Source organism: Mustela nivalis (genome assembly GCF_964662115.1).
Source record: "Mustela nivalis genome assembly, chromosome: 1".
Taxonomy (NCBI): Eukaryota; Metazoa; Chordata; class Mammalia; order Carnivora; family Mustelidae; genus Mustela; species Mustela nivalis.
The window spans coordinates 38,875,937-38,997,265 of NC_139020.1; the positions used below are offsets into that span (position 1 = coordinate 38,875,937).

Genomic DNA, 121,329 nt, shown 5'->3' on the forward strand with positions numbered 1-121,329 from the left:
ACAGTGAGAGAGAGCATGAGAGGCGAGAAGGTCAGAGGGAGAAGCAGACTCCCCATGGAGCTGGGAGCCTGATGTGGGACTCGATCCGGTGACTCCGGGACCGTGACCTGAGCCGAAGGCAGTTGCTTAACCAACTGAGCCACCCAGGCGCCGAAATAAGTAATCTTTAAAAAAAAAAAAAAAAAAAAGACAAATCCTTCCTTTTGCTTTATAACCTATGTGTTACAGGATTTTTTTATCCCCCTGCAAGATTCTTTGAATTCTTATCCTAAAATACTTTCTTGAGTTAAAAGAAGAAAAGAAAACCTCTCTCTTGAAAATTTTCTCTCTTGAACCACAATTAATGATACAGTATACTTAACAGACCTTTCTAAGAAAAGAGTTTGTTTTCCTTTAAGAAATAATTGCCATGTATTATATCACTTTCAGGTGTACAACATAATGATTTGGCGTTTGTTTATTTGATATTATTGCAAAATAATTACCTCAATAAATTTGGTTAACATCCATCACCACAAAAAAATACATAAAAATAAATTTAAAAAATTAATGTTCTATGCTCAGGGACCTCATGAAGATATTCCAAAAGTGGGAGGTGGGGAAGGGAGGGTTGGGAAGGGAACATCTTTAAAAAGCAAAATCATTTAATATATTTTGATGTTCAACAACATGGACTATTAAGTGACTGAAAAATTGCTAAGTAAAGTAAAAACCTGATGTCAAAAAAAACTGTCAATTGTGTGTAAATCTTATATATACAACTGGTCATAGTACCTAAGTAAGTTTTGACCCCATGAATACAAGTATATAAATATATACTAACAGATATTATTGACATAATTTTAGGAAAAATATCTATTGGGGTTAGCAAAATTCACTTTAAGAAACTTCCAAGATAATTTCAAAAATTATTTAAAGGTGTAAAAATATTTTTACATTAGCATTTATGAGCCATGGAAATATTTCTTAAATATAAGACAGAAATATCAAGATAAAACTTTTCAAAGTATCTGTTTTTTCTTTATAACTTGTTAAAACAAAGCCTTTCTTGTGGAATCAGAAATTGAACTCATCAGCAAATACGCTTGCTAACTTTTAGTGTGTGGGGAATGACTAGCGAATTTTATTTAAATTGGTATTACATGCTGTGCTTTTTCTGTTCTGACTATGCAAGGTATGGACTCATTATAGTATAAATTAAAGGAAATTTCTTTGAAAAACATTATAACTAGATCCCCAAATAGGTCTTCCTTATGATCTCTTCAGAAATGCACATTTTTATCCAGATATTATTTAGCTTTAGTTTGGTCGTTGAATCAATAAATAGAAAATTTGTAACCTTGATGGATATCTTAAAAGATCTGATGCTAGGTGTGGATGTAAAGGAACAAGCATTTTGGAGACATGATCTTGGCAGTCCTTTCCGAAAACATTATACGTTCTCTGAGGCTGGGACCATATGTTATTCATCTTGAGTCTAGCACAATTTCTGACACATAGTAGGCAGTTAAAAAATATTTATTGAATGGAAAAATGACTGAATGACTGGATGTTCTTAGCTGTTCCTGCTTAGCATTTAGAGGCTATTTTTAAAACTGTTGGAGTGACGATTATACTCATTGAAAACAGCAGAAAATATTTTCCTTTCACAAATCTCCAAGGAGTCTTGATAGGTATGTTAGCTCCCCAGTGTGCCAAAAGCTCCAGTCCACTGTTTTCTTTTTAACGCAAGCACGATGAAAGTCTTTGGTTAAATCCTAAAGAACTTAAGTTTGTACTTCCAGTTGTTCTATTTATGGAAGTGTTAATTTTCATGTTGAATTTTCCATTTTAAAGAACATCATTAATGGTTTTTATGCATGATGGCTTATAGTTAAAAACAGTTTTTCTTAAAACAATTCTCCCTTATTAAATACCATGGAACAATTACTTTATTATACCATGAACTTCACAGCAACTCTAAGATGTAGGTATTATAATTATTGTTCCTACTAAGTTAGGCCTAGTTATGTTTAAGAATACTATTCCACTAGTAACAGGATCAGATGTGACAGATTCTAAATTGTTGCCACTTACACTATGGTCTTTATTGAAGCTATTTTTGTTGGCATTGTAAGATGTAACACATTCACTGCCTTAGTGTGCATATATTAATATGTAATTAATCTAATCCTAAATTATATGTAATCAATTTAGAGTTTTTGCTTTAGCAAATGAATTCCTTTATGTCTAGAACCAAAAGTACGTGGCTGGAAATGTTGTTTTGAAGTATTGTATAATAACAATATAATTCACTTTTAATGTTTTAAAATACATAAATTTCTTTCACTTTTTCATATTCCTAAGGACATCTACCCAGAGATATAAAAGCCTAAAGAATAAAGACAAAACTTGCTTATTTTTAAGTACCAGATTTGTTTATCATAAGGTAAGTATTATGGTCTGTCTTCCCACTTCCCAAAATGCATAGATAGTTCTGCCTGGACACAGATCTACTCATTTATGATAGTTCAGTGTTTTTTCAGGCAAAAACAGTTTATTTTTTTTCAGACTTCTTTTATTAATGTAAGCCAATATACCACTAAAATTTCTATATGATTAATTAAGGAACAAATCTGAAACCATATTGTCCAGAAATGAGTAGAAAACACATGTATTTAAATTACCCCAAAATTGCTTGTATTACTTCTTCAATCTGTACAATTCAGATATGACTAGCAATGGACCAGACTCTCTGAGAGCCATAATTGTATTCCTATTATGTCATTTGGATGCTCTTAGCTGCTTTTGTATCAGTGAGCTACATCATGGCCATAGAACAGACTGTTTCTTGCCAAAAGCAGCAACACTGTAACAGTTCTCTGTACAAAGAGAGGCAAAGTATTGCCATGTTTGTATTTTTGCATTATCCTTGTTTTTATAAGTTGCTTCCATTTTCAAAGTTCAACATTCATCAGAGTGATATTATGTCCAAAGCAACAGAAACAACTACATAATTTAAAAGTTATTTTGATTAGTGTAGTAACGTAACAACTGAATCAGTGGGGTCAATATAAAACTCCAATTCTGTTTTATAATACTCTTAGTATCTATATTCTTCCTGTAGGCTGTCTAAATAGACAAATAAATTGACCACTTTACTACGCAATTTATTTACGTCAATAAAAATGTATAAATTGAGATGAAAAGACTTTCCTAATTGTATAGAACAAAATCAATTTCTATCTCAGTCCAGCTACATATTTGTTGAATAAATGAGCGAACTAAGCCCATCTCAGCTGTTTGTGAGTAAAATCAAACCAGTGAGGCAGTGAGGCCAAAATGAGAGACCATGAATGCTCATTTGAGTATTATAAGTAGTAAAGAGAGAAAAATCTTTCCTTTTTAAAATTATGGATTTGTAGATTTGAAGATGAGTGATTTGGGAGGCAAAAGCCTAGATGTTTATTGGTTCTGCCATACAATGCTATGTGACCTGTTGCCATTTATTTAACCACACTGGGTCCCAATGTTTTCATGGAGACCACCACAACTTTCCTTGACTCATAACTTTATAATGACTATCAGAAGATACAAGCTATGGTAAAAACAAAAAACAAATAAACAAAATGTAAATCGTAAAGAGCCTTGCTAATAGATTTTCCTTATTAATATAAAGTTGAAAATTTTCTGAAGCTTGCCTTATTTAGGTGGAATCCCTACCCCCAGTAGCTTGTTCCTTTTTAAATCTTTGGAATTTTCCATGTCTTTCCCAAGAATAGTAAGTGGTATATTAGCTTGATGAGTTTATAGATCATAAAAGATAAATAAAGTGTGCACCTGTCATTAGATTAGATGACCAACTGGAGCCATCATTCCAGATTGCTTTAAGTTCTCGTGTACCCAAACCAGCATCAGTGGTCTTATATGTGTATGTGCACGTGTGTGTGCACACACTTATATGTGTTTGTATGCATATTTCGTGTGCTTTTGTCTTTATAATAAATGTTTATTATCCCTTTGACAAAATATGTAAATTTTCAACTTCTGAATAATCCATTGCATGTAGGAACTATATACTCTATGTCTCAGAGGAAACCCTTCACACAAAGAAAATAGATTTGTGTTTCCCACAGAGCAAAAGAGCAGGAAGACATGATACTGGAGAAATAGCTGGCTCATTTGAAAGAACCAGTCTTGAAAAGACACATTTCATGTTATCATAACATAAAAAATGGTGGATACTTCTCATAAATGGGATCAGATGGCAGTAAGAGGAAGCATATCTGATAGCTACAATATTGGGACCAATTAGACAAATGGGACAGTAGCACCTAAAGGACAGCACACGTTTGTTGTTACAATGTGAAATACTCCAAGGAATTTGAGGATTACCCAAGAAAGACTAGAGGAATTTCACATGCTTCAACTTAGTCTCAAGTTGATATGTCAGCAGCAGAGATACCGTAAACCTATTTCCATGTTAGAGTAACAACACTCCCCTCCGCAAAAAAAACTAAATATCTTAAATATTGTGATATTCAACAAAGGAAGAAAATGTGATATTCAAGAAAAAATAACTTCGCTTTATAGTAGTTAACCAAGAAAAAAAAATACACTATCAATTTTGTTGCAAAACTAGTCAGTCTTGAAAAATAAAATAAAATTTAGAATACAGTCAGCAAGAAACTAATTTCTGATCATCACATAGATAGGTACTTTTTTTTCTGCTATGAAAATGAAGAGTGATGGTTTTTAAGTAGTAATGGGCTTCAGTGGCAGTGATGTGTTATTGTAATCAACTAACTATGTTGGAACGTTAGAAAATTTTTGTGTCTATGTAACTACTGGTCAATATACTCAAAATTAGTACAGTATAGCTTTGAAAAGGAAAGCAACTTAGTCTATCCTTTTTTCAGAAAAAGATCATTTTGGAGGGGTAAACTGATGTAAATTGATTTTAGTATTAACCTATTTTTTAGGTTCAGATATACCTATCTACCTTCCTATTGGAGTTTTTGACTAAAAATACATTAATGATCCCTTCTTCAATCAGCACACTTAACCAAATGTCTCCTTTAAAAATAAACCACAACATAATAAACAATATGGTAACTGAGCAATAAGCCCATATTCTAAAACTCCTGATATATATTATTCTCTGATGCTAGGAACAAAGAAGTAAAACTTACATACAAGAAATAGGCCAAAAATTATGTTGCAGTATTTTCTTCTATAAACTTGGCAAATAATGACTTTTACTATGAAACCAATAAAAGCATTTGGTATGCTCTCCATCACATCATTATTTTTTAAGCATGCCTCTAAGTTTCTCTAAGTTATATGTGCTATTTGGAGAAGAGAAACAAAGTCAAATGTAGTGGCACATAGCCAATGCTATTAAAGAGAGTTTGCTTCTGCCTTTCGACTAGTTGATATCAGGATAGTGCTAGAAGGCAGGAGGCAGTGTCTTTAGGTTAACAATATAGGAAAAAGTACTTTTGGGCATAGCAAAGTTCAACTTTTATAATTATTTTTCAGTGAGCGCTTTGAATCAGGGCCTAGGATGTTAATGACTTAGTTCACGTAGGAATTTGACAATTCAGAGGGTTTGGGAGAAAAGAAAAGAAAAAAAAATCACGCTGCACTGAAATATTTAGAAATAATGTCCTTTTTTCCTACAAGGCTCAAGCAACTTTATTTCTGTCTCACTGCTGTAGTTCAAATAATGATGAGCTAAAGTACAAAAGGACTTCATTTGTATAAGTAACAGATGCAGTGAGACTCAGATACATTGATGATGATTTGATGATATGTCTAGCACATATAAAGCACTTACTATTACCTGGAATTGTTCTAAGACAGAGGATGGATGGATGGATGGATGGATGGATGGATGGATGGATGGATAGCCTGATAGAGTTACATATGAAACACGTATATATGTAGAGTATATATACACGCAGATATAATAGAAACATACACACACAGAGAGAGAAAGAAACAGAAACAAAGAGACAATATCTTTACCACAATTCCTTATGTGGCAAATACTATTATCTCCATGTAAAAAATAGGAAATCAGCACCAAGTAACTAAGTTGTGGAGGCAGGGTTCCAAATCAGAAACAGGAAGACCTTGAAGTCTACATGCTAAACCTCCACTCCAAAGTGGATTTCACTGTTCATCAAAGACCTGAACTTCTGAGTTGCATCCTCTAAATCTGCCTCAGGCAAATAATTTTGGTCATGTTATTTTTATTGCTTTTATTGCTTCTCACTCCAAAGTGGTTCAAACACTTGACAGACTTCAAAGTCTGCCATCCTTCAGTTTGAATTCTGACCAGCACATCATTTCCATGTGTGATTTGGAGTTAATCACTTACCATTCCTGAGCATCAGTTTCCTCATCTCTAAACAATCAGAATAATCATTTCCTTTTCCTATTGTATACAGAATTAACCAAAGCCCAATTTTATTGTTTGTGAGGTTCTTGGCATAGAGCCTAGCAAATGGGAAAAGCAGAATAAATGGAATATTAATATAATTTTTGCCACCTTCTTATCTTCCTCCTCCTCCTCTTCTTCCTTCTTCTTCTTCCTTTGGCATGCCGGTCAGGTTTTTTAGACAACTGAATAATATGAAATAAGCATTTCCTACATATATATTGAATAATGAGTATGTGTTCAGGTTATCCTGCAACATCTTATAGAATATCAACTCTATTGTATCAACACCTTTACTCTTTTAGAGGATATTAGCCTTATACATTAAATTGAGAAAGTATACTTGGGATATGTTTGGAATTCCTTAGTATAATTTTATTTGTATTAATATATCCATTTCCAATGTATACCCACCACCTAACATTCCTTCACTGAACCAAAATTGTATTCATAATTATATCCATTAGACTTCAGTTTAATCCCTGATAAACTTCTGTGGTTCAGCCTGTATCTTGATCCAAGTCTTTGGATCCATCTTTTTCTGTAATAAAAGATCTAATAACTTCTGTAATTAACTACACTTAAATATGCTTAAGGAAAACTGACATCTAACACAAGAAACACTTTGCTTTTGAGCCATCTTTGAGGAGTAAAGGCCAATTTTCAGGGATTCCAAATTCTTAATTTAGATATCTCCTGATCTCAAACACATTTTAAAAAATTATAATTGTATGTGTAAAAAAAAATAAAACTCACCATGTTGGTGATCCTCCTTTAAACAGATTTTATATTGAAATTATACTGTAAATGTAGCAACAAAGACTCATGTTTTCTTTAATAAGAGAAAAAGAGTTTCTCTACAGATTCTTCACACTTCTTTCCTTTTTTTTTTAAAATTAGTGACAGCAAGGATACTGATCTTTATATGCAAATTTAAGACCCTGAAAATTTTATTTGGTTCAACAAACACTTATATAAGTACCTACTAATAAAATTAGCTATTATTTATCATCCACTTCACATTCAGTAGATCTTTTAATTTTGGAAATAATCCCATAAGGGATCTTATGAGAGATATTACCTCCATTAAAAACAGAAGGAAACTGGGGTACTGGGGTTTAACAAGGAGTTAAACCTCCAACTCTTGATTTCCACTCAGGTCATGATCTCAGGGTCCTGGCCTCAAGTCCCACAGGCTCTATGCTCAACAGAGAGTCTGCTTGAGATTATCTTTATCTCCCTCTCTTTCTGTCCCTCCTTACTCACTCACTCTCTCAAATATTTTTTTTTTTTAAAGAGGGAAACTAAGACCAAGCAGATGAATAGTACAAAAGATACAAAGCTGTCACTATAAGTAAATTTTGCAATCTACTACAGTGGGAAACAACCATTAACACAAATAGCTTCATTCAAGGTATGAAATAAGCTAAGCAATATGTTGTTTATAATTAGTCAAACAAGATGTCTAATTTTGACCTACAATGGTAAAATCCTATGAGTGAAATTGTAATTGAATATAACCCCAAAGGCCTTATTGAGAAAGGACTCATCACAATGGAGTCAGCAGTTCATATTACTGTATATTGGAGCACTGTAGGATCCTACGGATGAAATCACTGTTAATATTGGCATAAGACCAAGCTGCTTCTAAGAACAAAAATTAAAGCAGCAATCAGTGTGCCAGTTGTAGTAACATATCAACAATACACCCCAAATGGAGACAAGAGAACAGAGCAACACCATGTGACATATAGTAAAGGACACCACAGGAGACCAAAAAAGGTCTTTGAAGGGTCTCATCTCTGTGAAGATCTATTGCAAATGGTTTATGAATTTTTCACACACTCAACAGGGTCTAGCTGAAATAGATAAGGGGAGTTAAAGTCCACCTGTAATCCTCGTACCTTGATGCTTGACATTGAAGCCAGGGTACAGTTTTTACTGGCACAAAATATTCATCAGTCCAAATGGTTCATCCTCTTCTAATTCATCATCCTATCTCAGGAGTCTATCTTTTCATTCAAACGTAGTAAGCCAAAGAATTTGGGCCAATTTATCAGTTCCTGAAATAGAAAAACAACCACAATCATAATTTGGTACTGTAGTAGTAGGTTACACGATGACTGTGAGTAAGTGGTCTAATTCTTCTGGGGGACAGTTTTCTAAAACATAAATTGACATAACTGGAATAAGAATCTCAAGTATTCTTTCATCCCTGATATCTCATAATCCTATGCTTTAGAATAAAGGAAAATACTATGTGAATAAAAAAAAAACCATGAGAGTTGAGACTGAGCAGCTCTGGGTAGAAATCCACATCCAGAATGTTTCCTTCCTGAATGGTTTTAGGTTCACCATTTAATCTGAGTTTTAGTTTACTCATCTGCAAAATGAGGATAATGACTCTTACTTCATAAGAACAAGCAAAACTGAAGAACGATGAGTTCCAACATAAATATTTTGTTAAAGGCATTGAAGCAAAAAATTGCTTCCATTATTTGTCTGCCTGTGGTAAAATAAAGAGCCATGCAGAATGAAAATTCACACCCACCCCCATATCAAATCTCTCCTCGTCCAGCATTATGTCAACTTCTCAGGAGTGTCCTTAAAGGACAGAAGTGCTATCTATTTTCCAGGAATACTGGAAACATTGTGGGCACAGATGGTCAAACCAAATCCTATATGAATCTTGGCTCCAACACTTGTACTCCAGTAATGTGACTTAGGGCCAGTTATTTATACTTTCTCAGACTTAATTCCCTCATTTATCAAATGTAGATAATACTACCTACTTCTCCAGTGAGTCTGTTGCTTACTAACCAAGCAACCCCATGACAAAATCAATGTAAACACTCCCAGCCCTGTTTCTGAGCTATCTCTAAGTATTGTCTCTTCTGAGGATTAAATATGATAAAGTATTAAAAGTACTTGCATGTAGTATTCATTCAGTAAGTATCACCTTTGTTAATATTAAAGGATAGTATAAAAGTACTCTGGTTACATTCATTTAAGGATATTTACCTATGGATACAATTATTTCAATTATTTTAATACCCCATGATTTTTATCTTTGTGAAATTAAAATGTTTATGTTTCTCTCAAAAACTGGGAAAAGTTCAATGAAAATAAAGAATTTTCTACAGATCCTATTCTTTTTCATGGGACATAGGAGAAACATGGCCACTTCAAGATTCACTTTTTCTATACAAATCAAATCCTATTTCTACCATTTCTCAATACTAGTCAATTTATCCAAGTAAGCAAGTATAATAACACAAGCAGCACCTGCCTAAAACACAAGCAGAAGAGGCAGCCATATTTGTGTGTGTCCTGAACATTGTTTTTCATAAATCCCAAAATGATAATGCCCCCACAAATATCCTTTTATCTTCTCAATACCTGAAATTTCGTATTTTTGTGTTTGAATTCAAACTATGATCCCTTTTATTATGTTCAAATACTCCCGAAATCCATGCTTTTTAATATAATCATTGGTGTCCATACTTATTCTCCTATGCAATCATGATTTTGACCAACTGCCTCCCCTGACATAGCCAGCCTTATAAACCAGGTGACTTTTCTGCTTTTTTTTTTGGTTGTGTACTTAAAATCCAAATGTTAGCCCATTTGAAATGATTAAATGATCAGTAATTGTATTCAGGCTACAAACTGAACACTCTTTTATTATTTGTAGGCACATTGTACAGATTCTGAAAAACACTAAAGAAAACCAGTGTTCCCTTCTACTTAGAAATATCTTATGTGACTAGCAACCAAAAACTCACACCCTGCTATTTTCATATATCCTGAGTATTTTCCCTGGTGAGTCAAGTTACTGTTGTAACTGTTCTAATGAGTGTGTAATATCCATTCACACATTTGTACTGTAATTCATTTCAACAACTCTTAATATTGATGCCAAGTTTTTGGTATCATAAATGGCATTACAATAAATATAAATAAGCATGAGAATTACGTCTTATTTTAAAATAGCTTAAGAAAGTGATTCCTGAGCCAAGTTTAATAGATAGAGCTACTTTTGGTAAGTATTTTATTTTACTTTCCAGGAAGAGTGTACCAATTAACATTAAATAATATCACTGTTTAAAATATTTCCTTCTGGCAACAGGGATGCCTCACTGTCTTAGTCAATGGATCATATAATTCCTGATCTTGAGGTGTGAGTTTGAGCCCCACTCATTGGGGAGGGGTTAACATTTAAGAAGTAAATAGAATATTTCCAGTAACATTTACTTTTAGTTTAATGGAACTATAATTCAAGTTCGTTGCAAAAATTTTAGAAAATGCAGGAGAAAAATTTTTAAATCTACCAAAAATGTTTATCATTTATAATGAATAATTATTCCCCTTTTCACCAGACCTTTTGTGTGTATATTATACACATATTTTTTAGTAGACATTTAGTAGACAATTTTTTAGTAGACAAATTACAATATTTTTAGTAGACAATTTAGTAGATAATTTTAGTAGACAAATTCTGAGCTCTACTTTTTCTTCTCTATGTTGTATTATGAGTATTTTCTAATGTTCATTTCTTTTTTTTTCTTCCCTTTCTCAATCAACATCACTATATACCCTGTTGTCTTCATCAGAAACAGAGGAATCACTCCAGACATGGCTTACTTTTATCCAACACCAAGAGCTTACCAGCCCTCAAATGTCTACCTTAAAATAACCCTCATGAGCCTCAGGTTTTCTCCAACCTATTTCCACTTTTTCTCTCACTCATGTTATTGTAAATACCTTCTACTTGCTCTATGTCCAATCCAGCTATTTTGTATTCCATACTCTGAGGCTGGAGAGTGTTCTTTCTATTGTTGAAATAAAACCATGTCATTCCCATGTTTGCAGTGATTCATTTAAGATAAAATACTGGTGTTTTAATGTGACATTGTTCTCATTTACTACTTTGGCTTCAAGTTGCCCTCAGGCAATGCCAAACCACTTGCTCTGTGTGTCGCTCTTTTATGAGTATGTAAATTTCGTATTGGAAGTCTCCTATAGGACTAAGAATGGGGGCTCTGGAGAGACACTGCCTATATTTAAGTTCTGGCTATACCCACTGACCTTGGGCACCCCTCACTTTGGGTAATTTGCTTAACTTCTTTGTATGTAAAATTAGGATTACAAGGGTTCTTAGATAGTTAGGAAGATTCAGTGAGTTAATGTTTGTGACATGCTTAGAATAGTAACCAGCACAAGTAAGTGCTCTGTGTCTATTAAAGGCTTTTATTTTGCCTGTTAATTACTTAGTTTATACAATCTGCTTAACTTTGAGATTTCTCCAAAAGTGTTTCTTCCAAAACTAGCCTGAGTTGCTTGCTTCTACTTTTTTACCTTGGTCCTGTTGCTTTTGACAGGGTTGATACTGTGTACATCTCTGACTCTCAGAACGAACAGTTGTGTGAGACAAGAGGTCATTTTTTCCTCTCTTCACTGCAACAGCTAGCACAAAGCCTCAGAAATGCCCTGCTGTTTGTGGTCTATCACTATCTGTTTTGCAAATGAATAGTATTTTATAACTGGCAGTTTCCATTAAGGTCTTGTTCACCACTTGTTCCTTTTGTGTGGAAAATGTTTTCAAGAACCTCGTTAATAAAATATCTTAAGAGCCAAACCTCACATTACAGTAAATTACACACATATAAATCTAATTTCAAAAAGAAACTGAGTCAAAATCCACTTTTATCTAGTATTTTGTTATTTTATTTTCATAAAGCAAACAAGTAGCACATGCCACATAATAATAATGCAAATTAACAACCAACCAGCCATATTTCTGGGATCATAAATTGTAGCAGAACTAAGTACAATGAGAAGATGTGACAAAAAAAAAAAAAAAAAAAAAAAAGACATAGACCTTCCTTTAAAAGACCTTGGGGCTCTCTTTGGTTTCAGCACACACATCTACATGATTTCTTAGGAATACCTCAAGTCCTGTAATAGGCTATAATTCAAAGAAGAAGCAAATTAAGATAATGTAGTATCCACAGGTAAAGAAGCCATAAATGGAATAAGCAGGACATACTCTGCTCCACGGTTAAACAGTTTAAGGGAAGTGAGATTTAATTCAGATTTTAAAATCAAACTAGTATACAAGAATTTTAATAGAGAAGGCTATGATATAGCTAAGGGAGAAGAATAGCACACTTAAAACCATGAAAGTGGAAATAAGATGGATAAACTGAAAGCTTTTTAGAGAACATAAAGCAATTGGTAAATTCTCTCTTCCTAACAGTCTATGAGAAAACGAAATAGGTGAGTATACTACAAAGCCTGAAAGTCTTTTTTCTACTTGACTCTTCTAGTAATAGGAGGTTAATATACTTTGTAAATAAAGAGGTCATAAAAATATATTTTTACAACCCATTAACACTAATGATCCTATTAAATTTATGACAACAATAATGGTAAATAGTACAACAATATCATCACAACTGATTGTAATGAAAATGATGAAGATTACCATTACATTACCAGACGAGGGGAAATAAGATCGGAGGACAGATGTAGATATTCTAGATTATGCTATTTATATACTTGGAAAACTGAACACCTGGGCATCTAAAAAGAATTACCCCCTAAAATATGTTATTTCTTTCCTAATAAAAAGAGCTTCAAAGGAAAATAAATAAATTCCAAAGTCTTTTTGGTCTCCAAGTCGCTCTTATACAAGAGGAATTTGATGAGTTAAGTACAAATGCATAAGAAACATGTGGATTGCATTTTCTTTAAAAATACACAAGGGCTTAAAAATTAAGGAGAAAAAGTGTTTGGCACAATGCATTTTTCATGAAGCCAAACCAAAAACATTCAAGATCATTTCAGATTGTAGTATGACCTTCAACATTGTTGTGTTTATATCTGTTAAGTTAATCTAAAAACAAACACTATTTTTAAGTAGGAGAACTGAAGCAATAAAATAAAATATTTGCCAAGCTATAGATTTAAATGAATAATTTCTTAAAAGTTCTGAGTTTCATTTTTTTTTAATAGTCTCCTAACCAGAGATGTTCTAGCAAATGCCCACCATATGTGTCACACTCTGTGTCTATTCCATTATTTCTTCATAATGTTTCTGGTTCACGTAGTAGAGGAGACAACATCTGAATATGTGTAAGAAAAATGTCAACCCTCCCCTAGTGGTAGGATTAACTTAACCACAACTTGTGATCTTCAATTGGTTCAAATGTATTCTCAATTTGAGTCATTTTTTAATACTTTTGGCCTGTGCTTTGTTTAATCTCTGCCTATGTATTTGTTGCAAAAAAACTTTCTGAGATGACATTTTGTTCCTGTAAATAGGCAAGAATGAAATTTGAATAGTTGGGTTGAGTGTCACTGGTGGGTGAGTCAATGTGGTGGAACACACACTAGGACAGGCAATGTCCATCTTGACAGACTGCAACAACAGTGGAAAGAACAATGAAGTGGGAATGTGAAAACTGATGCTTTTATTCTCATTGTTTGCTGCTGGCTCATGTGGCACCTCTGTTCGAGCATAGCATTTCAATGACTTGAGGCTGTTGCTTTGTTCTTCTTGAACCAGGATTACCTTAATGGACATTTTGCTATTCCTCAAATTACCCATCATCATTCATGGTCCTCATCTCCTTCATCCCTTTTATACAAAGCATGAAGTCTTGTCAGTGATTACTTTGCACCTTTCCTCAAAGGCATCCTCTTTTTATTTTCCATTACCAGCTTCCAAAATGGGCCTATCACTCTACCCTTAAAATAAAATTATAAAAAGGGGAAAATCATTCATCTGTCTTCTGCTTCAGGTATGTCCCCATAGTCTATTCACAAGGATATATTTCTAAAAAAGAGTTCTTTTTTATTCTACTACTTTTCTGCTCAGTAATCTTCAAGAATATCCTATTGCCCAAAAGCAAATGTTCTAAACCAGAATGGTAGAAAGCAGTATTGACTCAAATATTTGTTGAAAGAATGAATGTATCTCCTCATTCATAGCCCTCTAAATCCTATTTCCAAACCACCTCTGCTACTAAGTCACTGGTAGGCAGAATGGTTCTCCCAAGAAGTCCAACCCCTAATCCTGGGAACTCATGAATATGTTATGTTACATGACAAAAGAGACTTTGCTGATGTAATTAAGATCACAGATTCTAAAATATGAATGATAACCTAGATTATCCAAGTATATTTATTCTAATCATGGCAGCCTTTGAAAGCAGAGCACACTTCCTGGCTAGAAGCAGAAGAAAATGACAGAATGCAAAGTAAGGGATATGTGGCAGAGGGAAATTCAGAGATATTCCAAACATAAGCCCTTACTGGGCTTATTTGATAAGCCCTTACTGGCTCTGAGATAGAAAGGACCTGGCGAGGCCACTAGCAGCCCAAATAACACAGCCAGCAAAGATACAGGAACCTCAATTCCATAAATACAAGGAACTGGATTTTTCCAAAGCCCTGCATGAGTTTGAATATACAAATGGTCCCAAATTTATAATGACCTAATTTAACAATTTTCTTACTTTACCATAGTTCAAAAGGGATTCATATAAGGTAGAAACTGTACTTCAAATTTTAAATTTTGATCTGTTCCTAGGCAAGCAATATGCAATATGATATTCTCTCCTGTTGCTGGGCAGTGGCCATGAGCAGCAGTTCCCATCCAGCCATGCACTCACAGGAGTAAATAATGATGTATTTCCAGTCACTCTGTTTTTCGCTCTCAGAGAGTATTCAATTAATTATATGAGATATTCAACACTGTATTTTAAAATAGGCTTTGTGTTAAATAATTTTGCCCAACTGCAGGCTAGTGCAAGTGTTCCGAACACGTTTAACATAGGCTAGGCTAAGTTGCAATTTCAGTAGTTTGGGTGTATTGACATATTTCTGACTTAAAATATTTTCAAGTTAATTTGAGATGCAGTCGGGAGTTTGGGGTAGGGAAGGAAAAAATGAAATAAGATGGGATCAGGAGGGTGACAAACCATAAGAGACTCTTAATCTCACAAAACAAACTGGGGTTGCTGATGGGAGTGGGGGTAGGGAGAGGGTGGCTGGGTTATGGACATTGGGGAAGGTATGTGATATGGTGAGTGCTGTGAAGTGTGTAAGCCTGACATTTCACAGACCTGTACCCCTGGGGCAAATAATATTTTATATGTTAATAGAAGTAATTAATAAAAAATATTTTCAAGTTACAATGGGTTTATGTCCTAATAAACTACTGTTTATTGTTTATTGTATATTGTTTATTAGGACATAAATATTTTCAAGTTACAATGGGTTTATTAGGACATAAACCCATCGTAACTTGAAGATGATCTGTAGATTCTCCCCAGGAACTCATGATGAAAACCAAGTTGGCCAAAGTCTTTATTTTAGCCTTCTGAAAATGTCAAACCCCAGAGGAGAGAAATTGGCCGAGTTGGATAATGTGTTGTTTTAAGCGAAGATTTTGTGTTACAGCAGCAACAAAAAAACATACTCTCATGTTTTCTGTAAGTTCCATGCATGTGTACCATTGTCTCTTTGTTTTGATTGGCACTGCTTATCTATGACAGTAACACACTGTTTATATCTCTACTTTTCTCAACCCCAATCCACAAAACTTCTTTTAAAAAAACCTACAATGAGACTATCATAGAAAAATACTCTAATTAAGGTATGAAAAAAATTAAAGGAGCAATATAACGTTGGTTTGACTGAAAAGAATAATATACCTTTTGGAGCACTTGCTATTATACATAAAACCTTCTTGTTTGATTTATGACTATTGGCATTTAAGAAAGAAAAACACTGAGCTGGTACTTAGCAAACCTAAGTATACAGGTGTAACACCTGGAAACCATGTTAAAGTGCACATTCTGATTCAGTAAGCCTACTGAAGGGGACTGGGGAGTTTTCATTTCTAGTCAACTTTCACTACATTCCGCCATTTACTTCTTACATGAGCTTAGGTCAATCATTTCAAAACATAGACATAAATTTTCTCATCTGTAAAATGGGCATTGTGAGTATCAATGAGATCATGTATATAATGGAAATGCTTCTCTTTGTGCCCTTTGCCACATGCCCTTGGCCCTGCATTTGTCATAGACAGAGCACATCACATGTATTATACCCCGGATGCAACACCAGCCACATTCACTGCTCCTCTGGTACAGCAGCTCAGATACCAGCAAAAAGCAGCCCAGGAATGCATTCATGTCCATGGTCAAATCCATTGATCAGCGGAGCTCGGGAGTTGGTGGTGACGGACCAAGCTTCATTTAGAGGTACATTCTTCATTTAGAGGTACATTCAATGGCCCATAAGCAGACTGAGGCTCACAGTGGGATGAGTCCTAGCTACTTTCAGTGGGATTTAGTCACAATTTGTTCTCAGTAGGAGTAAGTTGTTTTTTGTTTTTTGTTTTTTCCTTTTCCTATGTCATTTTCCTTATCCCTTCATTTCTCTATCTAGGAATCAGCTTCCAAATAAAATACGTTTTAATAAGTCCTTGTCTGAAGCTCTGCTTTTGGCATCACATTCATTACTAGTCTCACCTTCTTTGGAATGGGATTGGGGTAGATGAGAAAGACAACTTTGACTTATGGAGTAGCTCTAACATTTAAACTGGGGACAATGAAAGGATGGTTTTAAAAATCATGGAAATAGCTAACTTTTTATTTGCATCAGAGACTTTGGAGAAATAAAATGTCAGCCTGAAGTCAGCTACCTAGAAACTCAGAGAATGTTGGGAAAGACAAAAGACTTTCACGGACGTTCCCATGCCCCTCCCTGTCTTTCTTTCTTTCTTTCTTTCTTTCTTTCTTTCTTTCTTTCTTTCTTTCTTTCTTTCTTTCTTTCTTTTTAAATTGTGTTATATTAGTCACCATAGAGTACACCATTTGTTTTTGATGTGGTGTTCCAAGATTCATTGTTTATGTAAAGATCTTCATTTCCTACAACTGGGAAGAGACACTGCTGATATTCCATCATGGGATTTAATAGTAAAGGCAGAAAAACTGCAGGGAAGAATATGTTTGGCCATAGTGGGTCTTCTATGCTAAAATATGGCCAAGATACTGAATATATAGGAACCTGGGATCTGGTAATACGTGATGTACCATGGAAGGTGTGTGGAATAGTGTGGAGAACACTGGCATCTTTGAGAAGCTTAGTGTGACTGTCATCTATAGAACCAAAATCACAGATGATGATGATTCCATGACAGAGAGGCTCCTAGTGTCATTGAAGAGGATAGCTCCTGACCAACAAAAGCAAAAGACCTACTCATCAGAAGCAAAGTAAATATAATTACGATAAAGCACAGCGATACTAATATGGCAGAAAAGACGTCTTTCACCTACAGTGTTCTGTTCTGATGGCTATGAGACTATGGTATGTCTGGCAGTGAAATAAATAAGCAGCCCACAAGGGTGTTGCTTGATATGCAGATAAATTTCAAGGCTTCCCTTAGCCTATACAGCAACAACAACAACAACAATCACCATTCTTTGCTCAGTTTCCAACTCTGAGCTAGTCTCAGATACAGGATCTTGTGACCAAAATGGAGCCCGTTCTCTTGAGAAAAGATTGTGTTATCCCACCCAAAGCATATACAATTGATGTTATGCTAAACTCTCCTTAAAGGACCTCTGGCCTTGTGCCAGAATAATTGTGTAAAAAGAAGAACATCCAAGATCTTTCAAGAGGTGTTGAAAACAGAGTCTTACTTAATACTGAAATTAAAGTCACCCTAATTCCTGTACATTATTGCAAGGACAATTTTATTCTATAGAACTTGTGGAAGTCACTTAAAATTAGGAGATGGCTAACCAAGAAAAAGACTGACCCCGGTACTAAAATACACAGATGAAGGGGTGTCTAGGTGGCTCAGAGGGTTAAGCCTTTTCCTTCAGCTCAGGTCATGATCTCAGGGTCCTGGGATCAGGCCCTGCATTGGCTCTCTGTTCAGCATCCTCCTCTCTCTCTGCCTACCTCCCCACCTACTTGTGATCTCTTGTGTGTCAAACAAATAAATAAAATCTTAAAAAAATAAAATACACAGATGAAGAAAATAAACATTGAGAGGAATGTCATCTATCACCTTTTCCCTCAAGTAACCCATTGGGGAGCTTGTGCTGCTCACTCCTGCAACGTTAGACTCTGCAGAGTTTAAGGTCTTCAATCCCAGTCGGAAAATATTTCTTCTAGGTGATGTAGTGCAGGTTCCACCAAAGCTTAAGTTTTAACTTTTGCCTAGTCATTTTTGGTTCCTTATGGCTCTAGACCAGCAAGTAAGTAAAGAATTAGCAAATTGATAGTGTCCTTGATTCTGTCGTGAATTTCTTAATGTCTCTGCCACATAATAAATGCATAGAGGAATTTATTGGAACCTGTAGGAGGTCACTATGGTATCTGTTGATGTCTTTTTTTTTTTTTTTAAAGATTTTACTTATTTATTTGTCAGAGAGAGAGAAGGAGAGAGAGAGCACAAGCACAGGCAGACAGAGTGGCAGGCAGAGGGAGAAGCAGGTTCCCTGCCGAGCAAGGAGCCCGATGTGGGACTCGATCCCAGGATGCTGGATCATGACCTGAGCTGAAGGCAGCCGCTTAACCAACTGAGCCACCCAGGCATCCCTCTGTTGATGTCTTTATGTTCAATAATAACAGAAAAGAATTTGTAGCAATAATGCCAGATCAGGGGCCCTGTAACCAAAGACTCAGACACCTAAGGCATGAAGGTCTAGGTTTATCTATCAGGTAAGCAGCTTATATGCCAACTGGAGGGCTGGGTAAGTGTGAAGGGACTCTAGAATGGATGGTAGTTGAGGGAGATAATGAATATCAGTCACAGACTTGGGACTCCCCACTGTAGCAGGAACCTGTTTCATATTCTTTATTTCAATAGTTCTAGCCCAGCCCTAATTTTTATGATTTATTCAAAAGTGTGAACTTAGTGTGAGACAGTAACTTTTCTGAGCAGGGTGCCCGAGTGGTTCAGTCAGTTAAACATCTGCCTTCGGCTCAGGTCATGATCCCAGGGCTCTGGGATCAGTGGGGAGCCTGTTTTTTCCCTCTGCCTGCTGCTCCTCCTGCTTGCTCACTCACTCTCTCTCTCTCTCTCTCTCTCTCTCAATCTCTTTCTCTGAAAAATAAATAAAATCTTAAAGAAAAAAAAAAATTTCCCTGAACTGACCTGAAATTCAACTGCACTTGTGGAACTCCATCATTCTGGCAGCATCCCACCTCAAGGGCCTGCTTCTCTTGTCTGCTTCTGTAGAAGTTTCCAGAAGCTCGTTCGGTGCACACAGGAAGGTTACAATGTGTAAGATAATTAGTGCCCCTGAGAACAACCCTCAACAACAGACTAGACTTATGATAAAGACTCCAGCTTCCTATCCTTCAAGAAACAATTCTAAGGGTCCCCAGCAGGACTGAGCCTTAGTGGACCACAGTGAAACTCACTCTTTATTGGCATCTCTTTCCGCGCTATCTCATTCACCTTACTTTTCCATAAAGTCTGTCTACTCTCACTACTTCTACAATACTTGTGTCAAACATGGAGTGTCCTTAGGTCCCTTCTCAGAGCAAGGCAGCTGGTTAAACCTTCAGAGAAAGGTCTGCCCCTTGCTAAACATCAACTTTTCTCAGGAACACCTACATGAATGTAATGTGTTTTTAAATATGTAAACCTATTATAGTCAAACCTGGGGTAAAACTTTTGTTGGAGATGAAGATGGTTAGAGCTTAAATTTTAGGAATTATAAAATTCTAGATTCAAGGTAACTCCTAATTGATTCTATTTAAAACTGAACCACTTATCTCAAGAAAATGAAGTTGAATAAAATCTAAGTAGGTAAAGAGTATGAGTAGGCATGCTGTGATTAATTGATATGAAACATAATCATTTTATCAGACTAGATATGCCCAGTGAATAAATATGAACAGTTAGAACCTTTTCTAAAATTTCCAAAGAAATAATATATTTTTAAATATATTATTTCTGCATATATTAGACGCAAAGACTGTAAAAGCAGTCCTAGGATTATAGAATGTTAAATAGACAGTCCCATAGAGTGGATCTAATCCCATCCTCGGTTGCTTTGTCATCCTTTGGCTCAGGAAAAACAATGCAGCATTAAGGTTAAACCTAAAATCAGGAGGCAAACACCCCAAGTTCTAATCCTGGCTGTGACCAAGTTACACAACTTCTCCATCTACCAGTTTCTCACCTGTACAGTGGGGGTGACCATTGGAGTGGCCAGTTACAGGGCTGTTGGAAACTTGACAGACTTAATACATAAGAGATCTTAGAAGACTGTGTCACACACTAAAGCACAGTAAATTTTGTTTTTGTTTTTCTTCCTTCAGCAACTGTTTATTGAGTACCTACTGGCAGTCATTGACCAGGTACTGAAAATATAAAGATGATTATCACAGTCATTGCTTTCAAGATGCTGAGAAGCTTGGAGGAGATGAACACAAGATCGCACATGACAATGGGACAATGAATGGAATGAATAGATTTTCTTGGAGCAGTCTCTACAGAGGAGAGTACATTTTAACCAGCTCTTGAAAATTAGGTCAGAGCTCTCTGGGAAATTGCTGCTGCTGCTGTTGATGATGATGATGATGACAGTAATAATGGTGATTAATAGTACAATCTTTAGGGGCACCTGGGTGGCTCAGTGGGTTAAGCCTCTGCCTTTGGCTCAGGTCCTCAGGGTCCTGGGATCGAGTCCCACATCAAGCTCTCTGCTCAGTGGGGAGCCTGCTTCCTCCTCTCTCTCTGCCTACTTGTGATCTCTCTCTGTCAAATAAACAAATAATATCTTTAAATTAATAATAATAATAGTACAATCTTTAATCAGTGGCTAACATTCACTAGGTCCTTACAATAGGCCAGACAATTTATAATATCAATGTGTATTATTTTGTTTAATCATCAGAAAGATCCCAAGAATTCAGTTTCATTTTTATCTCTAACCCTGAATTTAGGAAACAGAGGCCCAGAGAGATAAGGACATCTTCTCAAGGTCACTGGGCGAGTAAATGGCAGAGCTGCAAAGTGAACACAGCAGAAATACATTTGAAACATGGAGACAAACAATGGAGAGCACACCTACTTATGAAACTGCAAGGCATGACCTGAGTAAAAAAAAAAAATTCAGAGTGGCTCTGGCACGGAGTGCTCCAGATGTTAAAGATGGTGGCAGGAGATGAAGAAACTTGAATATTTTATTAAAAGCTGGAACATAATACAGAAGGACCCAATAGGAAAGGAGAAGCTTATGGAGGCTTAAGAGGGGAGAAACAAGAGTAATTACAACTGTTTACCGAGAAATTTACATCTATTCATTATCTCTATTCTCCCCAAATCTGTGAACCATATAATCATATCTTGTTTCTACAAAAAAAAATAAAAAAGGAAGCTTATATTTAGAGAGATCACTTTCCTAAAAAGTTTGCAAAGATTACACGGGAGCCAATGCACCTGAAATATGTCTTAACTAGAGGGGAGGGTAAGATGGAGAAAATGATAAAGTCAAGAGTAACTGTGGTTTCTGTAATGGGGCATCAAGGAAGAAATGATATCATTAAAGGAGATTTACAAGGGAGTTTGAGGGGTAGAGGAGGACATAAATAATTAAAGTTTACATATTTTCCATCAATTATTGGATTTCCCAGTAGAAGTTTTTAAAAAGGGTAGTTGAGGGTACCTGATTGGCTCAGTGGGTTAAAGCCTCTGCCTTTGGCTCAGGTCATGATCCCTGGGTCCTGGGATCTGGCCTGCTTTCGACTCTCTGCTTGGCAGGGAGCCTGCTTCCTCCTCTCTCTCTCTCTCTGCCTACTTCTGATCTCTGCCTGTCAAATAAATAAATAAATCTTTTAAATAAATAAACAAATAAAAGGGTAGTTGAAATTAGCCTCTGAATTCAGAAGAGAAGGTAGATGAGAATGGCAATGCAGGTAATGATTTGAAAAGTATTGATATATGATTCTTTATTGAGCTTTTCTGCATATATAACCATCATCCTGATTGACCTGAGATCTAAGGCTGTAGGCATCACTGGGGGAGGAGAACAGGAGTGTGCTTCCAAAGAAATGTTAAGAGAAAGAGGATGATAATAGTTACTCTATTGGTAATGTTTCATAAGGCTGTGATCATAAATTTTGTCACTGCAGAGAAAAATAGGATTAGTTTGATTTCTTGAGTTTTCATTAAAATATATAAGGCTAGACTAGGTAGTTTGCAATAATTATAGAAAGCAACCATGTTTTCCTTGAAGTTAGTACAGTAAGGACCATGGTAAGTGAAATAACACTTTGCTCTGATCCTGAAGGTTGTCAGAGACTGGAGGGAGAGAGAGAGAGGGAAATTGACTTGTGTCTCAGTATTTCCTCCCTGGGTTTGACCTGAGGATAAGGAAAGTCTATTAGATAATTGAAAGAGTACCAAACTCAAGGACTGTGACTCACTCCTTCAGTTGAGATCGAGTGGAACCACTATGTCTATAAATTTTGCTAACATAAGTAGCCCACTCCAGTAAAGAAGATGGAAGAGTCTGGTAAGAGAGAAACATGGCTGACATTCTTGGTCCTTCCATAGTTCTATAGCAGGGACACCAACTGGAAGACACCTGGTCTATGAGCATCCTTGCTCTAGCCAGATAAGTTGTGTCGAAGCCAGGAAGATGCATGGACAAGAAATGTATGCCTTAGACAGCTAAAAGTGAGGATAAGCTTAATTAACTGGGGCGGGGTGGGGGGCAGTCGAAGCTGTGCTCTGGAAGGCGAGTCACCGCCAAAGTTCAGAATCTCAAACTTTGATTTCAGAAGAATGTAGAAAGCCCAACTATGATGTAGACAAGATTGACAGGGGAAAAAAAGAGAGAGAGAGAGAGGTGCTAAGGCATATGCAATAAATAGAGGGAGGTCAGAGGAGGCCAAGCCAATAAGACAAAATTAAGAGCCACTATGAAAAAGATATACGAAGGACATGTCCTTCTTCTGTTTTGACCACTTTGAGTCTGGCACATTTGAGTGACCTATGAGTGGTCACTGTGCCATCCTGACACCTTCAGTCTTTTGTTTTGAAAAATCCAATTTCCTAGCAAGTGAGGTAGGAGATTAGTTGGACCTACTTTCTATTTGTTGTCATTGTTCTTTGTTCTTACTTTGTCTTTTACTCTTTCTGTCTTTTGTAGTTTTTTTTTTTTTAAGATTTTATTTATTTGTTAGAGAGAGAGAGAGAGAGATACAGAGCGCAAGCACAGGCAGACAGAGTGGCAGGCTAGAGGCAGAGGGAGAAGCAGGCTCCCTGCTGAGCAAGGAGCCCGATGTGGGACTCGATCCCAGGATTCTGGGATCATGACCTGAGCCGAAGGCATCCGCTTAACCAACTGAGCCACCCAGGCGTCCCTGCCTTTTGTAGTTTTAATTGAACATTTCATATTATTCCATTTTCTTAGCATATCCATATTTTTAAACATTTTTTAAGTGGCTGCCCTAAAGTTTACAATGTACATTTACAAGTAATTCAAGTCTTTTTTAAAATAATGCTATCACTTTATGAGGAGTGTACCTTAACATAAAATAACCCTAATTCCTTCTTCTCATTCCTTGTATTATTAATGTCATTCATTTCACTTACATATAAACATGCGTAATATGTGTATGACACACATATAAACATATGTAACTGAAAATTGTTGCTATTAACTTGAGGAAAAAAAAAACCCTGCTATCTGTAGAACAAAAAAGAATAAGAAAAATGAAACCTTTTACCTTCATTTATTCCCTCCTCAATGTTCTTCTCTACATAGGTCTGAGTTTCTGACATGAAGATTTTCCTTTTCTCAATTTTGGTTTTACATTTTTTGTGAAGAAAGTCTATTAGCAACAAATTTCCTCAATTTTTGGTCAGTTGAGAAAGTCAATATTTCTTAGTCACTTTTGAAGGATAATTTCATAGGGTACAGAATTCTACTTTGGTTTGTTTTCCACCCCCTCTCAACACTTCTCTTCTTGTTTGCCTGGTTTCTGGGAAGAAATGTGATGTAATTCCTGTTTCTCTACAGTTAAAGGTATTTCCCTCCCCTCAATCTGCAAATCTCCATTCCCTACTTTGTTCCCCATTCCCCCACCCATTTTAGAAAATCAAAGATAAAGAAAAAGTCCCATTAGGAAATGATATGCCAAGGTATAATTGTCTTTTCTTTTTTTTTTTTCTTTTTCTTTTCTTTTATATATATATATAGGAAGCTCAAAGCAAGATAAATATATATATATATATATATATATATATATATATATATGGTTTGGTGCTGGACATCTGACATTAATTTTGGGAATTCTCAGTCATTATTGTTTCAAATATTTCTTCTGTTTACTCTTTTTCCTCTTTCTGATACTCCCAGGACATGTACATCTTTTTCAGTTATTTTCCCATGGTCCTCCAACATTTTGTGTGTTTTTCTCAGTTTTTACTCTTTTATCTGTTTTTGAGAATACTATTGATAAATCCTTTAGGTCAGAGATTCTTTCCTCAGCTGTTTCCAGCCTGCTGCTAAGTTCATTAAAGGCTTTTTTTCATTCCTATTCCAGTGTTTTTGTTCTCTAGCATTTCTTTTGGTTCTTTTTTAGGATTTCCATTTCTTTGCTTACACTGCCCATCTAGTCTTGCTGCTGTCTACCTTACCGATTCGAGCTCTTAGCATATTAATCACAGTTGTTTTACATTTCTGGTCTGACCATTTCAAAGTCCTGCTATGTCTGGTCTTGATGCTTACTCTCCCTCTTCACTTTGGGTTTTCTGCCTTTGGTAGGCTTGTGATTTTTCTTGAGAGCTGGACAAGAGGTACAAGGAAAAGGAAGTGCTGCAAGCAAGCCTTCAGTAATGTGGTGGTGAAGTGTAGGGGAAGGGGAACTCTACATTCCTAGGAGTGGATCTTAATCTTGTAGTGAGGGAATGCCTCTGGGCTGTGAACTTCATAAGAGTTTCTCGGGCTTTCCTCCCCAGCTAGGTGGAACAGGGCAACTAGACTGGGCTGGAGTTAAGTACTGCCCTTCTCCCACAAGAAAGACTAGAGGGGCTGGAGCTGGGTATTCCCCTTCCCCAGGTCAGTTAGGCTTTGACAATACCCCAACGTTTAGGACCTGGTTAATGCATTCGCCCTGAGGACTTAAGAAAAACAGAGTGTTCTGGTTTATTTCGAAAGCCTCCTTTTCCCCCTCTCCCACTGTAGGAAGCCCGAGGGGATTTTTCTAAATAGTTACTGTGGGAATCAGGTCAAGCTCCTGGAGGTAAATCTCACAATCTCTTGAGGGCCCATCTCCCACCAAATACACCTAGAGTTTTGAACTCTCCTTGGACTTTCCCACCACACAAAGCCTCCAGAAATCTGTCAGTTGCAGTTCATGTTGTCCTACCCCAGCACTGCTTCCCGCAGTTGTTTCAGCTGTGGGTCTCTGGTCCCTCACCCCTGATTTCCTTTATTCATTCTCCGAACTGGAAACGAAGTCCATCCACTCTCTCTTCCAGCATGCTATCTGCCTCAGGAGAGAAGAATCTGTATATATGTGCATGCTTGCTTTAGGATGAAAGAAAAAAAAAAAATCCCAGCAGCAAAGCCTTCTTCAGGCTCTTCAAAATTAAAAAATAATTTGATTATTATTGCATTCAAGAGGGCTCTCAGGCTGGGAACTAGCAAAGGAAGCAAGAGAGGACACTTCTTCTCCTTTGTTGCATATTCCTGGTCATCTAGCAATGTAAAGAAGAAGAAACTTTGGGGCAGGACCACCAGAAAATTGCAGTAGAGTTGATGCTGACCTCATTGCCTATTCATAAGCTCTCACAGACAGAGCACCAGATCAAAGTGCTGAGAGTATAAAATATATATATATATATATCTCCCAGGGTTTGTTTGGAAATAAATGTCTATTTGAAATACATACACTAATAAAATCTGATAGAACTATGATCACAAAAATCTCTTTGATATTGTGAGGACTCGAGGCATCACATTAGATACACCTCCTATGGAGGAAACATGTTGCAAAAATCTATATTGGGCACTTAAGATGGAGTAAGTACAAAAAAAAAAAAAAAAAAAAGTGTATTGCTCAGGGGTCAGATAATGCAAGACTACAAAGCCTCCCAACAGCTAAACAAGAGCAGGCTGAAGAATCATTGGTTGGTAGGAATTCAGTTCCTTTGTTTTGTTCTGAAAAAATATTTCCAAGAACTGCAAATAATGTTGAAATTTCCAGAAGTCTGAACTGAAAACCAAAAGTTCATAAAAATGGTTGGATCATTTGGACTGCTACAGATTTTGCAACTATGCTATCAGGCATGTTCTTTTAAACTCCCTGGGCAATAAGTAGTAGGAGTAGGTGTAAGAAAGAACAAGCCTGTGAAAGAATTTAAAATTCTCTTCCCCATTCCCTAAACAAGTATTTACTTAACTGCCATAAGGGAAAGAAATACTCTTACTTGAAAGCAAAAAATCCTCTCATCCATGCTTCCTTTTGAAATTTAGACTTTGGCTATAGGAGGGCTCCTTAAACAAACAAACAAACAAAACACTCTTTTCCTAAGATTTTATTTTTAAGTTATCTCCACACCTAACACAGGGTTTGAACTCACAACTGTCATGGTCAAAAGTTGCCCATTCCACTGACTGAGCCAGCCAGGTGCCCCAAAAGAGCAACTTCTGAAGAGACTTCGAAGAGAATTTTAACCCTAAATGGAGGGAGTAGAAACTTGTAAACTGTGAGGCCTCGAGATCTTATTAAGGAGAGTGGATAGTAAAAGAACTCAAATTTATGCTTCCAAGGGTAAATAAGAAGGCAAAAAGCATAATAAATGCTTACATGATGATGGAGGCTTTTATAGGTTACCTCATTTAAATTCTTTCACCTATATATAAATTGGAAGTCTTTGTCCAGCTTAGAGAGGATAAAAACTAAACCCAGTAAGGACAGTATCAGATTCAATAGTCACTAAAAATTAGAGCCCGGATTCAAACCCATGTCCACCTTTTTTTTTTTTTAATATATAAAAAATAATTTTTTTCAATTTATTGATGCTTCCTGTTGTGACCAAACCAGAATTTTTTATGAGTTCTTCAAATGCATGAGAGAAAATGTCAAATAGCAAAGAAATAGTGAAGACTTGTAGAATTGTGAAGGCGCAATGTACTTTTTAATAAGATGTTATGAGTTAGTAAGCATTTACCATATCTCCAAACCATCCAGTTTCCTCCTTGTATCATTGGCCCCAAGGTGTTCATTTTCTTCTTGAACAAGTTCTCAAAACTCACTGATTCCTTTTTTTAAGTTGAAATGCTTAGTTTCTACATTGCCACTTGGCATTTATTCAGAAATTTATATTCTTTAGTTCTCTGAATCTTGTACATGTGTTCTTGGATTTCCTGTTTTTCTTTTTTTCAGATCCATGCTTCATATTGCCAGAGTTCATGTTACAAATTTAAGGAAGAAAACTGAATTTTTACTTTGCCAGAATGCCTTTGCTTCTCACCTTAATATTTTGCCTGAGGATAGATATCAATTTTTGAAATCATTTATCCTAAACATTTGAAGGCATATTCTATCACCTAGTGCCCAATGATGCTTATGAGAGCTATGATGCCCCTCTTAAAATTGATCCTTTGTAGGGAGCCATTTAGTTTAGCTTTCAGTTTCGTTTTGAATCCTTCTGCAACAGAGTTTAAAAATCTTCTCTTGTTCTAAGTTTTGTGATGTATCTAGCTGCGTTCCCCTCCCCACCCCATCACTGAATGTTGTTTTGTACTTAGGAAGATTTATTCAATCAGAAACACTGATTTGTTTTGTTTTGTTTTGTTTTTCTTTTCAGAAAACCCATTCTATTTTCTTCTGATTATTTCATCCTCTCATTATTAATTTCTCACTCCTACTGTAACAAATCGCCACAACCTTGATAGCTTAAAACAGTAGTCATTATCTTATAGTTCTGGAGATCAGAGGTCCTGAAATCAAGGTGTCAGCCCAGCTGCTTAGTTCTGGATGTTCTAAAAGAGCATCACTGCCTTGTTTTTACCAGCTTCTAGAGTCTGCCAGCCTTCCTGCCTGTCAGCCATGTCTCCATGGCCCTTCCTTGATTCATCCAGAATTATGCTTCCCTCATCACATTCTCTGACTCTTCCCTCCCTACCTTTCTCTTATAGAGACCCTTGTGATTACATTGGGTTCAATTGGATAATTCAGGGTACTCTACCCATCTTAAGATCCTTAACTTAATCACATCTGTAGATGCTCCTTAGCCATGTAATCTATGCACAACTTCTGGCAATGAAGACAGAGACATCTTTGGGAGCCACCATTTCTCTACCATACCCTCTTTGTTATCTCTACTTCTGTATTTTCATTTCACTGAATTCTCAGGAAGTGAAATAAATACATGTGACCTGTGTAACAGCTTGAAGTGGAAGCTCTATAAACCTGAAACTTAGTTTCACAACAGATGGATGAAATAAGAAAACCTAAAGAAAATCATCATAAAAGAAATGGGGGCAACTGAAAAGGCAGATGAACAGCAGTGATGGGAAGAAGAAGAAGAAGGAGGAGGAGGAGGAGGAAGAGGAGAGGGAGGGGGAGCAGGAGGGGGAAGGGAAAGAGCAGGAGAAGCAAAAGAAAGGGAAAAAGTTGCAGAGAGGCATCCTAGTAGGAGTAGACAGAAATCTTTAATATTTGAAAGAAAGTAATTATATTTGAGATGAAAGTTAAACTGACCTCTTCACAAAAGGATGGTAGGAAAAATAAGCGTAAGGCAGTGCATGAAGGAATAGAGACCCCTTTGATCTAGGCGCTAAATGAGGAAATAAATGTCAAGCACTGGCTTAGACAGGAGCTACAGTGGTTAATACTAAGGCTTTTAGTGTTTTGAAGTGCTGAAGAGTATTTAAGGATATAAATTTTAGTCCAGATAAATTGGTTTGAATTATGTAATAATTCATGTTCTTTGTTAAACATTCAACAAAATACTGAAGTATGTTGCATGAATATCATGAGTATTTTTACCATCAAATAAACATTAGTGTGGTGTTTATTAACATTGTAGATATGGAATTTGTTCAACTGGGGATATGACTTGACCTGTACTCAGTGTTCTATCTACTCTATAAGAGCCAACCAGGTGACATGAACTGAAGACAAACTCCAGGTCATGTTTACTGACAACATGTAGCAACTCCAGCTTTGAAGAGGGAACCATGACAGAACAAGACCTCGTGACAACATCGAAGCATAGCTAACGCTAGGGATATGGAGGACACTGTGACCCTCTGGATTGATCCTGAATAAGCATGATTGCCGGTATTCAGCATGCTGATGGCCAAGGACTTCACATATTGCCAAGCAAGAACTCCATTTTACCAACTATGAACTTAGAATGTGACCCATCCTTGCCCAAAACTTGCCACACAACAACCTGAAATACCTAATGACATGGTTTAGTGTGGACCTTCCCCTTGCAAGCAGACTATATGTGTTTGAATTCCATTTCTTCCACTCACTAGCTATATGTAAGCTTGAACATGTTGCTTAACCTCCTATGCCTCCGTTTTTCCTTTGGAACAGTCAAGATAGTGACAGCACATACTTCTTAAGGTTACTGTGAGAATTAAGAGGGTCAATATATGCAAAGCTATCAAAAAAGTGCTAAGATAACTAGGCATGGAAAGAATGTAAAGTATTGTTACCTGCGGTGTCTTGTCTATCTTGCTTCCAGGAATAAAGGAAGGGCAAACCAATCGGTATTTCCATCAATAGTTAGTCTTCTTTTTGTTTTAGTAGTCATGAGGTCGACTGATGCTTGAAGTATATCCATGATGTTCTTGGATAGCCAACAACATTGACAACTTACTCCCAACACAACTGACCCTCTGGAAAAGAGCCTACTTATCTCCTTCTGCTATAGCTTCCTTAGTACAGAAATGGATCTGGACCCAATGGCCCAAGAATTGATTTGAGGCCAACCACATATTTTCTACTTGCAGGCTCTTCATTTCATGTTTGGACTTCTATTTTCTTTCTGCCCGCATTTTCAGTAACATTCCTTGTTTAATTCTCAAGGTTGTAAGGGTTAAACTACTTTGTCCCTCTCACTATGAGAACTGCATTGCACTCCACCCTCTTATTGGAAAGGGGCTTGTCCTTAAATGAAAGGCAAATTTGAATACTACTGAGTCATGATAAATGGTGAAACTTCAGCCCACAGAATATTTATCTTTGAACATATTTTTGTTATAACATCTTAAAAATATTACATGATGCAATTATCTCCACAAGTATTTGTTTAAACCACCTTCTATTCCAAATGGGACCTCAGGTTATTACCATTATCATCCCATGAATTCCTACTCTGTGTAAGATATTTTAAGGATATGGCAAACACAAAGAAATGTATCACAGACTTTGGCCACTAAGGGTTTAGAGTCTGTTTGGGGAAATTGTACAAGCACAGAAAGATAATGGTCCCAAACAGGATTTACTATGTGGCTAATAAATGTAGCAGGTAATACGTGTGACATACAAAGTATAAAATGGCTGGGAAGGGTCTTAAAAGATGAGTATTATTGAGACAAGGGAAATAAGTATATCAGAGTACTCTTGACAGAAGGGATGTAGTGAGCACACATTATGAAAGTCATGTGACATGCCTGAGAAACAATAGTAGAACTGTTTGGCCACTGTGGAGAATTTCAATATGAAATCATCTTTCTATTTAGTAAAAACTACAGAGTTCATAAGAGAAGAGGAAAAGAACCCCCAAACATCAATTAAAACAAAATATGCATTATAGCTGTTAGGTGAATATTCTTTTTGCTGTGAGCAAATATTTCTTTTGCATGTCTTTTCCCCTTTCCCTTCCTTTTTGATGGCAACCTAGTGTTTTTGATTTTGTCAAGTTATGACACCAAGCAAGAGCATCTTGAATTTGTTTTCATGAGACAAAGAAATAGAAAATTTAAAAAAAAAATGGTTAGAATGGTTATCACCTGAAGAATATGGAAACTAAGAAGGGCCCAGATGGTGTATCCAGTGTGAAATGGTTCCAATATCTCCAGAAGGCCCCTGCTTCTAGTGTACAGGCTAGTTTTTTTGTATTTCACAATACGGTCAAGTCCTGTGGTGTGCTGAACTCCTTGTTCTTTTTCTCCTTCTCTTCAAAGGTTAAAATAAGCAAGAGAAATTGGGTGATGATCATAACAGGAAGAATGTGGGTGTGGGAGGTGTGAGGAATCAGTGCCTGAGGCTTGAGTTGGTTCTCCCTAGAATGACTGGAAGTTACCATGTCGTCTGATGACCAGAAAGTATACCAAAAATTTCAAGTAGAAGCTTCAGTCCAGGCCCAGGGGAACAGTATTCTGCAAGGATGAATCTAATCATCCCTCACTCACATTAGCCAAAACAATTAGCCAGGAGAAGGACATCCCTCTCCCGCCAGGTCCTGTTTCTTTCTCCCAGGATGTAGTATCGCCTGTTGCTAATGAACCCTTATGATGGCCTCAAATACACCCTGACAGCTGCAGGAGATTTTGGTAACAGCCCTGACTCTAGTTTCCCTTCCATCTGTCTGCAGATGTTTTAAATTTGACCCCTTAAAAAAAAAAAAAAAAGTATCTTACCAAGAAGCAATTACTATGCTTGTATATTTCCCATTTAAAAAAATAACGGGACTGCGATTTGCAGGAGTCTTGTAATTGTGGATTATGTTGGGAGTTTGACACTCATTCTGGACATGGAGATTTTTTACACTATTTGGGGCTAGATTACTAATATTTCTTTTAGATTTATTCAAACTGTCAATCATAACGACATAGAAAATAATCAGAAATGTCAGCCATCATGCTGAAGGAAGTTAATCCTTTCAAAATTATTCATTGCTTTTATTTTTCTTTTTCAAAATATCTTTCAACTACAACAGGATAATACAACACCAGAATGTTTCTGTTTATCATGGGCCATCTGGATTTCCTTTATTAATTATATAATTCTTCAAAATTTTTCTTCTGAGAATTGCAAAAAACAATTTCAAGGTGTTATTTCAATGTTCATCACACTTCAAGGGGATTATCTTAGTATGAATAATGTAACCAAGATAATTTAGGAGAAATAAAGATGTCAATAAAATCCTAATGTATTTCAAAGAATTATAGAACCTTAGAATCTTTAGGGCCTTAATGCTTTCTGGTCCAAGTCTTTCTTTTGCCAGGTGGGGGTCTTAGGTACAAGAAAGGTTGACCTGCCTGGAGTCAGTCCTTTAGTTGGTCACTGAACCAGAAGGAGATGCCAGTCCTCCTGAGGCTTGATTCAATACTTCTCACACTGAATTTTTCCAAAGATGTACTTAAGTCATTCTTCTTGAAAAAGTCAAGTTTTTGTAATGATTTCATTCCTCTCTAAATAAAAATCTCCAAAATAGGAGAGATTTCACTTACAACATATCAAAGCAATATTTTAAATCACTTGCTTTGTGTACAGTACTATGGAGCTTACCAATAAGAGACACAATCCCTTATGTAAAGAAGCATATTATTCTCTAGGGAAATAATATTGGGGAATCAAGGCCAAAGTATATGAAAATATAATTAAGACTGTAAGGATGTATACAATAGAAAATGAATGACACAGTAGATACAGGAGACAATAGGGCTTCTTACTGGCTTTCAACAGGTGCAGTGTGAATACTTAATTAAGTCATTGAGCTATATTTACTTGGAGAAGATCTTCTCTTTGGGAAGAGGAAGGATGAAATCAACAATGTCGCCTACTCATTTTCAGTAAAAATCCTATAGACTTGGGTTTAATTGTGTGCTTTTGTGTATTTTATATTTTTAAAAAGATGTATTTATTTTTTTAGAGGGAGAGAGCTAAAGAGAGAGCACAAGCAGAAGGGGGAGAGGGAGAGAGAATGTTGAGAAGACTGTGCTGAGCCGAATTCAACATGGAGCTCAATCTCAGGACCTTGAGATCATGACCTGAGCCAAAACCAGGAGTCAGTTGCTCAACTGACTGTGTCACCCACATATCCCAATTGTGTGCTTTTTAAGCATATTTAAATGTAAAATAAGTCTAGAAAGACATTTGGGTGTCATGCATTCATTCTATAAACCTGATGATAAAAATAAGGATTATATTAATATGTGAGAAAAAATATTTCTTTAAATAATTTTCTAAGGATTTTACCAGTAGCTTTCTGAACTATGATGGTGAATTTTATATGTCAACTTTGTTAGGCTGCAGAACCCAGATATTTGGTCAAACACAAGTCTATATTTTGCTGTGAAGGTATTTTTCAGATGAGATTAACATTCAAATCAGTAGACTGAGTAAAACAAATTATCCTCCCTAATATTAGCGGATCTTAGCAACCAGTTGAAACAAATGTCTCTTGCATTAAGCACCTGAAGTTTGGTAACTGTAATCTCAGCATGACTTTCCTATTCTGACTCAAATACATCTGAAGAGAAAAAAAAACAGGAAACAAAAACTGACAATCCCCAAAGGAAGAGGGAATTCTGACCACAGTCTGTCTTCCGATTCTAACTAACATACAGTTAGAATTTTAACTGTAATATCAACCTCTCCCTCAGGTAGGGTTCCTACCTACAAACCTAACCTGCCAATTTGGAATTTGCCCAATGAATGAACAAATGAATGAATGAACAAGCAAATAAGTGGATAAATAAGTAAATAAAATTCATACACACACACACACACACCCCTATTGCTTCTGTTTCCCTGTGAACCCTGAACAATTATACACCATCAATGTAAAAATTTAATAAAGTATCACAAAAATGAGCTGCTCAAAGGAAGATTCATCTCAGTGGTTCAACAGAAAAACAAAAGTAACACAGACATCAAGAGAAATCTATCATTGTGCGTGACCATTTGACTTGCCTTGGATTTCGGCAGTTGGAATATTCTTTTGCAGGTAGAGAACTGCTAAGCTGTGCCCTTAAGGCAGGGTACTCAGATGAATTATACCTTGTATCCTTATTTATTGGCTGTATCTCTTGAGTAAGGCATTTAAGTTCTCTGTCATTATTTTTAAACTGTAATTAATTTAAAATTGCATATTATAATAATTGTACATATAAATGCATATAATAGTAATATATAACTATGTTCCTATCCATAGGAAAAATACTCTACAATATTTCACTATTTTTACTGGTTATTCTTTTTCTTCCAAATGTGAATGAATACTTGATTTTTGGAATCCTTTGGAGAAGTTTTATCATTTCAGTTGGATGACTATATTATTGAAGAAATACTTCCATGGTTGGCTTATAGGTTTCCAGAGGATATTTGGGGATTGATATATTGTTCTGTGCTCAGGATTTTGCTCAGTGATTTACATATTTATAGGTACTCAATACATATTTGTTACCGTTGGTGGCCACAGTGGAGAAAATGTTCACCAAGTATTTCCTGCCCAGCTTTTCCCATGTTCATTTAGCTGGATAGGACCATGAACATAAGGAAGAACATAAATATGAACATAAGGAAGAACATGTTTAACTTCCAAAATGAATCCACTACAAAAATAAATAAATAAATAAATAAAAATTAAAAACAGAAACAGAAAAGTCTCAAGTTTCCAAGTGTTGGAACTTCAATATGCAAAACCTTCCTTATTTGGGTTCTAGAGTGGATAGAGGTCCCTGTCAATTTCTACACTGAGTGTAGAGTAAATTTTTCTTACATTAAGCCTTTGAGGTCCTATAATTATACTTTCAGCCTACCGTTCCTATCCTGTTTAAAACAGTGATGTACCATGCTTACCCTTCAATAAGAATAATCAGAGACATTCCCAAATAACTGGAGACTCCAAACAAACATTACATTAAGTAAACTATAATGAATTATCTACATAATATGTGCTGAGAAGACGAAACAATGAGATGACTCAGATTGAAAAGAGTTTTTACTTTTTAACATTTTGTTAATTTATACGTTTGTATAAAGTTTGATGTTCAAGGAATCTGTATACTCTTTACTTCAAATAAAACTTATTCTGAAACTCTTTACAGAAGGTTCAAGTAATTTAGGGAACTAACATACATTAAATGGGTTTGGCATTTTTAATTACAAGCATGTTTTAATATTTAAGATAAACTCCTTTATCTGCACAAATTCATAAATTTAGTTTCAAAAGTTGAAATACCCTTTCTGGTGTCACTCGACTGTCATTGTAGAGTTGAGATTGTGTCAGAAGCTGAAGAACAGTATCCTTTAATTATTAGCATGTTGAGATACTGAAATGATTCTAGAATTTGAAACAATAGTATCAGTCATCCCTGATGAAACTTAGAGGAGATATTCTAGTACCAGTTGGATAATTTCTATAACTCTAATACTAGTGATATCAAGAACTATGACTGGGGCATATTAGAATGCTGGATCATTGGCAAAATCTTTATAATGTTTCATAACTCTCCAACCATGGGAGCCTTGTATGCTCTCATCAAATGTATAAACCATTTTAAACTCCAAAAAGTAGATTTCTTTAAAAGTTTAAAGTACATTAGACCTAAGAGGAAAAAATCCAGAATTACATGAATCCCTTATACTTTCTAGAAATTGTAAGGCTTATCTGTATTTCTAACAAGTCATTCTAAATTAATTTTTTAAAGCATTTCAAGTAATGTAACCTTGCTTTGTAATAATGCAGCTGGTCAGAGCTTGTTGTTTTAAAATAAAATTAGCTGTGTTAATAATGACACTGGAAAGGTCATTTGCAGTCAAGAAATGTTCAATTTAAAAAGGTGAAATGTTTCTTTTATAAAATTTCCCACACAAATATAATTCAAACTCTGTGCATGCAAAGCTAAGTTAAACGAAGACATGTAAAAAAAAAAAAAATCCTTTGAGATAACAGTACAAAAATCATTTTCAGAGATCTGTGGGGCACCTTGGTGGCTCAGTCAGTTAAACATCTGACTTTGACCTGGGTCATGATCTCAAGGTCTTGCGATCAAGCCCAGCCCACATCAGGCTCCCCACGAGGTGGGGAGTTTGCTTGGCCCTCTTCCTCTGCCCCTCCTTCTGCTTGTTCTCTCTCTCTCTCAAATAAATGAATAAAATCTTAAAAAAAAAAAAAAGGCCTATAAAGAGTTTCCACATATAAAATATCTGTGACTGTAAGGAAGAAAACTAGCAAGAAGTCATATTTTAAATTCAGAAATCCAAAGCTAGCAATGTAGGTGGTTAGCTCTAGACAGGGTGTCTTCATTAACTGGGGATAATTTGAAGATGCTTCCTGCAGAAAAAATAATAGTTTGCATGTGCATAACATCTTAGTGTCTCCAAAATGTGGGCCATAAATTTCTTATTAACTAGGAGAGATGTATTAAGCATGCATAGCCAGTAAGTCATGAAGGCAAAGTGTTTAATGCACAGACATCTTAAAATGCAATTAATGTCTCTGTCCTTAAAAAATAACAATGAAAAAAAAAACCAATGAGATAGTAAGATAAGACATATGTGAAAATAAGAATGTCTACTTTAAACTGCATACTTATATACTGAAGAACTCTATCTTACCTGGATTCAAGATGTCTATTTGCTTTAAATGTGGTGTGAAATTATTCGAGGGAATAAAATGAGAATTTCTTTTATGCTCAAGTCCTGCTTATGGGACAAGCGTTGGTCAGGGAATCTGGTCCAGAGAGACAAGAAAGGTTTTGCCTAAATGAGGAGGACAAATCCTAATTTAAAAACAAAAACAAAAACAAAAACAAAAAAGTTGTAATAAGGAAAAATGACATGTGCTGAATCAAAATTATGAAATGGAGTCAGATCTACATTTATTTGGTATCCTGAAAATCAGGAGAAGAAATAAGCTTTCCGTGCAGGGCCAATTCATGCGGGATGGTAGTAATTAAAGCACTAACATGGTGTACAAAAAAACGCAGCTGCTTCAAGGACTGAGCCAAAGTGACCACCTTGACCCTCTCAAGTCTGACAGATAAGGAAGCAGAAAATTAAATAGGTTTTCCTATTTTACAGATCCTGAGCTCCTGTGAGATGAACTTATGTCTGAATCATTTTTCTCTCCTGGGAACTGACCTCAGGGACCAAAAAAAGAGCAGGAGTAGTTGTAACTCCACAAACTCCCCAAATAATAAGTGCTAAAGGCACTGTGTCTTTGGTGCTTGAGGGCTATTTTATCTAACCCGTATAACTATGCTACTTGTGCCCTCAGCCTCTCACAGATGGTCAGGTTTATCACCTACAAGGGTAATCAAACCTACATTTCTGAAGGATCTGAGTTTCTGGGATTTGCCTTTATAGGTTTTACGTTATCTTCCCTGATCTTATTTTGAAATATGGAAGTAATAAGATCTATTGTAAGAATCCCCTGAATTCCACACATATTTCTTCTTACCACAAATTACTAGCAATCTATTTTCCCCCTTGGTTTTATAACCGTCCTCCATACCCATTAGTTCAGAACCATGAGGAGCCCCAAATAGCCAGGTGTTCGTCCCCACTCCCACTTTAATAAAACAACTGTTGTATCCTCTGGTAAAACTATTCCTTCATTAGAGATCATAGCAAAGCAGCCCTCAAACCTGCAGGACGGTAAAGCAAAAACTTGCCAAGTGGATTGTTTGTTGCAGAGGCGGCACAAATATACACTATGAGGAGCGCATGTACCTATAGTGTATAGAGAGAGTTTATTAGAGAAGCATTTGTATGTGTGTGTGTGCATATATGTGTGTAAGAAGCATATATAGTCCCCTGAACTCCACATCTTGGGTCGAGATGGCCTGGAGGCACCCTGATTACTGTTCTCCCAAAGGAGACCTACGAGGATAAAAGGCCAGAAGAGCAAGTGAGACCATGCCAAGACAGCCAGCGAGCCCCAAGGCCACACTGCATTGCACATTCATAGGTGAGCCTAAAAAGAGATAGAAAAAATCCTAGCTAGGCTAAGAAAGGAGAAATATATCAAGTTATCTCTGGGCCCAAGTATGATGCTACAGAGAAAGCATTAAAATGACTCAGGGCTGCATACGGAGTGCCCTGAGAACGGCTTGCGTGCCCAGAATGCAGACATAAATTAAAGCCTTTCTTGTTTCTCTGTGCGTTCTTACCCCGACTGAACCAGCTCTCTGCTAAGGTACCAAAAACGAAGAGAAAAGGAGCCTGGGGTCCATCTAGATTTGTCTCTTATTAGGTTTATAAATGTACCGGTGAGAGAATTACTCCTACTTCCCTCAGTCCCCACACTAGGGTCTTGGGATAGTGGAAAAGGTCACACGGCGCAATTAGTTCCAGTTTCAAAGCAGGTTCAGCAAACTTTGTAAGCCAGCAAAACCAACCTTGGAGCACATTGCCCAGATGACCCCCAGATGGAAGCGTTAGCTGTTCCACTACCCTACCAGAACAGTCGGAGCCTGAATTAAGTGCATTTTGATGGATGCGGATCACCCTCTTCTCTGGCTGTGAAATGGGTTTCTCAGAAGCTGTGAGCTGTGGGATATCTTGACGGTGAGGCACTCTGTCATTGTACGGATGCTGGTGCTGGAGGAAGAAGCAAGGTGCACAACTACGGTAAATCCACTTGTGTATCTGTATTTATGAAAACAAGTTTTGCTCCCCCAAAGTCATTTTTTCTTCTGAGAGATGTACTGTGCAAGTTACAGCAACCTGCCGTTCAGCTTAGAATTTTCCCCTATGCTTTTAGAAATGTGGCTGACAAGGCAGAAGATGGGATTTTCATTTATTTCCTGCTCCCTTTGCACAGAGAACTTCCTAGGTTTTTAAGTTATTCTTGCTGCTTCTTCCTTACCAGACTCAATCGGCATCACTGTCATGGACTAGAGGAATGTGCTGAGGAACATCCTGGTCAAGGACTTGAGGACTTTATCATATACAGAAGCCAGGAAAATTAAAAAGCCCTAAGATAGAGCAGTCTCTATACCTTATATATTTATAGATTCAGTATTCTGATGTCGCTGATGGGTGAAATTCTCTTAATCCTTGCAGATTATTATGGAGAGAAAAAGGATATAGGCTCTTTGCCAGCAGATCAATAATTGTGTACTGAGGGGCGCCTGGGTGGCTCAGTGGGTTAAAGCCTCTGCCTTCAGCTCAGGTCATGATCTCAGGTCCTGGGATCGAGCCCCGCATCGGGCTCTCTGCTCAGCAGGGAGCCTGCTTCCTCCTCTCTCTCTGCCTGCCTCTCTGCCCGCTTATGATCTCTCTCTCTCTGTGTCAAATAAATAAATAAAATCTTTAAAATAATAATAATAATAATTGTGTACTGAGTTCCAAAGACTCTTTGCTTTCTTGTACTGAGGATACACACCTGGGAGAGTAGTTATAATTGGAGCCATCACCTGATTGAGTTTATGACAGTCTATAGCAGTGCTCCAAGGCCCCTCCTGCTTTTTGTGGATGGGTTAAATGTGGAGATCCTGGAAGTTGCTATTCCTCTATTGTTTAATTCTGTGTAGAGGAAGCTGATAGACATAGTTCCTCCAGAATTTTACTTCTGGTTTACTCTTTAGGTATGGATGGACAATTCCAGGGACGAACATGCGGCCCTTCTTGTCATAATGACCACTAGAGGGGATTCTGTCATTTTCTTCATCTACTTTACCCAACTATGTGATCAGGACCTGGGACAAAAACCAAAGAATGGACCCATGGATTCTATAGGCCCACTTTGAGACAGACTGGGGCCAAAACCATTCACCAGCCAATTTCCGTAAGTTTCAATGAACCATAGTGACCTTTCAGGTCCACAGGGATTAGGGTGAACTCAGGGTCAGTATCTGGGATTTTTTTTTCCTTTCTCTAGTGCAGAGTGGCAGATAAAATAGCTATATACCATATCAGGGGATGCTTAGAGAGACATTTAAAATCAGTTCACGTGACAGTGTTGCAAGGCCATTCTCAAGAGGGTCCTGGTGTTTCCTTCAACCGGGGGATCAGGTTTATAGACTAGCTGGGGTGGAAGAATTGGGTAAGAGGTCATGACTTGAGGCAGTGACTCACATGATATTTCTGCTCCACAAATTTCCCGTAACATAGATCAAGTTGTATTTTATGATTATTTATTTTGTTGCTGGGACTCTAACTTCTTAGCCATGCCCCAGATCCCTAGCAGTTAACACACTCTGAATGGCAGTCCATCCCTACAGCCAGTTTTGGTAACTGAGCTGTCCTTATCTCTGGAGGTTAAGTACCGCCACCTGGCCTCTGCAGCTCTGGGATCCTACAATTCCCATTAAAATCATGGAAACTACATCAAGGGTGGCAACTCCCACCATCATTCCCAATCTACAGATGACAGCCAGCACCAAATTTTCAAGGATTCTGATATTTCTCTCATAACACATTTCTCAATGCCCCAGGGATAAAAGTGTTTTCTGTAACTTTTAGGCAACATTGTCAGAAGGAGAGAAATTAAGTTGCATGTAATAATTCTATTCTAACATTATCAAATTTGTAATTCCGTTGGATTCCTTCCTTTAAATACTTGCAGAGTAGTTCTGGCATCTTGACGTCATTAAACCTAGCCCCTTGTGGCATCCATGCCTTAGTCAGTCAACCAAGCAAATTATTAGAGCCATTTCCCACCAGGCAAATTAGTATATTCAATCTGGGATCCAACAGATCAAGCCAACCAAACTTTTTTGTTCCATCTTCTTGGTTTAACATGCCCAGGATCCACTCTTGTGCATGCTTTTCAGTTTCCAAATGGTAAACATGGGCAGATTCTTTCAATCCTTGTGATATGTAGACTCTCTTCTCCCAAGATAACTAGTGATTCTCCCCTGGGTCTTATTGGAATATTATCTAGAGGCAATGTGGTGTGATACAGGTATATCATGCAAGAAGGCTAGTATCCTCAGAAAGAAGGAGGGAGTTGTTTCAAGTAACAAATGAATTTAGGAATTCAGTTATGGAATTTATTTAATCATGGGAGACCAAAATTTCCAGCTTCATCTGAGAACACCTAAATGTTTCTTCTGACATCTAAAGGAATTATTCCTTCCTCACTAAATCCCCTATGGTTAATGGAACATTCTTGTCAAAGTTGTCTGACCATTTTGCTTCATAATTATCCAAACTGTACCATAAGATTTTAGTCCTGATCATTAACCATGCTTCCCTTTGTGTCTATATTGAATAAAAACATTCATTTAAAGTAGTCATGAAGTTTTCTGGTTTTCTACTTGTGTTTTCTTTAAAGATTTTTATTTCTTTGACACAGAGAGATAGATCACACGTAGGCAGAGAGGCAGGCAGAGAAAGAGGGGAAGCAGGCTCCCTGCTGAGCAGAAAGCCCAATGTGGGGCTCGATCCCAGGACCCTGAGATCATGACCTGAGCAGAAGGCAGAGTTTTTAACTCACTGAGCCACCCAGGCGCCCCTCTACTTGTGTTTTGATATAACAGCTCAAAACTTTGAGTTGTCTTTTTCTTTTTTTTTCTTCCTTCCTTCCTTCCTTCTTTTTTTTTTCTTTCCTTTTCCTTTCCTTTTGTTCCTTTGGCAGCCCTCCAGTATAGTCTCAAATACTTTTCTAACCTCTACAATACTTGCAACCATTGTCACTGCTACAGCAGCCAAGTTCAGGAGACTTAATTTCTTAGACTCCTGATACTTCAGGTGGTTGTGATGCCACTGGATTACTAAAATCCCTCTTTTTGCCTGTCTGGGAGTTATTCCTACACTCATGCTCTCACATGAGAACTCTATGCCACAAACTTTTCTTGAAAATGTTTCCTGGGACCATTCCTTATAGGCAAAAGTATTCCTGTCACATTCCAACTAGTAAATAAAAACCACTCTGAGTACTTAAAATAGCAAATTCATCTTAGGAACATGGTTACAGGGTAATAGAAATGCTAAGGAGATGGAGAAGCAAACCACAGAACAACAATATCAGGAAGTCACTCCCACATGTAGAGGCAAAAGGGAGAAGCAGTATTAAAGGAACCTGGGGCCAGGGAACCTGGCAGGAGCTGAAGCCACAGAGGAGCCATAGTCATTGCTGGAGACGTAGCTGCTGCCAGAGATGCTGCCCAAACTGCACATACGGCAGAAGGCAGTAAAATATCTTGGCTTATCCCCACCTCCTCGCTCTGTGCTTTAATCTTCAGCCAGTGCCGGAGGTCAATACTCCTGTGATACTGAGTGGAACATCAGAAGATTTGGGAAGAGATCCGAGCGCAAAAAGACATGCGAGAAAACAAATGTGGTTGCCCTTTGTAGAACTGAGTCTTTTGCTCCAGAGGAGAAACTATTTTTCTTTCCACCTCAGAATAGACACAGAACAAAAGCCACTGCCCAGTGAGAAGTGCCTCAGGCTCCATGTGGGGCAGTCTACCGATGATAAAGCTATTAGAGGGTGAAAACTGACCAACGATGCATTAGGATATTTACTAGGGCAAAAAAAATTGAGGATAAACAGACATTTATGTATAGAAATTAAGGAAATAAAATAGGATTAATTTGGCAAATCATTAAATTATTGATAGAACACAATGTGATTGAGATCCAAACAAATGGTACTTCCAGACCAAGGAGGTTGAAAATATTCTTAGGGCACAGAGACTGTGTCCATTTAACTCATTTTATCTGACATGAGGCATAGCATCATGAGGAGATGGTGAATGATTTCAGATTATGTTGGGAAATTGTTCTTCCTGATGAAGAGTGAATGGCTGTAGGTAATTACATGAAATTCAGATACAAGGAGATTTTGTCAACAAACATTTATTGATACTGAAATGTACTCAATGATTAGTTTTCCAGTTGAAATCATAGAAGCCAACATGGTATGTTAAAACTAAGCTGGACACATCACAAGTTTGGTTTTTTTGTTTTGTTTTTGTTTTTTTGTTTTTGTTTTTAATTTTTTATTTTTTATAAACATATATTTTTATCCCCAGGGGTACAGGTCTGTGAATCACCAGGGTTTTTTAAACCAATCAGAGCTAAGTGAGTAGGGGATAAGGCTAGATAACTTGTGTCTTTAATGGTACATGCCTGTGACTTTGTCTCTTGTGTTGGACATAATTAGTAATAAGAATGCTGTAAGCGAATTTTTTTTGATTTGTACATTTCTATTTTCCAAAACTGACTAATTCAAACCAGCACGTGAGACACATGGGATGAGCAAAAAAGTCTAAATTATACACAGGTTTGAATATTGGCTTCTTGAGGGATAAACTGTGTTAGAAATACAAATTCCAGAATGCCTAATTTCTAAGGGAATTGTCTCCCCTTTGCCTTTTTTTTTTTTTTAAATTTCAGATTATATAAATACCAATGGCGTTTGTTACAAAGAGATTCTTCAGAATTTTTCTTTGTTACACTCTGTACAACATTGTCATGATTGGATTTTTTTTTTATAGCTCAGACTTACATTGACATCTGAACAAGTTGTTAAATAATCTTTTCCAATTAGGTTATTCTTTCCAAAGTATTTTAGTTCCAGGAAAATTTTAATTCTGATGTCTAAATAGGTTAATGTGTTTTATTTTACAAAAATATATGTAGAATCACAGACCTTTTAGAATTAGAAGAAGCCTTAAAGATTCTGTCATTTTAATGTCATTATTTTATAGATGAGAATACACACCAAGGACATTTAGTGATTTTTCTAGAAGCACATGTGTTGTTAATGACAGATCTAGGTAAGAAATCCATTTCTTTTCAGATAATCTAAGATAGCATTCTTTGTTTCATTATACAATAAGTGCATTTTTTTGAACATGTTACATAATTCTGGTTCATGATTATGAAAAGCTGCAAACATCATATAGCCTTTTTTTTTTTAAGATTTTTTATTTATTTGACAGAGGGAGAGAGATCACAAGCAGGCAGAGTAGCAGGCAGTGAGAGAGAGGGGGAAGCAGGCTCCCCACTGAACAGAGAGACCGGTGTGGGACTCCATCCCAGGACCCCAAGATCATGACCTGGGCCAAAGGAAGAGGTTTAACCCACTGAACCACCCAGGTGCCCCATATAGTCTTTTTTTAATCCTTAAGAAAAACAAGATTGTGTTGTGAAGTGTGTAAACCTGGTGACTCACAGACCTGTACCCCTGGGGCTAATAATACATTATATGTTAATAAAAAATTAAAAAGAAAAAAAAAAGAAAAACAAGACTGTTTTTTGCAGGAGGTAACTCATTCCTTACTGTTCTCAGCTTCAGGTTATTTGCACATAAATTCTTCAGTTCAGTCATCTCATAAACTATTTTCTCCTTGTCTATATTAAATTCCTACCAAAATATTTCAGCTTTTTCTTCTGTCTCCCTCTCTCAAATGGAAGCCTTTTTAAATCTTGGTTATTTGGTATGGAACTCTTATCATCTTTGGATTTGTAGTTTAATGTACTGTAACATACTTGAACCAGAGAAGTAAAACTGTGAAGCCACATATCAATGCTCTTATAAGTAGGACCTTTTTAAAAAACAACAAAAACAAAACAAAACAAAAAACAAAACAAAACCATGGGTGACACATTTAAGAGGCATGATTTGTCCTAAGCCAATGAGAATAAAGCTTCTGGATGCCTTATTTGCATGGACCACCTTCCAAAGCTCTGAGATGAATCCTAACTAACATTCATCTTGACAGAAGTTTTTGCAAATTTTAAAAGGTAAGCTATTTTAATGACAAGCATATAAAAATACTCTCTCCTTCACTCAGATATCCCCTCCACCACACTTCCCTTTGCGGGTTGGTAAGAATCAAGCTATCTACTAGATACATATAGTTTGAATTTACATTCAGCAGGATATATTCATACCTCCATATATAATTAAGTATTCATGTCCTAGGTAACAAATGGTGTCTAGGAATACTGCAACCCCTCACGATGTTGTGTCAAGAGGGGCTGAGAACGTATTACTCTATGAACAGAACCTACCTGTCCCACCACCAAATAGGAGAAAGGAAAGAAACATGTTTGAAATGTACTAAAGATAAAACAAAGATAAATGTGCAAATTGTTGGAAGAGTAGTATGTTATGTTATACATATGGCTTGAGCAGGTAGTGAATACAAATTTGCATGATTTTTCTGAATTTTGTGTTTATTTTCATCACCTTTACAAAATTTGTTGGGATTTCTCATACATACTCTAAATACTCACTCTCATAACTTAGTATGATTTTTGTTTCTTCTTAAAAAGCTCCCCTCTGCACAACTTTTATAGGATTCAGATCCTAGATCAGCCCTTGGGTGATCAGCTTGCCAAAGTTAATCATTTCTGCCTTCAGGACCGCTGGATCCTGGCTCACTCCAGGAGCTAGAGTCAGCAGGGCTGGGGCAGTAAAGACCCTATTATGAGGAACCAAAGAAGTCAAAACAGGTACAAACTTCTTTGGGAAGCACAATAAAAAGTTCAACATCAAAGCAGTTGAATTCTACTGATAAGTCTAAGGGCATTATCATGGGGCCAGGAAACAGACAAGTTCAGAAGCTTCACAGGCCCAAACATACAGCAGAGAGCAAGAAGCAGTGCTTGCATCTGAGAATATTTCCTTGAAAAAGCTGGCTCTTTAAAGACATGTTTTTATGAATGGGAACTGCCTAATAGGAAAGTAGTTGGCTTATCTCAAATAGTCAACATGGACACTATACCCACTGTTAAGCATTCAGGCTAAAGAATTTAAAATCCATATGACTTCAAGACCATAGCCCCAAGAGATTGGAATCATTACTTCATTTTGCTTGAATGAATGTTATTAGCGTATATAGGTGATCTGTAGAAAAAGTAGATGGGAGAAGAAAAAAATAGGTTACATGCACATACACACACAGTAAGTTCTGAGGTTCCAGGAGCCAAGAAACATTAATTTCTGAGGTTCCAGGAGCCAAGAGATTTCTACTGCTCCATTTTCATAGGATTTGGAGGAAGAATAAAATGGGAATTATTCCAGTTGGCTAAGAAATTATTAAAATATTCTCACCGCAAATACCTTCACTTTAAAGTGTGGTGTGGTGGTCTAAGATTCTTTTCTTGGTTAAATCTGGGTTTGAATCTGGCTCTGCCACTTGTAGTCAAGTTCCCTGGGCAAGGACTTAACTGATTTCCTAAATTCCCTAAATTACTAAAAATAAGGTTAATAAGAAGAAAAGCATACTATTTACTTAGTGATAAATGATTTATATATGTTATTTAATTGCTGTAACAATTGTTTGGAGTAGTTTTAATATCTTCATTTGACAGGTGGACACACTGAGACTTAAAGAGGCTGAGGAAATTGTCCAAGGACTTCCAGCTTCTAAGTAGCATCATTAAAAATGAAATCTGCAGGGGCTCAGTGGGTTAAAGCCTCTGCCTTCAGCTCAGGTCATGATCCCAGGGTTCTGGGATTGAGCCCTACATCGGGCTCTCTGCTTTGCAGGGAGCCTGCTTCCTCCTCTCTCTCTGCCTACTTGTGATCTCTGTCAAATAAATAAATAAAATTTAAAAAAAAAAAAGAAATCTGTATGGTTTTTATAATGCTCACTGCCTCCCAAATAATGCTGTCTACATGTTGCTATTTGCGAGAATTCTTTAAATTCATGCAATGCTCATGATATACGAGTTTTAATAAATATCAGTTCCTTCTCTTTGTATCTACACAGTACTATTAATTTTCTCAAAGCAATTTACATTTATTTTATTTGATCGTTATGCTACTGATAAGGAAACTGACTAGATGATATCAACAAATTATGACTGGATCTGATCCTAGGTCCCAGGGTTTCTCACTTCACATTTTCCACCTTCTCATCTCCAAACTAGTCCAAATGTGTTAAGAAGAGACTCATTTTTAATTTCTCTTGGGTCCTCCCTCCTTTTTTTAAGCTGTAGGCAGAAAGGAAAAAAAATTTTTTTAAATAAATGAATGAGTGCCTTGATGTTACAGAACCTGATAGCACACATTTAAAGTGATTATTCTCTGTTCTTTGGGAACATCAGAGCAGGAAGGCCACGCTCAACCAGACATTCCCTCGCCTTGCAATGACAAGCCTTAATGGAATCTGGCCTGCAGAGTGTCTGGGCTGTGTGCAAGGCTGGTGTCAGAGCAAGTGCAAGCAAGTTCGGGGAAGCGCAGACTTTATGACATCGTGTAACTCAAACAGTCCTTCAAGGCACCACCCACCTTTTCCAGGGGGAATCTGCTGAAGTGATTCTCTTGGAAACAGTGTGGAAGGGGTGTTTGTGTTAAGTTATGTGCTTTTGTATGTGGACGGGTGAGTGGGTGGAGACGGGTGGGGGGTTGGTGAGGGAGATTCGAAACAAAGATGGAAAAAACAACTACCACTGCCACCAAAATATTCTGCTCAAGGATGAGGGAGTACACCCTACAGCTGTTCGCACTGTTCAGCATATTCTGCATATTTACATATACCAAGTATTCCCAAACAGCCTTGTGTTTGTTTTAAAATCCCACATGAAGATGTCTGGTAAAGCTGTCACTTGAAAGCTTATTTTCTTGGTGATGTTTACAAAACTGTTTTAAAAATTCTGTGTATACATCATAGACCAAGCAGAAGAGTTAACTGTCGTTACCAACTTTATAATCTAGACTAATCCATCTACACATCGGACAACATTCAGAGCAAAACACCCAAGTTCTAAGGCAAAGAAAACACCTGGTTGGTTGAAGACAATTTCTCTTTTTAATTATTTTTTGGTTCAATACAAAATGAAACACACAACATCACCCAGTGATACTCTGTCTTGAAGCCACCAAAGTGTGATATTCTTAACTACTATTGATTCTAATCTTTGATTTAGAAATATTTTGTTTTTAGGGTATTTTTTTGCTTGGTGCTTTTTGGTGTGTTTCTTGTTTTTTGTTTTGTAGGAAAAATGCTTAATAATGGCTGGATTTCTCATATAGCCATTTTCTTTAGGAAATATAAAAACAAAACCACACATAGCCCATTTGAAAAAAATTAAGAAACTTCCAGCAGAAGGAACGGGGTTGTTTAAAGCTTTATTTTCCTTTTAGCAAGATCCACAAGAAAAGGATAGAATGTCGTGTTTAAAGGGGAACAGATTTTGTATTTTTTGGCAAGATAATAAATCCTCTGTTGCTATATTTGGCTTTCTGCAAACAGTGTGTTTTACAAGTGCAAAAGCAAAGATCCATGCTGGTGTCCTTCATTCAGCCACAGCCAAACTTGGTGTGGAAAGTAAAACGGTTGTACTTGAGTGTTGTTTCGAAGACAGTCTAGCTCATTTACTGATCAACAACATTCCAGAGTACAGGTACCTACTTTACACATTAAATGCATCAAAACACGTTTGCTTTCCATCACAGTTGTTCCACTGCTTAACTGGTAACAGATGTAATGATTCAATCTGAACAAAAATGTAAAAGCTTTACTGTGTCAGTGTGGTCATATATAGATATTTTTGTCATATGTGTATAAGCAGGTCAAATGAGAAGGTTGGAGACTTAGGGCATCACAGGATGATCACACGTCCCCCAAAAAGGAGGCAAAACCATTAAATGGTAGTTGATTATCCCCAGAGAAAACACACTTCAGCTAGGAAGAATCTGCACCAGATGTCCTGCTCTCCACCCCCCGAATGCTTGGTCTGACATAAATACCGCATAGCCCTTTAGATTCCAAGGCACTATAATAACCACGTGAAATGTTTGAAGTAACAACAGAAATTCCCTTCATATGCCATTATTTAAGTGAAGGAAGATGAATCCTCCACAAATGACCATTGTAAACATGGAATAAGCCTTGCTAGTTTCAGTGATACACTAAATACTCTCAGGTTACAGAGCTGATGAAAAAATATATCGAAATCTCCTACTAATTGTGGTGGTAGAATAATGCCCCTTTCAAAAAAATCTCACATCCTAATCCTTAGGACCTGTGAATGTCACCTTACATTTAAGAACTTTGCAGATGTAATTAAATTAAGAACCTTGAGATGAGGAGGCTATGCAGGCAGAATCAGTGTAATTACAAAGGTCTTTAAACATGTGAGAGAGGCACAAAAGAGAGGGTCAGAGTGATGCCATGTGAGAAGGACTAGACGAGTAGCTGATGGCTTAGAAGATGGAGGAAGGGGGCCATTAGTCAAGGACTCTAGAAGCTTGCAACAAGGAAAGAGACTCTCCCTTAGAGCTTCCAGAAGGAATGCAGCCGACACTTTGATTTTAGCCTGAGAGAAGTGCCGAATGTCTGACCTACAGGGTGGTTAAGATAATAAATGTGTTGTTTGAAGCCATTAAGTTTGTGGTAATTTTTTACAGTGGCCATAGAAAACTCATAACACTAATCTCATTTAAATATAACTAACAGTTAAGAATGCGAAATTATCTCACCTAAGATGTTGGAGAGCCTACTGATTCAAACACTTATTTCTAGACTTTTGCACTTCTAAATGAAAGATCCATTTAAGAAGAAAGTAGAGTCCAATGCAGGAAAACTCCAGCTTCCTTCAAAATTCTTAGAATTTTCCTTTCCAGGTGCAGTTGTTCAGTCCCAAGAATTGTTAGGAAAGTTTCTTTTTTTTGTTGGTTTTTGGATTTTTTCATAATACTTATATCAAGTTCTGTAACCAACAAGTGTAAAAACAAAGCAACAAAATGCACTTCTCATAGTCAATGATAATTTTGAAGCACTGTACTAAATTCATTCACAAGCTTCCTGCTGTTATATAACTAACATAGCCCATTTCACTTGCCCTTCCATTATAAACACTTCGCTTCTAACCCACTCCTCACTGTAACAATTAGATTCCCCGGCCTTAGAAATTAACCTCATAAAACAAACAAACAAAACGCTAAAATGTTTTAATTTCCAAAGATATTTATAAATTGCTTAATCGGATAAGAAGAAAACAGAGCTTTAGTTAATTATCAAGAAATGCAGACCAAACCAAAATGCTACCTTAAAATACAAACATTAAATTCACATTAAATTATTTATTGAACATATTGAAGATAACATTGTTTTTACTTACAAAGTCCTCCACCATCTTTTATCACTGACATATTATGCGACCAGCATTTGAAGAATGAACAGAAATACGAAAATGTCTCTTTCCCGAACCCCAGAAAAAGAACAGAAAAAAAAATTAAGATTTTTATGAACTTTGTAAATTAAGACTGACAACATAGGCAAGATTACTTGTCTTTCTAGAAATGTAAAATTAAGATAGCATAAAATTGTTCATCAAACTATCAAGTCTGGAATTTTATTGTACTTCAATGGTGCAGGATAGTATTTCTATTAATAGTTTTCAGTTTACTTAAGTGACAAATATAAAGTCTTCCACATTATTTCTTATAAAAGTTATTTCACCTTCCTAGATTTATATGATAAAAATTAATCTGTTTTCCCTTTCAACATATGCATTTTAAAATGATACAAAGAATTCACATGGAAACTCTTCCCTATACTGTATATCCAGAAAAATGTATGGAATAGTCTTTTTAAATCATATATAATATCCAAGATTGTAAATAACCTAAGGAATTAAATCATGTGTGTAAATAATCATTATTAATTTCTGCCCTAGCCACAGAATAAAAAAATGTACATCTCTATTAGTATAAAGAGATATCATTAGAAAAGTTCACATCTTATGCATACACCAAACAAAAATCTCCTAAAGAATCTTATATTCTAAAAGAGCTATTCTTACGTCAAAATTTAGTAGTCCAGAAATTGTTAAAAAAAGAAGCTAATTGACAGTAACCTGCCCTTTCTAGAAGGCATCATAATTTACTTATATAATGGAACTGGTAAATTACACTTAATCTAATTAGTATTTCCTGGAACTTTAGAAGGAGATTCAGATAAATTTATTGAATCTAATTAATTTGCAATTTCAAGTGAATACTTGTTTGATCAATTATTTGAAACTATACAAATATTTTTCAAACAAACAAATAAAGGATAATGGACAATAAAGGAAATAAGAAAATTAGGATATTTTAATAATAATGGCTATTTCTATATTTTGGAAAAGTGTATAGGGTGAAATTCCCAGAGCGCACTAAAAGAAAAAAGCCCGCTGAAAAATTCCGAAAGTCTGTTCTGTGCCCAATGTCCATGACCAAGTTACCAAGGTAATTAACATTTTGAAGCTCTTGAGACTGAGGTCTTCCTAGAGGGTCCACCCATACCCCAATCTTCAACCATCCACTTTTGTGCAGCTTATCTATTTGTCTTCCACACACGTTTTTAAACTAAAACTATAACCCGATTTTTTGAAAATTACTTTAATAAGAGTTTTAATACTTTAATAAGTGATTTAAAGAGCTCTTAGGCCATGTTTTCAGAGAATAAATTTCAATTTCTCAAAGAAGCTTTAAATTTTCTGAAAGACATGTCTTTTATCCTGGAGGAAAGAAAACACAAAACGAAGCGAAACTGGGTTCTTAAGATCCTGTACATGAAAATCAGCAGGCGGATTTCAGTCTTGGTCTCATACAGTTTCTGCTTTTCTGCTGTCCTTATGTCTGTTGTGAAGGTGATCAATCACAGGGATTCTAACTGCCATCAATACTCCTTTGTAACTGCAATGGTTCAAGTGAACTCTTTCCATCTTCAATAACTGACACAGTGTCAACATCTGCTTCCAATAAAATTGTTTCTTTTTTCTCAAGCAGAGTAAATCTGCTGAGATTGTAAAGGGATTTTTTTCCCTCCCCTTTTCATGCAAACGATTTTTTTCCATCATATTTTGCAATTTTTCCTCCAAGGCAAGTAAAAAAAAAAAAAAAAAAAAGAATAACTTCAAAAGAGAAGTTTTTATTCCAGGTGCTAAAGAAGCCAAAATAGAACTGAAAAAAATATAAATGTTGGTGATTTAGTAAAGATGTTGCCTTAATATGAGAGAAAATAATACATAGGATCCTGGATGAATAGGGTTTTGGAAATGTAAGAAAACTCACAGTTGGATCTACACACCACTAAAATGTTAATTTATTTTCCTTCATAAGTGACACACTAAAGTAACAGAAATAATTAAGAAATTTACATTTTATCTTCAACAAATAGTAGTGGACAAGATTCTCTTGCAACAATTTGTGATGAAAAAGCAGTCATATAGTTATTTGATTGCTGCAGAAGTGGATATGGGAAGTATAAAGAAGGGACATCTGGGAGCTCAATTTTATGACTTAATTGTCAGACATTTGTGGTACACTGTGGTGCTTACTGAACATTTACTATGAGACAGAGATGACTGATGATAGACAGATAGATGGATACACAGATAGATAGATAGAAAGATATGATTTTCAGACTTCACAGCCTGCCACTTAGGTAGTTATCTCACTTTGCTCATAAGATAAATAAAACCCCAATCACACATACCTAATTGTGGCCAAGCCAGAATTCAGACAATGACCTAACGCACAAGTCAATGCTCTTTTCCATGAATTCATTTTGCTTCTCTATTCATTCCTCAGTCAACACTCCAATATATAAATTTTCCTTTTCTACCACTAATGCCATTACCCCATTGACTTAATTTGGCAATATTATGTAACAAAGGGACACTCGTTAAGAAATAGAATTTAGTTTCTTGAAATACTGTTTCTGATTGCAACTTCAAATAACAAATGTAACATTAAACGAGATAGCCAATGCAAAAACTGGATAGATCCTGCCTGTTCTGCAGGTCTTAGCATAGGAATATGATTTCCAAAATGAATATTGAGCTCTGCAAGGGCATGTTTTATACCAGTGACTAAAATTTGTCTTTTTTTTAAGTTTTTTTATAAAGTTAAAAGAATTAATTCCTTAAATTATTTGCAACACACTGGTTCTCATTTGCAAAATGTAGAGCAACCCTGGCCATTTTTGCTTAAAATAATAATGTAAATAATTTCAAGAGGACAGAGAAAGAAAAAAAAATGGCAGATGAAAGTTCAGAGGGGATGGTTAACCTTCTTAAGAAGAAACACTGGTTTGTAAAATATTTAGATGCTCTTTTCAAATAAACAGTGAGGGACAAAATAGCCTGTTGAGATCTAACTTAACACTTTTATGTTGTTCCTTAACTTATGTTGGTTTATAGCAGTCAAAGCCTTGACTCGACGTCAAATAAATGAGATGATTTAGTAGGGTCTAGCTCAAAGACCTTTAAAAACCTTGAAAGAAGTCTAATTTTTAAAGTAGTCAAAGGTGGAGTGGTTCCAAATGAATGGGGAAGAAAGTTGGTAGCCCTCAGTGAAGCAGGTTAGAAGCCTCTAAGTTCAACAGCATCATTTTGATATGCGAAGAGCACACCCAGAGAGTGACAGCATTTTAAACTTAAATTCAGAATATCATGTTAAATTACAACTCATCCTCTTTTACTTAAGGTGGTGTAGGTAATATGATCGTAACAAGGGGGTACCAGTCAAATAAACAAAACAAAACAGAACACCAAGGGGATGCCAGCCAATGATAGAGACACGCACTCTCTTTTTACTTAGACTTTGATCCATTCCTTGCCTGTTTAAGGATCTAATCCTTGCAGTCTGTCAACAGTGCCTTTTCTTAACAGGAGACCTCACTTACAAATCTTTCCTGGATACAGCAGAATTCAGATCTCCAACTTTTCTTGGACCCCAGAGCCAACGAACCTTTCATACTGGAGTTATCAGGAGTGGCACAGAACACAGTCCAAATTCAGGGTGTAGCTATACAATTGTCTCTCACTCCTTGAATTCAGTACAATGGCGAGTAAGGAAAGGAGCAGAGAGTTAACACTTTTCTTCTCCCTTAATTGGGAAACTCCCATTGAATGACCTGAATGAGCTGGAGTACAATGCTATTCTAAGAGAAACTGCAAAGGAAATTAATAGGTTCCAAGAGAAGGGGAGGAAAATAAATAATTCCCAGGGAGTCATCCCCTGGGAACTGCGTGAATACTTGACTTTGAAAACTCAGGAGGACACAAGAGGAAACCAATTTTACAGATTCATTTAACTTCATGCTCCACATATTGGGCAAAGTACATATAACTATAACGAATCAAACTATAGATCAAAATATAGATAATTTAACCAAACCACTCCCTAGAAATCTAAGTTCATATCATTTGTAATATGATTTATAAGTCGAAAATTCCTTAAGTTTTGACCTCACATTCGGTAAAAATATGCACATTGTGTTAAGGAGAGTTTGGTTAAGAAGAAGCAACTTATGATAACAATATAAGAGAGTGTATAGATTTATAACTCACCAGAAGCACCAGGAAAGAAAATCAATGCAAAAAACAGAGATAAGGGAACTACTTTAAATTATCTATAAGAGCCCTGCCTAGCTGAGCAGAGGTTGTGCTGCTCTTATAGCTAAAATGTATATGCACAAGATATACACAATTTAAAGTGGAAAGTGGTATTTCATTAAACATTGTATTTCATATGGGTTAAGACCAGGATGGGGCACATTTGAGAAACTTTTACCAAACTAAAACTTCTATATAACACTAACTTTTTAATATGACCCATCTCTGGAAGCAGCTAGATGAGAATGGACTTTGCATCAAAAATTCTTCATAACTGCTATTTTTATAACCCTAATATTTTCCTAACAAGGTCTTAATGGTAATTCCAACTTCACCTTATTTAGATCCTGAGGGCCATCCCAAGTTGAATCCTGAGTTTTCAAGGATAAATTTCAAAGAACAGTCAATTTGTAACCCTAATTTAAGTAACTGTGGCATAAATTCCAATTTAAATTTCATTTTGCTCTAAAAAGTTTTCTTAAAAGAGTTCAATCAACTAAGACCAGATTTAAACAAACAAGAAAGTCTTGAAAAAAAGATGTTTAAAGTATTACATATATAATATATTATTTTTTAATTTACAATGATGAGTAAAATGATCAGAAATAGTCATTGAATTAAAGGCTTTGTGATGCATCTAGTACCTTCCCAAATATTGTCCCTTGAACATCTCTAGGGAAAAAAAGTCCACTTAAATAGGACCTTAAAAATTGCCATGATTGCATAAATAGAAACAAGGAAACCAAGCCACTGGCAATCAAAGGTAGCATGGGTAAATGCATTTTTTTTCCCTAGTAGTTGGATATAAACTGGTTCCATTTATCAAAGTTGAATGGGCTAAAAAGACAATTATATACTCTAGGCAAACTCTCCCTCTGATTTAAAGTTTCTGCAAAACTTAGTCAACTTCCAAGTACTCTTTGGGACAAATCGAAGTAATGAAATATCCTTTCTTAAGTGTGGTCATTAAAACACTTCCTTTTCAAGCTATGCATATAACTCAAAGCTAAGTGAGCTAGCATGGCATTAAATCTTCACTGAGATTTAGTATAAAACAATACTATATTGGCTTGCCTATGGTGCTACTTTTGTAAAAAAGGAGAAACGGTCAAACACTTGAGGTAACCTAGAAAGCACAGAGCATATTACAGACATCTTAAAGATAAGCCTTTTCAACATTTTTGCCAGTGCTTCTCTGAGAGCAAGTTCTTTAAACAGAACTTAACAATTTTTACAATATTAAAAAAAATACATCCCTCAAAAATAGCCCATCAATGCTAAATCAAACTTTCCGTATTTCTACAAAAATAGATACACATAGAGCTAAAAAATTGTATTCCTGAAAGAATGAGCATTTTCATTTGTGGTTCATCTTTTCCTGACAAGGTGGTTGGTTCAAAAAGGAAAAAAAAAAAAAATCCAAAGGAAACAAAAATTAAACCATGTATCCATAAAAGCAAGACTTAAAAAAGAGTTGCACAGTTGGCAAAGGCTCAGATGAGGGGAAAAAAACAAACAAAAATGCTTTTCTTCAATGTCTAGAACCCACTCTGCTTTCTCAAGAAAAGGCTCCCAACCAAAGTCAGCTGGCTGATACTTCCTCTTCTTGCATGTCTATCGTGTCCCACCGCAGAATGGGAAATCCTGGCAGCATTTTTCCCAGTGGGCCCACGGAGTCACACTCCAACCTGACTTGCTAATACTGTGTTTCAGTACCATGGTGATTCCTTGCTCTTGTCTTGATGCTGTAGACCTGGGAAAGGTGAGAGTGAGAAAAACGAAAAGCTTTAATATAGGAAGTACTCAAAAGTGGGCATCATCTACAAGGCATTGGATATAGAAGCCAAAAAGACAATCTAGGCCAGTGTGGGGTATGGACTAAGGATGACCTGATCTCAAAAAAATTCCATGCTTGAGTTCACAATTTTCACAAAGCCAAATAATACAGCAGTGGACAAAGACTCTAGACCAGCGCAGTGCTATTTGGATAGTAGAAGTTCTTCTTCTTTATTTCTTTTGGTATAGTATAAATTCCTTACTGTAGTTTTTTTATTTTCTTAGAGTATGAGTGATAATAAGTACAATAAAATAATATAAACAAAACCTTTTTATTTCTAATTCCAAAAGGAGCTGATATTTGGAGAAAACAAGTTAAAGCCAATTCTGCTGCTATTTTGGAAATGTAGTCCATGGAAATGTAGTCACCATCCAATATGGTGAGCAATGAGACATGGTTAAAAACTGGATCTAATAGTGTTCAGTAAAATAGACACAGTTGGTTCATAGCTAATAGCACAAAGTATTATTTTTATAAATGTACTTATTTTTTCACATTGTCCTCCAGGAAATATTTAAGATGGCTTATAAAAATCTATACTTCATAGCAAGAAAATAAAATTTACAGATAAGGTTTTAAAAGTAGTAACCAAAGGAAAATAAGTGAACATGTATGAATTCCAACTCAAAGCTAAAGTGATTAAGAAGTTTATCAAACAGAAAATGGAAATTGTGATTCTGATTTGGTTCCAGTACAGTCAGTTGACTGATTTCTGAGGTGGACAATTAGCATAGCACCTTCAGCTTATACCTACTTGAAGTCACTTACCTCAGGTTCCTTTATTTTTGGCATAATCATTTAGAAGAGGACAGACAAAGCAATGATTAAAACCAAATACCAAAATATTAAGGAGTGGGTAGAAAGGCAGCATGTCTGCTGCTGTGCGGGTGCTCAGATCGTAGGGTGTTTTCTTGATCCTTGATCTAAAACGGTTGTAAGTCTGGGCTGGGTGTCAGAAATGGAATGGTTAAATGAGCCAGTAGGGTTTTAAATTAAAATTGTTACTAAAACAGCTGCAATGATTTCATTTCTTGTCCCTCCAACTTGTCGAAGAATTTTATAAAACAATGGGTATCATTACAAAACAGACACAATTTTAGTCAGGCATTGATGGGAGACATTAAGACAATCTACAAAAAGACTACATAAAGGGAGAGAGAACAAAGAGAAAAAGACAAAGCACCTCATAGAACCACAAGTCACCATCTATATCCTATAGCACTTGCATACTGGGGAGAAAAGCAACACTTTCTGAAAAAAAGATTAGTTTCATCTTAATTTTTGTTTTCTCTTGAGACCAGTATTATGTTTAGATACAGAGTCAACAGTTTTCCTTTCAAAAAAAGAGGAGGAGGAGGAGAAACAGGAGGAAGAAGGAAAGGAAGAAATAAAAGGATTTGGGGTATACCCATTCACTAAATTTGCTCTACTCGTTTTCAAATGATTTTGTGGTTAGAATAATTTGTAACCTGACACAGTCTCTGTTTGGTGACTCTTATAATCTAAACCACCTTAACTGACAATTTGCTGACTGCATAAATATTTTTTTCATTATTGAAACGTCTCATCTTCTGTATGACTCAGTATTTCCAACACTTGAAGACCCCATCAATCTATAGAATGTCAGCACGGCAAGTCATGAATAGTGTTGGAATCATCAAGTGATTTGAGTGTCTTTTTTTTTTCCTCTTAGATAAAGGCAATCCCTAGTTTGCTTTGCAAAGACATATGACTCCTTCAAAATCATGTTAGCCTTTTTCTGCAGACAACTATTGCATTACTTATCATAGCTCCACATTTTCCAACCAGAATTAACAGAGGGCATTCTCTTCTTATAACTTCATCTCATTGTTTTTGTTTCCAAGTCTTTGCATTACTCTAATGCAAACCTTAAAAAAAAAAAAAATCAATTTGTCTAAGGCCTCAAATGTATTTTTTTTTCAAATGTATTAAATAGCTAATGTGGTCCTTGTGGTTTAGCTGCTTCTTGGTGATGGTACAGTCTATCAAACCTTTGCTTTAATTACCAGGTATTTCAAAAATATGCATAAATTTTAAAAGTTAGGCATAGGTAAAACACAAGAAAATGAACAACCACAAACAAAGCACCCTACTACTAATAAATTGCAGGAGAGAAGCAGCTAGGATTTTTCTTATTAGACAATTGATGAGGGTAGATCAGGATATTTAAGAGTCAGCTGGCATGTTTAGTTTTCTCAGCAAGGGTTGAGGACGACAAAATCATTGACTGTATGTGGTCTACATACATTTGGGGTTTCCCCAGCTTTTCTTACCAAAACACAAAATCTACTCTGCTATGTTCTCCTATTCGGGCTTGTTCTGCCTCTCACTTTCCTAACTCAAACTGATAGGAAATTGGTTTGTAACATATACTGAAATCTCCCCACAGGCTGTCTGAAATCACCCACGTTTATCTTCTTGATATCAATAACTCAGTTTTAATTTTATTGTTTAGTCTGTGAGATTTTTAGTAGAAAAGAAAATAAACATCATAAAAATGTCTGAACATTTTCTTACAGCTGAATATGACAGGCATTGTGTGAAGTGCTTCTAATGAAATATTTCATGTAATGCTCTCAACCATGCTACAATATTTATTTTACAAATGAGAAAATTAAGACTAAGAGAAATTATGAAACTATTAAGTGGCAGAGCTAGGATTGAAAACAAGGTGGTCTGATGTCACAGTCAAAGGTCTCAACCACAATGTATATGGCTGCCCCCATATGGACTATATTTGCCAGAGGCTATGTCACTAACCTCTACTACCCACAATTCCCCAAGTCAGAAATCCTTTCATTAAATCAATCTGAAGAAAAAATATGTTTTTTAATATTCCTTTTCACACTGTTTAGAAATCACCTGACAACAGAACCAATGTCGTAGTTAAAAATAGAGCTCTTTTAGTAACCTTTTAAAACTATACATCTGTAATGTTTTTTAGCTTTTTAAGGTACAGTCATTGATTGCACAGTAGTTTATTATACTTCAGATGAAGACTACTTCAGTTGTGTAATAGGATACTCCACGTTGACTGATATGTTTTGATATATAACCCTCCCCACGGCCACAAAAAAAAAAAAAAAAAAAAAAAAACCCTTCCCCAGTGTGAACACTGAAGGCACAGGGTGGCCATCTGGTTCATGAGGTGTTTTCAGAAATGAGACCAGAGAACAAAAACATCAGATTGTTGGCTTCATAGTTTGAGAGTCTGGGATTCAGTTAGGAGAAAAGCTTGAATGGAAACACAAGTCCACAGACCAGTTCCTCAATTCAAAGCAGGGAGGGACAGAGGGAGAAAGAAACTCAGTGAGGGCAGGGATCCATTCCACAACCCTGAGATCAGGACCTGAGCCGGAATCAAGTTCGATGCTCAACCAACTGGGCCACCAGGTACCCCAAAGGTTCACCTCTTACAAAAGGCTCTGGAAATAAGGAAGTAAAGATAGCAATGGGGTGTGTCTAAGGATGAAAGATCTGGACACTTCCCGCTCTCATTTCCCTCCACTCTTAGATGTCTTGTGAGAAGATCCTAACGTTTTCATGGGACCCCCCAAAAAGATACAAGAGAGAGCTCAGAGAAAATGTTGGTGACCCTGCTGGTGTGTCTGATGTCTGTGATGTGGGTACCCCACAGCAGAAGAAATAGCACCAGCCACCCCAACTGAGAATGTTGGAGGGATCACAATGGCTAGAAGTTGAACCTGACTTAAATGGGTCATTACCTGGAAGGGCGCTGTACAGAGAATGCACCTAGAAAGAGTGAGGGAGAGGGGGTAAGTATGGAAACCAAGGCCAGGATAGGCAGGAAATGACAAAATCATGAACTAGCAGCCTCTTAGTTAACAGTTTTTATGATACAATGATTCTAGGAATAAAGAGGCAAACCCAAGGAGAGGGTAAGGATGAAATCTGAGAAAAGATTCCAACTCTAAACTGGACATTGTACTAAACTGAGAGCAATGGAAATATCACTATGTTGGACTGAGTATACTCATCATTAATGAGGTTAAGATTTCTGCTATTGGGTAGAAATAAATAATAATTCAGGTTTCTGAAAAACTACACCCCAGCACATCTGAGCTTTAGGGAAAGTTTGATTGTCAGAGTTATACCCATTAGGAAAGCATGCCCTGCTTCTAAGTCAGCATAATCACTTGACAACACCACTGCCTATAGCTCTTCAGTAAGTTGAACATGCTTCCAATTAATTTTATTGCTGTAGATAAAAGAGGTAATGTGGTAACCGTACACCGGGGAACATGCTGCTGATAAAAAAGAAGAAAACATAAGAACATAAAACCTTGAAGTGTGGGTAGAATATTTTATGACCTGAAAGCCAAGAAATACTTAGATGCATAAATATAGATTTTTCATTTCATAGATACTAAGAGTCTAGAAACTCTTTAGGATCAAAATGCTTGCCATTAAAATAAAAAAAGCTGATAGCTTAGTCCTACATTAAAAAAAAAAATCTCCTGCTTCTTCCCTGCTTTAATAATACTTATGTATACACAACACTGTGTTGGCTACTGTATCAAAATATCTAACCTTTACCAACAATTTGACATCTAACACGGAAACACTGACAAATGATCACAAAGTGATGCAAGAGACAGTTGTATTATCTTCTCCTACTTTATATAATTTTCATTGGTAATGATCATACAACTGCATTTGTTTGTCTGAGCCCCAGGGCAATCAGTTTAAATGCTAGTTAAGAATTTCTAAATAAAATCTATGTGGGGATAGCACCTTAACACTAAGTGGGAGAAACACAAAGTAGAGGAAACACAAAGTGGGGGAAAAAATAAGAGGGAGAGCTATCCAATTCAGAAACTATGATTTCATTTCAGGTAAATACTTAAAAAATGTTTAACCACCGTGGACATCTCCCTTCATTCTTTTTAAAAACACCTTTTATTCAAATTCCAAAACACCACAGATTTCTTGCTTAATATCCAGTTACAGGGGATTTAGAAAGTATAAGCTCTACCTAAAAGCCCCTGTCACCATAGAACTCACGAAGTATACTTTAGATGTACACACATACGCGTACCACTATTTATACTATGCTATAACATGCTTATTTCACCTGCTATATTATCTTGGAAAATGTTTTACTCCACATCAATACATGTACATGAACCCTTCTGGAGGGATGTAGAATATTTATTCTACCCTGTAGTGTAAATTATCCCATTCTCTATAGATATATATCATTTGGATACACGTGTACAAACATACTTGTTACTAATGTGAACATTTTGGCAGATAAGACAAATTCCTGAAAATATGTTTGCATAATTGCTGAACCTTGGCATATATGTTCACTTAAATTTGCATATTTCCATATTTCATTTTGGGTGCTACATGTTTCAGCAAGTTTGTACCAATATTCATCTTATTTTTTACAGATTAAAAGTATATATTTCAATTTGCATTTCTTTTCACCTTAGTGAAGGTAAATATTCTGTGACTATGACATTTCTTCCTCTGTGTCTTATCTTTGGACAATTTCCTATGCATTTAAGAAAGCAATTTTCTCATTTATTTCTAAGTGCTTTTTGTATAGTAGATAAATAAGGGTTATTTTTCTCATATTTTACAAATATTTTAGCCAGTTCGATGAGCATTAAGCATCTTTACAGTTAGCACTTCAATGTTGGACAATAATTCTTTTGAAAGTCATCACAAACAAAATGTACTCTTGAACCAGACTGAAGAATAAATTTATTATGACACTTGAATTACAATTACCTTTTTATCATTACAACCCTTGCACACTAAAACAATGGTAAGAGATACTTAACTATGGCAGTGAAATAATTTATTAGCAGAGGGATGTCTTTCTGTATATAAAGATGCTTTCTCCAGGCACATTTAGAAGTGACTGAAAAATTTCCATGTAGTCGTACTGTCAGAAACAATGAGGTGAAAACTGTCTAAATACTTGCTAAAATATATTTAAGTTCAGATTCAAGAGACGAGTAGAAATGGAAAACCCGCTGAACCTCATAGACCTTAATTTACTACGTTTTTGTCAGAAGCATAGCACCTGCACACCTGAGGCAACCATTGCAGGTGGTAAGCGGGTCAGTGCCCAGGTGTTTCCGCTGCTCCTGTTTTCCCAGACAGCCCCCCCACCCCACCCCTGCAGCCTGCCTGCTGCCTGCCCTCTCACCACCTTCCTCCCTCCGAAGCCACAAACTCTCCTACTCACACAATCACCAGCCATTGCCTTTGGCCATGTCCACTTCCTGGGACTTGTGCAGGTTAAAATGGCCAGCTAGCAGGGACACTGGCAAGTACTCAAACCCTCAGGATATGGAATTACAAATCTGAACGAGTCATTTTAAAATCGATCTCATGGACAAATACAAAATATCAATTACAGAGTTGGGTAGTTTGGGATCATTGTGGCAATTTACTGCACTCAAATTGAAAATCAATTAAGCTCTTAGGTGAGAAACACCGGCGACCAGGAGGGAATATAGACACTGCTCACCAATTCCAAAAGCAGATATACACAACAAAACAAAACAAAACTTCGAAGACAGAGACAAAGAATAAAGGAAAGAGGGAGTGGGGAAGAGCGAAATGAAATACCCTCTGTAATTTCTTCTACAGACTTTCTCCCAGAACTAGAGAGGAGCAAGACCAAAAAATGCTTGAATCACTTTTTGTAACTGAAACCACAAGTTATAATACTCTCAAGAGATTTTAACTATCCAGACATCTGTTGGATAACAAATGCAGCCAAACATGCATCTTTAAAGAGGTTTCTAGGTTATGCAGTGACAGCTTTATGATCCAGAAAATAGATAATCCAACCAGAGGAAGAGCTAATGTGGATTCATTCCTTACTCATAAAAACATAATTAGGGACACAACACCAACACAGGAAACACCATACCTAGGAGGATGAGTTATTTAAAAAGACTCCAAATTTTTTAAAAATTACTTCAGAACTGCAGAAATATAAATGTCTTTTTCTACCCATTTGATTTAAGTAATCAATCCCTCCATTAAAGCAAAACATATTGGAAAATATTCGGTAAGAATGAGGTATGTTGCGTATCAATCATCTACACTGACATCAGTAATTTCTCATCTTACTTAGATATGATATAAACACAAGCTCGTTCTGACATTTTCCAGAAGGGATTGTCCAATCCAAGCAAACAGAAATGGGGCTTCAAAGATTCTGAAGATGCCAAGCATCACCTGATACAGTTCAGGCAAAGCAACCATGAAAATAAGCCTTGTAACACATGCTTAGAGTTGACAAAAATTATGAAAGTAAACACATAGTATATCAAGCTGTATCCAAACAAAGAATGGTATGGTTTGCCCCTAACAGTCTCTCATAAGACTTTTTTTGGTCGTCTTTTTGCCAAGGAATTCACAACTGTTTGTGAAACCTTATATTGTTGATAAATAGAACAATAAGAATTAGACAGCCTGGAAGGGAATAAAAAGAATCTGTAAATTCCGCAAGCTGTAAAGAATTTTTGTATGGAATCTCTGCAGCCTATTTGAAAACTGATGTGAAACTGTCTGGGAACAAGTTCTGAAACAGATTTCTTCATTTGAGCTGTTTCTTTTAGAGGTACCCCTATATGTGATATGATATGAGCAAAGCATTACTGAAAAGATAATTTGTGAACACAAAATACCCTGACCCTGAAATAGGACTTTTAATTCTTTGAGTGGTTCTCCATTAAGAATCATACTAGAATATCCTGGGAGGGTTTTGTTTTGTTTTGTTTTGTTTTTCAACCTCTACACCTCTCCTCTCAGAAGAGCACATATGGTTCTCTCAGGAAGACACGGTGTAGTTTGAAAAAATACCCAACTGCCAACCATAACTAGTTGGCGAGGTCTCCGTTAAGAAAACAGTCAAAAGTTGATGGCATTTCCTAGTTTTGCTTGCAGTTCTTGGGAAAATATTTCAGAGATCAAAAGATGCTACCCCATTTACAGAGCAATAAATAGAAACTTGTTCACAAAATTAATTACTGCAATGGAAAAATGAATCAGTTTTTAGTTCACAACTTTCAAAGATTAGCATATTAATGGAGTTTGGTGAGTCTATCTATACTCTAACTGCCTCATTCTGCTCATAAAATTTCCTTTTGATCTATATAAGTGATGAGGACAAATATCTCAACAGTACTTAATTCCAAGGGGATAGGATCAGTTTTCTAGTATGTTCTCAGTCCACAAGGCAGAGTGCTATAGACAGGAAAACAAAAGAACAAAAAACTTGTTTAAAAATGTCTTAAAGATGCACATCCTGATATTCCTTCAAATTCTTTTTTTTTTAATTTTTATTATACCTCTCCCATTTTGTCTGCCCAACCAATACAAAAGTACCCAGTTTTCACTGGATGGCCAATACCAGCAAACAGCAGTATTAGGAAATTTAGCTCTAGTGAACATAAAAATTATTCTTTTCTTTAAGATTTTATTTATTTATTTATTTATTATTTTAGAGAGAGGGAGAGAAAGAAAGATCGATCGATCAGTCGATCAGGGGAAAGGGGCAGAGGAAGAGACAGAAACCCAAGCAGATCCTATGCTGAGTGTGCAGCCAGATGCAAGGCTCAATCACATGATCCCAAGATCAGACCTGAGCCAACACCGAGAGCCAGACGCTCAGTGGAGTGTGCCATCCAAGTGCCGCATATCACAGCTATTCTTCAGGAACAGAAGCAAATTAAGGTAGACAGGGAGTAACAGGCATTCAATGCTTGCATCTCAGTTATTCATGATGTCTCACATCTCCAGTATTCTTTTTCTGTTTGAAATGCAATATATTTAGTAAGAATAATGAGAGCTTTAGTTCTCCCTCATGTGCACCATCTAGGAAACACAACCATGTGCAATCGTTCATTGGAATCTCCCAGCTGCGACAGAGTAAGAAGTATCATCTCTATTCTGCAGCAAAGGAAGGGGAGGAACACACAGGTTATAAGACTTGCTCAACATCATGCAGCTAAGTGGTGATGTGGGTCTTGGAATTTATTTTTTTGGTCCTCTGCTTTTCCCATACACATCTCTAGACACATTTCTACATGTCTGCAAAGATTAAAGTTCTCTGTACTGGGGTGCCTGGGTGGCTCAGCGGGTTGAAGCCTCTGCCTTTGGCTCAGGTCATAATCTCAGGGTTCTGGGATCGAGTCCCACATCCGGGCTCTATGCTCAGTGGGGAGCCTGCTTCCTCTCTCTCTGCCTGCTTCTGCCTGCTTGTGATCTCTGTCAAATAAATAAATAAAATCTTAAAAAAAAAAAAAAAAGTTCTCTGTACTGACCACCATTTTTATGACCCCCTAAATGATTGGGGGGAGGGGATAGTAAATCATCAGTTAGATCAATCTCATCTCTCCTTGCCTCTTTCTCTTTTACACACCCACACACACACACACACCATTATTAGTATTATTATGCAAATAATCTCAGACCATCTGGAATCCTCTCAGAAGGCTCCTGCACTTGCTCTGTAAAGTAGGAGGAGGCTCTAAGAGACAAAATCCCCATGCCATGGGCACTGTGACATTATGGCACCATTCAGAGGAGGAAGGCCCAGAAGACAGCATGGGCAAGATCTACATGGAATTGGGAGAGCAGGGGAAATTCATTAAGGCTCTACAGAATCCAGCCGTGGATACTTGAAACTGACAGCAGTGCTCTGGAATGCGTTTCTCCCTCTGATTCACCATCCAGTTACTTTTCATGCAGATCTCACTCTCTGGCTGGGATCTCCTGGCATTTTGCATGCATCTCAGAGATGGTTTCCATTACCCTTCTGGTCACGAAACTGTCATTCTGGACATATGCCCTATACAACTAACACCATTTAGGAGTGTGTAAATACTTTAACATACCTTCAATTTTTTTTTTTTTCTCTCAGTGGAAAATAGGATTATGACATAAGTCAAAGAAAAAGAAAAACAATTAGTTGTTAATTACTTGAGTATTGTTATCAAATCATAATAAACTTTAAAAAAGTCCAGAGAAAGTATAGTTCAAAAAACATGCCAACAGATACATTCTTTTTCAGCTGCAACTATTGCTTTGTGACATCTTCACTATCCTAGGTTAGATGATGTCCTCAAGGTAAGTATCCAGAAATCTATAAATTTTTATTGAATAGCATAATTGCCACTGAAAAATCACATAGTCTCAGGGCAGGCTTCTATATAATATGCCATTTAATATGTCTACCTGATGAAATCAAATTATAAGAAGTAAGCTTCTGTGTCTATCTTATGTTAAAACATGATTACGGCCAATTTCCTAATTTCCTCATCACTTAAAAAATTACTAAAAATGTCAGGAAAGGCTTCAATAAATCCCTAACCCTATAGCCTCCAGAATTTAGACAACTAATATATATGCTCCATGAGAAGACGTGAAGAGGAAAGGAAGGAAACTGCTTTTAGTTGAGCACCAACCACATATATTACTTTGGTGTCCTCTCTTCCCTAGAATAAAAACTACCTTAGTGCTTTAATATTTTATATAGATCATACTGTCCTGTCAACTACTACTGTGGCTTTCTGACAATTTCTGTCCAAACTTAGCATTTTTCTCACTCATTGTAAAGCCTGCAACTGGAGCATTAAGATATCAAATAAATATCCAAGTGTACTGGGTTGATAACTATTGGTTTCCTGTAGGGTTTTTTGTTTGTTTGTTTGTTTGTTTGTTTTCGCAAATGTATATGTTTAGAGAGAGAAATGATTTCCAAGAGATCAGTGGGTATAACGCTCTATGATTTGAATCCCTTGGATAGCCCCAATGAAATTCAAAAATTAGTAACATTTTACAAGGGGATGTTAAAATAGTTTAGCACGGTTACTTTTGAGAACTTTCATGCAATCACAATCTTCGTTGCCCAGGCTTGTCAGCACCAGACCACCTACAAGAAAGTGCAGGTTTTGAGATGTGATCTAGAGAGATGGCAAAGTTACAGGCTGAAAGGAAAAGCAAGTGGTAACTTGATGTCCACCTCTCTTTCAGGGAGGGAAACTGCCTATTTGCTGCTCTAGTTCACTAGCTACTTTCCATCCTGACTTCTATTTCCTGTATTTGATAAAACAAAGACGGATGTTCCTCCTCATGGATTGCAATGTAAAGCATCCACATAGTATTGAACAAGACTGACCACCATGGTCTTAACAGCTAAAGTCATTTGATCAGCCTATTTCAAAGGGAACAGTATAAAACAATTTTGAGCAATAATATTTTACATTGCTTCAAAATACAATTCTGCCTTTTGTGAATGAGGTCCCTTTTGTAAAATCTTCAGATAAGAAGATTAAATTTTCCAAGAAACATGTAAGGTTGATTCTTTATCAGACACCAAGTATCCATGGAGAGGACAAAAATAGATAAAAAGGACATTTGGTTACTCCTAACTTCCCCACTGGTGCCCAGTGCTCCCTACCCATTATCAAAATTTAAGTTCTCAAAGAATGTTTTCCAGGCCTTTTAAAGAGTAACTCTATTCAGAGGTTAATCAAGGCCATTATTGTGAAAGTTTCTTCAGAAATAATATGTTTATGCCTTTACATCTGAAGGAATACTAGAAACGTAGCTTCTTGTACCTATGGAAAATTTCATAGCCTGTATCCAGCAAGTTATTTTAAGATCTAGTAGCTACTGTTTTTCTGTCTAACAAGGGTCAATGTCCCATGCTGTAATACATAATCTTGATTTCACTCAATAATTGAAGATATGCTCATTAGTGAGAGATAAGCCAGATACTGTTTAGTATCTGGCTATAATCATAGTTTCGGGCAGAATCATTTAATGATCTCCTTAAAAAAATCTACTACTTATGCAAATGTATGGTTAATGCTTATAAGACAAATTTTTTAAGAAGCCAGAAGATATATCAACATATATTAACATTAGGCTATTTAAATGTATTTCAGAAAAAAGAAATCATTTATGTATATTTTATATTGAGTTATTGTGGCATTCCTCAAGGTAAAAAATGATAAATTTGTAACAAAACTGTAACTAAAAATCATGAGGAATCCTAAGAAAAATAAATCTGTGGCTGTGCAGATAAAAACAATCTCGAGCCATGAGCAGCTTATGTTTATAGAGAAGAAGTCATAGTACAAAGCATGACCCTTTTTCCTTTTGGTAACTTTAAATATAGTGGATGAAGTGGAACTTAAAAATAAAATAAACTTTGTATTTCAGTAAAAAGTCCTCATGAACAAATCTTTGCTTACAAAAATTAATTCAAACTGGTTGGGATGAATTACATTGTATATTTTATGTTAAGTAAATTATTGGCAATAACAGGAAAGAAGAATGACAGCATTTCAGTGAAATAAATTATATGATTATGGTCACTGAACAGTGAATACTGCAACAGAATTTACTTAATGTCATTGTAAAATTTCTGAGCATGATAGAGATAGATCTTATTTTTATGTACATAGCTAATAATATGTTGTATCATAATCAATAAGATAAAATCAAGAAATATAGAAGTATGCAAAAGAAAAAGTAAAGTTCTCTCTCGACCCCAAAATTTCACCCCTATGTACATACCCAGAAGAACTGAGAGCATCGCTTGACAGAAAATCAGTACATGGGTGTTCATAACAGCGTCATTCATATTAGTGAAAAAGCAGGAACGAATCAATGAAAAAATGGTAAGCAAAAATGTGCTGTGTCTATACAATAGAATAGTACCTACTCCTAAAAAGGAACGAAGTTCCGATATATGCTACGTGGATGAATCTAGAAAACACAGGCTAAGTGAAAGGAGTAAGATATAAAAGGCCACATACCATGTGACTACATTCATAAGAAATGTCCAAAGTAGAAAAATCCATGGAGGTAGAAAGTAGATTAGTGGTTGCCAGGGCACAGAAGGAAGAAGGAATATGTATGGGGATATGTTTTATATTCCTAAGATATAGGGATTTCTTGTTGAAGTGATGGAAATGTTCTGGAATTAGATCGTGAAGACGGTTGCACAACATCATGAACGTACTAAAAGCACCCAATGGCTCACTTTAAAACGGTAAAGCATCTGATATGTAAAATGTAGTTCAATAACATATATTTAAAAATTTATTTATTTGAGAGAGAGAAAGAGCATGGTGGGCAGGGGCAGAGAGAGAAGGAGAGAATCCCAAAGCAGACTCCATGCCCAGAGCAGAGCCCAATGCGGGGCTCGATCCCATGACCCTGAGATTATGACCCCAAACCAAAATCAAAAGTCAGAGGCTTAACTTGACTAAGTCAGCCAGGAGCCCCATCAAGAACATATTTTTTAAAGCTACAAAAAGTAGAGGCTTGATCACCTTCCCTTGAGAGCTAAAATTTAAAGAGTACCTATTATCCTCAAAGCACATTTGAAAATGTTTTACTTCTTCAATTCATTTAATCCTCAATACAACCCTATGAAGCATCTTTTAAAGATAAGGAATTTGAGGCACCAAAGGGGTTAAGTAATTTGCACAAAGTCCTGCAGCTACTAAGTGACAGAGTGGGGCTTCTAAAACCAGGCAGTCTGGCTTCAAAGCTCAGGCCACACACTAATTGCCAGGAGCAATGACCATTAAAAGTTGTGATATATGCTTCCAGATAATTTTTATTGAGGGAGTACAGGCACACACATGCATATGTGTGGGTGTAGACAGATAAGAGTGATACATATGGAACTATACCAGAGGCCAGCAAACTCCAGCCCACAGGCCAAATCAGGCTCACTTCTGTTTATACACAGCCCATGAGCTAAGAGTGGAAGAATGGGATTTATGTTTTTACATGACTGAGAAAGAAGGAAATACAAAAAGAAGAGTAGCATTTCACAACTGCATGAAAAGCATTTCATGACAAATAAAATTAAAATATCAGTGTCCATCACTGAAGTTTTAATGGGACACAGACATCTTCATTTCTCTAAGTTCTGCCTGCGGCTATACACACACTACACTGTAAACACAGAGTTGAGTAGTGGTGACAAACAGAGATCGTGTGACCCTGCAAAGCACTGACTATTTCTACCAGGCCCTTTATAGAAAACTTCTGCTGACTCTTGGATTATACCATACATGATACTCCAAAACTTCCTTTGTCACTAAGCATTATATCATTTGAGTCTTCCAGATTTCCTTAATTTCTTTAAATGGCTACAAAATAAAAATGTACCTAAACTTATTAAACCTTTCCCCTACAGATGAAAACGTCATAGCCTTTACCAAATTGCTCTCAACATAGTCGGATTAATTTATTTGCCTCCTAACGGGATGTGAAAATGGCCTATATTTTGGTGGCCTAGGTAGCTGTACGTTGAGGAGTTTCAAATGTGTATCACCTGAATACAAGCTCTTCCCCTGACTACTCAGGAGCCACACAGTGTTGCTGCTGAGTCCTGAGCTAAGCCACTGTTTGGGACTACTAGTCAACTCTGCATAACCTGTATGGAGGAACCCACCTCGAATTCTTTTCAACTATCCTACCTTCCTGGCTTGGGAATATGATAGAGAAACTTCTGTTCTTTTTACATAGTTGGAAAAGTGGAAAGGTAGCTACCATTCATTCTTCAGTTGTTCCCCTGCCGTGAGCGTCAGACACCTCCCTAATCCATGCTGAGACTTGGGAATTACCTTCAGCAGAATAAAGTCACTTTGCCTTATGTCACGTCCGCTTTCCAGAGAAACAAATACATCCAGTAACTGGTCAATGCAGACGTATAAAAGCCCATCCACCTTGACTTAAAGTAGGACAATTAAGAAGTATAATCCCAACTCCAGAGCTTCTTATAGAATCCATTGAGTCTCAGTTGAATGTAATCGTAGGGATTCTCTTGCCCAATTCTCCCATTGCACAGAGATGTTTTCCTGAGAACTCTACCCCATAAATGGTCTATAATCAAATCTGCATCTTCGAGTCTGTTTTCCTGGGGAAACTGACCTAAAGCACTCCGCTATAACTCTTCCCAGAAAAAGAGAGATGCGATATTTGATAGGACGTCTGGCCTTAGGAGAAGAAAATGAGTACATATGGCTCAGCCCCTGCCCCAGTCTCTCTCTCAGGCCAGCACCTGAAAGGCACACCCTCCTCCTGCTTCTGCCCTTTGCAGGGAGGGCACACCACGTTCATGCCACAGACCATCTTTTCAAGGCAAATCTGGGCAACCATCAACCTCTTTCCACAGCAATGAGGCTTTAAACTACATGACAAGGAAGAGGGCTAAGGGAATCTTTTCTGAAGTCTAGATATTTTCTAGGATTGAATCTCCCAGAATCTAATCTTAGGGGAAGACACTAGAAGTCCAATGGTGGGAGTAAAACGAATCAAGGACCTCCAATTCAGCCTGATCAATGATTATGCCTATAACGTGATCTTTATCTGCTTTATTTCTTCAACTTTGTTTTCTCAGTTGGATCAAAGCTATGGGACAGGGGTGAATCTATCATCATCCTAAACCACACTGGCAAAGAGAAGAGTAACACTATGTACCTTCCAACCGACAAACCTGCATTCCTTATTATTAACAGTGTAATAGGCTTAATAGTCAAATGTACCTGTATTTATGGGGAGATCGTACCCTAGCAACTTTTTAGATTTGGGGTAGGTTTTAGTTCAGATCCAGCTTGGGCATTTAAATTTAAGAAGCAGTTTTCAAATAGGAAAACTGAGACTTGTTTCCTTATTGCTAATGAATCTAGATACATCTAGCTCAGATTTAGTTTAAGAATTAAAAGCAATAATATAAATAAAGTACCTCTGGCAATACCTTATATGTAGGTACTCAATAAATGTTAATTCACAGCTCAGTAAGTATTAAGAACTACTTATATTAGACCCAAATGGGTCCACTGTAGATTTTTTGAAAAGAACAAAAATCCTCCCTTCTCCACTTCCAAAAGGCAGCATAATTTTTCATCCTGCAAAGACTATTTCAAGTCAAAATTCTGAACTATGAGTATATGAATAAAGCTCACACCCAAAATAAGAAGGAGTGCAGAAGTAGGTAGCAGATGACAGAGTAGAAACAGAGAGCAAAGGCGGCAATCACTGTCACTTTTCCCCTTTACGTTAGGCAATGCAGTCTATACACCAAGTGTCTGTGACCCTCCCAGCGTTCATATGTTAAATGTTAACCCCCAAAGCGATGGTTTGAAGGAGGGGGCACATGATTAGGGAAGTGATTAGGTCAGGAAAGCAGAGCCTTCTTTAATGGGATTAGTGCCCTTACAAAAGAGAGTCCCGAGAATTCCCTGGTCTCTTCCACCAGCTGAGGACACAGTGCCGAGAAGCAGAGAGCGGACCCTTAACCGACACTGAATGTGCTGGCACCTTGATCTCAGACTTTCCAGCTTCCAGCACTGTGAAAATGAAATGTTTGTTGTTTAAGCCCCCCAGTGTACAGTATTGTGTTATAGCGGCCTGGACTGACTACGAAAGGAGAAAATATTTCCTCTGCCCACTAAGAGCGCTGTTAGCTCTGGCCACATAGATACCCCAGAAGGGAGATAGGGAAGAGCCTCCAGAGACTGGCTGCCATGATGGCAGTTACCAAACTGGGACTCTAATCTGATCCCATTCCGGGCATTAACCCACTTAAGAAATGCCTTCATTCTGCATAGTATGTGGCAATGAAAGGAAGCTTGTGATCAGCCCCATCTCGTTCTCTTCTTCTACACAGAGAGAATCAAGTGCCCTGACTGTTTAGAGAAGCAGCTTAAACTCAGGGACTTAATAAGAAGCTGAAACAGGTCAGTTGAAACAACAAGCAACACTGGAAAGCTCAGCAGAGAACCAGTTTACCAAAACAAGAATGTTCATGTACATCAGGGCACAGCAACTTAATGCTAAGCAATGATTACTCCAGGGAGTCCTCTGCTGCGAACCAGCAACCAGGTGAAAGACCTTGCACACTAAGAATAAAACTAAGAAAACTAGAAAAACTAAGAAAAGAATGAGCTTCTTTAAACTTCTGGAAAGAAAGTCCTAATATGGGGCGCCTGGGTGGCTCAGTGGGTTAAAGTCTCTGCCTTCGGCTCACATCATGATCCCAGGGTCCTGGGATGGAGCCCCACATCTGGGCTCTCTGCTCAGCAGGGAGCCTGCTTCCTCCTGCCGCTCTGCCTACTTGTGATCTCAGCCTGTCAAATAAAATCTTAAAAACAACAACAAAAAAAAGTCTTAATATATCACAAAGTATTCCAGGAAAAGAACCTGGGATTGGAGGTGGAGGTGGGTGACTTCGGAATGTAAACTCCGGGGATGTAATCAATGACTTGTGTTTTAGCCTCTGATGCCTCTGATTTTTGTGAACTCAAAACCACTAATACTATTAAGATGAGTAGTCAGATCTAAAAACCAAGATCAAACATTTAACACCATGACTTTCAGAACTAGTTAATTCCAGAGAGGAGCTGAAGGCGCTGTGAAGAAACATTTGCCCTACCAATTTTATCGAAATCTGTTGAATACAAACTTTATAGGAGTCTTTTAAGTCTTGTGTTATTTAAAACAGAGCGAGAGAAAGAGAGGGAGGAGGAGAAGGTAAAGGAAGGAAGACAAGGGAATTCCAATTCTTTAAAATATGCTCCCTAATTCTTTGCAAAAGACCACGATTATATTCCATGGCTTATATCCCAGGAAGCAGTTTTATAAATCCTAAGTAAAACCTGACAAAGAGGAGAGAAGGTAAAATTACCGAAGCATACTGCTTTTGAATTCTATTCGGCAATATACATGGTACAGAGCACAGAGACAGCGGAGATTTTTAAAAATGTGTTCAATTCTTTGTAAACATAAGGTAGTAGAGATTCCACTTCAAAGACACAGGTTACTAGTTTAAGAAATGAGAAAAAATTTCTGCCACCTTCCGCAAGCTAGTCACCCTGCTTCCGCAAGGAGTGCAGAAGTCAATGTATTATCAACGCTCAGTTTTATATAGAAGACAACAAATATTTCAAAATATTTAAAAACATCCTCCCCATTTCTATATTTAGGTCTTTACTGTGGCTTCTTTTTATGGAAAGGACGACATTCCCCAGCTCACCTGTTTCAAACCCCACACTTGGCACTAAGTCCACGGTTCCATGAAAGGCTCCGGCCCACGCTGAGGTAGCAGTGGTGACTGTAGTCGGATCTGTCTTTGTGATGTCACACTGGGGGGCAGGAATCCTGGCCGCACGCACTGAGGGCATCAGCAGGGGCCCGTAGGACGGATCCAGGGCAGAGCCAGCAGAAGGGTGGTGGTGGTGGTGGTGGGGATGGCGGTGGTGCATGTGGGCACTGGGGTGGTGGTGTCGCATGTATACGTCATGCATGTGGCTGTAGGACGGGCTCACCTGAGATGCCAAAGGATAGTGCCAGGGCTCTGACACGGGAGGGGGCGGGGCCGGGCCAGTCTGATGCAGCCCGTGTCCTGGCCAGGGGCTGGGGTCAGCTGCGGTAAAGGTGCCAGGGGGTGCAGTGACCTGGAAGTCAGGATGAACACCCCCCAAGCAGGGTGCAGATGGGGGCTGGTAAGAGCTGGTCCAAAAGGAAGTCGGGAAACTACTCCGCTGGCTTGAGAGAGTTGAGCTGTCTGAGAAGACAGAAAAATTATTTACATAAGATTCAGTTCCAGGATAGACTTGCCTCTACTTGTCCCATATTTTACAAGCCGGCTCATTAGTATTCACTCTTTTCTCCCCACACAGAGGTAAACCGATATTAGGCAAGTCTCTGATATCCCACACCAAGTCAATGCACACGGTGCAAGGTGCTGAGTGAGTGACCACCTCCCCACCTCTTGTTCACTTAGCTTATGCAGTCACAGTCTGGGCTGTGGTTTGCCAAGTCTGAGATTGAAAAGCTTCATTTCTTGCTGAGTGGTTTGCTGCGATTGGGTCTGGGCAGAGGTCACAGGTACAAGCATCACAGGTAAAGAAATTTATGCCCTCGTATGTGAGTCAAGTAAATTGGAAATGCTGATATTCAAACTTCTTATAAATGCAAATGCAATTTTCATTCAAACCACATTTTAATGCTGAAAGTGATAAACAGAAATATGATCACACTGAATTACCTACGCTCACCAACACTCATTCCCCATCAAGAAGAGTGCAGCCCAAGCTTATTTTTTCTGTAGAAGTCTGGGAGTCTTGGATTGAGAATAATAGTTGTTGATATTTAGTAACAGTGACCAAATGCCCAATCCTAGTCCTGGGGCTTTTCATGGATGATGCTATTGGATCGTCATGCCAATAAGGTAGTTATTGTTATTACCCCCAGTCTAGAGAGATGGAAACTGAGGCAGGGAAAAAGACCAAGACTGCACAGCTGGCAAGTAAGAGACGAGGCTCTGAAGGCAGGTGGCCTGCCTCAGTGGCTGGCACACTTCATAACTGTGCCATAAGAGGGCACAATTGCAACCGGGACATGAAAATCTAGCATTCAGTGATGACCATGAGTGGGGGAGATTCAAGTAGGGTGAACAAGTAGGAGAAGGGGTTAGGCAGAGGGGTAATACAAAAACAAACAAACAAACAAACACAAACAAAAAACCACTTAGAGATAAAGTAGAAAACCACCCCCACAATTATTCAGTTAAATTTCTCCACTCAATCATTGTATTTGTAGATGACCTACTATGTGTCAAGCATAGGGAGGTCAGGGATGGCCAAAAAGATCACAATCTATCAGGGGACAGATAAGTAAACGTCATTGTGACCTGGTAGGGGTTCCCATAACGGAGAGAACAGAGAGTGGGAACAGAGGCAGCCTAAGAAAAAATAAATTACAAAAGTGGGTAGGACTAGCCTTGTGAAGAGGCTGGGAAGAGTAATTTAGGCAAATAAAGTATGTGTAAAAGGCCAAACATCACACACACACACATACCACACACACACGCACATACAAAATAGCATATGAGGAAAAAAAAGAATTGTGTGGGCAGAAGGTGGCAAAAAATTAGACTAAAAAGTCAGACTGGGTCCAAGAAAGGCTAAGATGGGCTTTTCCAGCCATGTAATGAATGTGGGCACTGTCCTGAGGAAGTGCCAGTGAGCTTTGAAGGGTTTTAACCCAGGGAGTAATACAGTCAGGTCTATGACTGGAAAGATCCACAACTCCAGCTACGGCCAGCTGTCTACGGTGGGGTTATAAAAGAACAAGCTCAGGACTAGGAGTCTAGAGAGCTCAGCCAGAGAGCTAGCACCTACCAATTACCTTATCTGATTTCATGACCTCAAATGGATCTGTTGATCTCTCCATGGCTCAGTTTCTTCCATATGAGGTATCTCAATTAAAATTCCAAATATTTTCTGGCTCTATGTTTCTATCATTCTGTGAAGTGGCCTATGATGTCTATCTATAGATGAAGATAAGGTTGCTTAGCCCATGAGTCATGCGTGGATAATAAGATGGTATTTTCATACAAAGTTCCACAGAAGAGAACCTAGCTAGATCTTTTCTTTGAGTGAAGAAAATCCCAAGAAGTACTCTGAAACAGAAGTATTCAGAAGTCTGACATAGCCATGTTCTCAACTTCATAAATTTTCAGGTCATAGTTTTCTGACCGCAGAGGAAAGCTTCCATAACCTGAACCAGCAACTGTATATATAATTTGACTAACTAATTAGGATATCACCATGGTGTTCAAATGTTTCCTTTCTCCAGCTTCCCAAGTGGCTGTTGCACTAGCCCTGCAGACTCCCCCCCCTCTCTGTCAGCCCTACACCAAGGCTACCATCATTCATCCCATTCATTCTTTGGACAGACAGCCATTTGGTGTCTCACATTCAAGTCTCTCCCTCCTCACCCCACCCCACCTCCCACCTCACCCCTACAAAATCTCCAAGGTTCTCAAATCCTTTGGGGAAATTAAATAAAATAATGATAATGATATTCTCCAAGAGGCAAAGGATGGAAGTGCACATTGTTCTTCAAGTCTTCCAACAGTCCAGGAAAACTATTAATTGAATGACTTCGCTTTGTCACCATCACATCTAGCAGAAAGTAACACTTAAGATCAAACTTACTGGCATTGGGGCTAGTCTGTTTTATTTCAGAATTGCCTCCCTTTGACCTATGAAAAGTGGCTGCTAATGACCTGCAAGGAAAGTTGTGTAAGCCTTGAGAAGAAAATTCAGATTTGCCTTAAATGGTGGCCATGTGTAGACTATTCTGTCATACCCACAATGAGAGCTATCAATGTTAAAATTAAAGCCCATGCAAAAGTTAATAGAGGCTCCTTACATTATATAGTGCAGCTCTGCCAACCTGAATCTGTGCCACTTTGTTGTCACAGATTCAATCCTTGGGTAGCAAACCCTGCTCTTACCTTTCATCTCCTGATGGGGCCAGAATTCCATTATGAAAACGGTTAAGCCCAATGCACCCACAGGTGTGAGCCAGAGACACCGAGTTCCCCCTATTAAAATCCCCCATTAAAATGTCAAAACTACAGAATCTATGTCATTTTCCTGGATACTTTCCTTTTACTTCCTTTCATTTATATATACTTAGACCCAATTTTATTTTTTTAGATGCTTAGGCATTTGGATATGCATGCACCAGTGTGAATAATGAACAAATTCCTTACCCAAAATATTATCCCATTTATGAATAATTGTATTGTAATTAGTGAACACACTGTCAATGGAAGTGGAAATCTGTTTTTAAAAACGTGCTCTGTAAAGGCTGAACAAAGCTTTAAAATGCCCCAGGGAAGAATAAAATTAGAAGCAACTTAATATTTTCCCAGTCTGTACATCTCCTGAGATTAATATAAAGTCTACAGAGATCTTTGCAGCCCTTTTCAAAGATAGTGTTGCATTTTTCAAGTAAATGAAACAATATTGAAGAGAAAAATATGTTTATGGACATCTATACTTCAAAACCACTATTTGGTATCTTGGATGTTAAAAATGTCTTAATACAAAGAAACAGATGATATACTTTGGTTCATGCCTGGGAAATCAGTGTACTTATTTCATATGTATGTAAATTTTTTTCATTACATGACTCTTTGCTTACGAGTACTTAATCACAGCCACATTTGTTTGATGAAAAAGCATATGAAAATTTTGAGCACAAGCTATTACCATGCAATATTACTTTTCAGGTTAGTGGAGGCAATTCAGAACTGTCAGATGTTAACACCCGGTGGTGACTTTGGACTCAGTGGTACTCGATATTTGGATGATGTCAGCCAGCACTGACATCATGACACATACAAAAAGTCTAAATACACTTGGTTCAATTTGCATTTGGGAATTTAAAAATATTACACACACACACACACACACACACACACCCCTATTTCTAAAAAACAAAAATGACAAAATTGTTATGCTGCCTAATACAACCCACCCAAGGCATACCCCGTAACCTCACTGTGTGATTTATACAGAAATATACTTTAAAAGACACAGGAGAGTTTAACATGGAACATCAAGTTATTCTTTCAATTTAATAATAGATGAGATACTTTTTATATTAGCTCTAAATATTTCTGAAAAAAAAAAAAAAAGAAAAAACTCCATAAGGGTAAACAATTTAAACCAGAGAAAATTTAACATTTAATTTCATAAATAAAATACTTTACTACTTAATTTTGAAAATTAAACACTTTACTACTTAATAAAGTGTTTAATAAATTAAACACTTTACTACTTAATTTTGAAAAAAAAAATGAAAGCTATGTTAAAAGGAAAATGGTACAATAGAATGCTGTAAATCCTCTATCTTAAGTCACCTTTAAAATCCCCAGGAAACATATTCTCAGAATAATGATATAAAACATTAACATTAAAAGATAACATTTACCTTTTTATTAACTTAAGTGAAATAAATATGACTCAACTCTTAATCCAAAGGGTCCATACTTTCATTTAATTCCCACCCTCTTATTCTGGTTCCCATGAGAACGAATTGTTGGGTCAGAGGTGAAAGGCTACATTTTCCAATGTTTTCTGTCACTCAGGGATTAGGCATTACCATTATGTTCAAAGTTTGTCCTCCAGTTACTTTGCTCTAGAGTTGCTCACAATGGACACTGTGACTAAAATGGCAGTTTCAAGGAGGCAGAATGATGATGTTAAGTCAGGCCTCGTTTACCTTCCATGTGTGTGTCCTAAACTTGCCGGCAGCAATGACCTCCAGGGCCTCCTGGAGATGCCGCTCAGCCATCTTTCCCAGTCTCACGCAGCTCAGAGATGCGCCCTCCTTCCCTTTCTCCTCTTTTACTGTTTCAGGTTAGTGCTCTCTGTGAGAGGTCTTCGCAATGAGAATGAGCTGCTCTAAGCAGACCAATATAATTAAACCAAGGAATAACTATTTTGTAACAGCAACAAAATACCAAGGTCACCACTCAGCAAGGTTTTTCCCTGAGTGATACTTTTATTTTGTTAACTCAACTGCTCCACTTCCCTACACACACACACACACACACACACACACACACACAAACACACACAAACACACACTTTTTGTAATAACACTTGGGCACTGAGATCAATACATAGACATATTTGGAGCCAATATTTCTATTTAGATGGGGATAAAAGGGCAATCAGATTTGTTATGTTTTCTCAACTGAGAAGCCCTATTCAATCCCTATAAGAATATATACTGGGATAAGAGGTAATTGATGTGACATTGTGCCAAGTAAAGTACAAATACTTCCTATCAATTATTTGCCTAAAAGCTACAAACACCTAAAAGCAGACTTTCTTAACTCAGTCAAGACACACACTTAGTGTATGACCATTATTCCATTATTGCTGACACTCTATCTTTGTCTAAAGATTTACTGTGGCAATACATTCTGCAATCAGACATAACTCAGTTTTAAATTCCTTTGTAGCACTGTAGCACTTGTGCAGCATAGTAAAAACTTCATGCTATAAATTAGACCCTTTAATTTAATACAGCTGGTTAGCAGCTCCTGCATAAAGCATCACCGCCATGGCCATCAACATTGTCAATAGCATTGAGCAGCTACTTTGTGCAAGACACTGTTTTTTGCTAGAAAGAGAAACTTCCAGAAAACAGTGTTTCTGGATCAAAAAACCCAAGGTTGGTTTTCTATGTGCCAAATGAGTGGAAACTTACTTAAGGAAGAGAGAAAACGCGTCTCTCTCATTTAGCACCTTGCATAAAGCCCTGGGCCACAAATCATTCATACACATTATCAAAGAATCTTTACAATAACCCTGGGAAACATGTATCAATAAACACATACTATAGTTGAAGTTGAGCTCGGAGAGATTTAAGTATTCAATCCAAAATCATGTTGTAGTTAGACATAGTAAGATGCCTCCATTGCAACCCCAAAATGAACAGAATCCAAAGACTGCATTATCCAAACCTGTGTTACATCGGCAATTAATACAAAATTACCAGTAACTCTCTTCAGCAGACATGGGAATCTCAATTTATTAGACCTCTCTTAAGGATATTATTTTCTAAATCTTTAATTACATTTTGGTAAATCTCCTTAATCTCCTTTCAATCACATCTAAGTAACGTGTATTTATCAAAATCCGACTATTTCGCAGCTAGAAATGGTTATGGCAAAGTTCTATCAATAATGGAAAGTAAATAATACTTTCTAATAGTACACTTGAAATCACAGAACTCTACGGAGAAAAGAGGTTAACAGTCACTTAATTCAACCCCCTGATTTTATAAATAACGAAACTCTAAGCAAAGATTTCACAGTTAACGCTCATCAAGTCTACGTTGAAAACTTTTTTGTTTTCTCATCTGGGATAAATGGTATGAACTTGATTCATCTAATTTAGTCACAATCATCCAATTCATTTGCATCCTTGATTTTCCAGGCAGAAATGCATTATCTTGAGAATTAGGGAATTAGGGAAAATGACGTGAGAAAACTAGATGCGATATATGTAGTTTTAAGTCTCCGAGGGAGGGATGAAAATTGAAGAGGCTGCCATGTTTGCACTACCCAGATACACTGAACTGACAGTCATAAAAATCCTAATCTCTAGCGAGCGCTCTGCTTTTCATTGTGCTCATGGCAGCACTCTTGCTTCTCCCTGAACTTCCCATCTGTGCCCACATGTAGCCGACTCAGAGCGAGTATCTATCATCACCCTAAGTAAAACCAACACCTAGGCATTTCATTATTCACTTACTACCTGTCTCTTCCACCAAAAAAGTGTCATGAATGTAGAGGCTTTGACTCTCAAGTTTGAGGATATATTCCCGCTATCTAGAACACAGTAGGACCTTAATATTTGCTGCTTATGTCAATGAATGAGACAGGAGGTAAACTTGAAGGCCAAATTTCCAATAATCCCAAGAAAATTATAACAACAGCTACAGAAACATTACTATTATACGTCCTTTCTACTCGAACATTGGACATCAGTCCAAAGGTCTCTATGCAGTGGCACAGATAATGGGAAAAACACTGGACTGTAGAGCTTTTGCATATGCACAACGCCTCACTTGAAAGTAACCTGTTATAGTGGTACAGAAAATCACTCACTTCTAACTACAATTTGGGGCTCTTGTTTCTATATTACAAATTAAATGATTAGTAGGTTGCATATACCACTATGCCAAAAAAAGAAAAAAAAAAGAAAAGAAAAAGTAGGCATTGTATTTAATTCTCTGCTAGGATAGATTATCCTAATATGATTCATTATTGACAAATCAGACTAATTTATTAAAACCAGCCAATTTACTGAAGCTTTCCTACTTTTCACCTTAAACACATATTAAAAGTATTTACCACATGCTATCAAATAGGCCACTGCTTTACTTTTACCGAGGTAAAAACAATAGTCTAAACCACAGAGACACAGTCAATAATGTCTGGATTGTAAACTCCGAGAGTTCATCCCACAACAAAGCAAGACAGAAAAAACTACCAAGAGAACACAGAAGGCTTTCAAAGTTTGGACTCCTGGGTCAGACTCAGATTTCTCCTATGTCACCACGTAGCACCTAGTGGAATGAACAAGAGCTAATTTTTAAAAGCTGATCCAGGCACACCCATCATTTGGAGATCCAAACTGGGCCATTGGGGCTTTAAGGAATGGCGCTTCACAGCTCAGTCCTGCCACTATAAACTCAGGCCGGTTGCATCACTACTTTCCATGAGGAATTTAAGGGGTGTGACTGCATCCTTTCCAACCCTGCATTCCACATGTGACAAAACTGATCCAGCTGTTAGTCTGAAAGAAATTCCTTGCTGTCCTTAAAAATTAAAAAGCAAGTGGATATCCGTCCTCCAGGGGCAAATCTCCAGCTGGAACCTGGTACAGGCAGTTGCGAAACAGAGACAGAGCCCTGGAGAGCATCTGCTTTTGAATTCTTACCTCGCCATAGGGGGGTTAGCCCCATCTTGCTTTTTGAAATGGCAGATTCTGGATGGAGGGTGCTGGCTTGGCCCAAAGCTCTTGAGAAGTGTTCATCCACTACTGACCCAATGTCTCCCTGGAAATAAGTGAAAAGGACACAGCGAGAGTTAAGGTACTCCATCTCGGCAGGCTGGTCTTTCTCCTCCTCCTCCTCCTCCTCCTCCTCATCCTCCTCCTCCTCTTGTTTGCTGGGAAGGGTGACTTCCAGAGAGTCCTGCATCTTGCTGTATACCGCTAACTTCTTCTGGGATGGAATAAACAAAACACGGTATCAAAGACAGTTTGTAAAAAAGCATTAACTACTTAAATTTTCACTTAAAAAAAAATCTAAATATTAACATATGTTTGCAAACTGATTCTTCTTAGTGTGCTTTACTCCATCTTTTCCCTCCCCAAACCAATCTTCTCCTTCCCACCCTGAAAAAATAAGCCTGTTATTTCAAATTTTGAAAAAAAAAAAAAGTAAATTATCATTATCAGACAATATATTTTCAGAGTGTAACAGACAGGTTTGTTTGGTTTCTCTTTTTCATAATCTAAAATAGCAAAGTAGAACAGCTTTAAAAAAGTTTTTTTTTCCAGTTTTTCATCAATTTTCTATTTTAAAATTTGAATATACATACATCAACATTATAGTTTGGGACAGAGAGGAATGGGGGACAGGCGGGGGTGCCCGGGGGGGGGGAGGGGTGGGGAAGAAAAGAGCTTTCCATAAATGAAATAAACTAAAATAAAAACAGGAATGTAGCGTCTTATAAAAGGATTTGGCAGATGTGCCAAACTCGTTTCTCAAAAATCAAACTAAAATGACAAAGCTAAGTCTGTGTGAAGATCCATTTTGCATGGAACATATTTTGCAGATGTTCCACTTGCCACCATTATCATGGAGGGGAAAAAAGATGATATTATGGCTTACTGAAAATAATACAAGGTGTTACCAATGTCTAGGGTGGGTTTCAAATAAAAATGACAAAATTTTGATAATTTTAAAATATTCTTAAAACATATGATCACAGCTGTAATAATAATCAGTGTATATTACACCAAGCACTCTTATAAAACTTTGAACTTATTACCTCAGTTAATTTTATAATTCTACATCATGGTTATTACTACCATCTATATGTTAAAGGCGAAGAAACAAAAGCACAGAGAAGTGAAGTCACTTGCTAAAGGTCACAGAGGATGAAAGTGGTGGAGCCAGAATGTGTAAAAAAAAATATGCAGGTATACTTATATGTGTTTATAAGGACAGGGGAGGGGAATCTAGTGCAGGGAAGAAAAAGTCACCAAAATGGTATGTTATCATTTTCTGGCTAGTAAGGTCTCTAGTTGTTATTCCTACTTTTCAGTATTTCCGAATGTTTTTCATTGAGTACATATGATTTTTATAAGTAACAACTTCAACGTGAATTATATACAGAAGATAATGCTAAAGGTTATAAAACTTACTATCCTAATGATGAAATGAGTTCTCTATCATTTGTATACCTGCAAAACCTGTTTCTTTGTTATACTATTTTTATTCCAGAAAAGAATTCATGCTGGAAAATGAATGTGAGTCGAAAAAATAAATCATTCTAGAATACTCCGTAAGCACATAGTTCTGCAAATGTTATCAAAACATGTAACCCAGATTCGTGTTTCTAATGGAATTACTAGCTTCAAAAATCTATAGCCCCAAATTATAAATGCATCATTCAATAAATTGAGCCCTTTCCCCCTAGCAATGAATATGTTGTTCTTGAGGGAGGTGGGCCCTGAAATGTTCAGGCATGTTATGAGCTGTTGGTTATTATGTAGGAGCTGTTATTTATAAATACATGCATTACTTTATATTTAAAATCTGTGTCAATGTGGTTATCGTTTGTTGATGAATAGATAATTCATTTCTGTGAGGGAACATGCCTTGTTGATGAATAGCCGGTTGTAACGACGGTGCAGTTATATTTCCTACAATCTGTGTCGCACAGGTTTGAACATGTTTATGTTTAACTTCAAGAGCAAAAACACCACGGTAACAAAGATTATGTATAAAATAAGGGGGTTGAACCAAATGGCCTCTAAAATTACTGCTGACTTTAAATTCCATTAAAAAATAAACAAATATTACAATTTATTAGTCGAATCACACTACAATTTCTCTGTGTGCCTGTGTATTTATCTGAAGTTATGCCAGTAAGCATATACACACACTCTCTGCCAAGTACTCTGGAATATGAAAAAGCAGCACTGTTTTTATATATGAAAGGAGCTTAAACTGATCTAGAGGGAGTGACTTCAATGTCCACTGGTATTCATTACTATCCCTGAAACTGAGCTTTTTTTCCTGTTAATGTCTAGTTCAGCATTGGTTTTTGAGAGTCAGGTTTTGAATCTAATTGTTTCATTTGTTCAATTTTAACATTTATTCTTTAAAGGAAGGAGCCTGGGCTGTGCTAATTATGCAAAGAAATGCAATGTTTTATTTTATCCCAATTAGCAAATAATTCTTAAATGAAATAAAATTAAAGTTTTATAAATATGGAAAAGATTTACAACTACAAATCCTGATATAAAGATAGCATAGTATTATGACCAGTAATAGCAGTAATAAAATATCTTAATTTATTAATTAATGGCAGTTGAATTTAATCTATAGATTTTTAATTTATTTAAGATTACACAATTTTCTAAATGTTGTAAAATTTCACGTTACACTTTTTTGACCAAGTGTTGAATGGTTGTACACAAATAAATTAATCTAAAATTTGCATATGAAAAATTCAATATGAAATAGGGAAAAGTGAACAAAAAGTGAACTGCCATTGTATCAAAATATCTTTTATAAGTCTATATTTTCTAAAAGTTATTCTTCTGTTTATGGTTGCATTTATTCCCTATATCCCTTACATTTCATATACATGTAATATATGTCTGTATATATACATACGCATTTACATAAATATATAATGATACCTTATTTCTTTTGATAGGCAAACACCAATGATTTTGTTAAAATATATGTATTGACTCTATTTAAATACAATTTTTTGAATGGATATAAGATATGGGTTTTTTTTTTTCTCTCCCAGCTCTTTAAGACAGGTCTTCTATTAAGTAAATACATTTGCTTGGAGACTATCAAATAAAATACAGCCTATGATACACCTACCAATAGGCCGGATATAAGGCATTATCTATCATTCTCTAGTACTTTTTTCTGATAAAGGTTAGTCGATTTTCACAAATTATAGTGAACCAACTTAAATACTTACATTTAACACACACACACACACACACACACTCACGCATAAGCACACACGCACACGTGAACACATGATTAGCTTCACCATCAATACCACTGGTTAAAATAAGAATTCTAAAGTACTCAAATGGCCTGAAACCTTCCTAGAATGCAATGAATCTGCATACTTTTTAATGTTTTTATTGAAGAACAATATAAACAGAAAAGGCTACATATCATAAATGTATAGTTCATACATTTCGTAAACTGAGTGCATCAATGAAACGAGCAACAGATCAAGAACTAGAACGTCATCAGTACCCCCAGAAGGCACTGCTTCCTTCAAGACACTACCTCCTGAACCGCCACCACTATCCAGACTTCTATCAATGTGATTTGCCAAAACTTGATATAAATGGACTCATACAGCATGTACCCTTTGTGTCTGGCTTCTTTCACTCTATATTGTGTTCATGAGATTCCTGCATATTGTCGCATGTAGTCATCGACTGCGCATCCTCATTGCTGTGTAGTAATCCATTTATCTGCCCTACAACTCACAGGCATTTGGCTGGTTTCCAGATTTGGGCTATTACAAATAGTACCCCTATGAACATCTGAGTATGTCTTTTAATAAACATACGTCTGTATTTCTTTGGGGTATATACTGAAAGGAAGATTGCTGGGCCAAAGGGAAAGTACGGATGTGGTTCAGCCCTAACAGATATTGCTGGTTTTCTCAAGTAATTTTCACCAACCCACACACGGACAGCCCGTTTATGAGAGTTCCTGTTGTTCCATATCCCTCTCTACCCTTGGTACTGTATTTCTTTTTTCAGTTTGCTCTCCTGATAGATATCCCAATTTTTTTAATTTTTTTTTTCTTTGAGGTGTAATTCACATAAAATTGACCTTTTTGAAAGTCAATGATTCTGTGGCATTCAGCACATTGAGAATGCTGTATAACCACCAGCTCTCCCTACTCCAAAACATTTCATCAACCCAAAGGGGAATTCTGTACCTATGTAATATTAACTCCCTATTTTCTGACTCCACCCCACCAGTCCACAATAACCACCTATCCGCATTCTGTCTATAGGAATTAATCTATCTTGGCTATTTCATAAAAACTGAATCATACATATATGACTTTTTTGCTTCTAGGTTCTTTCTCTCAGCATAATGTCTCCAAGGTTCATTCACACTGAACCAGTACTTCATTCTTTTTATAGCTGAGTAGTATTCCATTACATGCATATAGCATAATTTGTTTATCCATGTATCCACGAATGGATATTTGAGTCATATCTACCTACTGCCTACTGCAGATAGTGCTCTTATGAGTATACACGTATTTGGTTGCACACCTCTTTTCAATTCTCTTGGGTAAGTATGTATGATAGTTGGGTCATATGGTAACACTACACTTCACTTATTAGGGACCCGCCAAACTGTTTCCACAGCAGCTGAACCACTTTAGATTGCCACCAGCAATGTACTTGGGGTCCAATCTGTCCACATCCCTTGGTAGAAAAATAACACTTGTTATTTTCTGGATTTTGAAAAAATTATTATTACAGCTATAGTCACCCTAGTGAGTATGAAGTGGTATTTCACTGTGGTTTTGATTTGCATTTCCCTAATGACTAATGATGTTGAACAATTTGCATACATTTAAAAAATATTAAGTGTGAGTACAAAGAAAACAGGAACAGAATTTAAACAGTAACTGACTCATATGCTGACAATCATACTGTCTTAATATCTCCTCCATAGACCCTTAAGCCTTAGCTAGCTACTTTCCGATATCTGTGCTTTGGTGACAATAAATCAATTCCTTGCCTATTTTGAACTAAGTGAATTATCCATGTGCACTTTTGCCATATTCTGTATTCACTTGGTATTTGCTTCTTAGCATGAAACTTGCCTGGTGTTACATTCTTTCTTGAGAATAATATATAACATTCAAAATGTTGAGGATAAATCTCAAATCATCAGAATCTAGATTTCCTGAATTGAGGTCAAAAGGCAATCTAGTTAATGTTGTTGTTTTTTTTCCTCAAGATGCACAATACTTCCTAAAAATACCCAAGTCTCAGAAATGTTCATGCTTTTCTTACAAGGCTCTGAAGAATTGTTAACCAAAACAAAGACGTCATCAAAAGGGACTTCAACACCTACAAATTGGTTTATTTAGTGCACATGAACTAGCTCATCCCCATTTCAGAGTAATGACAATTTTCCCCCAGGCACAATGACCCTGCCTTAGGTGAAACTGACTGAGTTAGCAGCCACAAAGTGAAAACTAACTCAGGAGAAGAGGTTAAAGCAATGTAGGAAGGAGTAGGCCTGGGCAATGCAGACCATACTGAGCCCCCTCACAGCCTGCCACAAGGCACGACAGGAACAAACTCTCACAGGAATGTGCAGGGGAAAGGATTTTGTCTGACAAGAGAGACTTCCATGTCAGGAGCCAAATACCACTAACTCCCCAAGGCTTAAGCTTACAAAATGCCAAATGATTACTGTGCATATGTGGAAACTTCTTTTCCTAAAAAAACAAAAGTATTTTAATGAATCATTGGATATTTGGAAACAGCTTTGTCCTTTTTTTTTTCTTTCGTTCTTTTTTCTTTTTCTTTCTTTTCCCAATTTCTACTGGCTCTCTTCTCTAAATGCAATGATTATTTTATGTTCAAAAAACATGGTCAATGCCTCTAAGAAAGGACCGCTAGGCTGAAATAAATGTTTCAAATTCCCTATGCTTCAAATTGTAAAGTCCATAAAAGCAACTGACTGCTCCTTGATTATATTTTTCTGAATTTACTCGGTAACAGATTGTTAAAAATATATCAGAGAGACTTGAAATTTTGATCCTTAGCCTGTTTGGAAGAGGAGGAGGAATCAAGTTCAGGGAGGGTGGGTCGTGATGAAGAGCTATGCCACAGACCTTTCACATATCATATTTTGCTTCCCTCTCTCAAACACAAGCACACAAATATTTTGTCCAAATAATTGTTTCCAATTTACAAATGTAAAAACTGATTTGCTTGACTGGGATCATCGAACTAATAAATGGCAGAGACAGGATTAGAACCTATTTCTGTCTGACTACAAAACATGAGCCAAGAAAATAAACTAAAGGAAATGAGTGTCTATATATTTAGGTTAGTCGAATAAATAAACAGAAGCCCACAATCAGCAGGGTATCAGATGCATCCCATAACTAAGGAGAGTTGAAGTTACTTATAACATTAAAAAAAAAATAGAGATGTAAACATATAACAGAGTTACAGCTATTAAATCATGCAGTGCTCTTCAAAATAGATATACACCCACATAAAACTGAAGTCTCTATCCAAAAAAGGTATTGTACCCTTGGCAACTCAGATACATAATGTTATTGCCCACCATTTTTCTGGAAATCCTATTTTGGAAATGTGAGCAGAGCCAATTTTGTGAGACACAGTCATAACTCTAGATTCTGTGTTTGTTTGTTTATTTTGTTTTGTTTTCATTTTTCTTAAGAGTTGGGAGTAACAAACCAAAAATATTATTAACTCGACCAGCTATTTTTGAGCACACTTGAGTCTCAATGATTCTGGTCATTATCAAAAATCAAACTCATCCCTTCCAAGGATGAAAAGTTTCCAGTTTCGAGGATGTTCCAAAATAATGTGCCACATACTTAGACAGAATTTCAAAATTTGCATTCCCAAAATATTTTAAGCTATGATCACATCACAAGGGTATGTGTTCTCTCTCAAACTGACTACTTTGAATGAAACAAGTTTCCAATATGGGATTTTCTGATACGTCTTTATAATCCTATTACTAGACATAGGGTATGACTTCATCTTTAAAAATTCATCTGTTATCCATTGAATCACCAATTAATTCCTCTTCTCTATCAGTAATTGTGCAAAGACATGGATTCATCACAAAGATGAAAGTCATAGCCTATCATTAAATTCAAGCTGCTCATAGTTAGTTGGAAGAGCATTGTAAGGGCAGTGGTAAATAGAACCTCACAGTTTATCCATAAGGCTAATTGCCCAATTTCTCCAAGTAGCTAATATTTTAAAATTTTTAAATAAGAAAAGTAAGATGGTAACATTAGGTCAATTATTAATTATTTCCTTGTTTCCAAAGAAGTCCAGATGGGAAGGAACTGCAAGAGAAAGAGAGCGAGAATAGAAAGGAGGATTTGACCAAAATGAGTCCGTGAGTCTGGGTCAGTCACCAAACCGTCTGGCCTCCAGCTTCTTCCTCTGAAAATGAGGAGTTTTGAGACTCGATTATCTCAGAGGTCTCGTCCAACTCTCTATCCTAATAAGTAACATGCTAGAGCCCTAGACAAATTCACACTTAATTTTGTTTCTTACATTGGCTGCCTCTTCTGATTTTGCAGGACACCAGCCAAAAATACCGTACAGACCATTGAAGACTAATTCATTCCTAGACATGGGTCATTTAGCCCAATTCTCAAGAATTAGCTTTGGTATCTCCTTTATCTATCTTCACAGTAAGAAGAAAGGATACATCCCACAACTGCCCCGCCCCTCGCTCCATCCGCCAAGGACAAGTGTTTTGGCATACTACCACATTAGAGTTCTAAGAGAAAAGGACACCTGTTTACTTTAGGTCATTCTTCCTTTCTTTTCTTTGTCTCCTCTCTACTAAAACACAAGACTAATGAAAAATAGTTTGGTTACCCCAGTTCAGACCACACTTCTAAATTATTGGCATAAATCTGGTATCCACTGAGATATCTATAAATATGGCATATACGACTACTTTGTTTTTAGCAGCAGATGTTTGGGTCTATTGGTTCAGGGCAGTGTTGGGTCTTCCTAAATGAATAGTTAAAGCAGAAAACCAGCTGCTTAAAGAGGTGCTTTTTGAAAGATTCGGGGCAGAGTTTTGCCCACAATTATTTCCTTCACTGTGTCTGCCAGAACCTGAAATTCAAGTATCAGAAAGCTTTTGTTTCCTGAATGAAGAATGAAAATATTTTTCTGGAGATAATACCTTAAATTGTTATCTATTACTGGATTAATTAGTTTGGGATTCTTTGTGGGGTGTGTGTGTGTGTGTGTGTGTGTGTTTTAATGCTAGCTGGAAGTAGGGCCTATCGGAATGGGATCCAACTTCAGCACCCAAGTTTTAGAATGATAGACAGAAAGTCTAATACACAAGTTTGCTTTAGGATCTGCCCTGAGTATCCTGAGCATAATATTTTTAGTCTCGTTGAACATTCCCTTTGCACAGAAGGATACAAGACAGAAATACATACACTATCCAAAGGGATCAGCTCAGCATCTTTGCTGCAACAGCCCCAAGAGTCACTGTGCACGATGGCAAGCTTCTTCCCTCTGAACACCCTCATCTCCTTTGCTGTGGCGCATGTCCCTGCCATGCCCAATTTCATGAGATGGGAGACTTTATAAAGTGCAAGGTGAATTAGGCCTTCCTTGCATTTGCCCAAAATACCCTTTCCTTTCCAAAGAGTTGTCACCTTATCCTGGCATTTGGTTTTCTGCTAAACATATCTCCACTATGCATGCTTGTACGGATTCCAAGCCTTCTCTTTCTATATTGTAATCTTATTGTAATCTCTCTTCTGGTTGACTGCCAGAGACAACAGTTAGTTTAGTCATTTTAAAGTTTAATTTTTTTTTTCCAGCTTTGAATTTTCTGGCTGCAAAGTTATTGGGAGCATAAAACTCTGGGTACTTTAAGCTTCTAAGTTTCTGCAGTCAAGTTAAGTTGTGTAGTGTGGAATTATGGGGGTTGTTCTTTCTCAATGAAGTCCTGTATGAATTCTTATAAGTCCACTTAAGTCCTTGCTTACAGTAGCAAGAAAATTGGATCCTCCACCTTAAATAAGTTGGCTGTATATTGAGATTATTTAGGATATAACTGTATTCTTTCCATTTAATGAATCTAAACTTAGGTTGAAAGAACAGTAACATATGAAGCACTTAAAGCTGACTGTTAATACCACTTCCTGAAGATTATTTTAAAATAAATAAATGTTCATTTGCTAAGTGGATTTTCTGCCTCATCAACAAAGGATGCAGAATGGATAGCAAAAGTCATTAGCATAATATAAATGCTTTCAAAAGGACTTTGGAATGCCTAAACTAAAAAAATACCCTACCAAGGACTTGGAAAGAATTTCAAGCTCCAAGGCCAAAGAATCTACTGCATATTAATCTTCTTTATCAAAAAGTTGATTTGGAGCACTAAAGACAAAAATAAGCCTATTGTGCAATTGCAAAATATTAAAAAATAAAAAAGCTTGGAAGACTGTATGGCATGGTAGAAAGATGCTAGATTGGGGAGCATGGCATCCGGTGGTCTTAATTTTGTCACCAATTAACTCTGAAATCTTTGGCTAGGTGGTTCAGCCATGTGAGTATCCATTTTTCCCATTTGCAAAAGGAAGGGTGTAGTGTGTTTTTTCAGGGTGTCTTCTTCTGACTACGTGTGTGTGTGTGTGTGTATGTGTTTTATGACCTAACCAAGGTATCAAAGTCCAGAGAAATAGTTTGGGGAGCGGGGCACTCCTTACAAACTTATAACTGGAGTTCTGCCTCCTAGGAGCATTTAATTCTTTTAAGTGAAAGCATGCAAGCAGATTCACACAGCTGTGGACAGAGTAAATACGCTATAACTTATATGAAGCCTGGAGCATAATTGTTAAAAACCCCTATGCACAATTAGAAAACTGGCGATCTTTTTTTCTGCTTTCACCACCTCATGAACAAACTACAGGATTCTGAAAGCTTTACGTATCTTTCTAATGTTGACAAAATGAGTAAATGGGGGGGGGCAGATTTAGACAATAACAGGCTGTCTACATTTAAGATGAGAAGTCCCCCGGGTATGAAGGGAATCTATGATTTCATATCATTTCCCTCAATTTTTCCTGACACATATTTGGAAATTTGTTTCTCTTAGTTCCTACTGTCACTGTTAGAATGCAAGCACATTCCTTTCTGGACACGTTCTGCAGTGTCATCATGCCTCTGGAGCAGAGGCTTAGAGACTGAGTCAAGAGTTCTCTTGTGGAGATGTTAAAGAGATGGTGGGCATGAGGACCACAAAGCTTAGCATCTCTTAGCAAACCCTGTCTGGATAAAACACACTGTAAGATTTACTCATAGTCATGCAACTTCTAGGAATTAATGTCAGGGACTATAAAACTTATTCTGCAGACATATTTACAAATTATTTTGATTCATGTAGTCTACTGTATGCCTGAGTAATGCATTACAGTGCCGCATGAGATATATGTAGTTCACTAGCTTTTTAAGACACCAACCTATTACTACCTACAATGCATAATATACTTGATGAAAAAAAATCTGAACTTAAAATTTCAAGTGCGTATCTATGCTTTTAAGGGTAAAGCAGAGTACACACGCCTGGAGAATGCTATTCTATTACTTCAAAAATAATTATCAGCTATATGATCATACATGAAGAGAAAAAACACACCGGTGGATAAAATCCATCATAATAGACCATTATAGGGTGCCTGGGTGGCTCAGATGGTTAAGCGTCTGCCTTCAGCTCAGGTCATGATCTCCAGGTCCTGTGATGGAGCCCTGCGTCAGGCTCTCTGCTCAGCAGGGAGTCTGCTTCTCCCACTGCCTCTCCCCACTGTTCCTACACACACTCTCTCTGTCTCGAATGAATAAATAAAATATTTGAAAAAAAATAAACCATTATGCTATACTAACTTACAAGGACTTCTGAGCTATATGGATTTGAGGGGAAAAAATAAGCTCAAAGATACACCACTACAACGGATTACAGAAGGAACACAAACCTGAAATGCTTTCTTTTTTAACATTTTATTAGTGACCATGAAACTTTCTTTATAACTCTATCACTTTTTCTGCTTTTCTTTTTTCTGCTCAGCAAATCAAGTTTTCAAATGCTGTAGGAGTGGTAGCCTTTATTTTTGTCTCCCAGGCAAGATGCTATTAGGGGTCACTTCCCATGGATGGAGAAAACAATCTTCAAGGATAATAATGATAAAACCTTATGGAATGCAAAAACAACCAAAATATGTATTCTCAGATGACTGCATTAGGGCCAAGTCAATATTAGTCCCACTTCACCCACGCACCGCATAGTCTAAAAATGTTGTCAGCCTGATAAGAATTTCCTGATTTACTCTTTTTTCCAATAGAAAATATAGGTCATCAAAATAAACTCCTGACAGTAAAAGAACAGTAGTTACACTATCAAGTCTCTTTATTTCACTAGCCAGTTAGAGTCCATTTCCTTACTTAACAACAGAAAAAGTATCCTCTAACAAGCCATTTTTGTAAAAGTAACAAGAAAATTTCCAAGCACACCTCTCAGCTAAGTTCTTAAAGTCATCTCAACCAATTATCTATTTGAAGGATACCTACAGAACCCTAAAGTCTAGTAAAGTTGACATTTACTAATATGCGCAAACTTATCAATGTGGACAATTCAGGTGAAAAAGAAAGTTCATTCTTCAGTCAGTTGATGGTCTCAGCAAAAGACTGATATCTGGGGATCGAGTTGTAGCACTGTTACAAAAGTTGGCGTACTGGAGTTTTTCTCACTGAAAACTGAATTTTATGAATAGTAACTTAGAATTTTTCCGATGTGAATTTTATTTTCTAGTTCAAGAGTATTATAATCCCTAACCTCCACCACAGATTCATATGTTAATGGAATTATTTTCACAATTCTATAGAACAAAACCCTATTCATAACTTACATAGTTCAAGTTATCTTTTAAGGGGAAAAATACTTTTCTGTATGCTTAGTAATTTTTAGTCTGTTGCTTGTCTACATTCCAATTGACAACTGAGAGCCTCTACAGTCCCTGAGATGAAGGAAGGGTAGGGAGGAAATAGGATGGTTCATCTGGGACTGACTGTTTATAAAACACATAAAAATGATACCAGTATCTCTTTGCCTCACTTGCCTAATTTGTACCTAAATGGTTTTCTCTATTACTTAACATCTTTTATGTTTAAAAGCAAACATCTTTTATGTTTAAAATAAAAGAAAAGCAAACAGCATAACCAAATGCTTAAATCTATCTTTGACCACAAATTATAAAATGTTTTCCCATTCTCTTTCCTAAAAGTAATCTTGCTTTCAAATGCTAAGGCTGCTGAATATTTAAAAAAAAAAAAATGGTAGCAATAAAATGGGGTTCCTTCCTCTTTTGCCCTACTTGGTCTGGTTAAGCTTATATTGTTTAGCAAATAACTCTGGGGCATGTTCCCTGCTCCAGAATCAGCTGAATTTTACAGTCCTTAAATTCTAAACTAAAGTTATGATTTCTGTCCAAAGAGTAGCCTTACAAATCTAGCAAAGAAACAAGTAAAAGGAATACAGAAATCAAAATTAATTATGTAAGTTTTAATAAAGAGCCAAACCCTTAAGACCATAATAAAACATATGGTTCCTAAGAAATTTTTTTAAAAATTCTGTGAATGGTAATTTCCGAAGCACATCTGGTTCCCTGGTAAGTGTCTCCACCTCAGAGTGCATAAATTGTATTTTTAAAAATTTCACCAAATCAACCCTAATTCCCGAATTCCCAGAGTCTGAAGACCCTACTTCAGTACAAACTAGTGCCACATACTCACATATGTGTTCTCTATAGCACTAACTGAGGTTTGAAACACATTCTGTTGGTGTCCACAGAGGAATGTCTAGGGGTACCTAGTGCCAAATTCCCCACACCCTACTCTCTCTTCTAAAAGAACTATATCATCTCCCTGCTTCCAGAACCCTTTTAATCCACAGCATTCTCCGTCACTCTCAGCATGGTGAAGACCCAACATCCAGTGATCCAAGGTTACCTCTTGAGTGGGGACACACTTCTACTAGGCTGAACTATAACATCTCTGCGCTTTGATGGAATTAAAAAATGAATGAGGAAGTTTGGGATCAATTCCTGCCCTCCCAGTCACAGTCATAAGAAGACAGACACTACAGAGAAGTTCTAGTAACATTTGACAGACATTACATTAGATTTCTGTTCCATTAAAGTTCCAGAAAGGTCATTCCATGAGCTCACTACCCAGGTAAGCCTCCCCTATGTCGGTGACACAATTTTATCCTCTTAATCAAGAAAACCCTGAAAACATTTCACCTTTCCAAAGAAAAGAAAATATTTGATTTAAAGTAAGTTTACTCACATACTCCTAAGACAGATGCCCTTGGTGGGTTTCAAAGAATTGAGCCCAAAGAGCTAAGGTGGCTATGCGGAGCAGCTCTGAGCTCCAGTGACACCAGCTCAATGAAGCCAGGTAGTGCCTCACATCGAATCCCCACCCGTCCACCAGGCTGCTGGTCCCTTCCCGAAGCCTTTCCTCCGTTCAGCTCAACGGCGCTCCCCCAGGTCCCAGAGCATCCTCCGCGCCACCCGTCCCGGCGGGACGTCGCCCGAGTCCCAGACAGATACTCTCGGTGCCCCTCGCCCCCGCCCCCGCCCCCGGCGGGCTGCCCGGTCGGTGACTCACCTGCTGGCCAGGTTGGGGCGCCGGGTGGTAGTAGGCTGTGGGGCAGGTTGCAGCTGCCACAGGGTTGGGCAGATACTGGGGCGCTCCATACGGCTGGGGGTGATACATCACCTCCGCACAACTCATGGCAGCCGGGGCAGCGGCGGCCCCCGAGCTGCCGCCGCCGCTCTGCGCGCTCGGGCGACGGGCGCCGCCGCCACCGCCACCGCCGCAGCTGCCTCCTCTGTCGCTGCTCCAGCTGCTACTGCGGCGAAGGCGGGTCCTCGGCGGCCGCGGGCTCCGCGCGGGGCGCGGGCTCGGGAGGGGTTGGCAATCAGTGGGGGCCCATGCGCGGGCACCTTCATCTTCAGCCCCTCCGATTGTCCGCTTCCCTGCGCTTATATAGCGGCTCCGGGACGCAGGGGCCCGCCGCGCGGCGGGGGCATGACAGTGCCCGGCTCCGGCGAGGACAGCAGCGCCCACTGCAGCGCCAGCCGCCGCCGCAGCCCCGGCCGGGTTGGGCAGCCCTGGGGAGCCGGGGCTCTGGTTTGCATATACACAATGCACGCCCGGGGCTCGTCCTATCACCAGAGCTCGCGCCTGGGCGAGGACCGGGAGGCGGGGGCAGAGGGAGGGGGGCGCTGGAGAGGAGGGGGAACACTTCGCCGCTCCAGGCTCTGGCGCGGAGCTGTGCAAAGTTCCTCCAACTCGGTCCGCGGCGGGCGGGTCGCCCAGCGGGGGACCCCGGGGAGGGCCGGCTGCGGATTGGAGCGAAGTTTGAAGCCCTCTCCGCCTCCCGGCGGTGGGATGATGGTGGGAGGGGAACGGTATGCGAGAGGCTCCGCGCCCTCAGAGCTCAGGCTTTCCGCCCTGTGTCACCTGGCTGTCAGGGCAAGGGCTTCGCAACCCCAAGGAGCTTTTAGTGGGGAACACCAACGCATAGGCCAGCGCTAAACCAAGGCCAAGTGTACAAAGAGGTTAAACAGAACAGGCGCAAAAAAAACTGGGATTAGCCCCTGCGTTAAATATAACCGTAAGTGAAAGTTAACTTTATTACGAACGCGCACACGCCAAGAATGCAACACAGTTTTCTACAAGTGATCTCGCTTTAAGTTTACACCTTCATGGTATGCAATTTTTGTGGGACGTCAACCTTTTCTGGCTCTTCCTGCCTGGTTTCCATAGAGTAATAGACAATAACAACTGATTAAACTCATTCAGCTATTAAAGGTTTATCTACTTGCAAGTGGCTTATAATCCTCTCCAAAATTTAAAAAAAAAAAAAAATCTCTTTGTGGGAATATAACTATTTTGATAAAATCAGGTGAAGTAGAAAAGAATTGTAATTAACTTATAAATAAGTTAACTCTTTGAACTTTAACAAGTGTATCTCTCCCCTTCTATTTAAGTATCCTTTTATGACACAGAACAGTTTGTTTTCACAGAGACTATCCTTTGAGAAAAAGACAAGCTGAATGTCCTATGTACTGATGTTGTCATGGATTGAACTGTGTTTCCCTCCCCCCCAGATACATATGTTGTAGTCTGACCCCCAATGTGACTGTATTTGGAGACAAAGCATATCAGGAGGGAGTTCAGATTAAGTGAGGTCCTAACAGTGGGGTCCTAATCTAAAACTGGTAAACTTATAGAAGAAGTCGTCACACTAGCGATCCCTGTCCGCCCTGGCACAGAGGAAAGGCTTTGGGACAGCCAGTAAGAAGGTGCAGTGTACAAGCCAGGAAGAGACTTCTCACTAGAAACTAATCTTGAGGGCAGCTTGATAGTTGGATTTTTTTTTTTTTTAAGATTTTATTCATTCCCTTGACAGAGAGAGAGAGTGTACAGGAGAGAGAGAAAGAGAGAGCACACACAAGTAGGGGGAGAGGGAGAGGCAGGCTTCCCACTGAGCAGGGAGCCCCATTTGGGGCTCAATCCCAGGACCCCAGGATCATGACCAGAGCCTAAGGCAGACGAACTGAGCCACCCAGGAGCCCCATATTGGAATTTTAGCCTCCAAAGACGTCAGAAAGTAAATATCTGTTGTTCAGGGCACCCAGTCTTGTGGTTTTTTATCGCAGCCCTAGCAGACTCATATACTATATCAGAGATGTACAGTATTAATATATTGCTAACTTGATATGAATGTGTATGTGTGTATACATAACTATACATTCCACACATACATAAATACATATATATTCACACAAACACACATTTTCACACTCAAATAACTATAGTATTTAACAGGAACTCTGCTACTCATAACAGCTCCTATTCACTCATTCATTCTTTCATCTACTGAATATTAAAAATACATTTATGAAGGGCATTCACAGTTCGGATTTTGTGCCTTTTGTAATGAAGAAGCACTCCTATCAATGAGACATATATGAACTTATTTGAAATGTTGTCCCTGCCTTTTCAAAAAATGACATCCTCTGGTCATCCTTTCCTGTGTTCCAGGTTCAACTATTTGACTTCTATTTAGATGGTTCCACACAGATGTTCCATAGGAACCTCAGTCGTGATAGCACTGATATTTTCCCACAGTCCCAATCTGAGTCCACTTGATCCCAGCTTTACACTTGTACTGACTCTCTTCCCTCATCATTTATCTCTCCTGCTATAACCCTTAGTTCATGCAGCATCTTTCACCCAGACTCCTGAAGGCGGCTTCTACCTGATTTCCAGGCCCTAATAGTCTTGTCTTCTGATGCATTCTTCACACAATTCATCTTTTTTTTTTTTTTTAGAGTCACCTGTTCTTTTTTTTTTTTTTAAGATTTTATTTATTTGACTGAGATCACAAGTAGGAAGAGAGGCAGACAGAGAGAGAGGAAGGGAAGCGGGCTCCCTGCTGAGCGATGGGGGGGGGGGGCTCCATCCTAAGACTCTGGGATCATGACCTGAGCCAAAGGCAGAGGCTTTAACCCATTGAGCCACCCAGGCACCTCCACAATTTATCTTCTTACTGTTTTCTGTCCCAGCCACTGCAAATCCAACAGAGTAATAATGTTTTGTTTAACTTTAAAAAACATTTATAATAGCCCCCCACAACCTCAACTCTTTAACCTTTAAATTCTGGGTCCCTTTGTCATCATCTTCTATAAACTATCCATTCAGCCACGGGAATTGAGACCTCCCTTTCCAGGAAAGAATGTGGTATCTCCTATGACCTTCCCTTTTTATGCATGACCCGAACTTCTGTACCAACATACTCAACTTTATTCACTTGAAAACTCCTTTTTGTTCTTTAGGGGATTATCTTTCAAAACATCCACTGAAGACCAGCTTTGAGGCCTCTACTCTCTGCAACTCCAACACCCTATGAATCCTGCTCTCACCATACTGATTACGTGATTTGAAGTGGTCTATTTGCTTTTTTCCCACAACGTGACCATGGCTACTGGAGAGCAAGGACTGTGATTTTTTTTTTTAAGATTTTATTTATTTATTTGACAGAGATCTCAAGTAGGCAGAGAAGCAGGCAGAGAGAGAGAGAGAGAGAGAGAGAGAGAGAGGAGGAAGCAGGCTCCCCGCTGAGCAGAGAGCCCGATGTGGGGCTCAATCCCAGGACCCTGGGACCATGACTCCAGCTGAAGGCAGAGGCTTTAACCCACTGAGCCACCCAGGCACCCAGGACTGTGATTTTTTTTATCTGTGAATCTCAATCATGTAATGCCTGGCTAAATAAGCATTCATTGAATAAAATATTTTAAAAGGAGAAAAATTCTTCAAGGAGCTTACAAATTCATGGAGGATCCAAGCACATCAGTGAAGTTTAGAACATGGAATATGGTTTCAGATGCTGTATCAGGATTTCTACTGTATGTTAGAATGAGAAGATCCTCCTAATATGAGAAACTTTTAGACCTGGAGTGGAAAGTGACTAAATTAGGCCACAAAACTAGTTTGCAAGAGCACCCTTTCCTCTATGGAAAGCCTTCTGTTTTAAACACTTAAGAGTTCCAACTGTATCTTCAAATAACTTAATTATCTGTAGCTTATTGTTTTTAATATAATCATGTGTTCAATATATTTCCTCTACTAGACTTGCAGAGAACATTTATATCTTATATATTTAACATTAAGAAGATGTTCAGTATATATCTGTTAACTCGGAAAATAAAACAAAACTAAATCCAAAATGCCATACCCACAATTTCTAAATCTTCCTTGTTCCCCATATGGCCTTTAGTATGTTGCAAATATTTATTATATGACGAAGATGTAGTACTTGGATACTAATAAGTCACAGACCCAAAAGTCTGGAGGTATTTGGCAAAATCTTTCTATAATGAAGTACCTCCTTCATTTCTAAATTGTACTGATAGGGGAAAAATGAGAGACTAATGAAAAATTCTGCCCAGAATTAGAATCTAGAAGAAGCATGGACTGGACAGAGAGGGAAGAAAACTTGTTAAGGCCTGGAGGCTTTACTTGCTCATTAACAGAATGTAGGATAATTCCTGTCAGGAAAGTACCTGACTTCCCTGGTAGATGTTTAGGGTTTTAGAGTGGAAAAGAATTAAAAAGATCATCTAGTCTACAACATCTTTCAATGATACACAAACACGTGGTCTGATCCATGTCTCCTACAGAAGGCACACTAAAACCAAAATCAATTCAGTTCTCTCCCTATCTCCCCATGCTAAGTCTATGTAAATAAGCACATATGTATTTATGTGCATACATGCCACATTTATTTATGCCTCTCTCTCTCTCTCTCTATATATATATATATATATATATATACACACACAAACACACATACACACATGTATGTATGCATGCATATTCATATATATCCACTTATGCATATATATATATATGAGAGAAGAGGTTTTAGATTAGATCATTCTTTGGTCATCTTGGAGTTTCAGAAAAGGGGTGGGGAAGAAAAAATGTAGGCCAATTGCATTTAACAGTAGTGAGTCACTCAGATCAGAGAATGTGATCTGATCACTGGTGTACTCATTGTCATGTCTAGTATGTGCAGGTGTCACAATTACTTGGAATAAAATAATAATGAGATGGAACTTGATAATTTGGAGTTCAAGTGTTTGATATGTTTGAGTTAAAGTTCCTGAAATTTTACCCTTTTATCTTTTCTCTCCCTTCTTTCAAATTGTCCCGCTTCCTTTTGGGTTCAGTTCTGATGTGGAACTAGATCTTACATTACCCATTGGTGTTTAACCTCTCACTCCTTTCGGTTCCAGCCACTGCAGTTCCAAAAGAATACCAAAATTACCTTAAATGTTCCCAGTTCTTCTGAGTCAGGGGTTTACACTCACTGTATTTTTGGCCCCACTCACCATATTTCCCAGAATGTTTCCCATTTTCAGCTGGAATTTGGTGATGTGAACTCCCCAAACCAGTTTTATTTAGAGGGGTAACGTGTAGTGTTTTTTCCCAATATCCCTTGGGGATAAGATAAGGCAAAAAGGAAAGCAGCTTTTATTTTTTCGAATGATGACAGCCAGCTTGGTCTTTAACTTGGGTATCAGTGTAAGAAAACATATGGAATCTGCAATACACACACCTGGCTTTCTCAACCTGTGCATCCAAACCTTCCTCTCAGCTCCCCAAACAGCTGATTTTACTCGCCCTCTGGCCTAACCTGATAGGTTAGGATAGGAGATAGATAGCAACCCCCTAATAATGTAGCCCATTCTAGAAATTATGGCTCATAGGGAGCAGAATTGGGTCATCTGCATAGGGATTTCCCAGGTCTTTAGTAGGAAACAGGGTGGTTCTAGGCAGAATAATGCTTCTTCAGCTCCCAAAGAGGTTATACTTTAATTCCTAGAATTTATGAACATGCTTATTTTACATGGCAAAAGGGAGCTAAGATTGCTGATGGAATGAAGGCTACTAATGAACAGATTTTTTTTTTTAAAGATTTATTTATTTATTTATTTATTTGACAGAGAGAAATCACAAGTAGATGGAGAGGCAGGCAGAGAGAGAGAGAGGAGGAAGCAGACTCCCTGCCGAGCAGAGAGCCCGATGCGGGACTCGATCCCAGGACCCTGAGATCATGACCTGAGCCGAAGGCAGCGGCTTAACCCACTGAGCCACCCAGGTGCCCTAATGAGCAGATTTTAAGACAGATTTTAAATTATCCTGGATTATGTGAGTGGGCCCAATATAATCACAAGCGTCTTTTTAAGAAGGAGTCAGAAGGCAGAAGAGTCAGTGTCACATTGATATTTAGTGAGAAGGATCCTATGGGCCATTGATAACAGTGAAAATGAAAGGGACCAATGAGCCAAGGAATGCAGGCAGCCTCTAGAAGCTGCAAAAGTCAAGACAGGGGCCCTAAGACTGCCAGAAGGAACACAGCCCCATTAACATCATTTTGGACTTCTGACCACCAGAGCTGTAGGATAATAAATTTGAATAGTTTTAAGTCACTGAGTTTGTGGCAATCTGTTACAGCAGCAGTGGGAAACTAATACAATAGTTTAATGGGGAAGGAGGGACTAGAAGACAGGGCTTTTGGTGAACATGCCCCCTTTACCCTACAGATTCCTATGAGGAGAGGCACAATTGAGATGAGGGCCAGTGGGAAGTCCTCTAAAACTCACAGCACAGAGAGGGGCTCTGGTTGCATAGATATATGTGTGGTTCCAGTAATACCAATGGAATGGCTGTAAAAACAGAAGGTCAAAACTCTCATGTAAAGCAATAAGCCACTTTATTCAGTTGTCCTTTAGGATCACCTGCCTTAAATGGGCCTTCCTCAATGCTCAGCAGCTTTACATGTTTCTCTAACATATTTGCCCATGTCCTCTTATAATTCTTGCCTCCTATTCTCTCCAGCAACCTCAAATCCCTCAAATTCACTTTCTCCATGTTCTCCCTTTCCATTCCCTTATTGAGTCTATTTGCAGTAAGATTTCTGTCTCATAATCCCACCAAAATTTATTAAAGTCCAGTAATGATCATGTTAACAAGCTCAAAGTTCATTTCTAAACTGCATCCTAATTGATGCTTCATAAATTTTGACATCAAGGATTAATCGCTCCTTACAACTCTCTCCTCTCTTGACATCCTTCCATGACATCCCCCTGTCTTAATCTGTCTACTTACATTTTGGTTATTCTTCCTCAATATCCTCTGTCAAGTTTTTGTCCACTTATACTCTAAATATTGAGTTTCTTGGTTGCTTTGTCCTAGGCCATTTTCTTATCTTACTCTATCCTCTCATCTTAAGAGATCTCATCCTTCTTCAAATCACCTATATAAGCAAATAACTCACAAAAATCAGCCTCCAACCCAGGGCATTCCTCAAAACCCAAGACTTATGGAGTGGAGACGTATTTTATATGGAGTTCTAAAGGCAATAAAAAAAGAAAATGAAACCATATTCAGCCCAAATTCTAACTGAAAATTTCTTCAATATCCCACAATAAACTGGATACACATGTACTGAGTCTCAGTAAGTTCAACACAGATCATTTGAGCATCAGCATTGAAAATGCTTTCCTTGGGCTGAACACCAGATGAAGTATGGCCCATGTTTAAGGAGTAATGTCTCTTAAGAATTATGCTAATTTTTAGGGCACCTGGGTGGCTCAGTGGGTTGAGCCTCTGCCTTTGGCTCAGGTCATGATCTGAGAGTCCTGGGATCGAGCCCCGCATTGGGCTCCCTGCTCAGTGGGGAGCCTGCTTCCCCCTCTTTCTCTGTTTGCCTCTCTGCCTACTTGTGATCTTGATCTCTCTCTGTCAAATAAATAAATAAATAATAAAATTTTTAAAAAAAGAAAGAATTATGCTAATTTTTAAAGGCTAAAATCATACTCAAATTCATAAGATATACATATAATGTGAGAGCAGTATATGAGAATTTAGATCAACTCAAGGCATAATAGATTCCTGTGCCCCACCTGCTCTTACTCTGAGCTAGATCAATGTCCACTGAGTTGAATCATGGATATAGTGCTTCTTTATTATAAATTCTCTCTCCATCTCTCTTCCTCTCTCTTTCTCTGTTTCTCTCTCTCATTTCTCCTGTCTCTCTTCCTCTGCCAACTTACCTCCATAACCTCCTACCCACTCCCTCGTGTCCACTTTGAGACTTCATTGTAACACATGCCATCCATTCATTCGCTTCAGTACAATGAACTCTCTCCCTTTGTCTTTGCGTGCACTATTTACTTGGAAAATTCTCTCCCTCCATACTTGGTCTAGTTGCCATCGAGGTCTCAGCTTAAACTTGTTTCGTCAAAGATACCTCCCAATTTAATGTACACCCCGTCCCATCCCCACCATTCTCTCCAATACCTGCTTGCATATGACCTTCCTTTTGAAATATGGGATTTTTTCCTCAATGTTTTTTCCCTTGTCTCTCCATTGTGATTCATACAGGCATAAAACACAAATGTTTTATTCACTATTATATCATAGTACCTAATAGATATTCATTAAATATTTATTGGATGAGGTAATGATGTCATGCTTTATTAAGGGATAATTTCCTTTGGGGTTCAACATAGTCACAGTTGGGATGGGCTTAGCCTTTTTTTTTTTTTTTTAAGATTTTATTTATTTATTTGACACAGAGAGAGAGATCACAAGCAGGCAGAGCATCAGGCAGAGAGAGAGGGGGAGGCAGACTCCCTACTGAGCAGAGAGCCAGATGATGGACTCCATCCCAGGACCCTGAGATCATGACCTGAGCCAAAGGCAGAGGCTTAACCCACTGAGCCACCCAGGTGCCCTAGGCTTAGCTTTAAAAACCTAAAGATGTAGGTTATAGACTAGTTAGATGATTTAAAGCATGGGTTTTTATAAGAGGATGAAGGATAATAGAAGGGGTTTATATAGATCAGGTATTTAGGACTTCTGTACTTCCATGGAGAAAACAGTGACAGAAGGAACTCACACTTATGAGGCTCTGCAGTAGGTCGGGCATTTATGTTAAAATTATTTTAAACTCACTCATTTAAAATTTTTCACATTGATCCTACGCAGTAGTTGTTATCATCATTTTAGATATGGAAGAGCTGAAAAGAAGAAAAATTAAATATTTTAAATATCACCTAGTTTGTGAGCTGCTGAGCCAGGATTTGACTGCAGTGTTTGATTCCAGAACTCTCCAAAAACAAACAAACAAAAACAAAACAACAAAAAATCCCATACTACCTAATAATGAATGGGCACTAAGTCTAATCAAATTTCACATACATGTATGAAGGAGGTAAGAAGATTGATTCACTAAAGAATTAACAAGCCTCAGAGTAGACTCTGTAGATCAATTATTTGTCTAATGGGTCAGTTTAATTAAAATTTCTGCTGATTCTGGGTTTCCAGCTTTAAGAACTGGTTTGGAAAGAAGTATATAAGGAGCTCCAGAAAATTCCGAAATTCAATGGAAGAATTAATTATAAGGGCTTATAGGAGCAACTTCCAAATTTTCTCTTTGGGTAGAACTGAAAACTTTTATCTCAAAAGTACTTTTCTGCTCAGTTTTTCTTCTTTTTGGTTCTTTCATAATGTATTAAAAATTGAATAGCTTTTGATATTACCAGAAACATGGCATGGTTTCAGGAAACAAGGACTTTCGATGGAGCAAACAAGAGTGACCAGAGAAGGCAGGTGGACAAGACAACAAGTTGTGTAGGAGAGGGTGATTAGAGAAGTCAAAGGCAGAGGACCTCCTTATCAGGAGGGAAGAGGCTGGCCATGCTGTGAAATGACTAGAAAATTCAGGATCACAATTGGGCCCTCAGATATCTACATGAAGACTGAAAAGACTGTAAATGTTGCCTTTTGAAAAAACACTGAACTTCAGTTTTCTCATGTCAAGCAAAGATAGCCACATTCATAGGACTTCTCTGAGGATGAATAAATAATGTATATAAGGTTCTTAAGGGGGGCACCCGTGTGGCTCAGTCAGTTTAAGCATCTGCCTTTGGCTCAGGCCATGATCCCATGGTCCTAGGATCAAGTCCCGTGTCTGGCTCCCTATCCCTGGGCAGAGAGCTTCTTCCTCTCCCTGTGCTGCTCCTCCTGCTTGTGTGCACTCGCTCTCTTTCTCTCAAATAAATAAAATAATAAAAAAATAAAGCTCATAAGGTACAACCTGACCCATGCTGAACTTCAAAATATTAGTGACTTTCCCTGTCACAAACCCACCTTGGCAAGTAGTAGAACAGACAAAAATCAAGAACAAGACCTATCACAGAACAATTGAAAACTTTAAAACAAAACATAATGTGGTGGTCTTTTTAAGAGTTCTGATCTAAACACACACAAGCCAACAATTCAATCCTGTAAATTCAAGGACAATCTAGAGTGGAAGATACATGAGAGCTATGCACGGCACATACCTTTTATGTTTTGCACTATTTTATTCACTTTCAGCCTGGTAAGATTTGCCTGGTGAGCTTGTAATAGCATGTTCTCTGTGATGAGTATTTTAAAAACATCCATGTAAGAATTTCTTAGTGCTCCTTACAGATATTATTTGTATCTGAGTCAAGGTGGCACTTTTTTTTCCTGATGGTTTTCAACATCTAGTAAAGTGGTCCCTTCTCTGACATATTTACTCGTCTTATAATGTCTTTAGGTTAGAGCATACAGTGCTAGTTACAGGTTGAAGACCTCACCTAAAGATTCTGAGGATAAAGTTCCACCTATTTGCAATTAATAATGAGACTATTTCTAATCTTTATAGTTTGCTTAACAGAAAGTGGTATTTTAAATATCTCTGATTGATCCGGCAGAGACACACAGCAAATGGCATTACCTGCTTCCCAAGATCCGACATGGGAGGTGGTCATGACCCTCTCTTAGCACCTCTACATACCACCTAGAATGTATTCTGTAAACAGTCAACATGTTCTCTTTGCTAAGTTTTTTTATTTTGTTTTGTTTTGTTTTTAATTAATTTTGGCTGGAATTGTGGTATTAAATGGTACTCCTGATCTAGTGTATTTTACAGAGATTTAATAATAGAGGAATCTAAGTCAGGAAACAGAACAGATGAAGAGATATCAAGACACTTCTTAGCCTATATTTAAAAAATCAGCAAAGAGTACATACTTCATCATAAAATAGAATCATTTGTCCTCATGGAAGATAATGACAGACCATTAGTTCATCGTGTACCTTGAGTTCCTTGTCTATTTCTTTGTTGGTTTTCCTGGTAGTCATGGTAGATCTGGGTTAATTTAACTACATTGTCTCTGTCAGCCTCTGACAAGTAGAATACAATCACATGGCGCCTGGCCTGGGTGTGGGTATGGTTCTATCCATGGAATGGAACAAAGCAAGCAAGCGAGGGAGGATTAAACCCTTAATCTTGGCATCATTAACACTCTGTTCTAACCCCTTGGACTAACTAGCCATAGACAAAGACCAATTGGACTAATAAGTCACAGCAGCCAGAACAATGTGGTTTGAATTTCTCATTTTTAATACATTGGTTTTATAATTTGATTTAAATATTTTAGGATTCATTAATCCAAAGTCCCATATTGCTGTCAATCAGAAGAGAGAAAGCAGAGAGGAAAAGCTATGCCATACAACTTTCCATGATCACCAGGTACAAACTGGAACTAAGGGCTGTATTGTCACTTTGTACAACAGGTGTCAACCTGGCACTTTGCGAGTAAATCACAAGTTTTATAAGTAATTTACATTTAATAAACACAAAAGAGGTTTTGCATTTAAGGAAACCTTTTTGGACCATTTTGAAGGTCCATAACTTTTGTGAAACAAACAAACAAAATTATTCCACCGTTTGTTATTTGTTTGGTTTTGCCAAATTTTCCTGCATGGTGTTTGATCCAAAAATGAGGTACACATGGTACTTCAAATCCTGAAAGTGATTTATTTGGCTCTCAACTGCCTATTTCATTCTTATTATATAAATAAACAACTGGACAAGATATCTCAACATTATTATTCCAGTGGCTTTAGATCCCTGGGGTATATTCAAAATCCCACTTACTTCCAATGCCTATTATAAGTAGCACCTATTCTAGGAAGCATATCGTAACATTTTAAAATTGACACTATAATTTGTACTGCCTGCACCTTATATTTTGTGGTTTGATTGTATGCAATTATTATTATTGTTATTCCTTATTTTGTCCTGTCCATTTCAATTACCATAATTGCCTCCCTTATGAAAAGATAAAATAATAAATTCCATGGGGGAAATGGCAGAGTTAGATGTTTCTTTGGTGACTCACACAGAACCAAAAGTAAGTACAGCATAAGCCTGCTGTAGTTGATTTGAATTGAACGACTCACTCTGTGATCTATGAATGTTGTGAAATTGTTAATCTACAATGTTTTCGTCTCTTTCAATGCCAAACAGGAAGAACACGGACACTAAGAATATTTTATGTGAACTCTACCCAGAAAATATACCTTTAATTACTGTTTACCCTAATTTTCAGTCCTTTCTTTGACAATAATGTCTTTAAATGCATGTCTCTTTTTGTATTGCCTATAGAATAATGACAAATGTTGGATGTGATAAATATTTTCAACACTTTTAAAAACACTTTTTTTTTCATTTTCTAAGGATTATCAATGTGAGAAGTTTCTTTAGTACAGTATAACTGTAGTACAACTAAAAAATACAAAATCCATTGAGATTTCAGGAGATTCATGTCATCTCCAATGACAATTTATTATAGTCATTTATCCTTCATATGTTAGTGTCCAAAAAGATTACAAAAAAAGTCTACCCTGGTAGTAAGTAGAGATATATTCCGTAAAGTTATCTAACCATAACAGAAATTTGATCAGGGTAAGGAAATAAAGTAACAGTAATAATAGTGATGATAATAATAATAACAATAATAGTTAATCTTTATATAGTACCTGCTATGTGCCTGGCACTTCACATATATCAACTCATTTAATTCTCATAAAAACTTCATGAGGTAAATACAGTAATTATCTCCATTATACAGATTAGGCAATCAAGGCATCAGGTGGTTAAGTGACTTGCTCAACATTATTCACCCAGGTAATCTGGTTCTACAGTCCAGCTCTTCACAAGTATGCATACCATATCTCAAAAGGGATGTTGAAAAAAAGTGGAATTTTGGCAGTTCTGGTTGATTTTACCAATTCTATCCTAGGAAGCCACAGTCTCTTGTCTACAACTTTTTCTTAGTAGTTGAACAAATGACATCATTCCTAATTTTTACAATGATGTTCTGTACTCTAGACGGCAGTGGTGTTCACCAGAGGGATAGAAAGATGGGTGAAAACAACCTGTCCCCACACATAACACCTTCCTGGAATCTCAAAAAGATAGAAACAGTAAAACCAAACAAAATAAAATAGTATCTCTATTGCCTTAACACTTGTTTCATTTTCTTTCTTACAATATTCAAACATAAATTTTGTTCATTTCTTAAAAGTGAATAACTGAAATAATGGTATGTCTACTGCCAACTTTGTGAGATTAAATATCATAAATTCTCAAGGACTGAACTATTTGTTTAGACATTCCCTGGAAGCACATCATGTTCTTTACGGATAATAACAAATATTAAAAGAAAAAAAACCCTAAAAGAAATTTCAGAGTATTTGATAATCAGGTCATGACATCATCAATTTCAGATGTACTGAGAATATGAGGAACTTGATATGAACAGATGGGAGAGATAAAGAAATCTGGGAGCTATTCTGAGGCAGTGTGAGGTGTACTATTGAATGCTGCTTTGAGCTCAGGAAATGTGCAAAAACTGGTCGTTAACTACAGCACTGCTCCTTGAAGTGTGGTCTATAGTCCAGCAGAATAATGTCTACAAGCTTGTTAGAAATAGAAAATCTCAGGCCCCAGCCCAAACCTGGGGCTGAACCTGAATCTGCATTTTTTATAAGATCTTCCAGGTGATTACCATGCACATTAAAATTTGAGAAGCACTGAACTACAGTATCTCTCTATGCTCAATATCAACATGTAATGTCAAACCACTTACATTTAACTTAGCATAATTTTAAGACCTACAACCAGCTGGTAGAAATAGACAAATGGTGATGTATTTTTGAAAATTTAAATATTACAAAACCATTTTGCAGGTGTTTAGCTCACTTAATATCCCCATTCTGTTATGAGAAAAGCAGAATATATGTTTTTCATGATGAAACTGTTGCTAAGAGAAAAGCTTTATATAAAGGGGCCAAACACATAGAGGTGATTTAGATCTTCTAAATCCAAATCCAGTACCTTTCCCATTCACAAGCAAACCATCCGCAGTTGTCAGAATATTTTTAGGTTCTGTCCTTGGAAGTGCTAAAAAGTTGGTAGTTTGTTTTTTTTAAATTTTTTTTTAAATTTCTTTTCAGCATAACAGAATTCATTGTTTTTCCACCACACCCAGTGCTCCACACAATACGTGCCCTCCTTAATACCCACCACCTGGCTCCCCCAACCTCCCACCCTTCAAAACCCTCAGATTGCTTTTCAGAGTCCATAGTCTCTCATGGTTCACCTCCCCTTCCAATTTCCTTCAACTCACTTCTCTCCATCTCCCCATGTCCTCTATGTTATTTGTTATGCTCCACAAATATGTGAAACCATATGATAATTGACTCTCTCTGCTTGACTGACTTCACTCAGCATCATCTCTTCCAGTCCCGTCCATGTTGCTACAAAAGTTGGGTATTCATCCTTTCTGATGGAGGCATAATACTCCATAGTGTATATGGACCACCTCTTCCTTATCCATTCATCCGTTGAGGGGCATCTTGGTTCTTTCCACGGTTTGGCGACCGTGGCCATTGCTGCTATAAACATTGGGGTATAGATGGCTCTTCTTTTCAGTACATCTGTATCTTTGGGGTAAATACCCAGTAGTGCAATTGCAGGGTCATAGGGAAGCTCTATTTTTAGATTCTTAAGGAATCTCCACACTGTTCTCCAAAGTGGCTGCACCAACTTGCATTCCCACCAACAGTGTAAGAGGGTTCCCCTTTCTCCACATCCTCTCCAACACACATTGTTTCCTGTCTTGCTAATTTTGGCCATTCTAACTGGTGTAAGGTGGTATCTCTATGGGGTTTTAATTTTAATCTCCCTGATGGCTAGTGATGATGAACATTTTTTCATGTGTCTGATAGCCATTTGTATGTCTTCATTGGAGAAGTGTCTGTTCATATCTTCTGCCCATTATTGGATATGATTATCTGTTTTGTGTGTGTTGAGTTTGAGAAGTTCTTTATAGATCCTGGATATCAACCTTTTGTCTGTACTGTCATTTGCAAATATCTTCTCCCATTCCATGGGTTGCCTCTTTGTTTTGTTGATGGTAGTGTTTTTCTGAGACACCACTATTTCCCGTTACAGCATTCAGTCCTCATAAAGGCAGAAAAGATAATCTCAGTCAAATACAGCAAATTCAGTCACTGACAAGTTTTCTCAACTTTTTCTGGGTACACTCATGATTTCAGGTTAAAGTGGACATTTCAGATTTCCCCTTCTCCTGAAATAGTATTAGGTTATTTGGGGTAGGGGGACTCTGTAGTGGAGGGGAGCCCATGGTTGCTTCAGTTCTTAGTCTTGATCTTCCTTCCACAAAGATGCCTCTCCTCACTTCCCATGCCACAGTGACATTCTTGGGAGGTTGCTGTCCCTCAGCATGTCAGACAAAGGGCAGAGACTCAGGTATTGTATCCTTTCAAATTTCATTTATGATTGACTTTTATTGTTCCTCCTCCCTTTTCAGGACCAACTGGAAAGATGAGGGTGGAAGGGGAGAGGACTGGGCACAGGAACTTGCTCTCCTATGCCTTCCCCAGTGTCTAACTCTAGATTCCTCTGTAACTTTTCCCTATTTCTTTCAGCCCAGAGAATTATTATCTCCTCAAAGGCAGGAAAAACTTGATCTTCAGGTATTCTTGTGTTTTTTTTTTTTTTTTTAAAGCTTAAAAGCCAGGAATTTGTTCTCTAGTTTCCATAGTTGCCACTCCCCCTTGAGGCAATGCCTGTGTAAAGTCCAGTGGCCTAAATGGAGGAGAGGTCACAGGTTAAAATGGAATGAGGTATGGTGAGCATCAGTTAATACTTTTTCTTTTTTAAGATTGTATCTATTTATTTGACAGAGAGAGAGAGAGAGAGCACAAGCAGGGGGAGCGGCAGGCAGAGGAAGAGGAAGAAGCAGGCTCCCCGTGGAGCAGGGAGCTCAATTGGGAACTCGATCTCAGGACCCAGAGATCATGACCAGAGCTGAAGGCAGATGCTTAACTGGCTAAGCCACCCAGGGCCTCGAGCATCAGTTAATACTTAAAATTATTGTTCTTCCTGGTGTTCTATAATTCTCACGAGAGAATTATATGTAAGGTCAGATGTCTAGAATTTAAATCACATGAAATTAGTTCACTCCATCTATGTTTGTCTGACAACATCTAAGGTACTATATTCAGTTCTTAGTAGTTCCCTTTAAATGTTATTGACAATGTAAGGGATGACCATGAGAAAATAATCAGCGTGGTAAGGTATCTGAGAATGATTTCATGGTGTCGTAATTATAGGAATTATGACCACTTGGCCTAGGAAAAATAAAGACTAAAGGGAAATAAACATTTGAATGTCTATCATATCATATGGAATAGAGTAAACGCTTATTGTTGTGTTTTGCTCTAAGGGAAGACTTAGAATCAATGAATTAAGTCTAAAAAAATCAAATTTTAGTTAAAGTTAAGTACACCTGAGGTAATTCTGCCATTTTCATTTTACTCCTACATAGAGTAACAGTATAGAAAAGCCCCAATTCCTGAGATATTACTTAGAAGAGAAAGCCACCAGGAAGACAAGCTTCCTGACTCATATTGAATGATAACATGAGAAAGAAATAAACTTTTTATTAAGTAATGTCATTCACTAGTATCTTGTAGCTTTTATGTTATCACAGCCTACTCTTTCCTACCTAGCTTGATTAATACAGTAAGGAAGAACTTCCAAAGAAAGGAAGAACTTCCAAAGAACTTCTGAATTTCCAATGCAGAAGTACTACCATATTTTGGAAATACGGTAGTATATGTATATGGAAATACGGTATTGAAATACTTCTTTACAAGCAGTAAAGAGTATACCTATATTAACAAATGTATTCATAAATTATTTATACATTTATTAAGCTTTATAGTCTGTGAGTGCATAACTGCCCCATTTCTTCTACCATGCACTGGAGAAAAATTGGTAGGCAAGATCAGCATGACCTTTCAGTATTGGCTAGTAGTTTTGATTAGGTGATTCTCATGTTTGCTTCCCCATTCGAAGGTTTTTAATGTCAATTTAATAAATTAATAGAATCTAGCTATCACCACATCCTATGGTATAATGTTCCTGTTGTTATAATATCTAGCTATCCTCGTTTTTTTCTACATACATGAGAAGAATATGTTTGTATATGTATATGAGCATTTTTGTGTTTAGACAGATACACTTTACATTTCTGATAATTCATCTAATGACTGTCAGGAAATGTGAAGAATTTGAGATTTTATCCAACTTGCAAGTTAACAAGTTAGCTTGGATGCCAGCAGAAGGCAAAAGACTCCTGGATCAGAAACAAAGGACAGTTTATTATTCACAGCAATAGTTGCAGCCAAAATATCAGCATTTGCCTGAGTTTCAATTCCTACAAGGAGGAATGATGAGGTCCAGGTGACATATGTGCATGCAGTGGGTTAGATTACAGAAAAGGAATCCCAAATTTAGAAAATGTCAGTCTTTCAGAATTGGCTGCTAGCAAGGCTGCCCACACTTTGTCCCAGAGAGAGGCATTAATTCTTTTATAATGGACAACAATGTCTCCCTCTGCTCTGGATGGGGACATATCTCTGTCTTCCAAGGTTGTTCTGTACATAAACATCTTTGAAAATATAATTAGAACAAAAGGCTGTCAGTGCTTTAGCTCACAAAACATGCAGAAATATTAGAGGTCCATATAGAATTGTCTTGTAATGATACACACCGGATTATAAGCTGCCATGAACTAGAACTAAATATAATTTTTCATTACCATACCTTCAATTTCTAACACGGCGCATGGGACTCAGTAAAAGGAGCTATGACTTACTGAAGTCTTGTCATATGCCAGGACTTTTCAAATATTGCATGTTAACTTAATCCCAGCAACTACCATATGATAGTTATGAATACTATCTGTACTTTACATATGAGGAAGCTGATGCCAAAAATATTTAGCAACTCATTTAAGATATTCCAATAATAATAATAAACTCAGCCAATAAGCAACTCAACTGATAAGAGATGGAACTTAAATAAGCATGTCTTAAAGCAGTGGATTACATGAATGGATGAAGAAGTCTGGAACAGAAAAATGTCTGCAAGTATATGCATCAAACTATGTACCAGGTTCCATTTTTGAGTTTGAACCCAGGGCAGTTCTATTCCAGACCTCACATACTACTAAAACAAGACTAAAATCAGGGGTTAATGCATATTGTTACAGTATCTGCTGATTTATGTAACTGCAGTCTACTCAGAAACTCTACATGTAACTCTGTACTACAGCATGTCTAATTGAAGCTTTATTGTCTAGGCTTCATTTGCCTGACTTGGCCAAACTTCATGGTAAAAGACTAATTCTCTTTGAAAAAAAATATGAGAATTTATTTCATACTTATTGTTCTTAGCAGTATGTTCATTGGCAGAACATAAAAAACAAGTAGAATTGCTCTGTTTTATTAGCTGTGGAATAAATGTACAATGGAAAAACTAGCTCATGACTGAAACACAGAAAAGTCATTTTTGTGCTCTGTCGCTATCCCTGGATGTAGACAAGACTGTAGCTACACAAAGTACATACCACACTATGTCTTGATTTTTGTTTTTCAAAAAATACAATCTGTTTATTTCTAATCTCCTTCTCTATAGAATTCTCTCTTTTGCCCAGTTGTAAACATAAACTGACATGTCCTGGGTAGAAGGAGATGGAAAATATGCATTTCTTCATATCAATAGGATATATATGTGGACCACAAGATGAGAGAAGAGAGGGAAAAGTTCACAAAGTTGGGGAAAATGTACTCATAATTCAACACCACAACACAGAATCACTGTCACATTAATTTGTGTATTTTTCTTCCAATATTTGTTTTAAGTAATTCATCAGTAAATTAACACAATTAATTGAGCACCTACTATGTGCCATACACAGCTTAAGAAACCAGGGATATATGGGTACACAAAATGGAACAAATATTCCTTCTGTACATTCTCTAGAATGAGGGATTTTTTAGATGGTATACATCAAAGTTTGAAAATTACTTTTTGAACATATAAGCAAATATTTAAATGTTCCTCTTTGGTTTTTATAACCATAATCTTTACGGACTGAATTATCTTCCCTGAATAGCTAATGAAAAACAAGTTTTATGAAGTTGTTATATTTTCCTGGTTTCCTTTTTTCTTTTTAAGCAAATAACTCCATAATTAACATCTTGACAGATCAATGTTTCCTCTATATTTGTAAAAGGATATATATTCTTTCAGCACATATTTCCCCCCAACTTGTGCACGCTGCCTTTGGACACTGTTCTGTTCTCATTTTGTGCAAGAGTCATATTTAACACATTGACATTTCTACCCACAGAATTGTCACTGAACGACTTCAGAGGTAGCAAAGAGTGATGCTTCTGAATTCTCCTTCATCCATAGGTGATAGCTGACATTTCAAGGTTAAGGTTCCATCTTTGTTCTCTTTTAAAATACACATACCACTATAATACTAATATCTTACATATCATCCACACCTTTTTAAGAACAGATAAGAAGAAGGTAGCCTTGATAGGTAGAAGATGGCAGGAGGCCAATGGCAAACACTATACCCTATGCACAAAAGGCAGGCAAGTAAATTTCTGTGTGTGTGTGTGTGTGTGTGTGTGTGTGTGTGTGTATTGCTGCTTATTTCATCATTACTGTGAAGTACCTAGCATGGGATTATCTGACATTAGAGAATTCTGTCCAAATGTAAGCACATGAATAGTTGGCTGGGTAAAGGGAACAGGTGTGACTCTCATTAGCACAACATTTTTGTTGTCTGAAGTCAATAAATAGGAGTGATTTTTAAATATTGTCAGACTGTTATAATGCTTAAGGGGGAAAAAAAGCTGGGGAAAGGGTGGGTTCATAGATTATTAAAACCGTAACATTAGTATCGCTATTTCATTTTCATCTTCAGATGAAGGAGCTGAAGACAAAGAAACTGAGAACCTCAGTCAAGTCATAAAAATAGTACAATATTTCTGATCTAGTATCCCTTCAGCTCTAAGCTTGCTGCCTTCATACCAGGGTGGGCATTTGGACATTGTATAGTGGTTGTTCAAAAACTGTACAGTCTTCCATCTTTTTGGAGGAAAGAAGAAACCAGTAAATGCTTTTTCTAAATTTTTTTTCCCTTAGACCAGGGATTTTAAGATTTTTTTTCTGAACTACTTCATGAACATATAAATATGCAACAAGATGGGAAAAGAGGAAGAATAAAGGAAAATAGCAGAATGAAACAATTTTAAAGGAATGTGAATTGAGTTGTTCTTCTTTAGTTTGTAACACTATATAAATCTTAAACTTGTAGTTTTTGATATGAAAATTGAGAACATTGCATTACATTGAGAGAATCCATTTAATCTCTCATTTCGGGGTCCTTTTTCCCTGGAAAAGATGGAGCATCTCCCTTTCCTGGTTAGGAATTAGGCCAGGGATGAACTTTGGGTTTCTTAAGGCAAAGCTCTGTTCTTAAGGCAAGCTAAATAATTGTTTTTAATGTAATGGATTTAGTATCTGTTCTAACAGATGATTATGTCCTTCTCCAAAAGTCTGATAGTCTTATTATGAGAGAAAAAGGAGCAGAAAAACAATTTGTGTATTTATTTATTAGGGAGTGAAAGAGTGTGTGTAAAAATTCTTGGAGATACTGGGAAGTTGGGACGACTCCTTAGAGGAGTACAGAAACCAGAGGTCAAATGCCTCGAAGACTGGTCCTCTAAGAGGATCTGCTTTCAGAAATTCCTGGGGCAAGGAGGTAGGGACACAAAGACCTTTCAAGAAGGCTAGTCTAATACTCAGGAGCTGTGCTAGACAAGAAGCCCATCTTCAGCCATCTGTCATCATTACATGATGGAAATTCCTCCCTTGCCTGCTGTCAACTTAAGCTTGGAGTGATTGAGAGCAATGATGCACACATCACTCCAGTCTTCCTAGGTAACCTTATTTGATTACTCCATGAGGTTGACTACCCACAAATTCCCAGGATATCTGTATGCTGATGGATTATAAATCACTTATTACTGAGAAGAAATGTGAGTCTGTATTTGGGGACAGAATGGAACATTCTGAACTAGAGGCTCTTAAATATACCTCATTACTCACTTTTTGTGAAAATTGATCTTTTTTTTTTCTTTGCTATTGATTTTTCTGAGAGGATAGATGAATACTTAGACAAAAGTATATTTTTGATGACTCTATATGTCTTTCTTACTAACTCCTTTGGTCCTCAAAGGGTTTGTGATTTAGGAAGTAAGAAATAAAAGGTTATAGTGCCTTCGTAATATACACACTATTAGGTAAGAAGCGGCTGGCAATGTTTTTTATTAAAGCTGCCTCGGGAATGCTTAATAGACAGATGTGTCATGATGCTGTAGCAATATCAAATCCAGTTTAGTTCCGTTCTCAAACAGAACAAGATTCTTCCCACTAAATTTTACACAAGAAAGCTAGAGCATAAAACGCATCCCCTCTGACTGCCTACTGTCTTCAGCAATCGAAGAGTGTCGAGCTGATGATGTCAACCTCACAGAGCAATCAAATAGGGTTACCTGGGAAGATGGGAGTGATGTGTGCATCATTGCTCTCAATGATAGTAGAGAAATAATATTCTGCTATCTTGGGGTTCACAAGGAGAGATTAAGAAATGTGATTAGCGGGGCACCTGGGTGGCTCAGTGGGTTAAGCCTCTGCTTTCAGCTCAGGTACTGATCTCAGGGTCCTAGGATTGAGCCCCGCATCGGGCTCTCTGCTCAGCAGGGAGCCTGCTTCCCCTCTCTACCTGCTTCTCTGCTTATTTGTGATCTCTCTCTGTGTCAAATAAATAAATAAAATCTAAAAAAAAAAAAAAAAGAAATGTGATTAGCAATAAGCTCTTTATGTAAAAAGATCCTTAGTAGATCAGACCGCATGAGAATGTCTAATACCTCACAGTACAAGTGTCTAACACATAATAGTCCTTGATAAATTTAACCTGTCATCACCCTCCAGGAAAATACCCATAAGCAAACAATGTGATGTGGTTTTGTTTTAAAATATTTAGTCAAAAATTAATCTGGCTATTTATCTTTTTTTTTTTTTTCTGGCTATTTATCTTAATTCACCAGTTCTTCAACTGAATTACTTTAGTCATGCAAAACTATTCTGAAAAGAAACAAAACTTTGAATTATTTCCCCCCCGTAATATTATAGTTTGTTTTTTACTATTTATTGGGTCATTAGTGGAAATAACAAAATAATCTTTTCCTTCTTGTTCTGTATTTACTATGCTATACTGAAGTGAGAAGCAAAGAGAGAAAGAGAGAAGAGAGAGAGACAATAGTTCATTCTCTTTTCTCCACTCATCTTTCTGGACACTTATTCATTCTTGAATAATGCATTTCAGTTGAATTTGCACATGTTTACATAATTTATAAACTGCCAGAACACAGTTTTGTGCAACTAACAAATTAAAATATTATCCCCATTAAAATGTATGTTCCTTATTTAGACTATGCAATATTTCTTAGGGAATGGGAATGACTCAAAAGCATTTTATAATTCTTTATTGAGGCCTACTTCTCTTGTAAAACATATGAGCCATAAATTCCAAGACAGGCATTATATATTAAGGGTTATTTCCTCAAAATAACAATAAAAACTGTGTCTGTTATTTGTAAAAGTTAATATTTAGTTGTAACTATCAGAAGCTGTATTTAAATTTATGAATTACTGCCCTCCCAAAGACTATGTATAAATGAATAGTTAAGTTGCTTAGTCTCTATTAATTTGGTTACATATTTTTAGGTCTGGATTAGTTTTTTAGGTGTGTATTAAGCAATTTAAGTATGAAGTTATAATTTATAAGTTATAATTTATGGTTCCCTAGTAACTCATATATATTAAGGCCTAATTAATGTAAAACAAAATTTTCTTTAGGGATATATTTAACAAACATGTACAGTTGTGTAACCACCATCACAGTTAAAATATAGAATATTCCTGTTGTCCTTCCAAAATTCCCTTGTTTCTACTTGTAGTTAACATCCCCCCACCCCAGTCTCTGCTTACTAAGATTTGTCTTTTACCAAATGTCGTATAAGTGAAATAATGTGGTCTGTAACCATTAAGTCTGGTTTCCTTCACCTAGTGTAATGTCTTTGATATTAATCCATGTTGCTGCATGTATCATTAGTAAGTAGTTTGCTGATTTTCTTTTATTCCTGAGTATTATTCTATTGTAGATATGTACCACAATATGTTTTTCCATTCATTAGTTGTACTCATTTGGATTGTTTCCGTACTTAACAATCATTGTGAATAAATATTTATTTATTGCCCTTCCCTATAAGATGATTATATTCTTCTCCTTTTCATATCAGGGTTCTCCAAAATACAAGCAAACATGCTTATTAGTTTCTGAGTTAAAGCTTTAAGGATTCTTCTTCACGCTTTTCCCTCTGCCATGTAAACTGCATGTCCTGAATAGGGCTACTCTTTGGCCCAGGTCTAGAGAGAAGAACATGCAGTAGAGAACCACAGTCAACTCATTGCCTACCTGTAATCAGAGATGAACATTTGCTACTGTATGTGACAGAGGCTTTGAGTTTGTTACTTCAGTATAACCTGAGAGAAACTAACTCACAAATCTTAGAAACCGCTTCTGTCTACCTGTAGTATTTGAAGTCCACTTCCTTGAACTTCTTTCTTCATTCCCTTGAGCTTGATATGCCTTTCATTTCCAACCTCCCTCTTTACTTCATTATTATTTTCACTGGGTTGTCTTTCTGCTGCCAGTCTCTCCAAAACTGTCTTTAAATCACACCTTTACATCTTCATACTAATGTGCTATAGATGTTTAACTGGTCTCACAGCTTTGAATCTGTAATCTCCTAGTCTAGATGATATATTCATGGTATTATATGAACCCTGAAAAAAAAAAAAAAACAGGACTCTCCTAATATTCTGTTTCTACTAAAAATCTTCAGTAACTCCTCATTAATTGCAGAGTTAATCTGACCATCTCACCTTTATTTACAAGGTACTTTTTATTGGATCTTGAATTCCCTCCTCTGTCACTTCCCCCATTACAAACATCTTCTGATACTCCACTGAATGAACCTCTCTTCCAATCACACAGCTATACCCCTTGGTTCAGGATTTGCAGCAGGTATTTCTATCCCCTTTGTGCCCTATTCTTTCTTAGCATTTAAAATTCTCCAAGATGTCTTTAATTCCATTACTATAGGGAAAACTTTCTACTGATTCCACTCAGAGTTACCATTAGGTCCTCCAAGCCATGCTCCACAAAGCAGCCAAAATGATCTTTAAAAACACATCATTGGGGCACCTGGGTGGCTCAGTGAGTGAAAACCTCTGCTTTTGGCTCGGGTCATGATCCCAGGGT

The 121,329-nt window shown here is 37.3% G+C and overlaps 1 protein-coding gene across 7 annotated transcripts; it reads right to left on the minus strand.

Annotated features, from left to right (window-relative positions):
* Nucleotides 1-35,646: 35,646 nt before the first annotated feature.
* Nucleotides 35,647-97,290, minus strand: VGLL3 (vestigial like family member 3). 7 transcript variants are annotated; one of them, XR_014314976.1, is made up of 8 exons: nucleotides 96,695-96,828; nucleotides 82,895-83,180; nucleotides 74,611-75,141; nucleotides 56,411-56,447; nucleotides 50,429-50,506; nucleotides 38,857-38,998; nucleotides 37,013-37,176; nucleotides 35,647-35,735 (listed from the first exon to the last, which is right to left on the minus strand). XR_014314976.1 is itself a non-coding variant. In XM_082743710.1 (5 exons), coding segments are annotated over exons 1-5 (981 nt in total). In that variant the 5' UTR covers nucleotides 96,821-96,828; the 3' UTR covers nucleotides 48,419-50,505. The 7 variants fall into 7 exon arrangements, 4 of the variants coding, with proteins under 4 accessions (XP_082599836.1, XP_082599835.1, XP_082599834.1 ...); XR_014314977.1 differs by lacking the exons at nucleotides 35,647-35,735; nucleotides 37,013-37,176; nucleotides 38,857-38,998 and adding an exon at nucleotides 47,187-47,296; XR_014314978.1 differs by lacking the exons at nucleotides 35,647-35,735; nucleotides 37,013-37,176; nucleotides 38,857-38,998 and adding an exon at nucleotides 48,419-48,802.
* Nucleotides 97,291-121,329: the final 24,039 nt, after the last annotated feature.

Coding starts and splice junctions, on each gene's coding strand:
- VGLL3 (XM_082743708.1), bottom strand. CDS start 96,820: ATGAGTTGTGCGGAGGTGATGTATCACCCCCAGCCGTATGGAGCGCCC. Junction 83,181..96,694: donor CGCCCCAACCTGGCCAGCAG/GTGAGTCACCGA, acceptor ATTCCATCCCAG/AAGAAGTTAGCGGTATACAG. Junction 75,142..82,894: donor GCTAACCCCCCTATGGCGAG/GTAAGAATTCAA, acceptor CTGTCTTCTCAG/ACAGCTCAACTCTCTCAAGC.